The sequence below is a fragment of the Phacochoerus africanus genome, chromosome 9, assembly GCF_016906955.1.
Source record: "Phacochoerus africanus isolate WHEZ1 chromosome 9, ROS_Pafr_v1, whole genome shotgun sequence".
NCBI classification, from domain to species: Eukaryota; Metazoa; Chordata; class Mammalia; order Artiodactyla; family Suidae; genus Phacochoerus; species Phacochoerus africanus.
Window position 1 is genome coordinate 63,629,740 of NC_062552.1, and position 114,893 is coordinate 63,744,632.

General features: G+C 40.4%; 2 protein-coding genes and 1 long non-coding RNA gene across 6 annotated transcripts; 1 reads left to right on the forward strand and 2 right to left on the reverse strand.

Moving 5' to 3' along the window:
- Positions 1-41,428: 41,428 nt before the first annotated feature.
- On the reverse strand, positions 41,429-69,501 carry LOC125136638 (sterile alpha motif domain-containing protein 1-like). The gene is made up of 2 exons (XM_047797474.1): positions 69,079-69,501; positions 41,429-42,406 (listed from the first exon to the last, which is right to left on the reverse strand). Exon 2 carries the CDS (start codon positions 42,389-42,391, stop codon positions 41,429-41,431), a length of 963 nt encoding a protein of 320 aa, XP_047653430.1. The 5' UTR covers positions 42,392-42,406; positions 69,079-69,501.
- Positions 69,496-75,236, forward strand: FOXA1 (forkhead box A1). Its single transcript, XM_047796682.1, has 2 exons — positions 69,496-70,206; positions 72,519-75,236. Exons 1-2 carry the CDS (start codon positions 70,135-70,137, stop codon positions 73,851-73,853), a joined length of 1,407 nt encoding a protein of 468 aa, XP_047652638.1. The 5' UTR covers positions 69,496-70,134; the 3' UTR covers positions 73,854-75,236.
- Positions 75,237-86,148: 10,912 nt separating this feature from the next.
- On the reverse strand, positions 86,149-109,316 carry LOC125136293 (uncharacterized). Of its 4 annotated transcripts, XR_007137149.1 has the most exons (4): positions 108,894-109,316; positions 104,763-104,913; positions 103,513-103,666; positions 86,149-87,404 (listed from the first exon to the last, which is right to left on the reverse strand). It is a non-coding gene; the product is annotated as an uncharacterized LOC125136293 (long non-coding RNA). The 4 variants fall into 4 exon arrangements; XR_007137147.1 differs by lacking the exon at positions 108,894-109,316 and having other exon boundaries at positions 104,763-105,602; XR_007137150.1 differs by lacking the exons at positions 104,763-104,913; positions 108,894-109,316 and having other exon boundaries at positions 86,149-86,235; positions 87,324-87,404; positions 103,513-104,136.
- Positions 109,317-114,893: the final 5,577 nt, after the last annotated feature.

The following is a 114,893-nucleotide window of genomic DNA, read 5'->3' on the forward strand; positions in this document are numbered from 1 at the left end:
TGAATAGATGCAAAAACCAGACCCACATATATGTCTACAAGAGACCCACATTAGTTCTAAGAACACATACAGACTAAAAGTGGAAATGATGGAAAAAAGATATAGCAATCAAATGGAAATCAAAAGAAAGCTGAGATAGCAATACTCATACCAATCAAAATAGACTTTAAAGAGAGAGTTTAAACAGGCAAAGAAGGACATCACATAATGATCAAAGGATTAATCCAAGAAAAAGATATAACAATTGTAAATATATAAACACACAACACAGGAGCACCTCATATATAAGACAATTGCTAACAGCCTTAAAAGGAGAAATTGACAATAACACAATCATAGTGGGGGACTTAAAACCCACTTACAGTAATGGACAGATCATCCAGACAAAAAAAATCAACAAGTAAACACAGGTCTTAAATAATGCATTAGACCTAATGGACTTAACAAATATTTATAGAATATTATATCCAGAAGCCACAGAACACACATTCTTCTCAAGCACTCATGTAACATTCTCCAGGAAAGATTACATTCTGGGCTATAAATCAAGCCTCAGTAAATTTAAGAAAATTGAAATCATATCAAGCATCGCTTACAACCACAACACAATAAGACTAGAAATCAACAAGAAAAAAACAAAAAACACAAACACATGGAAATTAAACAATATGCTACTATACAATCACTTAAGAAATCAAAAGGGAAATCAATATCTAGAGAAATCAATATCTAGAGACAAATGAAAACAAAAACAAAATGACCCAAAACCTTTGGGATGCAGGAAAAGCAGTTATATGTGGGAAGTTTCTAGCAATACAAGCCTACCTCAGGAAACAAGAAAAATCTCAAATAAACAACCCAACATGATGCCTAAAGCAACTAGATAATGAAGAACAAACAAAATCCAAAGTCAGGAGAAGGAAAGAAATCATAAAATTCTGAGCATATATAAATGAAATAGAGGTGAAGAAAACAATCGAAAAAGATCAATGAAACAAAAAACTGAATCTTTGAAAAGATCAACAAAATTGATATGCCCTTAGCCAGACTCATCATGAAAAAGAGAGCAGACTTGAATCAATAAAATTAGAAATTAAAAAGAAGTTATGATGAACATCACAGAAATACAAAGGATCATAAGAGACTACTACAGGCAACAATATACCAAAAAGATGGACAACCTAGAAGAAATGGACAAATTCCTAGAAAGGTACAATTTTACATGACAGAACCAGGAAGAAATAGAAAAGATGAACCACAAGTATTAAAAGTGAAACTGTGATTTTAAAACTTCCAACAAAAAAAAACTCCAGGACTGGATGGCTTCATAGGCAAATTCTATCAAACCTTTAGAAAAGAATTAACACTTATCCTGAAACACTTCCAAAAAGTTGCAGAGGAATTAACTCTCCCAAACTCTATCAGTCCACCATTACCCTGATACCAAAATCAAAGATACCACAAAAAAATAAAATTGCAGGCCAATATCACTGATGAATAGATGCAAAAATCCTCAACAAAATACTAGCGAACCAAATCCAGCCATACAGTAAAAGGATCTTACTCCATGATCAAGTGGGATTTATCCCAGGGATGCAAAGATTTTTCAATATCTGCAAATCAACCAGTGTGATATGCCACATTAACAAACTGAAGAATAAAAACCATATGATCATCTCAACAGATGCAGAACAAGCTTTTGACAACATTCAACACATATTTACAATAAAAACATTCCAGAAAGTGGTCATAAAGGGAAGCTACTTCAATATAATAAAGTCATCTATGACAAACCCATAGCTAACACCATTCTCAACAATGAAAAGCTCAATGAAGTCCCACTAAAATCAGGAACAAGGTAAGGATATCCAGTCTCACCACTTTTATTCACCATAGTTTTGGAAGTCCTAGCCATGGCAGTCAGAGAAGAAAAAAGAAATAAAAGGAATCCAAATTGGAAAAGAAGTAATACTATCATTGTTTGCAGATTACATGATACTATACACAGAAAATCCTGAAGATTGCCAAAGCAATCCTGAGAAAGAAAAATGGAGCTGCAGGAATCAGACTCCCAGATTTCAGGCTTTACTACAGAGCTACAGTCATAAAAACAGTATGGCACTAGTACAAACAGAGATAACTCAATACAACAGAATAGAAAGCCAAAAAATTAACCCATGTACCTATGGTCAACTAACCTATGACAAAAAAGCCAAGAATATACAATGAAGAAAAGACGGTCTCTTCAGTAAGTGGTACTGGAATAACTGGACAGCCACATGCAAAAGAATGGAATTATAACACTCTCTAACACCATACATAAAAATAAACTCAAAATGGATTAAAGACCTAAATATAAGACTGGATACTATAAAATTCTTAGAAGAAAACATAGGCAGAACACTCTGACACAAACTGCAGCAATATCTTCTCAGATCCACCTCCTACAGTAATGGCAATAAAAACATTACTCAGTCATAAAAAAATACCATTTGCAGCAACACGGATGGACCTAGAGATATACTAAATCAGTGAGACAGAAAGATAAATATCATATGATATCACTTATATGTGAAATCTAAAAGAACACAAATGAACCTATTTGCAGAACAGAAACATACTCAGACTTTGAAAACAAACTTATGATTATCAAAGGGGACAGGTAGGGGAGAAGGATGGACTGGGGGTTTAGGACTGGTACATGCACATGGTGGTATATGGAATACCTGGCCAACAGAGGCCAGAAGTAGAATAGGGAAACTCTATCCGATACTATGTGATAATCTCCATGGGAAAAGAATCTGAAAAAGAATGGATGTGTGTACATGTATAACTGAATCACTTTGTTGTACAGCAGAAATTATCATAACATTGTAAATCAACTATATTTCAATAACTTTTAAAAAATGAGAAAAAACCAAATACTTTTAAGAGATGGTACATATCAACAAAAGAAATCAAACTATCTCCTTATGTACAGTTACACTGGTTAAACTGATTTTATTGCCTCACTACATACTATATTGCCTGAAAAACAAGATAAACTGGGATCTCCTCTCAAAATTGACTTCATTGGGAGTTTAAGTCAAAGAATTAAGCAAACACTCTACTTTTCCCTTCAGCTTTAACTTGATATTTTTATTAATCAAAATAATATTTTATAAAATTCATATCTGTGAAAAATCTATGTAATGACAAGCAATGTATTCATAATTTTCAATTAATGAAGCATACAAATACAGGTATACCTTGCTTTGTTGCATTTTGCTTTACTGCAGTTTTGAGATAATACGGTTTTTCTTACAAATAGAAGATTCATGGCAAGCCTGCATCAAGCAAATCTATTGGTGCCATTCTTCCAACAGCATTTTTTCACTTGGTGTCACTGTGTCACATTTTGGTAATTCTTGCAATATTTCAAACTTTTTCATTATTATATTTGTTATGATGATCTGTGAGCAGTTCTCTTTAATGTTACTATTGCAAAAAGACTACAACTCACAGATGATGGTTAGCAACTCAGATGATGCTTAGATTTTTAGCAATAAAGTATTTTTAACTTTAAAAATTGAAGTACATTTTTCAGACATAATGCTATTCGCAGTTAACAGACTATATTATAAGTTTAAACATAACTTTTATATGCACTGGGAAACCCAAAAATTCATGTGACTCCCTTTATTATCATGGTCTGGAACAAACCCACAAATCTCTGGGGTAAGCCTATAAACTTTTAATTTTTCTTTATAGATTGTTCAAATCCTTCATAATGACAGTGTCCCAAATACACTGAGTCCTTTCTTGGCTCAGTGCACTTGTTTATGTTTGTCCCTCCATCAGGGATTCTCTTTCTGAATACCCTCTTGCAGTGATTCCCTCCTACCACAGCCATTCATTCCTCACACTACAGTCAGTTATCCTCTCAAATCAAACTCTCATCCACATACACTGACATCCATAACTACTTCACCTGCCCACACCACAAAGGATCATAGCACCATGTGGCTTGCAAAACTGTGTTAGAATTTGAAGGCTGTCTCTTTGCTAGACCAGAAGAGTATGATCTTCATGCAGTAACCAAAGACTTTCATGATTGGATTAATGCATATTCTTTGCATTGCCTAGGTTGTAAATTACTTTAAGGAGTCCACTTTGGAAATTCTCTACTTAATTCTGTAATTTCTGGAACATCTTTTGGAATTTCATTCAGAAAAAGTTTGCCATCCACAAAATAAAAACTGTCTTTCTCTTCATTGCTACATCTAGATTTTTAACTCAGAAAGATTTTACTCCAAAGTATTCACCCATTTTATTTGAAAGACTTTCCTTTAAATGACATTTGGTTGTTTCCAAAATATTGAACCCCACCTCCCACCAAACACTAGATATTGACAAGAGATAAGCAAAAGAATTTAACATGAGCTATGAAAGCTAAGAATTACCAAGCACTTACAGTGAGCATTTACAGCAGACATCAGTCATCAGTGAACACTTGACAGATATTATTCCATTTAGTTTTCACAACAAACTCATGTGATGAGACTATGATCATTCCAACCTCACATATTAAAAGTCAACAAGAAACTGAAATTAAGAGAGATGGTTAAGAGTCTGAATATGTGCAACCTTCTATGTGGACTCCAAAGAGGAGTGACTTCATGGCAAAGTCCCTTAAGAACACTTGCAAAAGAAATATTGTGTGATAGTCGATATTGGGTAGTGGTTGTAACAAATTAACGTTTATCTTTGCATTTCCTGGGAATCTACAGTCTTATTTCATTATCTTTTGTTGATCCCTGTTCAAAGTATTTTGGGCCACCACATAATGCCAAGTCATGCTGAATAATCCTGGGAGGAGCTATTAGAAAAATGAAATACTAGAACAGGGATATGTCATGCCTACATTATAGATACAGCAAAAATTTCAAAGAAAAGAAAGGTTACTTAAAACTGACACACAGGTAGTTCTGGAAGAAAAGAATAATCCTGGTTGGCCTTTCATAATCTATAAATTCAAGACATCATGATTCATATTAACAGCATGGTAGCAAAGTAGCAATATAAAAATTAAACTCAAGGTTTTATTTTTAAACTCCTAGAAATAGCTTAAAATGAAGAAAGACTAAAAACAAAAGAATTAATATGAGAATCAATCCATTTTATACGTAAGAGAATTTTTTCTTTTTAGTCTTTGATTTTCTGGGTATTCTTCAGTTCCTCTATTTAGACAAACATATTTTGTTGATTTTTGTTTCATCATAAATATTCATCTTTACCATATCAAAATTCAAAGGTGATAGGCAGAACCAAGATGGTGGAGGAGTAAGACATGGTGCTCACCTTTTCCGAGAAGCCATCTACATGCAAAACGATTGGCACAGAACATCTACTGAACACTGGCAGAAGACTTTAACCTCCAAAAAGGGCAAGAAGTCCTCCGCATAACTGGGTGGAGCAAAGGGGGAAGAAAAAAAAGACAGAGAGAAGGAAGGGGCAGGGGATGAAAGAGGATGAGAAGCACTTCTGAGAGGGAGCTGTGAAAGAGGAAAGGAAGCTGTACCCTGGGAGGCCATAGTCCCAGAGGGGGAACCTCACAGCCTCAGATAAAAGTGCAACAGCTGGACTAAGAAGGGCAAACCAGAAAGAGAGTTTCACAGACCATCAGTAGCACTTCCTCCAGACACCACTGCCTGAGACACTCAGGCAGGGCCTGGATGCTGAGAATCAGGCTTCAGAGGTCAGTTCCAGGGAGAGGACTGGGGGTGGCTATGTGGAGACAGCCTGAGGGGCTAAGGAGTGGTGAGCCATGGGCTGGGAAGCAGAGTGACATAGCGGATGAGCCCAAGAGGAGGCTTTGGCCTGCAGGAGAAGCAAGACATCATTGTAGGAGAGGGCAAGAGGAGGAGGGAAAGAACCACCATAGGAATATCTTTTACTAACCACCCGCAGACTCTGGGGTGGTAGGGCACCTCTTTCATGGGCTATAGGCATCATGGACAAACCACCACAACTATCTCAGACTCTAGATGGGTGTGGCCCACCACCACTAGGGGTCTATGAAAAGGCACCACCTATGGCCCCTTCACCTCTGGGATCACTGTAGAGGAGGGCACTGCAACCAAGTACCACCCATTGTACTCACTCCCCCGGGAATGCACACGCCCTGCTGTTGCCACTGCCAAAGGCTCTGGATGCCACCTACACATCCTTGAGGGTCACTGCCAATACCCAGGGCCCTGCAACAAGGAGCAGTCCGTGCCAACCCCCTCCAAGACTGTAGTATTTGTATTCCCTAATCTCACAGAACAGGAAAAAATATAATTAAAATGAAGGAAGAAGCTCAGGAACCATTCCCAGTTAATAGGAGAAGGAGCAAACAATGAAGGAGACCTCTGCAGTCTAAAAGAAACCAAGTTCAAAAAGGAGACAGTGAAAATACTGAAGGAATTAAGAGTGGATATGAACAGTAATGCAGATTACTTTAAAGGAACTGGAAAATATAAGAAGGAGCCAAGAAAAATTAGAAAATTCATTTGCAGAGATGCAAGCTAAGATAAAGGCATTGAAGGGCAGAATAATGCAGAGTGATAAATAAGTGACTTGGAAGATAGAATAATGGAAATCACCCAATCAGGACAGCAGACAGAAAACTCAATGTAAAAAAAAAAAAAAAAAAAAACCAAAAAAAAACAAAAAAAAACATGAAAGCAATATAAAAGATCTATGGGATAATATAAAGCAGGCCAATCTATGCATAATAGGGATTCCAGAAGGAGGAAAAAAAAAGAAAAGGTGATTGAAAATATATTTGAAGAAATTATACTTGAAAACTTCCCAAATGTAAAGGAAAAATATATTGAGATACAGGAAGCACAGAAGGCCCCAAACAAGTTGAACCCAAACAAACCCACATTGAGACATATTATAATAAAAATGGCAAAAGTTAAAGAGAAGATTCTAAAGGCAGCAAGAGAAAAAATAAAGAGTTAATTATAAGAGAAACCCCATAAGGCTACCAGCTGATTTCTCTAGAGAATCACTCAGGCCAGAAGAGAGTGCAAGATATATTTAAAGTTCTAAAGGAGAAAAATTTACAGCCTTGAATACTCTACTCAGCAGATTATTGTTTAAAATAGAAGAAGAAATAAAGAATTTCTCCAACAAAGGAGTTCCTGTCATGGCTCAGTGGAAATGAATCTGACTAGCACCCATGAGGATGCAGGTTCAATCTCTGGCCTTGTTCAGTGGGTTAAGGATCAGGGTTGCCATGAGCTGTGGTGTAGTTAGCAAATATGGCTCAGATCTGACATTGCTGTGGCTGTGGTTCTGGTGCAGGCCAGTGGCTAAAACTCTGATTAGACCCCTAACCTGGGAACCTCCATATGCTATGGGTGTGGCCCTAAAAAGTAAAAAAAAAAAAAAAAAAAAGTATTTCTCCAACAACAACAAAAAAAAAGCTGAAAGAATACAGGAATACTAAACCCATTCTAAAAGAAATATAGGAAGTTCTCCTCTAAATAGGAAAGAATTAAGAAGATATAGGATGGAGGAAATCACAACTGGAATGTAATCACTTATATAAGCCAGTATACAGTTCTAAAAGGTAAAAACACAAACAAAAAACCTATTCATAAAAGCGATGATACACAACAGCAAAAGGATAAATATGAAGATGTTAAAAAGGACATCAAAATCAATGATATGTTGGGGAAGGAAAGTAAGAAAAGCTAGATTCCTTTTTTTTAAATGTATTCCAGTTTATATTACTATCAGGCTAAAGCAAGCAGATATAGGAAGGGGTTAACATACTTGGAAAACAGAGAAAACACAAATCAAAACCAAAAAATATATTCACAAGAACTAAAAAGAAGAATACACAAACATAAAATAAAAAAGAATCATCCAACCAAAAAAAAGAAAGGAAAAGGAGAAACAGAATCAATAGGAAAACAAGGTTTAAAATGGAAATAAATACATATCTATCAATAATTACTTTAAATGACAATGGACTGAATGCTCCAATCAAAAGACACAGAGTGGAAGACTGGATTAAAAAAAAAAGCCTACAATATGGTGCCTATAAGAGACTCACCTTAGGCAAAGGACACATATGAACTGAAAGCTAGGGAATGGAAAAAGATATTTCATGTGAATGGAAATGATAGGAAAGTAGGAGTTGCAATACTCAAATCAGATAAAATAGACTTTAAAATGAAGGCCATTAAGAAAGACAAAGAAGAACACTATTTAAAGATAAAAGGATCAATTCAAGAAGAGGATATTATACTCATCAATATATATGCCCCTAATATAGGAGCACTCATATGCATACAACAAACACTAACAGACGTAAAGGAAGAAATTGATAGGAATAGAATAATAGTAGGAGAGTTTAACACCCCAAGCACATCAATGGACAGATCCTCTAGACCAAAAAAAATCAATTAAGGAAAGAGAGATCCTAAATGACACAACAGAACAGTTATACTGAATTGATATTTTCAGGACATTACATCCAAAAAAAAAGAATATATATTCTTTTCAAGTGCACATGGAACATTCTCTAGGACTGACTACATACTGGGGCACAAAATTAACCTCAACAAATTTAAGAGTATAGAAAAGATTTCAAGCATCTTCTCTAACCACAATGGCACAAAACCAGAACTCAATGAGGAAAAAAAAAAAACTGACTACATGGAGACTAAACAACATGCTACTAAAAGACAATTGGGTCAAAAAGTTAATCAAAAGGGAAATTTTAAAATACCTCAAATAAATGACAATGAAAATGCAATAATTCAAAATCTATGGGATGCTGCAAAAGCAGTTCTTAGAGAGAAGTTCATAGAGATACAGGCCTTCCTCAAAAAAGAAGAAAAATCTCAAATCAACAACTTAACATAAAGCTAAAAAAAAACAGAAAAAGAACAAAAATACCCTAAAGTTAGCAGAAGGAAGGAAATCATAAAGATCAGAGAGGAAATGAATATAATAGAAATTCAAAAAACAACAGAAAAAAAATCAATAAAACCAAGATGTGGTTCTTTGAAAAGGTAAACAAAATTGACAAATGTCTGGCCATACTCACCAAGAAGAAAGAATCCAAATAAAGAAAATAAGAAATGAAAAAGGAGAAATCTCAATGGATACTGCAGAAATACAAAAAACTGTAAGAGAATACTACAAACAATACAGCCAACAAATTTGACAACCTAAAATAAATAACTTTCTAGAGATGTACAGCCACTTTCTAGAGATATACAGCCCTTAACTGAATTAAGAAGAAATAGACCATTTAAACAGTCCCATCACTAGAAACAAAACTGAATATGTAATAAAAACATCACCTACAAAAAAAAAGTTCAGGATCAGATGGCTTCACAGGCAAATTCTACCAAACATACAAAGAAGAACTTATACCCACCCTTCTTAAACTTTTCCAAAGATTGAAGAAGGAACACTCCTAAATATATTCTGTGAAGCCACCATCAACCTAATAGCAAAACCAAAGATACTACCAAAAAAAAAGAAAATTACAGGCCAGTATCTTTGATGAATATAGAAGCAAAAATTCTCAACAAATATTTTAGCCAACCAAATCCAAGAACACATAAAAAGATCATACACCACGACCAAGTGTGTTTCATCCCAATTTCACAAGAATGGTTCAACATATGCAAATCAATCAACGTCATACACCACATTAACAAAAGAAAAGTCAAAAATCCCAAGATTGTCTCAATAGATGTGGAAAAATCATTTGACAAAATCCAGCATCCATTTATAATAAAAGCTCTTACCAAAGTGGGTATAGAGGGAACATACCTTAACATAATAAAAGCCACTTTGACAAACCCACAACCAATATAATACTCAATGGAGAAAAGCTGAAAGCCTTCCCACTAAAATCTGGAACAAGACAAGGATATCCACTCTCACCACTTATATTCAAGACAGTGTTAGAAGTCCTAGCCACAGCAGTCAAACAAAAAAAATAAAACATATCCAAATTGGAAGAGAAGAGGTAAAATTGTCACTCTATGTAGATGACATGATACTATATACAGAAAACCTTAAGGACATCACACAAAAACGACCTTAGCTGATCAACGAATTCAGCAAAGTAGGAGGATATAAGATTAACATTCAGAAATTGATTGCATTTCTGTATACTAACACTGAAATAGGAGAAAAAAGAAGATTAAAAAATACCTTTTAACATCACATCCCCAAAAATTAAATACCTAGGAATAAAATTGAGCAAGGAGGTGAAAGACTTACATGCTGAGAACTATAAAACATTAATCAAGGAAATTAAAGAGAATTCAAAGACTTGGAAAGATATTCCATGCTCCTGGATTGGAAGAATTAATATTGTTAAAATGGCCATACTACCCAAAGCAATCTACATATTCAATGCAATCCCTATCAAATTACCCATGACATTTTTCACAGAACTACAACAATCCAAAAATACATATGGAACCACAAAAGACCCAGAATTGCCAAAGAAATCCTGAGAGAAAAATGGCGAGCAGGAGGCATAACTCTCCCAGGCTTCAGACAATATTACAAAGCTATGGTAATCAAGACAGTGTGGTACTGGTATAAAAATAAACAAACGGACAAATGGAACAGAAATAAACCCAGAAACCTGTGGCCAATTAATCTTTGACAAAGGAGGCAAGAATATAAAATGGGAAAAAAAAAAAGTCTCTTCAGCAATGGTGCTGGAAAAACTGGACATCTGCACATAAATCAATGAAACTAAAACACACCCTTACACTATGCACAAAAATAAACTCAAAATGGCTTAATGACTTAAACATAAGACAAGACACCATCAAACTCCTAGAAGAGAACATAAGCAAATTATTCTTTGACATCAACCATACAAATGTTTTCTTATTTCTGTTGTCCAAGACAACAGAAATAAAAACAAAATAAACCAATGGGGCCTAATCAAACTTACAAGGTTTTACACAGCAGAGGAAACCATTAAAAAAAAGACAACCTACAGAATGGGAGAAAATAGTTTCAAACAATGCAACTGACAAGGGCTTAATCTCCAAAACATACAAACAATTCATACAACTCAACAGCAAAAAAAAAAAAAAAAAAAAAATCAAACAACCCAATTGAAAAATGGGCAGAAGAGCTGAATAGACTTTTCTCCAAAGAAGACATAAAAATAGCCAACAGGCACAGGAAAAAAAATGCACATCACTGATTATTAGAAAAATGCAAATCAAAACTACAATGAGGTACCACCTCACACCAGTCAGAATGGCTATCATTAATAAGACTACAAATAACAAATGCTGGAGAGGGTGTAGAGAAAAGGGAACCCTCCTATGCTGTTGGTATAATATAAGTTGGTACAACCACTATGGAAAACAGTATGGCAGTTCCTCAGAAAGTAAATACAGAACTACCTTATGATCCAGCAATCCCATTCCTAGGCACATATCCAGACAAAACTTTCATTCAAAAAGATACATGCACCCTGTCTTCACAGCAGCACTATTCACAATAGCCAAGACATGGAAACAATGTCTAATGACAGATGAATGGAATAAGATGTGGTACATATACACAATGGATACTACTCATCCAAAAAAGAACAAAATAATGCCATTTGCAGCAACATGGATAGAACTATAGATTCTCATACTAAGTGAAATAAGTCAGAAAGACGGATACCATATGACATCACATACATGGAATCTAAAATATAGCACAAATGAACCTATCTACACAACAGAAACAGACTCATAGATATTGACAGCAGACCTGTGGTTGCCAAGGGGGAGGGGGAGGGAGTGGGATGAGCTGGGAGTTCAGGGTTAATAGATAGAAACTGTTACATTTAGAATGGATAGAAAATGAGGTCCTGCTGTATAGCACAAGGAACTATGTGATCCAATCACTTGTGTTGGAACAAGATGAAAGATAATATGAGAAAGAGAGTGTGCACATATGTATAACTGGGTCACTGTGCTGTATAGCAGAAATTAACAGAATAATGTAAATCAACTACAATAAAAAAGATTTTTTAAAAAGTCAACAGTGGTATTCGGCCATAATTCTTACTTTTCCAGTATTTTTGTCAAAATCTCTAGGCCTACTACACTAGACATGCAAGTGGTTTAAAGATCTGGGGTTGGGGGAGAAGGTAATGTCAGGGGTGAAACCCATCCACAAGATAATTAAATCATATGCTTGGTATGGATTTAGAAATTGTTTAAGGAGGACTTCACACTGTGGCACAGTGGGTTAAGGATCTGGTCTTGTCACTGGGGCGGCATGGGTTTGATTCCTGGCCTGGCACAGTGGTTTAGGGATTCAGCATTGCCACAGCAGTGGCATAGGTTGTAGCTATACTTGGAAGTCAGTCCCTAGCCTGATAACCTCCTTATGCCACAAGTGTAGCCATAAAAAAAATGAAAAGAAATTATTTAAGGATCAAGTTGATAAATGCAAAAGCATAATCTCCAGAAATGCAAAGCATAATCTAGCATCATTCTCTATAAATTAGAAAACAAAATTTTTATAATGACTCAAATACCTCACTTACTCATATTTCTCAGGATGCTCATATTTCTCATGATGCTATCACTTTAACTAATTTAAATTTTGTCCAAGTACCAATTATATATTTTACTTAAATTCATGAAACTAAATAAAGAGAAAAAATATTTATCCCTGAGCTACTTTACTCTCTGACAATTCTGTTAGTTCCAACTTCTATTTTCTTAAAATTATGCTTTCACTATCTTCTCAATAAAAAGAGGATTTCTAAAAAGCATCTACGGGAGTTCCCATCGTGGTAGAGCAGAAACGAATACAACTAGGAACCATGAGGTTGCCAGTTCAACCCCCAGCCTCGCTCAGGGAGTTAAGGATCTTGCGTTGCTGTGAACTGTGATGTAGGTCACAGATACAGCTCAGATGTGATGCTGCTGTGGCTGTGGTGTAGGCTATCACCTGTAGCTCTGGGAACCTCCATATGCCATGGGTGCAGCCATACAAAGCAAAAAAATAAAAAATTAAAAAAATTTCTAAAAGCATCTACAGAAACAATTATCTAAAACACAAACATCTGCAGGATGCAGCAAAAGCAATCCCAATAGGGAAGTTCATAGCAATAACATCTTCCTCAAACAATGAGAAAAATCTCAAATAAACAATCTAATGTACTGCCTAAAAGAATTAGAAGAAGAACAAACAAAACCTAAAGTCAGCAGAAGGAAGGAACTCATAAAGCTCATAGAGGAAATAGAGATCAAAAAAAAAGGAAAAAAATCAATAAAACCAACAGTTGATGTTTTGAAAGAATAAACAAAATCAACAAACTTCTGGCCAACCTCACCAAGAAGAAGAGAGGACCCAAATAAACGAAATAAGAAATGAAAGTGGAGAAATAATGACCAATATTGCAGAAATACAAAAAACCATTAGAGAATACTATGAACAATTATAAGCCAACAAATTAAACAACCTCAAAGAAACTGACAAGTTTCTAGAAACACACAGCCCATCAAAACTGAATCAAGAAGAAATAGATAATTTGTACTCAGCAATCAGCAGAAGTGAAATAGAAAATATATTTAAAAAAAAAAAAAAGCTTCCTATAAAGCAAAAGCCCAGGATCAGATAGCTTCTTTGGGGAATTCTACCAAATATACAAAGAAGAACTTATACCAAATCCTTCTCAAAGTCTTTCAAAAGACTGAATAGGAAGAAACACTCCCAAATTCATTCTATGAAACCACCATTACCCTTATATTAAAACCAAATAAAGATACTACCAAAAAGGAAAATTATAGGTCAATATCTCTGAGGAATATAATGAGATATTCACAACAAAATATTAGCAACCGAATCCAACACCACATTAAAAAAAAATCATGTACTATAATCAAGCTGGACCCATCCTAAGGTCACAAGCATGGCTCAACATATGCAAATCAATGTGATCAACCAAAACAAAAGACAAAAACCACAAGATCATCTCAATAGATGCAAAAGAATGTATTTGATAAAATTTAGCAACCACTCGTGATAAAAACTCTTACCAAAATGTGTATACAGGGAATATTTCTCAACATAATAAAAGCTATTATAATAGCCAAAATAATAATACTCAACAATGAAAAACTGAAAGCCTTCCTGCTGAAATCTGGAAAAAGTCAAGGATGCCCACTCTCACTACTTCTATTCAACATAGTATTGAATGGAGTTGCTGTCATGGTTCAGGAGTAGCAAACCTGACTAGGATCAGTGAGGATATGGGTTCAATCCCTGGCCTCACTCAGTGGGTTAAGGACCCAGCATTGCCATAAGCTTTGGTGTAGGTCACAGACACAGCTTGGATCCTGTGTGGCTGTAGCTGTGGCTGTGGCTGGCAGCTGTAGCTCTGACTCAACCCTTAGCCTAGGAATAAGACAAGAAAAAGAAATAAAGTTTATATGAATTGGAAGGGAAGAGGTAAAACTGTCATTACATGCAAATTACATGATACTATATGCAGAAAACCCTAAAGACTGCAAACAAAAATGACTAGAACTGATAAATTCAGCAAGGTAGCAGGATACAAGATTAACTTACAGATATCCGTTTCATTTCTTTTTTTTTTTTTTTGTCATTTTGCCATTTTCTTGGGCTGCTCTCTCGGCATATGGTGGTTCCCAGGCTAGGGGTCGAATCAGAGTTGTAGCCACCGGCCTACACCACAGCCACAACAACATGGGATCCAAGCCACGTTTGCAACCTACACCACAGCTCACGGCAACTCTGGATCCTTAACCCACTGAGCAAGGCCAGGGACCGAACCCGAGACCTCATGGTTCCAAGTCAGATTTGTTAACCACTGCACCATGACAGGAACTCCCTGTTTCATTTCTTTATATTGACAATGAAATATCAGAAATGAAATGTAAAAACGTCCCTTTAAAATAGCATAAAAAATACTTGGGAAAAAATTTGACCAAAGAAGTGAAAGACTTATATACTGAGAATTATAAAATACTGATAAAGGAAACTGAAAATGATTTAAAGAAATGGAAAGCTATCCCATGCTCTTAGAAGAACTGTTAAAATGGCCACATTACCCAAAGCAATCTACAGATTTAATGTAATCCTTATCAAATTACCCATTTTCCACAGAATTAAAACAAATAATCCTAAAATTTATGTAGGACCATAAAAGACCAGAATTGTCAAAGCAATTCTGAGGAAAAAGAATAAAGCTGGAAGCATAATCCCCACTGACTTCAGATAATACTACTAAGCTACAGTAATCAAAACAGCATAGTACTGGCACAAAAACAAACATGTGGATCAATGGGACAGAATAGAGCCCAGAAATAAACCTACATACCTATGGACAATTAATCTTCGACAAAGAAGGCAAGAATACACAATGATGTAAAGACAGTCTCTTCAGCAAGTGATGCTGGGAAAGCTGGACAGCTACATGGAAATCAATGAAGTTAGAATACTCCTTCACATCATACACAAAAATAAACTCAAAATGGCTTAAAGACTTAAATATAGCAGTTCCCGTTGCAGCTCAGTAGTTAATGAATCTGACTAGGAACGATGAGGTTTCGGGTTCAATCCCTGGCTTTGCTCAGTGAGTTAAGAATCCGGCATTGTCATGAGCTGTGGTATAGGTCACAGACGCAGCTTGGATCCCGTGTTGCTGTGGCTCTGGCGTAGGCTGGCAGCTACAGCTCTGATTGGACCCCTAGCCTGGGAACCTCATATGCTGTAGGTGCAGCCCTAGAAAAGACAAAAAGACAAAAAAAAAAAAAGACTTAAATATAAGACAGGATACCATAAAATTCCTAGGAGAGAACACAGGCAAAACATTTTCTGGCATAAATCATAGCAATGTTTTCTTAGGTCAGTCTCCCAAGACAAAAGAGAGAAGCAAAAATAAACAAACTAGACCTAATCAAATTTATAAACTTTTGCACAGCAAATAAAACCATAAACAAAACAAAAAGACAACCTACAGACGAGGGGAAAATATTTGCAAATGGTTCAACTGACAAGGGCTTAATTTCCAAAATATACAAACAGTTCATACAACTCAATAACAAAAAAAGCAAACAACCCAATAAAAAGCAGGTATAAGATCTAAATAAATGTTTTTCCAAAGAAGACATACAGATGGCCAAAAGGCACATGAAAAGATGATCAACAATGCTAATTATTAGAGAAATGCAAATCAAAACTACAATGAAGTACAACCTCACACCAGTCAGAATGGCCAACATCAAAAAGTCTACAAATAATAAATGCTGGAGAGGGTGTGAAGAAAAGGGAACCCTCCTACAATTTTGGTGGGAATGTAAATTAGTGCAACCATTATGGAAAACAGTATGGGGTTCCTTTAAAAAATAAATATATGGGAGTTTCCGTCGTGGCACAGTGGTTAACGAATCCAACTAGGAACCATGAGGTTGCAGGTTGGATCCCTGGCCTTGCTCAGTGGGTTAAGGATCCGGCGTTGCCATGAGCTGTGGTGCAGGTTGCAGACACGGCTCGGATCACGCGTTGCTGTGGCTCTGGTGTAGGCTGGTGGCTACGGCTCCGATTAGACCCCTAGCCTGGGAATCTCTATATGCCACAGGAGCGGCCCAAGAAATAGCAAAAAGACAAAAAAAAAATACATATATATATATATATGGAGTTCCCATCGTAGCGCAGTGGTTAACAAATCCAACTAGGAACCATGAGGTTGTGGGTTCGATCCCTGGCCTTGCTAATCGGGTTAAGGATATGGCATTGCCGTAAGCTGTGGTGGGGGTTGCAGATGTAGCTCGGATCCCGTGTTGCTGTGGCTGTGGTGTAGGCTGGCATCTACGGCTCCGATTTGACCCCTAGCCTGCGAACCACCATATGCTGCAGGAGTGGCCCAAGAAATGGCAAAAAAGACAAAAAAAAATTAAAAATAAAAAAAATGAATAAATAAATATAGAACTACCATATGATCCAGCAATCTCACTCCTGGGCATCTATCCAGAAAAAACTCTAATTCAAAAAGATACATGCACCCTTATGTTCACAGCAGCACTATTTATAATAGCCCAGATATGGAAGCGACCTAAATGTCCATTGAGAGATGAATGGATAAAGAAGATGTGTACACATACACATACACACACACAATGGAATATTACTCAGCCATAAGAAAGAATAAAATAATGGCATCTGCTACAACACGGATGGACCTAGGGATTATCACATTTAGTAAAGTAAGTGAAGTAAGTCAGAGAAAGACAAATATTACATGATATCACAGGTGGAATCTAAAGTATGATACAAATGAACTTATTTACAAAATAGAAACACACTCACAGACATAGAAAACAAACTTATGGTTACTGGTTACCAAAGGGGAAAAGAAGGGGAGGGAATAAATGAGGCATCTGGGATTAGAAGATCCCAAACTACTATATATCAAACTACTATATATCAAAGAGATAAACAAGTTCCTACTGGACAGCACTGGGAACTATATGCAATATCTTGTAACAAACTATAACAGTTAATATATGAAATATGCATAGATACACACACACATATACACATGCATATATATAGCAATCACTTTGCTATATACCAGAAACTAAAAAAATATTGTAAACTAACTACAGTTCAATTTTTTTAAAGTTAAAAAAAGAAGAAACTATTATCTTAGATAAGCTTTAACTATAAGAAGTTGCTTTAAATAAAGTCTTTTTCAAAATTTTTTATTATAGTTGATTTACAATGTTCTGCCAATTTCTACTGAACAGTAAAGTGAACCAGCTATACATTTATATACACTTTTAAAAATAAACACTTCTAATTGATAACAAACATACTAAATGAAATTCACCTTGGACCTGACTTGACAGACAAGAACCTCAAAATGTATTCTACAAAACTTATTTATTCTTGGGCCCTACTATTGTAATGCATATAGTTAGGTTGCCAATAAATAAATAAAGGCACACGTTAAAAACAACAATAAGCATAAGCTGGCATGAGAATGCCTTGTAAATGTTTTATCAAAAATTCTCTATGAAATGTAAGCTCATTTTACAAAAATGAAAGCCTAGAAGCAAAAGAAGTCAAACTATAGAACTCCAGAAAGATTTAGGAATTGGAGGCAACGATCTCCAAGAATGAGATTGCAGGTGAGGCTGAACTAGCCTCTGGAGCTCCTCCCTTTATACAGCCAAACAACTCTCTCTGCCACACCAGAGCAGAGGACAGGAAGGGTTAAAAATAAAATACATCAGCAGGAATGAATATGTCGATACAAAAAAAGAAACAAAATTTGAGAAAATTCTCCAACAACAAAGAGGAAAACACTAGAAAAATAAAAATAAGGGAATCACTCCAGGGAAACAACATCCAAATAATAGGAGCTCCAGAAAGAGAGAATCGAGAAAACAGTGATGAAGCCTTTTTTTAATTGTGAAAGGAAATGAGTTATTAGAATGAAAGTGCTACCTACGGAGGACCCACCACAAATCAATGCTCAAGGACGCACATCATGTCCTTGCAAAACTGCAGATAACCTGGGGTAAAAACATTTGGAGAGAGGGAAAATGTCACTAAAAAGGAACTGAAATGAGAACATCATTGGATTTCTCACTTGCATCCACAGATGTTAGAAGAAAATTTTGAGTAAAATGACTTTCAACCTAACATTCCGTGACCAAACTAGTAAGTGAAGGTAAAACAATGAAATTTTTACAAGTGAGATTAAAAAAAAAAAAAGTACTTCACATCTATCCTTTCTTGATAGTTAGTAAATCAAGGAAGGGAAAAATAGGGGATCCAATCAATAGACAATGAAGGCAAATGCCAAGGCCACAGCTAAGTAGTAGCCCAGAAAGCAAGCAATTCTGGTCCTACTATGAAATCAAAGAACTCCAAAAGGACTGTCTCAAAGAAGTAACATGAGAGATGAAATAATGTATCAAAGAGTTCAGGAATAAATTAGTGATATATACATTAAATAAATATGTAACTGGGAAAATTACAATAAATGCAATAATCAATGTAAAGAGAAAGTAGTTACTCAATAAAGAAAATATTAGTTCTGATATCTTTCTAAATGATATACTGCAAATACCAAAAATTATGATTAACTATATTGAGAAAATAGGAAAGTGTATGTGCCATGGGGTCATGGTAATTGGTAGTAAAAGCACTAAGTTCTCATACTCCATAAAGGAAATAAATAGATGCCATCTATTATAGTGAAAAATTAAAAATAGTGGCATTAAAATATTATTTATAAAGATGAAGATGTATGCAAGATTAAACAGGTGAAAGGATGAATAGTAATTTTCTATGGAGAATAGAAAAGAGGAGGTATGGAAAGGTTAGACGAGGAACTATTGTTATAAATCAAGTAGTACTACATGACTTTTTAAACTATATGTATGTATTACTTTGACCAAAATTTAAATTAGATTAAAAATAAAACAAAAAAAAGGAATAAGAGAAATAACAAAACAACATTAAATCCATTTCTCCTAATATCTTCAATCTCTCTTTCCAGGCCTTTCCCCTCAGCATATAAACATTCTTTCAAAGAAAATCCTTATATAATTTCTTGCAGTCATAGTCCAGAGTCTTTTCCTTCCATCACAGCCAATCTTACTACAAATTATTCTCTAATCTGCTGCAACAGATTAAGTTGAACCATATAAAAAAAGTGTTGATCTCATCATTTTTTTACCAATAAGAGTACTTCATACAGTTCAGCCTCCGTCCTCTGTCCATTTCATTTGTTCCCTGCTCTCCAGCCACACTGTCTTGCCTGGACTCACATTATTCATTCCTTCTGGATTAAGGCTCCAACCTCCTAAGGCCTGCTTCCCACCAGGCCATGACGGCGCTGCTGCCAGACGGAGTTTCTAAACACTCACTGTATCATGTCACTCCCCTACTTAAAATGCAACCCAAAACCCTCGGAATCAAACCTAAACTGTCCCATGGCCTCAAACTGACCACTGCCTGACTCACTTGCTTATCTTCCTCCATCCTCTGCATCCATCCTAGATTCACCCCAACCTTGAGCTCTATACTTGAGTCATACTAAATACCCAGTGTTTTCTTAAATGATTCCAAAATTAATCCTGGAAGAGAAAAAATATAAAGATTCAACTTCTTCCCTAGGTCAAGTGAATATTGAAAAGGCTGACTGTGTTTACTTAAATATTCAAATGTTTAGTGACAGGGAACTGAGAACAACTTGTATTGAGAGAGGGAGGGAGAGAGAAGGAAAGAATGAGGGAAAAAAGAAAAGAGGGGGAAAGGGAGGGGAGGAGAGGTGTCTGAAAAAATAGCTTCACCTCAATTTTACAATGTAACAACTCCATGAAGAAAATTTGCAAACATTACAACTAATCTGTGTGCAGGAAATTGTTCCCCATTTTCTAAAAAGTGATAAAACTAAGACCAACTTAACGGTTAGTCTTAAAGAATACCTGTACCAAGTATTAGCACTTCTATTTATCTTCTGGTAAAGAACTGCGTCATTAAGTTTTAAAAGCTGTCCAACCAGTTCTCAATCTAGCATCCCATCCAACAAAAGTTTAATTGGGTTTAGAGTTTTGTTTAAACTGACAGCTGTGGTTCAAAAAGCCCCCAAGGTCAGCAGTATAGTTTGCATCAAATAGCCCAAAGGTATTCGGTGGTTGTTATTTTTTATTCTAATTTGCAACTACCTAGTGAACAGCTCACTGCTAGGAATATGGCTTATTCAAATACAAAATATTTTTACTGTATCTCCGAATCAACCAAAAAAAAGGAAAAAAAAAAGCAAGTGTTCCTACCTGTTCACTGTGCAGACATCCTGCACCCTCGCGGATCTAGCCAAGACAGGAAGCAGGATGTAAGCCAAAAAGCCTTTAAGCGGGCAATGAGATGTCAGCAAAGCCCTGTGCTGAGGAAGCTCACACACTTTCCCATAGGAAAGCTTTGGAGGCCCTCCCTCAGAGGCTATTTACTCTCACTTTGCAAACAATATCACCAGGCTTATTTACCTAGTTTCAAAGCCTAGGGCAGAAAAGAAATAAAATATTAGGAAGAGAGCTGTGGGAGAGGGGCTCTCCTTACAGCATACTGAATACTGACTGCAAAAGTGACTCAGCTGTCAGCCTGATGAGAAGGAGAACACAAATATTACAAAAAGAAAACAGAAGAGGAATTCCCTGGTGGCACAACAGGTTAAGGATTCAGCATTGTCACTGCAGCAGCTTGGGTCACTGCTGTGGTGTGGGTTTGATCCCTGGCCCGGAATTTCCACATGCCGAAGGAAAGTAAAGAAAACAAAAGAATTCGAAGCACAGCTGGATATAGAGTGAGGGACAAATATATTCACTCACATAGCAAGACCACGGGCATCACTATATTATAGCATAATATAAAGACCAACATCCAAAATAGTGTCCTTTGTCCTGAAAAAAAAAAAAGTCAACTTATCCCCTTGCTAGAGAATACCTGAGCTAGGTAATGGGAATGCAAGGAGGAACAAGTTGCGCTCACTTTTAGAAAGGGAAAGAAGGAGGAGTTCCCATCTTGGCACAGTGGTTAACAAATCCAACTAGGAACCATGAGGGTACGGGTTCTATCCCTGGCCTCGATCAGTGGGTTAAGGACTCAGCATTGCCATGAGCTGTGGTGCAGGTCGAAGATGCAGCTTGGATCTGGCATTGCTGTGGCTATGGCATAGGCCAGCAGCTACAGCTCCAATTAGACCCCTAGCCTGTGAACGTCCATGTGACAAGAAGACAAAAGACAAAAAGAAAAAAAAAGAAAGGGGAAGAAGTACAACAGATTTTAGAGACTGTTTATATTAGAAAAGTAAACATTAAAAAAAGGCAAATTTATCTTGAACCCCTAATTATTAAGAAAATTCAGCATCTACAATGGGTTCTTTTGCTAAGGGACCCTCATGATGGCAATTGCAAAGTACTTGAAATCTAGGTGAAATACCTATTGGGTTATAGAATCTAAACTCTGTCAAGTGTTTCAAATAACTGTTAAAACAATATATAACATCACAGAACACAAGGGTAGAAGTGAGAAGATCTGGAGTTTGGTCGCCCTGTTCCACCACTAAGTGAATGTGACCTTGGCAAGTCAGTTACTTCTCTGAGACTCTGTCTCCTCCTTTGTCAAAGGACAGTCTGGAGACATACACACCCAGTATTCCCCCTTTATTCAACTTGGCCACTCTGGGCAAAAGATGCTGTTGCAAACATAAAGTGATTTTTAAAAAAAAAAGTCTTTTTCTGGCTTTCAGGTTTCAAAAACCAGGGAGTCCTGTGGAAGAGAAGAACATAGGACAATAACAATTGATTTGAGAGAAAACAAGATGAGTTTGTCTACATAATATGTCCTTCCTCTACAGCTAGAAAAGAATTATACCAGAAGAAGTCTGTGGGAGGTGATGAAAATATAGATGCTGCTGGGTTCCTGGGACAGCTCCCCAGGGTTAAGCCCAAAGGAAACATGGGGGAGGTGTGTTTATAAGAATGGGGAGCAGAAAAGATCTGGGACCATGTCCCGTGGAGAATCCAAAAAGCAGGGAGACCCCTGAGAAGAAACGGTCATGTGGGAGCATCAACGCAGATGAAGAACTGTATAATCTTACAGAGTTTACCAGGCACCAGCGTGGCTTGAGATGAGCAAAATGACTTATGTATGCCCAGAGTGGCAAACACAGAATGGGAAATCTGGGGAAACTGAAGGGACCTTGAAGATGGGAATAAGGGGCAACTCAGCAGTGACTGATGAGACTGATGATGGAAGGGAGATCTGTCCAGCAAGTGGTACCTGTCTGTTGTCTATTGCCAGGAGGACAAGTCCAAACACTCCTGCCCACTACATCTTGGTACCTGCCAAGGAAAATACAACACAGTCAAGCACTAAAGGGAACAATGTTACATAGAGAAGAAGACAATAAGATCAGCCTCACAAGTTGCCACAGGTCTGCCATGGCCAACAAGACCCTCCCAACACCAATGCAGGACCATAGGCCTCCCTACACCTGCCTTGTGCGGTAGAAAAAAAGGGTCCCGTCCCCCTCCTCCTGCAGTGGACAGACAAAGTAGTGGAGTTGGCTAGGTACCATGTGATACACACGCTTAAGCATATTGAGTCTGAAACAGGAAAAGACAGCCTCACCCAAAGATACAAGCCCAACACAAGCTGCAAGGGTTCTATCTTTTGGTAGGGAAGTATTCCAAGCCCAAGGCCCATTCCTATGTGGCTGAGTTGGGGGGTTAGGAAACTTCATGTATGAGACTCCCTTTCCCAAAATGATATAAGTGGATCACCACATGGAAATGTGGATGTTCCAGGAGAGATCGGTATGGAACATAATCTTTTTTTTTTTTTTTTGTCTTTTTTGCCATTTCTTGGGCATATGGAGGTTCCCAGGCTAGGGGTCGAATCGGAGCTGTAGCCGCCGGCCTACGCCAGAGCCACAGCAACGCAGGATCCGAGCCACGTCTGTAACCTACATCACAGCTCACGGCAACGCCAGATCCATAACCCACTGAGCAAGGGCAGGGATCGAACCCGCAACCTCATGGTTCCTAGTCGGATTCGTTAACCACTGCGCCACGACGGGAACTCCCGGAACATAATCTTAAGGGACTCTATAAATATCGCAGGGACAGGAAATCCCCAAATTGCCTAAGATCAACTTTCTGTGGTACTGATGGAATGGGAATGCCAAATAAAGACTACATTGGGAGTTTCTGTTGTGGCTCAGTGGTAAGGAATCTGGCTAGTATCCAGGAGGACACAGGTTCGATCCCTGGCCCTGCTCAGTAGGTTAAAGGATCCAGCATTGCCACAAGCTGTGGTGCAGGTTGCAGACTTGGCTCAGATCTGGCTATAGCAGAGGCTGGCAGTTACAGCTCCTATTTGACCTCTAGCCTGGGAACTTCCATATGCCATGGGTGCAGCCCTAAAAAGACCAAAAAAGAAAAAAAAAAAGACTAAACTGAATTCTAGAGAAATAAACATATTTCTTGCACATCTGTGTTTGGAGACTGAAATTCTTTCTTACTGCATGCTGAAACAGACCCTACAGCTATCAAATTAAAAGCCTAAACCACAGAATAAGAAGAAATAATCTATGAATAACTTCATGCCAATAAATGCAGTGAAATTTGGATTAAAAATTCTGGGAGCTCCTGCCATGGCACAGCAGAAACAAATCCAACTAGGACCCATGAGGTTGTGGGTTCAATCCTGGGCCTCGCTCAGTGGGTAAAGGATCTGGCGTTGCCATGAGCTGTGGTGTGGGTCACACATGTGGCTCTGATCTGACCTTGCTGTGGCCGTGCTATAGGCTGGCAGCTGTAGCTCCAATTAGACCCCTAGCCTGGGAACCTCCATATGCTCGGGTGTGGCCCTAAAAAGAAAAAAAATCTAAAAATACATGTAACAAAATTAACCTAGGGGGAGAGGGGGAATTGAAAGCCTGAATAAATTAAGAGTCATTGAAGAAACTAAGTTTTTAAAAATCTCTTTACACAAGACACCAGTCAAGATACTGCAAGTGAAAGTTACGAAGCTTTGAAGGAACAAGTAACCCTTCTCTCTCTTTTCCCTTTTTTTTTTTTTTTTTTTTTTTTGGCTGCAGCTGTGGCATGTAGAAATTCCAAGGCCAGGGATCAAACCCATCCTACAGCTGTGACCCAAGCTGCTACAGTGACACCACCAGATCCTTAACCCACTGCATGCACCACATGGGAATTCCAGCCCCTCTCCTACATAAACTGTTTTCGAAGAACCAGATAAAGACAGAAAGCACCTAACTTATATGGCTAGTACAACCTTAATACCAAAAATGGGCAAGGACAGCACAAGAAAAAAAAGTATACAATAATCTCACATATGAAAATAAATGTAAAACCACAATAGAAATTCTCACTGTATAAAAACACACTGTAACATAAACAAGTATGTTTTCTCAAAATGCAAGAATAGTTCATATGAACTAATATCACAACAGATAAAAGAGGCAAAAAAGAATTCATGAAAATTCAGCATTCACTAATGATAAAAATTCCTAGCAAGCTAATAAAGGAAGTGAAATCTATCAGAGTATCTGTCACCTTGCTGCACAGTAAAAAATTGACAGAACACTGTAAACCAGCTATAATGGAAAAAAATAAAAATCATTAAAAAAACTATGGTAAACATAATACTCAGTAGTGAAACTAAGAACCAAGCCTTTGTTTTAAATTCAGAAATAAAATAGGGATGCTCACTATCAACACTTTCATTCAACACACATTTTATTAAACAAGAAATTCTACAGGCAAACTACTAGAACAAATAAGAGAGTTCAGAGAGGTTATGGGATACATGATCAAGACGTTAAAACCAATATGGTAATAAACAATTTGAAAATGTAAACAGAAAAAAAAATCTCATTCAGGATTAAGAAGATGTGGTATATAGACACAATAGAATACTACTCAGACATAAAAAGGAACAAAGTAATGAAGCAACAGAGATGCAACTAAAGGTTCTCATACTAGATGAAGTAAGACAGAAATAGAAAGACAAATAGCATATAATATCATTTATATGCAGAATCTAAAATGTGGCACAAGTGAATCTACCTACAAAACAGAAACAGACTCACAGATATGGAAGACAGACATGTGGGTGCCAAGGGGAGGGGGAGAGAGTGGGATGAACAGGGAGTTTGGGGTTAGTAGATGCAAACTATTACATTTAGAATGGATAAGCAAGGAGGCCCTACTGTATAGCACAGGGAACTATATCCAATCTCTTGGAATAGACCATGATGGATAATAACATGAGATAATATGCATATATAATATATTATATATTATATCTATATATATATATATAAATGACTAGGTCACTTTGCTGTACAGCAGAAATTGACACAATACTGTAAATCAACTATAATTTAAAAAATTGTTTTAAACATCCACTCACAGGGAGTTCCCATTGTGGCTCAGTGATAATGAACCCAGCTAGTATCCATAAGGTTTGATCCCTGACCTTGATCAGTGGGTTAAGGATCTGGCGTTGCCATGAGCTGTGGTGTAGGTCACAGACACAGCTCAGATATGGTGTGGCTGTGACTGTGGTGTAGGCAGGCAGCTACCGCTCTGATTTGACCCCTAGCCTGGAAACTTTCATATGCCGTGGGTACAGCCCTAAAAAGAAAAAAAAAATCTCATTCACAAGAGCGATAAAATCTATAAGGTGTGTGTGTGTGTGTATCGTTAAATGTTATAGTTAAAACATTACAGTTAAAGGCTATGGAAGCAACCTAAATGTCCATCCAGCAAAGGACTGGATAAAGATGTGGGAGTTTCCATTGTGGCTCAGTGGAAACAAATCTGACTAGTACCCAGGAGGACTCAGGTTTGATCCCTGGCCTCGCTAAGTGGATTAAGGATCCAGGTTGTGGTGAGCCGTGGTGTAGGTCACAGGCATGGCTCAGATCCCGCATTGCTGTGGCTGTGACATAGCCAGCAACTACAGCTCCAATTCAACCCCTAGCATGGGAATCTCCATATGCCATGGGTGCAGCCCTAAAAAGACATCAAACAAACAAACATACAAAGTGTGGTACATATTTAATGGAATATTATTCAACCATAAAAAAGCATGAAATAATGCCATTTGCAGCAACATGGATGGACTTAGAAATTATCATACTAAGTGAAGTAAGTCAGAAGGAGAAAGACAAATATTATATAAGATCACTAATAGGTGGAATCTAATAAAAAATTATACAATAGAACTTACAAAACAAACAAATTCAAGGATTTCAAAACCAAAATTATGTTTACCAAAGGGGAAATATGGGGGTGGGGAGAATAAATCTTGGGGTTGGGATCGATATATACACACTACTATATATAAAATAGATGGGTAACAAGTACCTATTGTATAGCATAAGGAAATCTACTCAACACTGTGTAATAACCTATATGGGAAAGAATCTGAGAAGGAATGGATATATGTATAACTGATTTACTTTGATGTACACTTGAAATTAAAACAGCTATGTAAGTCAACTATATTCTAATAAAATTAAAAAGAAAAAAACAACAATCAAAAAAAAATTAGTTAAACCTTACAGTGCTCATATTACTTGACCCAGTAGGATTTAACACAGTTATCACATCCTTCTGGAAATACTTTCTTCACTTGGTTTCCAAGACACTATATACCTTCTCCTGGCTTTCCTCCCATATCTGGCTCTTCTTAGTTTCGTTTGTCCATTCTACCTCTTCTCTCAGCCTCTAAACAATGGTGGACTCTAGGGCTCTTAGTCCTTAGATTTCTTCTCTTTTCCAACTATACTCTTCCTCTTGGTCATCTCTTCCAGTCTAATAAATTCAATCCAATCCCTGATGATTCACAGTCTATCTAGCCTAACCTCCCCTTTGACCTCCAGAATTATAAGTAATTGCCTAGTCAACATCTCCGCTTGGAATTACATTAGGCACCTCAAATTTAAATCAACCCCACAACCTGGCTCACCTTTGGTCTTCACCATCTCGGAAAATGCAAACTATATTCTACCAGTTAGTTTCACCACCAAAAACCATGGAGTCATTCTTTACTCTTCTCTCACCACACGTTCATCCTATAAGCAACCTTCAAAATACAAGCTAAGTTAGACTCTTTCTCACTTCCTTTCCACCACTATCACCATAGTTGACTCAAGCCACTATCATCTCTCACGTGGATTACTCCGACACACACCTCTCTGGTCTCCCTCCACCACTTCTCTCCTCTACAACCTCCTACCACACTCCCCACTGAAGGCCCCCCACCTTGCTGTTCTCAGACACCAGAGGAACATTCCTGCCTTGGAGGTTCACAATATTTCTTCCCTTTGCTAGAATGATCTTCCCCCAAACATGAAGTGCATGGCCTGCTCCATCCACCACTTCCTTCAGACCTCTGCTCAAATGCCATGTTCTCTTACAATCCTTTCCTGACCATCTAATTTAAACACCTTGCCACTTCATCATGCTCTCTCTCTCTCTCATCCTGCATTATTCTTCTTTATGTCACTTACTGCCACTTGAGACATTACTGATTTGTTTACTCTCTGCCTGCTGTCTCTAGAACGCAGAGTGCCTCAAGAAAACCGGGACTTCATTTGTTCATTGCTGTTTCCCAGTGTCTTGTATGGTACCAGATATAAATTAATTAAACTGAATGGACAGGCAAATGTCTTAACGGGCAAAGAATATGCTGGCAAGAGCCTGAATATAGCAGGTAGGCCCCAGGTCCCTCACTCCCAATTGACACACTGCTGTCATGCTATTAAATGTTCAGAATATTAAATATTCATTGAATATTTCATTTTAAGAAAGGTTTCCAGAGCTGAAAAGTATTGGAAAGCCATCAGCCTTCAAAGCACCAAAGATACTAAAACACAGTAATGCACAGTGCTGGTGAGGATGTAGAGAAACAGACTGGTACTCAATGTTTGTGGGAATGCAGGTGGCTCAATTTTACTGAGAGGCAATGGGGAAATAATGTTAAAGAACCTTTAAGAACTGCAGTATATTTGGGAGTTCCCATCATGGCGCAGTGGTTAACGAATCCGACTAGGAACCATGAGGTTGCAGGTTGGATCCCTGGCCTTGCTCAGTGGGTTAAGGATCCAGCATTGCCGTGAGCTATGGTATAGGTTGCAGATGCAGCTCGGATCCCACGTTGCTGTGGCTCTGGCTTAGGCTGGCGGGAACCTCCCTATGCCATGGGTGCAACCCTAGAAAAGACAAAAAGACCAAAAAAAAAAAAAAGAATTGCAGTATACTTAACATGTGCCATTTTATTGAAGATCATTCTACTCTCACAGTATTGTAAAGTAAGCATCATTAACTCTACTACACGGATGAGAAAACTGAGGCACCAGTAATTTTAAGGAACAAATAAATTACAAGTCAAGGATCTCTATCTAAATCATCAAACTGCAATTCCAGGGTTTTCTCTATTAGTTTCCACCGTCATCTAGATCTCTTGTTAGGTTACTTAACTCCTTAAAGCTAAAAACTGTGTTGCATACACAGTCTTCCAACATTTTGTGCCTAGTACAATGCTAAACATTGCAGGTGCTCAATAAACCTTTACTGAAAGAGGTCATAACTCTTTGAGCCACAAAAGTCTCCACAGACGATGCATGACCCATAGAAACAATGACAGAATCCGATCCAATATCTCTTCTACCCCCCTGCATAGTAATAGAATGTGAACCTTGCTGTACAGCTGCCCAGAATAGTGATCCCATTTTTACCATCTTTTATAGGTAGATGTGGTCATGCAGCTAAGTTCGGGCTAATGAAATATAAGCAGAAGTGGTGGGAAACTATAGGCACATGCTTTTCTTGCTTAAAGCCTTCCTGCTGGCTAGAAGGCAGATGTGATGGCCAGAGCATCCATATTGGACCTTGAGTTGACCTTAGTAATAGGGGTTATAATCAGTGAAGCAACAAGATGGCAGGATACTGTCCAACATTACCTTTCACATGACTTTTTTACAAGAGAGAAATAAACTTCTATCTTGTATAAGTCACTGTTATTTTGGGTTTTTGGATTATCTGCAGCCATTAGCTGCCCTGAACTAGTTCTATTAAGGACTGCCGCTTACTCCCATTTCCTTGTTACTTGATATTTGGCTAAACTGACTTGGCATTGTACTAGTGACAGCCTATATGAATTATGCATTCCATTTAGCATTTTCAAAGATTCCACTGTAAATGGATATTTAATAAGCTTTTTCACTTAACCCTAAAGAGCAACAGAACAGAGTCATGCATAAAAAGCCTAATTCAGTGAACTGTCTAATAATCACTTTTCAGAGAAATAACTGATTGCCAAAAACTGTACATCTAGGCAGGTCTCAACAGCATAATGAAACCAGAACAATGAAAAGTGTCTCAGTTGTCTCAATCTTTCATTTCTTCAGAACTTGATTTCCAATGATTAAGAGATGAAGAGCTTGATACTAGAGATGTTCTTGAGGGGAAATCTGGCTGAAATGATGAGGTCTGGCTTTATTATAATCTCCTGTGTGCCTAATAAATTTGTAGTAAGCCAAGAAAAAGACAGGAATTTTATTTACTGTATTATCTGTGAGATCTAAAGAGAAGACAGACTACCAATTTAAGAGGTGGGAAAAAGGTGGAGGGTGCAATAGGTTTCACTCATTATCAAGACTGGCTAAATCAGGAGTTCCCGTCGTGGCGCAGTGGTTAACGAATCCCACTAGGAACCATGAGGTTGCAGGTTCGGTCCCTGCCCTTGCTCAGTAGGCTAAGGATCCGGCGTTGCTGTGAGCTGTGGTGTAGGTTGCAGACTTGGCTCGAATCCCGCATTGCTGTGGCTCTGGCGTAGGCCAGTGACTACAGCTCTGATTCGACCCCTAGCCTGGGAACCTCCATATGCCATGGGGAGTGGCCCAAAGAAATAGCAAAAAGACAAAAAAAAAAAAAAAAAGACTGGCTAAATCTGATGACCAGGATGCCAATGAACAGTTAAGCATGTGATCATGGCAACCCTGCATTCTTACTTAGATAATATACAAAGCATTGACCCTTCCTCCTACCTCTTGGGAATTCCTGGTCAGGCCACTGCTGACACACTCCATTCTCTCAAGTCAAGGAGTCTCAACAAGACCTCAACCCGCCACAAATAATGAGATTTCAAGTATGTCAAAGGTAGCTCTCCTCTCCCAAAAGGACAGGAACCCATAATCTATACTACTGAGCTAGGAAGAAAAAGTACCTGTGGGCATTTCTTCCCTTTGAGAATAACTCAAGGATTTCAAAATAAAAGCTAATAAGGAGTTCTCGCCATGGCTCAGTGAGTGGTTAACAACTCCGACTAGGAACGATGAGGTTGTGGGTTCGATCTCTGGCCTTGCTCAGTGGGTTACAGAACCGGCATTGCTATGAGCTGCGGTGTAGGTCACAGACGCAGCTCAGATCCTGCGTTGCTGTGGCTCTGGAGTAGGCTGGTGGCTACAGCTCTGATTCAACCCCTAGCCTGGGAACCTCCATATGCCACGGGAACGGCCCTAGAAAAGGAAAAAAGACCCCCCCCAAAAAAAAACTCGAAGATGGAGTAGAAGTGGGTCAGACTGTTATTCTGCCATGAGAGATGGCAGATAATAGTGATTTTATCTTTTATTCAGGGTAACAGCAACCTAGGTTGGTAGAATCAGTGATACTTGATCATGTATAACTGGTTAGTGATCACATACCAGCTACTAACGTCATCATTACCTATAATTCATCCCATCTTGGAGTTCCTGTCATGGCTCAGTAGAAACGAATCTGACTAGCATCCATGAGGCTGCAGGTTCAATCCCTGGCCTTGCCCAGGGGGTTAAGGATGAGCATTGCCATGAGCTGTGGTGTAGGTCACAGACGCAGCTCGGATCCTGCATTGCTATGGCTGTGGTGTAGCCTGGCAGCTACAGCTTGGATTCAACCCCTACCCTGTGAACCGCCATATGCTGCAGGTGCATCCCTAAAAAGACCAAAAAAAAAAAAACTCATCCCACCTGTATTCTTTCACTTTACAATCTTAGCCTGAGTCCCATAGTCTCCACAGGGCTCTGTAAGCAGCAAATCCCTGCTTCTGGCTGACCTTTCCCATCCCTAAGTGTGCTGGGCTCAGAAGTCATCAGCAAGAGGCTAAAGGTGGCCATTCCAGGACAGGAGAGTGTGATGGGCCTCTCACAAATGCAGTCATCACAGAGCTCTGAGAGGGGAGAAATCATGGTGAGAAATCATTCTGGACCTGGGGTCTAGGTCTTAAGACAATGAGGGAAAAAAAATAAGGGAAGATGGAGCAAAAGGGGAAAAGGAACTGCTATCAACATGATGTAATAAGAATAAAAACAATTCCGGTCTGGCTGTCCAAAGGACTAAATGGGCTCTGATCCCAACTATGCTAACTGTCTGTATGGACTTTCGCTCAGTGGATCTGTTTTGTTATCTATAATACAAAGTTAATTAGGTTACCTTCTGGCTCAAGACACCATTTTAATGAAAAACGAGGGTGAGAAAACACTATGGAAAAATTTATCACAGGACTCTGAAAGTTCTTTTCCATATAATAACACAAAGTAGAATACGCAAAAGCAAAGTTATTCAATGAGAATGTGTTCTTTTTAGTTTCAATGCAATAGACTAAGAATTTAACCTTTTTCCTACTATGCTCATAAAAACTTGTAAAGATAATAAATACGGCTGATTTTGTCAAGCCATCCTTCACTACAGTGAGACCAAGATTCAGGGCACTTTACAGTGATCTAAGGAAACCAGGTACTTGTAAAAGATGATTCTCCCCAAAATGACATTTATATTCAGCAACTGGATAATGCACTGCACAGGCTATTAGATTATTTCCACTTGAGAAGAAAGGTGTTCAAACATGACTTTGGCTGGCTAGTTCTCAAGACTTTGATTTTCCTGTCAAAGCTATTTATTTACCCATTTTTAAAACCCACATGTTTACCTATAATGCTTTAAAACTAGCCTTGTAAAGAATATAGCTGCCTAGCTTCAGGCTGTTTTATAAGTACAGAAGGATGGAATTAAATCACAATCAAATACTGTAGTTTTTAGTAATAGAAAATAGATAGCTTCCTGTGTACAACAAGTCAACATGTAACCTAACTGGGACATTCAGTTGATTCATCTTGCTGTCAAGGTAGCCATATTATTCTAAGCCCTGATACCAACTTTACATTTTTTTAAATGGCTTAAAATTGCATAAACTCTTTTTCCTCTCATTTTACAAGGAATAGATAAAAATCATGACATAAAGATATCACAAAAATTACCTTTAAAAAGGACCAAAATTGCACAACGGTGGGGTTGTAATTAGTGCTGGATTTTCAATGCAGTTTATCAGCTGTGTCCACTTCACTGCTCAGTGAAGGAGATTCTAAGCCCTTGGACTAGTCCTTAAAATTTAAAAAGTCTAGGAGTTCTCTTTGTGGCTCAGTGGAAATGAATCTGACTAGTATCCATGAGGACAAGAGTACGATCCCTGGCCTTGCTCAGTGGATTAAGGATCTGGTGTTGCTGTGAGCTGTGGTGTAGGTCGTAGATGTGGCTCAGGTCCCGCGTTGCTGTGTCTGTGGCGTATGCTGGCAGCTACAGCTCTGATTCTACCCCTAGCCTGGGAACTTCCATATACGGTGGGTACTGCCCTAAAAAGACAACAACAACAACAAAAATTTTAAAGGTTTACATTAGAAAATAAAAATTAAAACTGAGTTAGGTATTGAAATAACAATCCACAGAGGGGAAATGTCTTTATCCTAAATATCAAAGTAACTGTACCTGAAGTAGCCAGAAAAAGCGATTTTGCTGACATTTAAAAATTATTCACTTTACCTCACATGTACTCTAACTGCAGCATATGTGAAAACTGATTACTTTTTTTTTTTTTGTCTGAGCCACAGTGGAAACTCCTAGAGTTGTTCCTTTAAAATAAATTTATATTTTATTGGATACCAGCACATTCTATTAAGGACTTGACAAAGTGTGTGTGAAGATACAGGCTCAATCCTTGCCCTTGCTCAGTGAGTTAGGGATCCAGCATTGCTACAAGATGCAGCATAGCTCATAGATATGGCTTGGATCTAGTATTGCTGTGGCATAGGCCTCAGCTGCAGCTCTGATTTGACCCCCAGCCCAGGAACCTCTACATGCTACATGTGTGACTTCAAAAAGTAAAATAATAATAATAATAATAAAGGAACAACTTCTAGCTTAGTTCAAAATTATTATTATAACCAAACCAGCTAAAGGAATAGGAATTTTCTCTCAAGAACTAATAAAATATCTTATTTTCAACCTTTTAAAGGTAAATGAACATTAAATACATAGGCATTGTGTATTTATTGAAGGCATCCAAACGTTATCTGAGAGACTTTAAAACTTTAGAGGGGAAAAAAAAACTATAAATCAAGAAAATTCTTGGGAGTTCCCATCATGGCGCAGTGATTAACGAATCCGACTAGGAACCATGAGGTTGCGGGTTCGATCCCTGCCCTTGCTCAGTAGGCTAAGGATCCGGCGTTGCTGTGAGCTGTGGTGTGGGTTGCAGACTTGGCTCGGATCCCGCGTTGCTGTGGCTCTGGTGTAGGCCAGTGGCTACAGCTCCGATTCGACCCCTAGCCTGGGAACCTCCATATGCCGCGGGAGAGGCCCTAGAAAAGGCAAAAAGACAAAAAAAAAAGAAAGAAAAAAAAATTCTTAACCATTACATCATTTGTACCAGTTTAAGTTGTTAATCTATGAGAACAATAAGGTACTGCACAAAGGGAATGTGTAAGAGAAAAGTATAACACGTCTGTTACTCAGAAAAGACTTCCCCAGACTAGCCCCTCCCAATTGTACTGGTGACATCTAAACAAGAGATTGTTTTTCTTTGCCCAGATCCTGGTAGGTTATCTGATTTATACTTTCAATGGGCAAAACTTTGTTTCTAGAATAGGGAAAGTTAAAATTTGAAAAGCAAAGAGGCAAGGAAGTGTTTAAATATTGTGGAATAATATGCGGCTATTTAAAAGAATTAAAAACTATACATATCCATTGATATGAGTCAGAAAGTAAGTTGCAGAATAAAGTATACCATATGTTCTTATTTTTATAAGAAAAAAAAACATATATGCACATATGTGTACACATCTGTACTAAAGAATTTAGATATATGCAAAAGGCTTAACAACAATTATAAGTTGAGGGGAGCTTAGAAGAGAATTTATTATTATTTCCTTATGTATCTTCTTATAATTTGCAAAAAGAAGCATAAACTTTTATAGAGAACCTGTTAACATTTTAATTAAAGTTTCTATTTTGAGATAATTATAAATTCACATTCACTTGTAAAAAAATAATATATAGAGATACCCCAAGAGGAATATCATGCAAAAGCGATACAAAATCACAACCAGGATACTGACACTGATACAGTCAAGATACAAAACATCATCATCACAAGGATTTCCCATATTGCCTTGCTAAAGCCACACACTCTGCTCTCACCATCCCCTACTACAAGGCTGTCCTCACCCGCTGGCAAACACAAATCTCTTCTCCATTCCTATAATTTAACCATTTTAAGAATGTGGTATAAATGGAATTACACAGTATGTAACACTGAGAGATTGGATTTTTTTGTCTCAATAATTTTCTGGAGAGGCCCCCAAGTGATTATAGGCATCGGTATTTCGTTTGTTTCTATTGCTGAGTAATATATCCATTTACTCCTAGAAGGACACCTGGGTTATTCCTAGTTTTTGGTTATTAAGTAATAAAAGCAGCTATGAACATTCATCATGTGTTTTTGTTTGAATGTAAGTTTTCGTTTCTCTAGGACAAATGCACTGCTGTATTTATGACCCAAAATTTTGATATTGAGTACATTTATACTAATTTACTTCAATTTTTAAAAATTCCTCTGAGACTTCCCCACTGACCTATGGATTACTTAGAATTACATTGTTTAGTTTCCAAGTGTTTGGAGATTTTCCTACTATCATTCTATTACTAATTTCTATTTTTGTTATTCCATTATGGTAAGAGAATACACTCTAAATGATGTCAATTCTCGTTGCATTTATAGTCCAGAAGTGGTCTTAGTATACATTCCATGGACAGTTGACAAGTATGTGCATTCTGCTGTTATTGAGTGTACAGTGTTCTATAAATGTAGATTAGATCCTAATGGTTGATGGTTTTAAGTTCTTCTATATTCTTGAGTAATTTGCCTGGATGTCTTTCAATTATTGAAAGAAGGGTGTGGACCTATTCAACTATGATTATAGATTTGTCTCTTTCTCTCAGTTTTTACTTCACATAGTTTTCAGCTCTGTTGTTTGGTTCATACACATTTAGGAGTGCTTTGTCTTCTTGGTCTTTTATGTTATAATGCCCATTCTTGTCTCTGGAAATTTTCTTTGTTCTGAAGTCTACTTTATCTGAAATTAATAGAGCCACTCCTGCTTTCTTTGGAATAATGTATGCCTGATATTTTTTTTCACGCTTTACTTGCAATGTACCTATGTCATTATACTGGAAATAAGTTTCTCATGAACAATAAATAACTGCATTATATATTAAATCCACTTGCCAATTTCTGCTTTCAATCAGTGTATTTAGACCGTTTACATTTAATGTAGTTAATGATATGTTAGAGTTTGAAGCTGCCGCTTTACTTTTTGTTTTCTTTTTGTCCTCTGTTTTTCACTTCTCTTTACTTTTTACTTTCCTTCTTGTGGGTTACTAACACTTTTTAAAATTCTATTTTTATTTATCTATAGTGTTTTTTTATAGTGAATCTGTATAGTTTTTTAGTCATTGCTCCAGATATTACATTTATATATACATAATTTATCACAGTCTATTTGAGTATGGACAGTTCTTTTCTTTTAGCATTTGAGAAATGTTGGGTCATTCCTTTTGAATTCTATAGTTCCTGAAAAGAAATCCACTGTCATTCAAGATGTTTTCCCCTCATTGCTTTCAAGGCTTTTTTTCTTTAATTTTCAAAAGTTTGACTATTAACTGCTTTGGTGTGGATTTTTTTGCGTTTCTTTGGTCTGGGGTTCTCTCGTTTTCCGGGACTTTGATGACATGAAGGCCATCCATCAGTCCCACAAGCCCCTGAAGCTCTATTTTTCCTCCAGTTTACTGTCTCTGTTGTTCAGACTGAGTAAATTGTATTGGTCCGTCGACATGTTTAGCAATTCTTTCCACTGTTTCCTCTCCATTCGGTCTCTGAACCATCCACTAGAACTCATCCAAATGAGTTCTTATTTCAGTTACTATATTTTTCAGTTCTAAAATTTTTCTTTGGTTCTGCTTTATATGTTCTGTTTCTTTACTGAGGCTTTCCACTTCTCTTCTAAGTTCCAAATGTGCTCATTATTATGGCTCATTGGAGCTTTTTTTTTTTTTTTTGAGGGCCACTTTAAAATTTTTACCAGATAAATCTAACATCTCTCATCTCAATTCATTATCAGTTGTCTTTTTTTCAAGTCCGAATGTTCCTACATCTTGGTAGGACAAGCGATTTTTTTATTGACACCTAGACATTTGGGGTATTGTGAGAGTCTGGATCTTAAACTTTCCGTTTTAGCTGGCTTTCTCTGAAACTGTTCTAGTAGAGGCAGTAGGAGGAGGGCTGGGGCTGCCTCATTACTGCCTTGTAGGGGTAGTAGTTCAAATTCCCAGCTTGGTCTCCAGTGACACCAGAGGTAAGGGGTTCCCTGTTATTCCTGGCAGGAGTAGGGGTTCTGGCTCCCACTGTGCCTCTATGATACTGTCCTGGTGGGGAGGGATAGGTGAGTCTCAATACTATTCTCCACAAAGGGAGGGGGGTGAGGATAGCTTCTTTACTGGGCAGTGCTGAAAATCTTGACTCTCCACTGACTATACCATTAGGAAAGGAATTGAGGTACCTTGTTACCGTCTGGTGATATATTGGATATTTAGGCTCCCCACTCAGCCCTGGTTGGTGGGAGCAGGGATATGTGCATAGATTTTTCTGTGGTATCTGACTAAAGCAACAGAGTTACTGTCTAAAAGTTTTATCTTACTAGACTGCCCCCTTCTTGATTCTTTAGCTAAAGAGAACAGGCTTCTGTTGGGGCTTTTCCTGTCTGTACCCCTTGGCATTGTTAGGCTGCCAGCTTCTTAGACTTGACTTAGCTCCAAGTCTGCCAGACTTGGCAAAAAGAAAAGCTGAACATCCATTACTATGTGGATTGCTTGGAACCCAAAGTCCCTAGCCAGTCTGTTTCCTCTCCATCTTTTGGGGGTTCTTCGCACATTTGCCTTATAAATAATGTCCAGAGTTTGTACTTAGTTGTACTTAGTAGAAAGAATAGAGAAAAGTACATCTATTTCATCTTTCCTGAAGTAAAATTAGGCGTAAGTTTCATGATGAAACATTTGCTTGTGAGCCATACACTATTTGTTTTGGGTTTGTTTTCATGGGGTTTTTGTTGGTTTTTTTTTTTTTTTCTTTTTTTCAGGGCCACACCTGTGGCACAGGGAAGTTCCCAGACCAGGGGTCAAATCAGAGTTGTAGCTGCCAGCCTACACCACAGCCACAACAACGCCAGATCCGTGCTATGTCTGGGACCTACACCACCACTCACAGCAATGCCAGATCCTTAACCCACTGAGTGAGGCCAGGGATTGAACCCAAGTCTTCAAGGATACTCGTTGGGTTCTGGTTACTGCTGAGCCATGACGGGAACTCTGCTATACACTACTTGTTTATAAAAGATCTTGGAACATGAATTCCATCTTACCTAGGTCATGTTAAGCCATTTTTCTTTTGAGCTATACAGCCAAAAACAACTACACATGACAGAAGCGAGATGGGCTGATTCCTTCATCCTCAGGTAGTGTCTGAACTTCAGTCTCACATAACATTGAACTCCTCAGTAAAACAAACATAGGACGTTATAACATTTCTATCCCTCCTGCCATGGTACATGCATACTGTTTAGGCCAGCAGTTCTCAACTCAGTGGGAGGTTGATGGGAGAGCAGTTCCGCCCTTCTCCCCAGGGTCTCTTCAGACAACATCTAGAGATACTGTCATGATTTGGGGTGCGGGGCGCCGGGGCAGAGAGTGGTGAGAGAATTGTACTACTGGCATCTACTGGGTAGAAGCCAGGAATAATTCTAACCATCCTACCAATTCATAAGACTGCCAACCACAATGAAGAATTATCCAAACCAAAAAGTTAAGTGCAAAGGTTGAGAAACCCTGGTTGAGATGTTTGACCTACATTTGGCAGCTGGGTTTAATCTTCAGGTATTCTGTGCACCTTTTGGCCTCTGTAATTGTTTGAGGAACTCTGAATGCTAGGTATGGAAGGGCTCTACCCAAGCTCTAAGCAGAGACAGCACACCCTGCCAAGACTGTCTTATTCTTTGGCTTTCCCTCTAGGGAACAGCTCCAAATTAAGATGTCTAAAGTGAAGAACAATTTTCCTTGCTTATCACAGACAGAATGTTGTTTATATAAACTCCAAATGCTTAAAATGAATGTCCTTATTCTAATCTTTAGTTTTGTTTTTTGGTTTTGGTTTTTGCTTTTTGCTTTTTAGGGCCATACCCGCAGCACATGGAGATTCCCAGGCTAGGGGTCAGATCAGAGCCACAGCTGCCAGCCTACAGCACAGCCACAGCAATGCCAGATCCAAGCCATGTCTGTGACCTACACCACAGCTCACAGCAACACCGGATCCTTAACCCACTGAGTGAGGCCAGGGATCGAACCTGCAACGTCATGGTTCCTAGTCGGATTTGTTTCCACTGTGCCACAACAGGAACTCTTAATCTTAAGAATTTTTAAAATCATAATTTCGATACCACTTTAACCCTTATATTGTGATCGCTATCTCTTATCTACCCGGCCACAGCCATTCTGACATATGCCCCACTGTTCCCTTCTCACCCTAATAAGACTTCTGCAACCACCTTTGTTCAAAATAATGCAAAGCTCCATCTTCTGGAATTGATGGTGCCAGGGAAGCAAGAATGAAATCTTGATTTTTAGCTACACTAAAAATCAGTACAATGGAAGGCAGGGACGGGACTGAGCAATCTGAAACGAGCCAAGTCTTCTAACTCAAGGCTAGCTGATACCCCTGGCTCCTGACTGTAATCCTCCAGGCCACTCTCCTACATAAAACAATTCAGGTAACTCCGAATGCTAGGTTAGCATCAGAAGCACCAGAAAAGGGATACACAAGAGAAATGGAATACCAGTAGAAGAGAATTCACTGTCCCACTGTCCATTTGTCATTTGATACTCCTCCTACTTATATTCTCTATTTGAACCCTTTGAAGTGTACTTTCTCTTATAGGACCTTGCCCTAAAAGTATAATTTTCCCCAACTGTACAGACCTCTAATAGAGGCCCTCTTCGCATTAAGCACCTTGACCAAGTCAGAGTTCCTTCTCATAGGGGCAGCCACCAAGGCCTTTGTTCTCTCTGTTCAGGCTCTCCAATGTGCAACTGTCATTACTTTTTCTATTAGATTCAAAGAAAACCTAATTAGAAATACCCATTTTTGAAATGGCCTGAACAGCCACACTGATCTAGTTCAGCAACCGTAGGGAGGTGTGGGTCTTAATTGAAAACATTTGTCCTATTCTGCCAACAAACATTAGGTCAAAGAAGACACTGGGGACTCTTGTCCTTACATGTTTTTGTTTCCCTAATGGGTTTTAGGATCGCATTCCTTTAATCACAGCCAGGAGTATATTCTGGGGCTGAAACAATTTTAAAGACATAATGTGGCAGCAGTATTCTGTGTACTAACAAGAGGTTTGGTGCTGCAGCCAAGAACGGTAATAGAATCTTCTGCCCTCTTACTGTCATTCTCATTGCCATTCTCAAAAAAAAAAAAAAAAAAAACCTCTCTCTCTCTCTCTCTTCTTCCCTCCTTACCTCCCTCCCCCACCTCTCTCTCTGGGACTCAGATTTCCTTATTATTATTTTTACTTTGAATGTCCCTGTCAGAGCAAGGTCTATATAATGAACAAAATATCTTAAACTATGACCCTATCTAGCTTTGCTCCCTGCTGAGGACATATCACAACCAACAAACAGACGGCCCTGGCATAGTTCCAACCCACTCTCTGGGGTTTGACTGGCTGGGATGGAATCACAGATCTGCCATGGCTTAGCTGTGGGACAGTGAGCCAATCCTTTTAACCTCACTAAAGCCAGGAAGCCTCCCATGTAAAATAGGGCTCTTACAGGTATCTATCTGACAGAGTTGTTACTGGGACAAAAATGCACATAAAGCATGTCCCACCCTGCTTGGCACACAAGAATCTCTTAGCGTCTCTATAGCTGGAAAGGCCTATAAAGTAAATTTTTAAAAGATATTTTAAGAGAATGGTTTTCACTGATATTACAGAACTCTTATAAGTTCAACTTTTTGATAGTAATATATAGATCGTCTAGGATACAGATTCACTGCTAATAGTACTAAACTGTACTGAAAAAGGCTGAGTCTTTCATATAAAACATCAACTATTTCAATACTAAATAGTCACAAAGACTTTGAAAGGAAAGGTTGCCCTGATGTACTACTCAGATCTAAAACGAATGTTCTTTGTACGAGTTTTGGAAATATCCTCTCGATTTCTTTCACTCCGAAAAGAGGACACACTCTCTCCAGGGAAAATTCAAGGTACAAAGAACCTGTGTTACACCCCAACATTTCGTCTAGCTTGACCGGCTTATAAATAAACGCCCCATACGCACTTTGCGATTTTATGTGTGTATCCTAAAGTTGCATTTACCCAGGAGAAATACTATTCTGGGTCACCTACTTCCATCTTAATGTCGTAGTTCCGGCCGAGGACGCTCTGGATAAGCTCCTGGATAGTCTGGTCCGAGGCCAGCTGGGCCTCGGACTGCAGGGAGGCGATGATCTCCTCGATGGACGTCGGGACCGCCCGCGCTGGCTGCGGGGTCTGCGGGGCGGCCTCGCGCGCGTCGCTCGGCGCGCTGCTCTTGAGGTCCGTTTTGAAAAGTGACCCGGAGGTCCGCCGCAGCTCTCCGCCCGAGCCCTCGCGGAGGAAGCGGGTGCGAATCGTCCCTCTCCGCCGGCCGGCCGCCTCGGCGTCGCTGGTGTCGCTGGAAGGGGAGCTGCTCTTCCTCTCTGGGGCCTTACGGGCCTTGCCGAGCGGGGCCGGCCTCTGGCTCGCGTCGCGCCCCCGGGCCGGGCCCTGGACGGGCATGCGGGCCGCGGGCCGCGGGCTCCTGGGACCCCGACGCGCCGGGGCCTTCTCCCTGCGCGCGGGCGGCGGCCTCAGGACCACGGGTCTGGACGTGCCGGCCCTGGAGGCGATGACCGGCGGCTTCTTCAGGGGCGGGTGTCGGAGGAACGCGGAGCTCCGCAAGTAGAAGTCCTGGGGGCAGAAGGGCTGCGTCTTCCCGGGAGCGGCCGCCTGGCTCGGGCCTGGGGGCTGCGCTGTATCTCGGGGCACCGGCTGCCGCAGGGCTGCATCGGGGGCCGCAGGGCCTTTGGCCCGAGGGGAACCTGATGGTTTCAGGGGCCCCTCGCGGCAAACGCTTCTCTTCTCCCCAGGGCGGACCGGGCCGGGGGTCTGGGGGCCGAAGGCGGAGACTTCAACCACAGGCAGCCTGGAGGCCAACTTCTGCTTGAGTAGGAGAAAATCCTTTTTAGTCTCCTTGCGAACCTTCTCAAGCTCCTTAAACATGTATGATTCTTCTTTGTACTTCAATCCAAAGTGCTTTGAAATCGTGGACATCCTGACTAATTTGTCCTGTGAAATGACAATATATTAATATATGTAATAAAACGTCCATTGATAAATAAAATTTCAGCTCAAAAAAGCTTCTCATGGTGCACACTCACTGTGCACAGGTGGGTAGTATTCCTTTATATCACTTTAAATCCAACTATTGGCCTTTTCACATGAACAATGAAAAATCTTTAAATCAGTAACTTTTTTACAGTCAGGGTTTCCAAAACCCCTGTTGGATTTGTTTTAATATTTCTTGAGGCAATAATGTAGTGTCACACTTCCAGGCAAGAGAGACCACACTACCCACAGGCATAGAAACTCTAAAGTAACCCTGCCAAAAAGAGAAAATAGAGGTCAGCTGTGGCTGGGCAGGATCCCACCTGCAAATATGTTTTTCAATTGCTCAGTCTTTTAAAAATATGAATTCACAGCCAACAATTTTAAATTGAGAGAATTTTCACATTAAAATCTAGACTTGCATCTTCTCTGGGGAAAAAAAGGAAGGTTCTGGCAATGCAAAGGCCCAGTCTGTACTCTTGTGGCAGGGTAGCAATTTCCCCTTCCTTCTCCAGCTGGTCCTTGTTGTCTGGGTTCCTTACCCAGCCTTCTTGGGCCCCTGGAGATGGAATGTATGGAGGGAGAGAGGTGATCAGCCCCAAAGTAGGCTGCAGTGAGATCATGAGGCCTTGAATGCCGAGTGTTTGCACTTTTTCTGTGGGCTAATGGAGATGCTCCAAAAACTTAACAGAAAAGTGGCTTGATAGTATCTGGGGCTTGGGGGCTACCAGTTTTAAGTGCGAAAAGGAATAAAAGGAGAGAGGGCACTAAGAGTCTGTAAGACCTAAGGGCCTGGGTTTGGTAACAAGAGTGAAAATACTGTAGAAGGTAAAACTGATAGGGTCTGGCCAGTGATTAGGAATAAATAAAACAGCAACTGTGAATGATTTTGATGAAGTCTTGCTCATAACCAAATGCATATTGGGATGGTAAATTTTATGTTATAGGTATTAAGAAAAACTTATGCTACGCAGCAGAATGAACTACGGCAAGTGAATTTTGAGATCCTGAGAATTCTGAGATCATTACCAACAGCTGGGCTAACCGAAGTATAAGTAGAGAACGACTAATGACAGATTCTTTAGTACACTCACAGGTGGGAGGTGGAAGGGGCAAGAGCTATCACAAAGTTGGGAAAATGATAATCAAGTTCCACAGAAGCTAAGAAGAGGAGAGTGTCAAGAAATAGGGCAAAACAGGAGTTCCCGTCATGGTGCAGCAGGAAGGAATCCGACTAGGAACCATGAGGTTGTGGGTTCAATCCCTGGCCTTGCTCAGTGAGCTAAGGATCTTGTGTTGCCTTGAGCTATGGTGTAGGTCACAGACATGGCTTGGATCTGGCGTTGCTGTGCCTGTAGCATAGGCCAGCAGCTGTAGCTCTGATTCCACTCCTAGCCTGGAAATCTCTGTATGCCACGGGTGCAGCCCTAGAAAGAAAAAAAAGAAAGAAAGAAAAGAAATAGGGCAAAACAATGAAAATAATGAATTAGAAGAAATAATTTATTAATGTCTTAGAAAAATCAAGGCCAAGCTTCTTTGAAAATAAAATAATAAACCAGAAACCCCTCTGGAATATCATTATTTGAAAATATGATTATCTACCAAGAAAACTTAAGCCCTAAAGAACTATTTAAAATTGTAATAAAGTCTGCAAGGCATTTAATTTTTTTAATTTATACAAAAAAAACCCAATAACCTCCTTTATACCAAAAGCATCATGGTAAAATTCCATTTATAATTTATTTAAAAGAGTAAATACCTAGGATTAAACATAATAAGAAATGTACTGAAACTGCATGAACAAAATTTTTAATTTCACTGAGGCATAAAAGAAAGATTGAACTAAATAGGCAGTTAATATTCCTTGGTAAGAAGGCTAAATATTTTAAATTTATCAGGCCTTCCCAAAATATTGTACTGGGTTTAATGCCATCATAATCAAAGTCAAAAAATGATATTTTGAAATTTGAAAAGTAATTCTGGATTCATTTGAAAGAATAAACAGGGTAGATTAGCCAAAATTTTGAACAAGAGAAATGAGGGGACACTTGTCCAACAAGATAATTAAAACTCATAGAGAAATTAAACTGAAACACAGCTGATAGAATCAACATGCAGACTGAGTGAGCAAAATTAAGAATAATAGGGGTTAGACTATAATGAGAGCATTATTATTATTCCATAAGTAGTGCTGAGACAGTCGGTTGACTCTGGCGGAGGACAAGGTAGGAAGTGGGGGAGTACCTCATTTTATGCCCCACACTAAAATCCAATGGATTTAACACTTAAATGTGGAAAGAAATATTTTTTTATGTTACTTTGCATTTCTTTGCTTATCACCTATCCACATTTCTTGGTTAAATTTCTTTCATAACAATTCATAAAAGAGTTATTTTTACAATTAGATTTCATTTATCATATACTATGGACAATATTAAGAAAAGATCCTATTTAGCATCTAAATATAGTCATATTGCTTTTAATCCCTAAAATAGCCACTGCTGGTTCTCAAATCCAAGACCCTGCTATATGACAGAGCTCTCATCTGGGAATCAACAGGCTTGCTTTCTCTACCCAGCTCTCCCACTGACTAGACCTTGGACTATTTAATTCTACCTGTAACAAGATTTCATTTTAAAAAGTGAAAATAATAATCTTTTGCCTCTTTTCCAAGCCGCAGTATATGAACATAAGAAATGACTTCTAAAGCCCTTAAGGAAGTTTCCTTATTTAAAAAAATGCTGTATAATTCCCCTCATAGTGTTTTGGCTGTTTATTGTTTGCACAGGTGGTAATATGCTCGTACTGACACCATCCACATTTCTTCCTACAAAAGACTGAAAGGTAGTAACTGGAACAGAGCACAGACCAGAAACACATTAGTACCTGATGGGAATCTCACTTGACTCTCTCAACTGCACTTCCCTTTTGTTTCTTGGTTCCTGCTTTGTATCCCTTCCCAATTTCTCCCAGGCCCTTTGTTTCCAACTGAAGTTTAACAAGTGTTCATTGTTTAACATTTCTCAGTACATTCCCTCCAGTTCTTCATAGGAAAGTTGTTCTTTATATGTAAAAATGAGCCAATAGGAAATAGAACTTCTATTGTGTTTTCAAGGTAGGTGGTATCCCGATGTTAAATGGGCCAGTCCATCAGAGCTTGTTGCCGTTACGACCCCCACCCGCCCTTTAACACCACAAAATATGTGAAATAATTTTTAAACATCCAATCTCATTGGAAAATAATATGTTCTCCTTTTTTTTTTTTTGGTAGCAATTTATTAAAAGAAAGAGACTAGTTCTGGTTTGGAGATACTCAAGGGGAAAAAACTAGCTGTCCTGAAAGGAGGAAGTATTTCTCTACCTACGGTGGCACACCTGCTGCTCACAATCTAGGCTGATTGTTTACCCTACACTGTGAAATGGGACAAAATATGCTTGAAACCTTCGCAACCTGGGCAGTAATTTCATCCTCCTCTTCTTCCCAATTATTGGATCTCTGTGCCTTTTCCCTTCCTCCTCTACCAGGAGGGTCAATGCCTGACCAGTGAGGGAGAAAGGTCAAAAGCCAGCCTTCTCTCCTCTCCCACAAGGTCTGGTCAGACATGAAGAGGAAGCTCCCCGCCCAAAACAGTGAAAGGCCCAGGGAGGGCTACCTGTGTGAATTCTGAGACAGGTTGCTCTCTGGTTCTTGAAACTGTGGCTGTTCCTCCTGTAAGAACAGAAGATCCCAAACCCTGCTCTAGATGCTAATTAAAGATGAAATACATAGAGCAGGTCACCAGACGACCTGGCTCAAGACTACACGAACACCTCACAGAGTGAAAGGGGTCCTTCATATGTTAGGCCTAGCCCATCAGAGTGTTATGTTGGGAATGGAACCAAAGCTGGTTATATGAATTACTTGTCCTCAACCTCCTTCTATATACAGTCACCTGTATACAGGTACCTCAGTGAGACAAGATTTAGATTCCCTTGAACCCATGGCCAAATATCATGTCAATTCACTTCCAAAATTTCACATCAACATCAATTGCAATACACAGCACCCAATTCCAAAAGAACTAAGTCCAAGGACAGTCTATCTCATTTAGTAGAATCTTCAGCATTGCAAGGAAGATAAAAATATTCTGAAAAACATTTGCTTTTGAAATATCAGTGGTAGAAAAGAGATCTATTTGCGCACGGATTATAATTTATGGAAAAGTCTGGGAGTTCCCATTGTGGCTCAGTAGTAATGAGCCCAACTAGTATCCATAAGGATACAAGTTCAAACCCTGGCCTTGCTCAGTGGTTTGGGGATCCAGAGTTGCCAGAAGCTGTGGTGTAGGTCACAGACGCAGCTCTGATCCGGAGTTGCTGTGGCTGTGGCATAGGCCAGCAGCTGCGGCTCCAGTTTGACCCCTAGCCTGGGAATTTCCATATGCTGCATGTGTGGCCCTGTTTAAAAAAAAAAAAGCTAAAATAGTAATAATAATTTGTGGAAAAGCCTAAAAGGAAAGATACAAACATTTAAATAACTTTGATAAAAAATGCAATAACAGTAATTTTTCTATTATCCCACACTTTCTATAATACATGTTTTGCTACCTTTAATTCTAGCAATATCAATAATAGTAGCTAACACATCATGCTAGTTAAAAATGAAATAGAAAACAGAGAAAAGATGTTTTCCAGCTCAGAAAAGATTTTTTTTCTAAACTGTTTGGAAGCCCACAGAAATTTTAATGACTAAAAACTTCCTATTCAATTATTTATAACCATTACCTAGAATATGCCCATACCCCTTAGGAATACACATCTATACATACAAAAATACATGCATATGCAAATACATAATAGGGTAATGGAACAACAAAAACACTCACCCTCCCTGCCTTTTTCTTCTCCCCATGTTTTATCTTTCCATCTTGGACTTGCTTAATCTAATTGATTAAATAGCCAAAAACAGGAAAATGAAGGAGGGTTTTTCCTTAATTATTATCATCATGCTTTTGACATATTAAATGTTGCATGCTCTCAACTTCAAAAGCACTTTGTTGAAGTTCCATATATACATCTTACGAACCAATCCCTCATTAATAATAATTTATAAACTCTAGGAAAAATATAAAAATCAACTACCTGAGGATTCTTAGAAGTAAACAAAAGATTTTGCAGATTGTGGAAGAGAGTCAAAACTTATGGAAACACGGACCTGAAAGTTCTTCATCATTCTGGCCAGAAGAATTAGAGGGGTGAAAAAAGCCCAGGCAACAACCACCAGTGAGGAGAGAAATCCAAGAGGCAAGAGAGGCAGAGAGGTTAATCCCCCAATTCTGTGTCTAAACCCCACACAAGTCTAGATTGACCTCTGAACCCTGAACATGTGGGACAAACTCAAAACTAACACTCACATGTGCTGGTTTAAAATGATATAGAAAACAGAAGCAAAAGCTTAAAGAGCAGAACTGATATTTAGCTGAACTTAACCTCCAACCACAGAGAATGAGAGCTCACAGAGAGTCAAGGTGGTGAACTGCCTGCTAAATGAAAAAAAAAACCTCCTTCAGAGGGATGTAACAGAACCCAGAGTTTACACAATCAAATGTTCACAATGTCCAGGATATAGCCAACAAATACTTAGCATAAAGAGATCCAGGAAAATGTGACCTAATCACAAAGGCAAAGAAAATTAACAGATACCAGTCCAGGAGTTCCCGTCGTGGCACGGTGGTTGGCGAATCCGACTAGAACCATGAGGTTGCGGGTTCGGTCCCTGCCCTTGCTCAGTGGGTTAAGGGTCCGGCGTTGCCGTGAGCTGTGGTGTAGGTCGCAGACGCGGCTCGGATCCCGAGTTGCTGTGGGTCTGGTGTAGGCCGGTGGCTACAGCTCAGATTCAACCCCTAGCCTGGGAGCCTCCGTATGCAGCGGGAGCGGCCCAAGAAATAGCAAAAAAAGAGACAAAAAAAAAACAGATACCAGTCCAGAGATAACACAGATATTGAAATTATTAAGCAAGGATTGTGAGGCAGCTATTATATCTATGCTCAATGAATTAAAGGAAAATACATTAGAAGAATAAAAAGTGAAGATCTTAGCAGAGAAACAAAAATAAATAGAAATTTCATATCAAAGAATATAATATTTTCAATAAAAATTTGATTAGCAGAGAAAAGAATCAGTAAACTGAAAGATAAATTAACAGAAATTATCCAATATTTAAAGGAGAGAGAAAAAAGTTTTAAGAAAAAAAAAAAAAGCCCTCAGAGCCCTGTGAGACAATATCAAAAGCTCTAACATATGGGTTATTGGTATCCCCAAAGGAGAAGGGAGAATGGGCTGGAAAAAATATTTGAAGAAATGACTTCTGAGAATATCCCAAAATTGGAGAAATATATAAATTCACAGATTCAAAAAGCTCCATACAGGAGCTCCTGCTGTGGCACAAGGGAATCAGCAGCGCCTTGGGAATGCTGGGAAGTGGGTTTGATCCCCAGCCTGGCACAGTGGGTTAAGGATCCAGCATTGCCCCAACTGTGGCTTAGTTCACTGCTGTGGCTCAGATCTGACCCCTGGCCTAGGAGCAGGGCAGCCAAAAAAAAAAAAAAAACTCCATACACTCCAAGCTGGATAAAGTCAAAGAAAATCACATGTAAGTTGCTGGACACCAAAAACAAAGATTAAAATACTAAAGGAAACAGAAAAAAAAACATTAATTATAGGGAAATAATTCAAATGATAATGAACTTCCCATCAAACACCACTGAAACCACAGGACAGTGAAACATGCTAAAAGACAAAAAACCGCCAACCCAGAATCAGATATCAAGAACATTCTTTAAAAAATGAAAGCAAAATGAAGACACACTCAGATATGAGAAAACTAAGAGAATTACTCACCAGCAGACTAAAAGCACAAGAAATGCTAAAAAAAGTTTTTCAGGCAGACTAAAGAGAAATTATACTAGTGGAAAATCAAATTCTTCAGGAATGAATAAAGATCAGAAATGGCAAATTTCTGAGTAAATTTGAAAAACCATCTTTTATCATATTTTCAAAAATTGTGCAAAATATTAAACATTGTCACATAGGGTGTTTGTACACATAGATATAATGCATATGACAAAAACTAGAGACTGGAATGGGGGTAAAAGAACTCTGGTTGTTAAGATTTCTGCATTTTAAAAGAAAAAAGATTTATTTTATTTTGTTTTTTAGGGCCACACCTGTAGGTATATGGAAGTTCCCAGGCTAGGGGTCAAATTGGAGCTATAGCTGCCGGCCTACCCCACAGCCACAGCTATGCCAGATCCAAGCCGAGTCTGTGGCCTACACACAGCTACACCAGATCCTTTAACCCACTGAGCAAGGCTAGGGATCCAACACATGTCCTCATGGATACTAGTCGGGTTCGTTACCACTGAACCACAATGGGAACTCTGATTTCTGCATTGTATGTGAACTAGTTCAACAGTAACTCTAGGTAATACAAAACAAAACAAAACAAAAAAGGTGTAATAAAAAGTTAATAGACAAAATGGAATGTATAAAATTTATTAAATCTAAAAATATTGTATACTAAATAAAATAAAATATATCCGAATGTGTGGGATATGGCTAAAGCAGTGATCAGAAAGAAAAGTACAGCTTAAACGCTTAAATAAATTTTAAAAAGGTCTAACATCAATAACATAAGTTTCCACCTTAAAAATAAAGGAAAAAAGGAGTAAAATATACCCAAAGTAAATAGAAGGATATAAGAACATATATTAATCAATTCGGAAACAGAAAAACAGTTGAGAAAATTAACAAAGCCAAGAGTTGGTTCTTTTTAAAAAAATAAATAAAATTTTTATAACTCCTAGCTAGATGCCTCAAAAATAAAAGTCACCAATATAGGAATGAAAAAAAGAATTTTCACAACAGATAGTAAAGGATAATGAGAGAATATGATAAACAAATCTAATAATTTAGATGAAATGGGGAAATCTACAAAACTGAAATTTATCAAAATTAAAATGACACAAAAAATCTGAATAGTTCTGTTAAATAAACTTATTCATTACCAGAAATCTCACCATAAAGAAATTCCAGGCCAAGATGGTTCTTTCAAACACTCAAGAAACAAATAACACCAATCTTAAACAAATATTTTCAGAAAATAGGAGAAACTCATTTTCTGAGATGTACATAACCCTAATACCAAACCTGACATTCTTTTTAAAAAGGAGAAGTACATACATACATCCCTCATAAACATAGATGCAAAAAAATTTGAAATATTAGCATAACAAATCAAAAATCTTCTCTTTTTGAAAAGAATAATATACCCTGATAATATAGCATTTATCCCAAGAGTTGAAAAGTTTGATTTAGCATATAAAAATCAATATAATTCATAATATCAACAGAGTACAGGAGGAAAAAAAAATGATCGGTCATTTTAATAGCAGAAAATCACATGACAAAATCCAACAGTCTCTGTGATAAAAATAAAGAAATGATTCTGGGAAAACTATGAATCATAGGGAACATCCTCAATCTGATTAATAGAATTTACAAAAAAAAAATTTGCCACTAACATTTTATTTTTGATTTCCCCTTAAAATGGAAAACTAGGCAAAAATGCCTCAACTCTTTCAGGGTGGGGGAGGGGAGCTGGGCACATGGCATGCAGACGTTTCCAGGCCAGGGATCAAACCAATGCTACAGCAGTGATCCCAACCTCTGCACTGACAACGCAGAATCCTTAGCCCACTATCACACAAGGGAATTCTGAAAAGTGTCTCAATTCTTACCACATTGATTCAACATTGTTTTAGAGGTCCTAGCCACTGCAATTTGGCAGGGAAAAGAAATAAAAGGAATAAAAACTGACAGGGAAAATGTAAAACTGTCTCTGTTTGCAGATTACATGGTTTTTAGGTTAAAAAATATCAAGGAATTTACAAAACAATTACTAGTGTAATTATTGAATTATCTAGGTTGTACAAGTTTAACTACAAAATCAATTGTTCCTCTTATTTATTTATTTTCTTTTTTTCCAGCCACACCTGTGGCATATATAAGTTCCCAGACTAGGGATCGAATCGAAGCTACATCTGAGGCCTATTCTACAACACAGCAACACTGGATTCTAGTGCATTTGTGACCTACACTGCAGCCCACAGCAAGGGCAGATCCTTAACCCACTGAGTGAGGCCAGGGCAGGGATAGAACCAGCCTTCTCACAGAGACAACATCAGATCCTTAACCAGCTGAACCACAACAGGAACTCCAATTGTATTCTTATATACTAACATCAAATAGTTGGAAAATAATGCCCTCCAGAACATAAAGTACATAGGAATTGATTTAACAAAAGATGTCCAAAATCTCTACAAATTACAAAACATTACTAAGAGAAATTAAAGACCTACATAAATCTAGGAACCATATTTGTAAACTAGAAGACTCAATATTGTTAAAATGGTGATTCTCTCCAAGTAGAGCTATAAATTCTATGCATTCCCAATCAAAATTACAGCAGGCTTCTTTAAAGAAATTACAGGCTGATTCTAAAATGTATACACATCTACAAATGACTTAAAATAGCTAAAATGATTTTCAAAAAGAAAAAGGTAGAAGACTTCCCCCAGCCAATTTCAAAACTTAGTACTTACTACAGTAATCCAGGCAAAGGTTCTGGAAAATCGTTATGCTGACTGAAGGAACCCAGACACAGAACAGTATATATATTGTATGTTTCCATTATGTAAATGTACAGAAAACGCAGATCAGTAGTTGGTTGGAGGTGGTAGGAGAAGGTGAGAGCAGGGGTGGATAGCAAAGGGGGCAGAGGAATGAAAAGGTTTCATTTCTTTTACTGAAGTAATTACTTCAAAAGCATATACACCTGTCAAGACTCATCAAATTGTACACCCAGACATTACACAGCCAATGCATTCTGTATAGCTTACTGAATACAAATTATACCTCTATAAAGTTGTAAATAGGAAATAAAAATTTGTTAAACTTTTATATTTGCATGCTAAAAATTAAAACTACTGAATTCCCTTAGATTCCTGCAGTGGTAATCCGCAAAAGATTGATTGTGGATCTGCGGCCTTCAATACCAAATAATCCTTGAATTAAGCCAGAATGTCCCACTGCCCACCAGCTTTTCAGGGCCACATTCAGGAAAAAAGCTCCCTATTCCATAATAGACACAATGAGCTCAGTGGGGGAGGTCCCCTGGGGGGTTTAAGGTTTGCCCCAAACAGCTAGTCCCTGACAAGAGATAACAGAAAATGTCAGGGAGTTAGAAATTAAACCTTCCACCCTCCCCGCAGCCCCCTCAGATTCCTCCCTGTCTCTTGCCTTCCTAACCCTTAATCTTTTCCCCACTGCCTGGTCATCACAATCTACCTATTATTTGCTCCCACCAGACTGTCACTCTTCCAGCTCCTCAGCCCGGGCTCCCAGCCCCAACCTCATTTCCAATCTCAGCCCTATTTTCCACCCCGATTTTCGCGGAGATCATGGAAGAGGAACACAGAAATTATCCGCCCAAATAGTGCAGCCTTTCCTTCCCACAGCACTCCCCAGACGAAGTTGTCCCTGCCCCAGTAGGCGTCCTCCTCTCACCCGCCTCTGGGGATGCCTCTGCTCCCATTCAGGTGGCGGGGAAGTTGGCACCTCGGCGGCGGGACCAAAAACCCTACCCGCCTTTCCAGGGCCGAGCGGCCGGGCGGGCGGGAGCCACCGCTCAGGTAAGGAGAACGGGTTCCGTCGCCCAGCAACGAGCCGCGCGCCCATCTCCTCCCCGCCCCCTGGTCTGGGCCCTGGAGGATTCAACCCACCTGCCGGCGCCCACCCGGCGCTTTTCCTCCTTCCAGAACCAGCTCTAGGACCACGTCGCAGTCGAGCTTAAACAGCTAACAGATCTCACCTCTCTGGGCGGTGTAGACGCTGATCCCAAAGAGCATCCTAGATCACCGCTTTTGCCCCCCTTAATCCAACTGCTTTCATGGCGGTCTCGTTCTTTCTGCATTGTATGAGTAATGCTGGAGCAGGAGACTTGAAGGGTTTGGGTTTTTTTTTTTTTTTCCTTCTTTATTTTTCTTTCTTGTGTGTGTGTGTGTGTTTAAACTGTATGTCTACACTACATGCCAGTTAAGAGTACCTCTCATGGGTTTTTACTGTGCTCTCCACCTAGAGCCGAATTCTTAAAAGAAAAGCTTGAAACCAAAGGCATGAGATTCAGACTTCTGGAGAGTTTATATTAAAATGCTGGGTTCAACTGTATTCAGAGTTTCTGGGGTCCAAGATAAGAAAGGTCGTAAGAAGCAAAAATTGGCATTATCTATTAAAGTTGAATATCCACATACTCTATGACCCAGCATTTCTACTCCCAATAGAAATGTATGCACATATGTGCCAAGAAGCATGTACAGCAGTACTCATAGCACTTTCATTTATAATAGCTTAAAAAAGGGGAAAAACCCAAATATCCATCAAGAGTAGGATGTACATATTGTGGTATATTTTTTTTACCATTTTTTAATTATGTTTTACAATGTTGTGTTCATTTCGGGTGTACGGCAAAGTACTTCATAAATTTTTTTCAGATTCTTTTCCATTACAGATTATTAACAGATATGGAAATAGCTCCCTATGCTATACAATAGGTCCTTGTTGTTTATTTCATATACAGTAGTGTGTATATGTTAATTCCAAATTTCTAATTTATCTCTCCCCTCCTCCTCCCTATCCCCTTTAAAAACTACGTTTGTTTTCTGTGCGAGTCTGTTTATGTTTTCTAAATAAGTTCATTTGTACCATTTATTTATTTATTTATTGCCTTTTTAGGGCCATATCCACGGCATATGGAGGTTCCCAGGCTGGGGGTAGAATCGGAGCTATAGCTGCCAGCCTACACCACAGCCACGGCAATGCAGGATCCAAGCTGCCTCCTCGACCTACACCACAGCTCACAGTAATGCCAGATCCTTAACCCACTGACCGAGGCCAGGGATTGAACCTGCAACCTCATGGTTGCTTGTCAGATTTGTTTCCACTGCACCACAATGGGAACTCCCTATACCACTTTTTTAGATTCCACATATAAGTGACACCATATGATATTTGTCTTTCTCTGTCTGACTTCACTTAATATGATAATCTCTAGGTCCAACCATGTTACTACAAATGGCATTACTGTATTCTTTTTCGTGGCTGAGTAATATTCCATTGTGTGTGTGTGTGTGTGTGTGTGTGTGTGTGTGTGTGTGTGTGTGTGTGTGTGTATACCACATCTTTGTCCATTCATCTGTGGACAACTCATCTGTTAATGAGCACTTAGGTTGTTTCCATGTCTTGGCTATTATAAATAGTGCTGCTATGAACATTGGGGCACATGTATCTTTTCGAATTAGAGTTTTCTCAGATATTTGCCCAGAAGTGTGATTGCTGGATCATACAGTAACTCTATATTGAGTTTTTAAGGAACTCCCATACTCTTCTAAGTAGGATGTATAAATTAATTGTGGTATATTCCTCAGTGCAATATATACTTGAAGGAAATGAACAAACTTCATCTGTGGGGAACAACATAGATGAATCTCTAACAAAGGTTTATGTTGAGCTAAGAAGCCAGACAAAGGAGTATATACTGAACTATTCCAATCATATAAAGTTTAAAACCCAAGCCAGCAAAAACTATAGTGTTTATGGATACATGCTCAACTGATGTATTACAGATAGACACAAGAAAGTAGTAATCCTAAGAGTCAAGCTAGTACTAATATTACTAATGTTTGGAGGTGGGGGAGGTGATGGTGAGTGGATGAACAGTACAGGAGGAGTCTTGAGGTATTAGCACTGTTCTATTTTTTAACCTTGGTGATGGCGGTTTGAGTTTTTTCTTTAGGTTAAATCACTGTTTTCTGTTTTGTTTATTTTTCTGTGTTATATTACACCATCGTTTTAAGAGGTCAAAAGAAAAAGAAAAGCTACTAGATGAAATAATGTAGATAATAGAGCTTTGCTCAATGCCTGGCACTTAGCAAGCCCTCAAATGTTTATTTTATGTTCCTCTACCCTCTACCAACCTCTCTCCAAATAACCAAGCAGCTAATATATGAGATCAGGAAAGTGGCAGATAAAACCTTCTGGTCATCTCTGAGACTCCACATGCTAGAAGGAGACAGAAGTTCAAGATGAAAGAATGCTCTGTGCTGCACAATTCCCTGATGCTGGGCCTCAGAGCAGCCGGACTGTGGAGGTCGATGCACTCAGGTATCCTCGGGCCTTCCTGAGGGAAACTCCTGCGCTAGAGGCACACATGGCCAAGCAGGGATGCCTAGCTTTGCCACTTGGGCAAGTTGCTTCCCTCTCTGGGTTTCTACAAGCTCATCTGTAAAATGGAGATAATACTCTTTACCTTGAAGGTAATACTCTCACCCCTACCGTAATGAGTTCAATACTGTTTGCGGACTGCCCACAAAATGAGACGTATTCTGCAGAGAAGGACTCCTTACCATACCTCATCTCACTGCTCTGTGGGTGTTCCATGAGGGCAGCTTCCTCCCAAGCATGAGAGTAACCCCTTCAGACAACAATTAGGAGTTCCCGTGGTGGCACAGTGGTTAACGAATCCGACTAGGAACCATGAGGTTACGGGTTCGATCCCTGCCCTTGCTCAGTGGGTTATGGATCTGGCGTTGCTGTGAGCTGTGGTGTAGGTTGCAGACGCGGCTCGGATCCTGCGTTGCTGTGGCTCTGGAATAGGCCAGTGGCTGATTCGACCCCTAGCCTGGGAACCTCCATATGCCGCAGGAGCGGCCCAAGAAATAGCAAAAAAAAAGAAAGTAAATTACTTTTCTGCGCTAACTTAAAAAAATAAATAACCAAGTGCTTAGGAAGGAACTGTTCTTGGTAGCATCCTAGATGCTGCCCCAAAATAACACATAGGCCATATTCCTAAACCGGAAATTTTTGAAAATTAATGTAACCTTGAAATATGTCTACCATATGGTCAGGAAGCAATTTAAATGGTAAATAAATATTGTTCAGTAATACTTTTAATAGGAATTCCTGCTGGGGCACAGTGCGTTAAGGATCCAGCTGCAGTGGTGAGGTCGCTGTGGAGGTCCAGGTTCAACCCCTGGCCTGGGAACTTCCATGTATCACAGGTGCAACCAAAAAAAAAAAAAACAAAAAAAAACTTTCTAATAATCAAAGATAGAAATTGAGTGTTCAAGTATCCATATCATAGCATAATATAATCCATCAGCTAGATAACATTAGCTTCGTTTTATCGATAAGGTGCTAATGTTCAAAGAGATTAAATATTTACCTTAAGTCCCCTGGTTAGTAATTAGCCCCGTGCTAGGTACACTATTCTAGGTTTACTTCTTTCTCTCTTCTTTTTTTCTCAGTTCCCAGACTATGAGCTGAATACAGGCCATAGAATCCTAACCACTAGACCACAAGGGAACTCTCATTCTAGGTCTACTTTTATCGAAAAAGGAAGAAAGGGAGGAGAAAGGAAAGGAAAGGAAAGAAGGGGGAGAGAGAGACAGGGAGAGGCAGGAAGGAAGAGAAGGAATATTACTTATTGATCTAAGGACATTTCAGATATTTGTTGATATTTTAATGCCTTCATATGAAAATGTTAATAATTTTGGTGCCATCTTAAAGAGAGAGAAATTAAAAGAGCAACATCAAATTATGCAAGCAATCATTGAAACACTTCCATCCTCTTTTCACCTAGTTTTGGAGCCCCCTGTTGGTTCCCTACATAGCAAGTAAAGGAAGCTTCTGTACCTCCAAAGTATTCTTGTAGAACAAATCCCAAACAAAGTTTTCCAAATAGAATTCAAGACCCCTCACAATTAAGTCCTGCCCAAAGGTCTAACTATTTGGAAAATGGGGTTATATCTTCATATCATGCACAAAATAAATTCCAACTAAATGAAAGATTTTATAATAGCTCAGAGTAGCAAATATAGATAAAACTTGTAAGCATTGAACTATAAAAGACAGACTATAAATTATTGATGGATTTTTTTTAAATCTATGCAAGATTATAATGTAAGTGAAAGCCTGGTGAAAAACTCACAATATTTGTGGAGAGATGAGATTAACATTCTTTAAATGAAAGATAGATAAGCACTCAAAACTTTGACTAAAAAATTGACTGAATAAGGTGTGAGCATACAGTTCCCAAAAGAAGAAATATTTATATTCAATAGAAATCTAAAAATATTCAACTTCAGGAATTCCCATGGTAGCTCAGCAGAAAGAAACCCAACTAGTATCCATGAGGATGCAGATTCAATCCCTGGCCCCACCCACTGGGCTAAGGATCTCACATTGCTGTGAGCTGTGGTGTAGGTTGCAGACACGGCTCAGATCCTGTGTTGCTGTGGCAGTTGCATAGGCCAGCAGCTGTAGCTCTGATTTGACTCCTAGCCTGGGAACTTCCCGTAGGGCACCTGTGGCCTTAAAAAAAATAAAAATAAAAAAATAATTAATTAATTAATTAAAATGAAAATATTCAACTTCAATAGTAATCTCCAAAATGCAAATTAAAACAATTTCATGTAATTTTTTAACCGAAATACAAAGTTATAGGGTATATGAGGAAAAGAATCACTCATAGGTTTCTGTTGCCATTTTACTAGATGTGCAGCAAGATGTCTCAAAAGCATTAAACAATTACATCTTTTGATCTAGAAATTTCACTTTTGTTAACTTCCTAATCACAGAGACACCCAACATTAACAATAATGATACAGAAGCATTGTCTTAAATTTAATCTCAGTTTCTAGCACAGCACGTGGGACATGGAGCGTCTTACACAGAGATAATGGAGAGAACTATTTATACAGGTATAGGTGAAGTTAAAGGGAACTAACATTCAGAGGTCTCGTCCTGGTGCAGTGTGTTAAGAATCCAACTGCAGCGGCTCAGGTAGCTGCAGAGGTTTGGGTTCAATCCCTGCCCAGTACAGTGGGTAAAAGGATCCTGCATTGCTGCAGCTCTGGTGTAGGTCACAGCTGTGGCTTGGATTCAATCTCTAGTTCAGGGAACGTCCATATGCCACAGGTGCAGACCTAAAATTAAAAAAAAAAAAAGTGGGGGAACTAACATTCAAGGTCTAGCAACAGCAGGGAGGTGTTACCACCCTTGATCTGAAGGGAAAAAGGGGTAAAGAAACAAAAAAAGTGTTATGAGAGTTGAAATTGCAAAGAGGGGGCTTCCTCACCCAGAACACAGAGCCGGTTAAAGCCACAGTGATGCAGGGAGAAAGCAGGAGAAGTTCTCCTCTTGCTCTATCCTCCTGCCATCCATGCCTGTCTGCATCATTATCCCCACATTGGCCAAACCCAGCTGGAAGCCCAATGGCAAGGAAAACTGAGCCTTGTGACCCATAGAGATTGGCCTCTGGGGCAGAAGGCAGGACAGAGGAGGCAGCTCAGAAGAATAACAGAGAATAACTAGCAAAGTCTACCACTCAATATCACCTGTACTGCTTTAATCCACAGAAACTAATGAACTGACATGGCTTCCCTGACGAAGGGTCCTCCCTGGCTTTGCTTCCCCCCAGCCTGCTCACCTACTTTCCTCATGGCAACCTGATTAATACATGCCAGGCTTCCCTCCTGACCCTTAATTCTGATTTGACTCTAGTACCTGAGTTTATGGAGTAGAGGAATAGACCCCTGGGAAACCCGCCATCAGCCTTGCCTGGGGTGTCTCAGAAGTCTGGCGCCTGGCCTGATCTCAGGGTTTTCAAGGTAAGATAAAAATAACAAGCACTGAGCAGAAGGAAAACTGAGTAAAACTATCCACTTGAAAAGAAAAGATACAAATAACACTAATAAGCCTGGTCCAAAGCAGGTGTAGAATTAAGGATTTATTTTCCTTGGAGGTAGTGACTGGTATTTAACATTCCAGTTACACTTTACACCTCCAAAGGGCATTCTCCAAGCATGGTAATGCACTACAGATTTTCCTGAGTTTGAGGTCAAAACCATTCCTTTTCTAAGGTAGGCATATAAGACCATTGGATGTGCTTTGTAGCCTAAACACTGAGCTTAGAGAACCAATGCTTGGTTTATACTTAGAAAAACTAACAACTCTCCCTAAGTAAGCTGTAAAAACAGAAGCTGCATTTAGCCAGAGATCCCTGGCTGCCTGAGACGTCTGTGTACTAGCCCACTTCCCCTGAATGCATCTCCCCCAATACCAATCCAAGGAAAATTAATAAGCTTTGAAGATGTGTTGTTTTCCTGTCCTCCAGTGAAGGAAATGTATTTTTTTATCCACCTGGTTCTGATTACTAAATGAAGCAGAAATGAAAAACTAACTAGAGCCTGGTACACAGGAACTTCTTAGCCCTGTCTGAAATATGTGGGCTGTTATTCATATGAGCTCTGGGGAGTACCCCCAAACTCCAACTTTTCCAAGTCTCTTCAGTAGGAGGGGTTAATCAACTCATGAATTTTCACCTCATCAATATACATGGATCTATATCTATCTAGAGAAATCCTCTGGTGGCTTGGTCTTTCAACATACCATATTATTTGTAAATTAAGCCTCAGCACTCAACTAAGCTTTCTTGCATATACAAGGTATTACTTAGGGTCTTCAATATTTGAAGCATCAGACCTGGGTCCGGCATGCTTGCTTCATTTCAAAAGGACTTGGACTCCCAGAAAGAAACACTTTTAAGGAGAATCTATATCAAATAATTCTAAAAGACAGGAACTAAAGTCTCCTTGCAGCAATATTGTCTCAGGTTTTGAGGATTTTAGAAAGCGTATTAAGTGATATTGCTCCATGTGAGTCCTAAGTGGTTTCTTCTAACACTCTCCCTGACAGGGGAAGAGGGGCAGGGGATCCCAGGGAGAAAGAAGTGTCTGGGCAAATCAAGCTCCTTCTTTCTCACCCCAGTGCTCAGCAAGTTCTGGTGCTGAGGGTGGAATAGCCTCCCAGGAGCCCAGACTCTCTCCCTTCACTTCCCCCACAGGGATGCTTCCTGGATCCAGATCCAGGTCTTGCCTGAGGCTGCCACAGCCAGGGCTATGGTGCAGGTCCACCTAATGTACCTGGCCGGGTGGACGTGAGGGAGATGGTTGGGGGGGGGGGAGGGATGCGTGGGAAGCAGGGAGCCACATAGGGGCTTCTGGAGCCTCTATCCACCAGAAGTCCTTCAGGTGTACCTGATGCAGTCTCCGGACCATCTTTAGGTGAAGCTTTTCTTCTGCCACGGCCGACTCCCCCAGAGAATGGCCCCGCGGGTCCGGGAGATTAGGAGGAGATTCTAGATAGGGTTCGCTAAGGACGCTGAGACGCCACCTGGCTTGCAGCCCGGTGCTCAATTGCCACTCGGGAGCTCGCTCCTCCCTGAGGACCGTAGCCGGGAGAGACCATGATTTCCGGGAGATTGTTCCGGTGACCAGCTGGAAAAGACCTGTAAAAAGGGAGGATCGAGGGCGCCTAGATTGTAGGTCCGCATTACCTGCCACTGTGCGTTCCAGCATCCAGCACGGCCCAGGTTCTCAGGGTTTTGCGAAGGCTCTTTACTTTGTTATCCTTTATTGTACTTACTCTGCACTCAACTAGTGAGAGGTAAGTACTATTGTGCCCACTTTACAGTTGAAAGAACGGAGGCTCAGAAGTGTCGCCTGCAGAGTACCACTGGGAATCCAGATTCGATTCCAAATCCCTGATATTAAACACAAACCCTATTTTCATTGTCAGTTGCATGCACAAGCCATGTTGGAGCCTGTGTAATGAGAGAGACAAAGACTCAGAGACCCTTGGCTTCAGAGGTGCCGGCTTTGCGCAAGGGAGTGTGCGGAGCGCTGCGCGACTTCCTAATTAATGAGACTTCGCCTGGGCTTGGAAATAGAAACCCAAGTTCTGCTTTTGCTGCTGCTGCTTGCTGTCTTTGGAGATACGGTGAAATGAGAAAGGGAAAGGTTTCTGCTCAAAGTTTATCATGAAACAAAGACCGCAAAACTAGAGCAAAAGAGAGGAAAATCTTCGTGGGACCTGTTATCCCAGAGTCCTCGTCCCCTCACGGAGACATGCTTCCCCACCCCAGGAACTGAGTCACTTCCTCACCCTCCATCACCAAAACGATTTCTTGCCTAGATTTACACAAGTCCTGGTTCCCCTGGGTGGGGTCATCAGACCTGGCTGTCACATCAGCCACATTTGTAACAGGGAAGCTGAGGACCGAATTATCTGCCCGGGGTTCTCCAGCAAATTCAAGTCGGTTAAAGGGCGGCCAAAATCCTGACCGCGTCCCCCTACCCCCTGCAATGTCCTGTCTGCATCTCTTCATATCCTCTCTAGTCCTCGCTTCCTCTCTCTCTCATCTCTTGCGACATGGCCATTCCAACACCTGCAGGAGTTTTAGAAGCTTCTGCCCCAGAGTAAACTGACCTTCAACCCGAGCACTGGGCTTTATTTATTGAAACCACTTCTCTTGGCGGGGTGTGAGGGGAGGGTCATGAGGAGGTCAGAGGAGACTAACGATTCACAATGGAAGGTATTTTGGCGGAAGGAGACCAGTGGGGTGAAGGGAGTAGGATCTACTTCGGGGACAGAATCATCATCGAAAGCTTTTGAAAGAAATCTACACCAAATCTGTTAGAACTCTAAGCCTCCAAGGCGGGTCCGGCTCGATCCAAGTTCTGAGCCCCTCTCCCAGGCTGCAGGACTGGTTTCTGGGTGGGGATCTGCTCCAGGAAGAAAGCTTGGTCTGAAAGCAGGGAGTTTGCCACCCAGTTGCAGGGCGGCATCTGAGCCGCAGCTGAGCCCACACCGCCAGGTGAGGGTGGGGCAGGGGAAGGAGTCATCAAGAACACTAGATACAGCTGGAGTATGGAGCTGCCAGGTGAGAGCAGCCCAGACGAGAAGGAGGGAGATGGACTTCCTCGCTCAAGGTCTCCCATGCATCCTTTCATGGCCAATAAAACTTCAGGAGGAGAAGTTGACACCAGAGGTCTCCTGTTAATACCTTGCAACAACAGTTTCTAAGAGGCTTGGTATTCCTTTAAGAAAATCATTACATCACACTGGTAAAGTATGTGGAATAAAATGCCTTAGATCCTAAAGACAGGGCAATTAAGGTAAATGCCTGGTAATTTCGAGCACGCTGCCACCTCCACGGCCGGGTCTGGCACCACCCCGGGAGGATTGTGGTGACTCTTGATCCTACGCCGCCTCCCAGCCCCCACTCCCCAGCGCCGGGGCGGGAATATACTGTGCCTGGCACTGGAAACCATCAAGCACAACCCGGGACTAACACATCTGCTGCAAGGATTTTCTACTCACTGCGTGGAATCGGCTTCATTTCTTGGATAATTTAAATTCATTATTTAAACACGGACATTTTCTTTACATCTCCGAGTGAAACATTCTGCTTAATGGAAAGTTGATGGGGTTCTTTTAACTTTTAATCAGTGTCTCCATTGAAGGAGTTCCCGTTATGGTTCAGCAGGTTAAGAACCCAACTAACATCTATGAGGATGCAGGTTAGATCCCTGGCCCCGCTTGGTGGGGTAAGGATCTGGAGTTCTTGGGCTGCAGTATAGTTCGAAGACACGGCTAGGATCCTGCATTGCTGTGGCTGTGGCGTAAGCCGGCAGCTGCAGCTCCGATTAGACCCCTGGCCTGGGAACTTCCATATGCTGTGGGTGCAGCCCTAAAAAAAGACCAAAACATGAACAAAGGGTGGGGGGGGGAATGTAATTGTAATGTATACATGTAAGGATAACTTGATCCCCTTGCTGTACAGTGGGAAAATAAAATATATATATATTTTTTTTTTTTTTTTAAAGACCAAAACAAAAGAAAATCTCCATTGAAAGGTGCAGGTGCCTCCTTTTCACAACGAGGGCGGGGAAGGGGAGAGTGAAATATTTGCCTTGGGTCACATGTTGGCAGCCCTAGATGGGCAAGCCCCCTCCTCCCCGCTGATTCTGCCAAAACTCCAGGCACAGGTGAGGTGGGGGAATTTCTGATTTGATCATGTCACCCCTATGCTTTTGCTTAAAATCAAGCATCAATGCCAGGGGAAAAGCCATGTCCAGCAGGCCTGGAAGTCCAGGGATTCTGGGGCCCTGGGACCCTGGCCATTCTGCCAGAAATATCTGTCCATCCATTTATTCATTCTACTGTCAGTCCATTCATTTCGTAAGCCCACTGAGCTGAGACACACACCCAGGGTCTTCTCACTTGAAGACTTTGCAGTCAGTGGATACAATTTCTAGACTCCAGCACCCTTTCCTGCCTGACGCCAAAATGGTTGGTCTCTAGATTGGGGCAGCTAGTTCAGTAACTGAGTCAACAAATCTTTATACAACATCTACGAGGCTCTAGGCCCTGCTCTGGCAGCAGAGATCACTGTGGTTCCTATCCTCAAAGAGGTTCTAGTCCACTGTCTGGTAGGAGTCAGGGGAGAAAACAAAGACAAAAATGGAACTTGCTGTCAAGGAGTAACAAAAGTCTGGCAGGAATCTAGAGCAAGGTGTGGACCTAATGAGGGCAGAGATCAGTTGGTTGATGGAGGTCTGCAAATTCCTCACTACAGACCCCAGGAGGCCTGCACTGGACTTGCTGCCATAGATAATGCCCAGTGTTGGCAGCTGCATTTCCTTACTGTGATCCATTTATAGTCAGCAAGCAGGATGGCAATGTTCAGAAAGTGATGAAAGTTCTGCAAATTTTGCTAGTATCCCAGCAAAAGGGAATGCTGCCAAGAAGGCCTCTTCCTAGTGCTTCTGTTTAGAATCAAACTCACTAGAGTGAGCTAAGTACTGATTTTGCTCTGTGGCCCTTAAAAAATCAAACTTCAAACAAATGCACCTTTTTAAAATACTTGCTTCTGATGTTAGCTTTCGGATAACTTGCTGTAAGTCCTCCAAACAGCCATACAATAGTGTTCTCCAATTGAATTTTAATTTTTAAATAATGAATGTAACCTTCCTCTAGCCATGCCATGCCAGTCCAAAAGCACAATTTTAAAATTAGGAGAGAAATTAGGAAGCCAATACAATGAAAAAAGCCCTGCTATAATGCCATTTTACCCTATTTCCCCATGTGTAGGATACGATTTATATAAGTGTTACAAAAGCATCTGTTAAATAAAACCATGTAAACCTGAGGGCAATCACATTTGAATAGCTAAAGTTAAACCACCGGGGCAGACTGCAGGGCGTGGGAAACCTCCTGGGTGTACATTGGGGGTGGGAGAGACAGGGGTGGATGGGGAAGGGAGGTGTTTCAGGGAACCGAGAAGCTAAACCCTTCAGGAAGGATTTAGGGTTAAGCTGGCAGCTTACACCCTCAGTTTCCATCACTGGTCCCCACTAGCATGAGCTTCTGCCAGTTTGGAAGAGTCGAGGTTCCGATCTACCAACATCCATGCTTCCAGCCTCCCAGTTCTTGCAGCAAATGGGGGAAACAAGATCTCAAAGTGCCCCAACACTTAGTGGCACATAGTAGGGCCTCATCTGCTCCAGCCCTTTCCTGATTTCACACCTAAAAATTTATCACATTTCCCTTTAATTTGCATTTCCTATTTCCCCAGATCCCATTTCTAGCGATTTTCAAGTAGCCAGTGGAAAATTATGGGCAGGCACCACCAAACAGAAATAGCACTCCAGGGGTGTAGAGGAGTGAGGACAGAATAATTGGGATCGGGCACTTCCTCCAGTGGGCTCTGACCGATATGAATAAAGCAGTCATAGAAACAGCTGCCTGGAGACGCGTGAGGGTCGTGGGGACCAGGCCTGGACTGGGGCGCAGTGTCCACTACCCTCTACGGAGAGAGGCTCTCTGTGAGTACTGATGGGACACTTATTCTCACCGTCCCAGGCTAGTGATTGCCCTGGAGGATAAGTCGCCCTTCCCAACCTTTCTCATTTGAATACATGAAAATGCGAGTTGATTTTGGCAAGGCGATGCTCGCTCACGGCCAGAGTGACGGTTTTGTCGCCTATGGGCGAGGCTGGGTGGGGAGTAGCTCCGGCTCCGACATCCGGCTGCGGGCGAGCCAGGCCCGCGGCCGGGGCTGCTTAGAATCCCGGCAGCGTCCCCAGGAGCAGCAGGGGAGGGGCAAACTCACTGGTAAAGAATTGAGATTAAAATGTTACATTTCGTTTTTCAGTAAAGTGAAAGCCCTGGATATGCATACGTATTAGTCCACAGAGACAGACGCCGGTCAGGGATGCAGCCAGGAAACTTAGACTTCCCTGCATGGAACAGACAAAGCAGGTTAAAGTGGTCCCAGGGCCCCTATTTACTGAGAGTGTGACCCCTTATGAGTTGTGAATTAATTTCTTAATGATTTAATGATGGAAGGAAAGGCAGAGGAAGGAAGGGAAGAAAAGTAAAGGAGAAGCAAAGAGGCACCAAAGGAACGGGAGCTCGGTACTTCCCTTCTCCAGACTCCCTGCGCCTCACGCTGGTCTGGGCAGCGGCTGAACGCCAAGGTCTGGGCCCCTCGGCCTGGGGCGGTTGTGGGCTGGGGTCCGCCCTCTCGCGGAGCCCCGGCCCTTCCCCAGCTCCGGGACACACCTCGATTCTCTTGAAGGCCAGGCACACGCAAGTGCAAACAGTTGCTTCCAGCGTCCTAGGCCTTCCTCCATCCCATCCTAAACTGACCCATTTCTGGGTCCTGGGCGATTCTGAACCACGCGAAAGGCAACAGGTGTTTGCTTCTGATTCAGTCCGGAAGGCGGAGGATATAGGCTTCTTATCTGATGAGGGGTGGGGGGCTGCGGAGGCGCTTGGACCACCCAGCACCGAGCGTGGCTGGGCCCACGGTGGCCGAGATCTGACCAAGACTAGTCGGGCATAGGGTCGGCGGGTAAAGGGTGTAGATTTTTGACCTCGCCGCCCCAGGCTCTGCTCTCTGTCCACCCGCCAAAACGGTCCAGCGGAACAGTAGGACCTGGTGCCGCTAAAGGCAGGCCCCTGGGCCCGAGGCCTCCGGCTTTTGCTTCCTTCTCTCGCAGTTGTCACCCCCTGCCTCTCTTTGCCTGTGTGAAGGTCTGCAAGGGGGCTTCCACCCTGGTAATGCTGGGAAAGGGAAGCTGAGGTGGCGGAGTTTGGCGGGTGGATCAGGTGCCGCCAGCTCCCAAGGCCCTTCGGTGAGAGGAGCTGATCCAAAGGGCATAGAAGGCGCAGTTTCCGGGAAGGGGCAGAACCCCTTCCTCAGTTCTTGAGTATCCGCTCACCCCACTGACTTGACCTCCCCGACATCCTCCATCTAAAGAGTCTACCCTTCCCGCTATCTGGACGACTTCAGGCTCGCCCTGTTTGTCCTGGCCCAAGCAAGTTTCGCACGAGACACCCCAGGAGCCACCACGTGGCTCCCATGCCTCGGCTACCCTCACCCCACTCTCCCTGATGCTGAAGGTGTGTCTAGTTCCCCCGAAAGCGCAGCAATATTCTGCAACAGATAAAGACAGTCCCTATTGGGGAGAAAAAGTTGGAAATGAACAGGCCGCAGCAGCTAGGCACGTCACTTGACTGTATACTGGTTTTCAACCCCGAGGCAGAGGCTTTGTTTTATTTAATTGTTTGTTGTTTATTTTCCAAATCAGTGACTGGTTGCCATCTAGGTATACTAGAACTTCACCTTCTGAATTTGTTAGGTGTCTTAGAATACCTCCACTGAGATGCAGAGAGGCTAGGAGCTAACCAGGCTGCCACTTTTCCTTCTTCTTGGCCTCGCACAGTCAGCTCTATGAACCAAAATCTCTGGCTAAGGGAGGCATGCGGCATTCCAATCTCGCCTGCCAATGCTCGCTGGGGATGCCTACGTGAGAACTTAGCGTTTCCTTACCGCGACAGGAGGCGCTGTAGCAGCGTGGATCCCTTGGGCCGCGGACCGGGGAACCCCGAAGCTGGATCAAGACTCTAAGGCTGGCAGAGTTCACTCTTCGCCATTGGTCTTGGCTTTTGAAGAAGCCCTGGAGAAACTTCGCTTTGGCCGTCTGCCTTAAAAGTGGGCACTCTCCCCAACCTCCGAACCCTAGCTGATTTTTTTTTTTTTTTTAAGATGAGGCCTAGTAGTTTTGGGAAGTGGGCTGAAAGGAAGAATATTTGATTTTTTAATTACCCCCACTTTAAGGTTACAGCATTTGGTTTGGTTTTGTTTTCCCTTAAAGCACTGGCTTTTTGTGCACCATAAAAGCTATTATTAAGTTGTAACTTCCCATAGAAAATACCCTAGTCATGCTCCATAGGGCTGAAGAGCCAAGAGGGCGTTGGAGAATCACCGTGGGAAGGAACAAGGAAGCTCTTTAGCACTGGAAGTCCCCCTGGATCAGGCTGAAGAAACTAAGCATCCGCGTACTTTATAAATGGAACTCAGGTCCTGCTGCTGATGGGAAATTTTCACAAAAGAATGTTTCTACTGTCACCCTGAGAAATATGTGCAGACCCACACATTTGCAGATACATTTACACAAACTGATGGGGCTGACTTGCTGTCACAGGGACAGGCTGGTGTTGAGGGGTGGGTTGCTGCTCTGCTGATTTCCAGGTGGATTTAATTTCACTCTCATTCCTTTCCTTACAAAGTGACGTTTCTCCTTTTTTGTTGTTTAAAAAAAGGAATTGTAATCCAATGCTTTTATCTTTTTTATTTCCTTAACTGCACATCTTCACCCTCTCGTGCTCCCCTGCTGATTTAAGAGATTTGTTTGGTTCAAGGATTTAAAGTGATTCTCGTGCCAGATTTCAAGGAAGAAAAATTTAAAAGAACAAAGCACGGGAGAGGGGGAGGGGGAGAGATATCTTTTGAAGACAAGTTAAAACATATTTCTTAAAATGAGATTAATAACGTTTTTTTAAACTTTGCCAAACAAGAATATCTTGCAGATTCTTAGTCCTTTTAGAAAGATTTTGTTTTACTGCTACTTAAAGAAACCCAGTGGTTGTCAGAAAGTACAACACATACAAACTCTCTCTCTTTCTCTCTGTCTCTCTCTCTCTTTCTCTCTCTCTCTCTCACACACACACACACACACACACACACACACACTCAGAAACCACACACACATCATCTCACAATCTCTCACCAACTCAGTGCCTATCATCCAGTCACTTTTTAGTCGGTCCTCCTCAGGAATTATGAGCAAACCACCACCCAGAGCCTCGTAGGAGCCAAGAGGTTTTGCCTGTGGGAGCACTTCCCACCGACGTCCAGGACTGATTAGAAACCAAGCGGGCACCGGGGTCCTAGCCCAGCCACTCCATAACAGAGATAGGACGAGGCACCGTAGTCACCACCGCTGGCCTCAGCGTGGCACCTCTCTAGCCGAGGAAATGCACTCCCGCTCCCGCGCCCAGGCTCTCCCAGCACGTATTTAGGGAGATGTCTCCTCCCCCTGACCTTTCCCTATCAGAAACCTGACGGTCGCCTCCAGCTCAGTCCCCGAGGCTGCGGAAGGGGGGCGGGAGGAGGAGCTGGGCTGAGAGAGGACGGCCCGACTCGGGTCCGCCTGCCCTATCACACAGACATCTGTTCTCAGTTTCTTCCTCTTTATGATCGCTACAGATGACAAGGGGGAGTAGAGCGGACTGAGGCGGAAAAAAAAAGTTATGTCATAAAGATATAAAACGGTGCTGTGACTCACCTGCTCTTAGCCGCAGGTACGGGGTTTCGTGGCAGCGTCTCCACTCTGCTAGCCAGGAGCCCGGATCGGCCTAACGTCACTTGGCTCGGCTGACTCAGATGGCCGAGTTTCTAGTGACGGGGCAAAAGTGGGGCTTTTTCCTTTTTCAAGCCTGAAGTACAGGGCGGGGGCGGGGAGGGAGGGGAGTCTGTATTCTCCAGGCTCCCGGGGTTGAACTTTAGGTCAGGAATCAGAAGGGCGGGGGCTGGAAGCCAGCAGAAGAGCAAGAGGCAGGAAGGGCTCGGGACGGGGCCGCATCACGGGCCTCTAGAGGGCCCCGAGTCCTCCTCGGGAGACCCTGGGGTCGGGTAGCAGACACTATCCTTCGAGCCCCCGCTCCAACGCCACCGCCCCCAGCTCTTCTTCGGCTGCGCGGTTCCCATCCACAACCCTTGCTAGCCCGCCCGGCCCCGCCTATTTTTCTTTTTTCCTCTTCCAAAGGGGGTTACACCCCCCACCCCCACCCCATTTTCCTCTTCCCCCAGCCTCCGGGCCTAAACCAATTACACTGCTTGGCAAACAAAGTGAGGGCCGGGTTTGGGGGAGGGGGCTTGATGGGAGGGGGCGCAGGGGCGCGCGCGGCGGCGGCGCGGCTGGGCGGGAGGCGCGGGCTGCCGGACTGGCGGGCGGCCGCCTCGCAGGTGCACCTCAGGCTTTGTAGGTGCGAGCGTCTTTGTGCTGCGGACAAATGGGGAGAGGACGAGGAGGTGGGCACTCGAGCGACGTAAGATCCACATCAGCTCAACTGCACTCATCTCGCAGAGGCCGCCCGCTCACTTCCCGCGGAGGCGCTCCCGGGCGCCGCGCTCCGCGGCCGCCACCTGCCCCCGCCCGCCGCGCCGCCGCGCACGCCGCGCCCCGCAGCGCCTGGCTTCCTCCTTGCTAGGGTGGCGTTGGGCCGGCGCGGGCGCTCGGGTGATTGCCGCTGCTCGGCTCCCCGCCCCCAGCCCTGCGCCGCGCGGCTGCCCGTCGCTTTGCACAGGGCTGGATGGTTGCATCGAGCAGGGTGGCTCCAGGATGTTAGGGACTGTGAAGATGGAAGGGCATGAGAGCAGCGACTGGAACAGCTACTACGCGGACACACAGGAGGTGAGAGGCGGGCAACAGGCGGGACGTTTTCGGGCCCCGTGCCGGAGGAAGCCTGGCGAGGCGAGCGCCCGGAAGGGCGGGCGGCTGGCGGACTTGAGGCGCCTTTTGCGTGCCACCGCTGCTTGCCCACCGGGTTTGGCCCCGGCCGGGCCTTGGCCGAGCCGGGGATCCAGATCCGCAGCCCCGCCAGGGAAGCTGGATCCCGGCGCCTAGATCGAGCGAGATGGTTTGAAGAAACTCTGGCTCTGAAAGCACTCGCTTTGGGAAGCACTTGCCTCCTCCTTGCCGAGAACGGGAGCCGGAGCCTGGCCCGGGGTGTCGCGGGTTGGCGGGCCGGCGCCGGCATGAGTTGGAGGCAAAACTCTGAAAACGCCGGAGTTCGCCCGCCCAACAGCCTTTGTCCCGCAGTTGAATTCTCAGTTGTCTTCTGGTGAAAGCGCGCACCTGCTAAGTTGAGCGTCTTAATAATGAAATGATTCAGAAATTTTGTAAAACTTCTTCAAAAGCCCTGTTTGGGGAGAAGTATGCTCGTTCTTCTCTAGAACCGCTGGGTGGCGCTGGTGCGAGCTGACTTTTCCTCCAGCACTCCGGGCGGGCGGAGAACCTGTTTCTCTTCATTGTCCCCTTGGTGGCACGTTCATGTGGTTTATTTTACAATGTGCACAAAGGGATTGCGAAGAAAATCAGGTACAGGCAGGACCACCACCTACTAAAAGTATTTCTCTGGAAATAGCTGGCGGTTACCCCTGAAAAAGTTTACCATTATTGAAAACGTTTATTAAAAATGATTTGGATAATCTTTAGGAAAAGTAGAAAATACTTTGACATGGCCAGAAAATTATAAAATCAGGAAATATTTTCCTAGTAACTGACTTATTTAGATTTGTGTGTATATATATATATATTCACAAATTTACCTTGAGTTTATTTGCATGCCATAGCAGAATGTATGCCTACTTAAATTTGTTTGTTCACCTTTTACGTTTTCGAATAGAATTATGTTTTCTGATGAAAATAAAAGTAAGGATATAATTATTTCTATTAAGTTATCAGAGAAGTAGTTTTTATATTTCTGTGCTCTATATTTTATAACATATATAGTGCATTCTCAAATTGCTGTTGATAAGGGTTTTCTCCAACTGATGATTTAAGAAGGAGCTCAGAACTCTTCCTCAGCGTTAATTCAGATACAGTCATCTGCACTCACTAATCAATTAAATTCTCTATGGAAAGAGCTTCCTTACAGATTAAAGCTGAGAATTAGTAAGTAGAGTAACATTAAGAGAAAATAAATGGACTTTGATTTTGGATTTTTAAAATATTTGAAACTATTCATATAGTTTCAAAAGCCAGATTTTTAGAGGATCAGTGGCAAAGTATCAGACAGTGAAAAAATAGATGATTATTTCTACAAATTGCATCATTAAATTTTTTAAAAATTAGGGACCTGGAAATAGAGAATGAAATTAGTGCAAGTTTATGAATGGCTGTAAAGTCATGTTAAAGTTAAATGAAATGATATTTGTTATGCAACCCTCCCTGCCCCTTCTCCTGTTGTAGATTGATTTTTAATTTTTTCCCAAAACTTAACTTCTGAGTTTCTTTCTCTTTTCAATATTACAGTTGCTACAAGTAGATGGAAAACACTGCTTCTAAACAACAGTCACCCCAGTTGTTTGGAAATCTTTGGTCATATGGCCGTGAATGATTTGCTCTATCAGGGAGCGTTTTACAGCCACCCCGCATAGCCCAGGCCACTACTCGGTGAAGCGGGCTTGGCAGCTTAGGCGAGTTGGGCTCAGAACTGGCGCTGTTGCCTGCCCTGAGGGGTGGGGTGGGGGCTATACCGTCATACCCATTGCACCTTTAATGTGGAGTGAATAAGCAGAGGACCACAGAGATTAATTCTATTTTCGGAGTTTTAACTCCTTTTAACCAAAAGGGCGCTTTGCCAAGGCCGATCTGGCCTGGAGACTTGGGATACCGCCTGGCGTGGATAGAGGGGGCAATAGAGGGGCCCTAGAAGCCGGCCCGGAGCCTCGCGTGTAAAGCGATTACACATCTTCCTGGGGACATATTTTCTGTGAGCGTTTGTCTTTCATGCCTGCCGAGCTAGGATTTTTCTCCTGCCGTGCAAGACATCTTTTTTCTGGTTCTGGGGAGGTCGCCGGAAGGTTTGTCCCTGGTGGGGCGTCCTATGCTTTGCAGAAATGCTGTCGTCTTGTTTGGGGGCTTGCCCTGGCCGGTAGGCCGCCTGCGCCCACTACTAACTCCGCCTTTCGGGGCCTCTTCATTCGCTGTCTCCGCTCCAGGCCTACTCCTCGGTCCCCGTTAGCAACATGAACTCGGGTCTGAGCACCATGAATTCCATGAACACCTACATGACCATGAATACCATGACCACGAGCGGCAACATGACCCCGGCTTCATTCAACATGTCCTACGCAAACCCGGGTCTAGGTGCCGGCCTGAGCCCTGGAGCGGTGGCTGGCATGCCGGGCGGCTCTGCGGGAGCCATGAATAGCATGACGGCGGGCGTGACTGCCATGGGGACGACGCTGAGCCCGGGCGGCATGGGAGCCATGGGCGCACAACCGGCGGCCTCCATGAACGGCCTGGGCCCCTACGCTGCCGCTATGAACCCATGCATGAGCCCCATGGCGTACGCGCCGTCCAACCTGGGCCGTAGCCGGGCTGGTGGTGGCGGTGACACCAAGACGTTCAAGCGCAGCTACCCTCACGCCAAGCCACCCTACTCGTACATTTCGCTAATCACCATGGCCATTCAGCAGGCGCCCAGCAAGATGCTCACACTGAGCGAGATCTACCAGTGGATCATGGACCTCTTCCCCTATTACCGGCAGAACCAGCAGCGCTGGCAGAACTCCATCCGCCACTCGCTCTCCTTCAACGACTGCTTCGTCAAAGTGGCCCGCTCCCCGGACAAGCCCGGCAAGGGCTCTTACTGGACGCTGCACCCGGACTCGGGCAACATGTTCGAGAACGGCTGTTACCTGCGCCGCCAGAAGCGCTTCAAGTGCGAGAAGCAGCCAGGGACCGGGGGCGGGAGCGGGAGTGGCGGCGGCGCCAAGGGCGGCCCTGAGAGCCGCAAGGACCCCTCGAGCGCTGCCAACCCCAGTGCTGACTCGCCCCTTCATCGGGGCGTGCACGGTAAGGCTGGCCAGCTAGAGGGCGCGCCGGCCTCCGGGCCCGCCGCCAGCCCCCAGACTCTGGACCACAGCGGGGCGGCGACGACAGGGGGCGCCTCAGAGTTGAAGACTCCAGCCTCCTCGGCTGCACCTCCGATCAGCTCCGGGCCTGGGGCACTGGTGTCTGTGCCCCCCTCCCACCCGGCGCATGGCCTGGCACCCCACGAGTCCCAGCTGCACCTGAAAGGGGACCCTCACTACTCCTTCAACCATCCCTTCTCCATTAACAACCTCATGTCCTCCTCTGAGCAGCAACACAAGCTGGACTTCAAGGCATATGAGCAGGCACTACAGTACTCGCCATATGGCACCCCATTGCCCGCCAGTCTGCCCCTAGGCAGCGCCTCGGTGGCCACCAGGAGCCCCATTGAGCCCTCAGCCCTGGAGCCGGCCTACTACCAAGGTGTGTATTCCAGACCCGTTCTAAACACTTCTTAGCTCCCTGGGACTGGGGGTTTGTCTGGCATGGCCATGCTGGTAGCAGGAGAGAGAGAAAGAGAGAGAAATCAACAGCAAACAAAACCACACATACCAAGCCGACAACAGCAGTAATAAAACCCCAACTATTTTTATTTTTGTGCATAATCTTTACCCCAGTGCAGAAGACTGTTACTTTGTTATTGTTGTTCAAAACGCCTTGTGTATATTACAAAGAAAACCAGTCCCAAACCAACACAAATTTTTCCTGAAAAGTTTAATGATCCACAAGTGTATATATAAAATCCTCCTACTTCCTTGTCCCTCTCCCTGTCTTCCCTCTTCCCCCTGCAGACGTGTTCTAGTCTGTGCAGGGTATATTTAAAAAAGAAAGAAAGAAAAAGAAGGAAGAACGGAAGGAAGGAAGGAAGTCAACCTTGTAAAATATTTGTTTGTGCTTTTTTTCCCTCCCCTCCCTCCAACTTACACACTTTCAGGAGTTTACAGGTCTATGGCAATACTCTTAACCATAAGAACTGAAAGGGTGAAGAAACAAATAGACCCTAGGGCTATTAAACGTATTGAAGGACAATGCTGCTGTTCTGCAGCAAAACACAAACAGATTATAAACATCAGAGCCATTCATTTCAGGTACATTCAGATAGCAGATGTCTTAAAAATAAATACATATACATCATATATGAACTTATTTATGCACACGCTCAGATAGGTAGACATCCTCCATATATTCACATAACATATAGAGGTAATAGGTAGGTGATATACATGTTCTTGAAAGAGTTGCCTGACCAGGAAGTTACAATGATACCCCTTCCCCTCCTCTCCACCCATTTGTAGCCCTGGAAATTCATTCCTAAAGAATTGCCCTCCTCAATAACTCTGCTCCTTGCTTGCAGAGTGCCATGGTCAAGTCATTCTGAGGTCACATAACATGTATAAAATTAGCTTCTATGTATCTATACCATTTAAAGGATATTTTTTCCAGAAAAAAAAAGGAATATTACAATGTTGGAGGAGAGATAAGTTATAGGGAGTTGTATTTCAACATCTGGTCCAAGATTCCAAAATCCAATTGATTGTGGACATTTTAATTATTGCCATCGTGTGCTTGTTTCATTCAGTGTTAATGCACTTTTCACAGTTGGACATGGTGTTAGTATAGCCAGACGGGTTTCATTATTATTCCTCTTTGCTTTCTCAATGTTAATTTATTGCATGGTTTATTCTTTTTTTCTTTACAGCTGAAGTTGCTTTAAATGATGGTTAAAGTTACAAATTAAAATGTTAATTTTTATCAATGTGATTGTAATTAAAATATTTTGATTTAAATAATGAAAATGACAAATTTTAAGCCGTGGAATATGTTCTTGATCATTTGCAGTTAAGGACTTTAAATAAATCAAATGTTAACAAAAAATAAGGATTTCTGTTATTTCCCTTAGTTAAATCCAAAATAGATATTCTGAATATGGTGTTTTTCAAAGTCCAGCACTGAATATAAACGTCAAAAAGGAAAACTATCTTAAGAGCTGTAGTGTTTATGTTTATTATATGTGAATGTAGGTAGTAAAAAGCAATTAAGGATATTCAATTAAAGTAGATCTATAAAAAGGTAGATAAACTGATTTTATATTCTAAGGATTGAGATTTTTTTAAGATTCTTTATTCCCAGTAATGTTTACTTCAATTTTTGACAAGGGTGTAAGCTTTCTGTGTTTCCTTTGAGACTTTCCACAGTGAAGTCAAATATTAATTTAACTACCTTTCCCCTCCTCCAATGTATTATTTTCCTTTATCTGAAAAGTATTCAAGTGAGAATAAAATATCAGATATAGCCGATAAAATTAAGTTGTCTACAACAGAGGATCCCAAACTCTCTTTTTATTGAAAAAGAAAAAAAAACTTAACCATGACGGTAGCTTTAGAGGGGGCCCTGGGAGGCCCGAGTTAATTTACTCCTGCAGGGGAAGCTTTGTGCCACCAAGGCATTTCAGGGTTGCCGCTACTTTGTATTTTGTGAAGATATTTTTTAAAAAAATACTGTTTCTAACATTTTTTTTTCCCTGAGAACTTAAAGCTGATGATTTGTTTGCCTTCTAAGAAGCTTTTAAATGCAACTTCACACCCCTACAGTTGGTTGAGATCACAAAATCATTAATCTCCTTTGATAGTAGGCTCACTTTCCAGTCCACCTATTTCTTTGTAAGCCTCGTTCGGATTGACATCAACAATAACAACACCAGCCCAAGCAGAGGCTGGCCTGCCTGAGCCCTTGTGTATGAACTCCATCCTCGCTAGGGCTTGAACTTGGACAGCCTTTACTTTGATCGCCCCACTCCTTACCGCGGACAAGATAAAAAGAGCTGTGTGAGTCCCCTAATTATCGCGTAATTGCCTCCCCAGATGAGAGAAGGGGTGCCTTGCAGCACTTGAGAAAAATTCAGAAATCCAGTCACTCCCTCCCACCCCCGCCCCCGCCCCAGCCCCCTCTCTCAATTCAACTAATGAAAGGAGGAGATGGAAATTACTGGTTTGAGTAATTTCAAAATCTAATTTAGAGGCCTCTCGGAAGGATGCTAAGGTCCCAAAGAAAAAAAGCTTTCAATCCCAATAGTTACTTATATTTATATAATTAGTAAACGTTGGCATTTTTGGAATTTTCGAATTCTAAAAGTCATATAAAGTCCTAAGCTTGGACCTCGGAATTTTACCCTGCCCCACTGAGCCTAAACTGTCTTTGTTCCCGTCTCTCTTTTTAACACATTAACGATATTAATGCCTAGCCTACACCCACCAGGCTTAAGTTGGCCTTAGCTCTTGCTGTCTCACTTCACAGAGACTTTTCCTAGGTTTGCAGGGGACGACGCGCGCCGCGGGGTTTGCCTAGGCCACAGTGGAGACCCGCCTGGGGAGCTCGCCTGGTGTGTCGCTGGGAGCGGGGCTCGCCTCGTGAGCTGCTCACGCGATTTTCTGACCGCGTCCTCTGCCACCACCGCTGGGCCATGCCATCTGCGGCCGGCGCATTGGGACGCGCGTGGGCTGAGGCCGGCAGCCGATTGCCGGGCAAGGGGGGTGGGGGGTGTTGGTCAGAGAAAGACCGCGAGCATCTCGAGGTGACAAGTGCAGTTAGTTCTTCATTGTTTGGGCATTTTCCCCTCCTAGCGAATAAATCTTCTGTTGAGCCCGAGACCTAAAAGTCAACAAAGAAGGCCGGGCGCCTCGTAACCGTTTCTGCTGCCCCAACGCCCGCGTTGCCGGGGCTGCTCCCGCTGCGTAATCCCTTCCTCGGAAACCCGGACACACAAACGCCTGAACGCCAGCGGCCGGGGCGCCGCACCCCGGCGCCAGGAGGAAAACATCTGTAGTTCTGAGAAGTTTTGGGACCCTCCCCGAGTGCGCCGCCTTCCAGCGACCCCCTCCCACGTCTCTTTTCGTCCGGGAGTTTCTATATTTCTTCACTTCGGATGCTCTGGCAGAAGACGGCCGGAAAGGGGATGCTGACCGCTCAGCCGCGGTCCAGGGGACTCTGTATTTAGGAATTTCGCCCGAGGTGGGGGAGGGGTCTTCCGAGGGGGAGGGAGGGAGCAAGAAGGGAAAAACCTTCCTTTCGACCCAAGTGCAAATCTCCGGAGGCCCTCCGATCCACTAACAAGGCTACAGAGTAAACAGTTTTAGAAAACAAAAATGTTTTGAGAGTGAGTATAGTGCTGGAGAGGGGAACTTCCAAGTGTTATTTTCACCTTGTCCCAGGCCTGAAATTTTTTTGTAACTGATAAAAAGGAAGACAACTAAATTTAGGAAAGAAGAAAAGCTCACTATTTTTTATTCAGCAGAAACTACACAACTTCGAAGTGTTCCCAAGTAGAAGGCAGCTCAGCGTTTTCTACAAGGTAGCTCATACAGTTGCAAAACCAAAGATAAAATTTAATTTTCATTGTCCCTTTGTGATCCCCTCTCAGTAGAATAAACGGGTGAGAATTATTATGGGAGAAGGATTAAACAAGCAAAATTCTATTAAAGTTAACTTCTGTTTTCCTTTTTTGAAAACTAGATACCCAACTTTTTATCACTAAAAGCATAAAAATACAGCATTCTAACAGACTGAATGAGCCTTAGTGAAAAAGAATTTCTGGAGTGATAAAATTTTTAAACTTTGTTGTTTTGGCACTTTAAAAAAATTAATCTCAATTCCGTGAAAATGCCTATATCATTTCTTTGCAGAAAACTTCAGTGATCAATACAAATTCCTTTCAATGCAGGCCAGTGTAGGAGACCTGTAGCCCAAATTAATTAACCTTTCCTCAAGATCAATTGGTCTTCTGTTGACTTAGCAGTAATATCATAGAACATTTAGCTATAATGTATTTTAATGTGATACTCAATATGTCAAGAGAAAAAAACTCGTTGAAAAAATAAAATTGTTTAAATTGTTTACTAGATATTTAATAAATTTGTAAAAATATTTTACCTTCAAAATTTAAATTTTAATTGCTTATTTGAATTGTAGTAAAATGCACTTTGCAACTAAATGGAATTAAGATTAATGTCTAATTCAAAATAATTGTGTGCTGAAAGGTAATTGTGTGTAAGCTACTTTGGGCTAAATAGGAAATTAAATTATGCTGAAATTTAGAAATAAGATTTTTCTGAACTGAAAGAATCATTGGCATCAGTAAAAACTTGAGAATAAGAATGTAGTAAAATGCAGTGACTTTGAAGATTTTACAATTTAAAGATATAATCAATTTGGGGAAATACAATTTTTTTTAAAATGTCTTTAAATTTTATTTTCTACCAATTTCCTATTTCGTGTATCTAAATAGCATTCCATAACAGATCACTTTGAATATTCTGATTTTTTTTCTTCCAAATAGTTAAGTTTGAGGCCATAATTGTTCCATTGGTGTTTCTCTTTTTAGCTCCCAGTCTAGCTGGGTTCACTGAACTTTGGACAGTTCAGACTGCAGCCCTCACATTTTTCCCTCTCCAGCCATCATACTAGCAAGCAATTTTGGGGCTGGAAAATACCCATGCAATTCAACTTTAACTTGTAAAATGCAAGCATTTTCCTACTTACAATTATATTTTTTAATCCAACAAGGGGGAAATCCTCACTTGCTGCCTTTCTTTTTCTAACTTTTTCTAACTTCCTTATGCTGACTGACTGCACAGTGCCAGAGCAAAGCTCAAGGTGAGTCTGAGCTCCCCTCTGCAGCCCTGCAAAGTGAGGAGCATCCCTCCTTCCAGATGCCACTTCATGATATTTTGGGGTTCTCTATGTTCTAGTCAACTTAGGGTATAAAAGCAGAGAATTCTCCCTCAAAATCCCGGAAGGAAAGGGCTTAATTGGAATAAATGCTCAAAGACCTCAGAATTCAAGGGGGATGCTAGTCAAGTCACAAGGAGATCAATTTCAGAACCCAGCCAGTGCCACAGAGGCGGGACTTTGTGCGAGGTTGTCTTGGGTTGACGTTCTACTTCTTTCCTCAACGCCTCTTCAAGGCTACACCTCAGGGGCCTTTTCTTTTCTTTATCAATTCCTGAAACTCAGAAAAACAACGTGGAAATACACCCCCGATCCCCCAGCATTGCCTGGAATTAGGGAACAATGTATTTAACTGGACAGCTCAGTTTCTTTCCTCTCTCTTCCATGAAATTTGTTACTCCTTTGCTTGTCTAATTACGTCCCAGGTCAGTTTTCTCTCTCTCTCTCTCTCTCTCTCTCTCTCTCTCTCTCTCTCTCTCTTTTACACCAGTCGTTCTTTTAAAACTTAAGCAATTTAACGACAAGAGTGTAAGGGTTTTGTGGGGGTTTCTTTCGTTTATATATTTAATTCTAAGGACCCTTAATGGATGAGGGAGGAAAGAGGCTCCTGCCTAGTGGGGTACGCCTGGAGAGCTGATTTTCTTTGTGCGATCCAGGTGACTGGGGCGGTTCTGGAACGTTTCGTAGCTCTAGGTCCCACCTTGGAGCCTAGTGCCTTCAGTCCGGTAGCCCAGCCACAAAAGCCTAATTCAACAGCTCCTCACCCCCAAGGGCCACCTTCTTCCCCGTTCCGACAGCTTTTTTCCTAGGTGGAGGCCGATTTACAAGCTCAAACTGCAATGAGCCGTGTTGTGGCGCAGGGCACCGGCCAGGTTTCCTCGCCTCTCCCTGGAATCACACTGCCTTCCGCTGACACGCGCTTCCTTTTGTGTCATGCCTGGCTAATATATTAATGGGGCGGATAACTCAGGTCTTTTGAGGAGGGGTGGGGGTGGGGGGTTGGAGACACTGAAGAGAGGGATGGGAACTGAACCGCTCTAGTTGCGGACCCTTGCGCCAAAGTGTCGAGGCAGGCAGGCGCGCGGGCGGGAGGGGGAGAGGACGCCGGTTACAACCGAGGTGGGAAAATTTCACGTTGACGGCGCTGTAAGCAAACTTAAATGCCAGCAACAAGTATTTAGAAAAGGTTATCTGATGCTAAGGTGCTGTCCTGGGTTCAGAACTGCGAGGCCTAGTCGCCACAGATGCTGGAGAACCTGCCCTGCTGGCCCAGCGGGCCGCTCGCCTGCTGCCGGGTGTTCGCCTCCTCCCGACCCCCGCCTGGAGGCCGGTCGCGCGGCGCGGTGCCCTCGAGTCGAAAGGTGAAAAATCCTAACTGCGGATCGTACGGATGTCACTCTCTGAGGTGTACACCTTCGCAGACTCCTCAAGCTCTAGCTAAGCCAGCCACCTTAGACGTTGGGTCCCAATGACGGAACAGAAAGCCTTCTAACCTCCCTGACTCGCTGCGCTCGAGAGCCCTGCCTTCCCCAGCCTCACCTCCAAAGGGCTGTCTGGCCTCCCAGTCGGAGGTCTTAACTGATTAACCACAGATGAAACTCCTTCGCTGCGCCACGAAAGACGACGCTGGGGCCCGAGGCCTAGGGCCCCCGAGGACGCTGAGGCTGAGTGTGGGCCTGCCTGGTCTCCGATCCCAGCCTCCCGGCTCCAGCGAGCCCCCTCCCCGCCAGACCTGCGGCCCCGCCCGCCAGACAGCGCCCGGGCGCCCCTAGACATATGCTGCCCGCAGGCCGCGCAGCCCGACGTGGTGCTCATTGCAGAGGAGGTTCTCAGCCCATCAAAAGCTCAGGCTTTCTTCAGCCGTATGGGCCGCGAGGTGAACAACAATGCCCGGGCCCCTTCACTTCAAAAGCAGTGATCAGGGGAAAGGCTCCCCTAGAGAATTTTTTTTTTCTCCTTAGCCTTTCATTCCTGGTAAAAAAAAAAAAAAAAAAAAAAAAGGCATCAGCAACTCCAGGGCCTGGCCGAGCCTAATGCCCTTTGATGGGGATTGAATTCATTATCTCCAATAACACAATTGTGCTTGGCCAACGAAAAGAGCAAAGCAAGGCTCTATCCCGCCAGAGGGGCCCGGCCGGGTGGGGCGGGCGGGCTGGTGAGACGCACTCCTGGAACCCGCTCCGAGGCGCAGTCTCGGCGGGCCTGGCCGGGATGCGACACCCCCTGGGCGCGGGGGCGCGGGCCCGCCAGGAGGCTGCAGGACCTGTGGCGCCGCCCGCGGAGGCCGCGCGGGGAGGGGGCGGGGTGGCTCTCGGGCTTGAATTATTTTTCGTGTCTCCCTTTGCAACCATTCCCTGAAGGCGGCCCCTCCGGCTAGGTGTTTACTCTTGTCCCTCCCGGCCTCCAGCTGTGAAGCAGTCCCTGACGCCAGGGGAACTCTGGCCAGAAAGGGCGCCCTGAGTACCCCGCTGAGCTGCTGACCGCAAAGGGCTCCCAACGTCCCGGCCCCGCCGCCCAAACCTACTGCCCTCGGCTCGCAGCCAGCTTTACTAGCAACACAGCTCAGATAAACTGGGCTTTTAAAACGTTCCCGTCCTGGAGGGAAACGCTTTCCCCACTGGCTGTCACACCAGCCACCCGCACTGGTCGTGGAACGGCGCCGGAGCCTGAGCCCGGACAGCCGGACACCATATCCAGCATCAGGGCTCGGAGTCCGAGCCCCGGACGGTCCCTTCGCTTCCGGCCAGGTGGACACTGCCCAGGGACTGCGACCTCCACCTCCCAAAATTCACTGCCATCCTTGCCCTTTCAGCCACGTCCTGCTTCCCGTTTTCAGAGAGGGAGAAAAAGAGGGAGGGAGATGAGGGAGGAGAGGGAGAGGGGGACGAAGGGAGAGGGAGAGAATGAATCATGTTCAAAGACTTCTCTATATTTTGGTGTCCAAAATTCGAGTTTAAATCATTTCATTATTAGGCATACTTCATACATCCCTATTTCCCCCCTCACTCATTATTGAGAACAGCATGCATTGCAGTTTTACCTCAGTCAGATAAAAAATAACAATAAACAGAATTTAAAGTACTTTTTTTTTTCAAGAACACATAAAATGCTCTATGGTATTTGTAAATGTGGATTAGGATCAGTCCTCTCTCAACAATGTCAAGACTATTCCAATCTTCAAGTGATTGACTCTTCACCTTTCTCCTCAGGGAATTAGAGCCACCAACATATACTTCAGGAGGTAGATATAGATAGACAGATATGCCAGCACACATATAGGATGTGTGTGTGCACACACAATTAGATACGCTGATTCAGAGGAACATCCATAAGACTTTTCTGTCATGATTGTCCACAAAGCATGAAAGCAATAAATTAAGTAATCTTTTGACTTGGGGCAAACTAAGAAAAGCATTTCAGATTTAAGACTTTCAGCTAGGCATTATTCTCATCAGGAGATACAGGAATTTAGTTATTTAATTCCCTTCAGCCTTAAGTGGTGAAAACTTTACACATTTAGTCCATGAAACTCTGACCACTCCTTTCAGTTTTTAGGCCTAGGCACTTGGAAGAGGTGGAGGAGAAAAAAATCCATTGTGACAGGTAACGTTAAAGAGAAAACTTTGGTTCTTTGTTTTCTTTTTTCCTTTTCTTTTTGTCCTATAGAATGATATCCATAATATATTAAAATATATACTTACATTTGTGAGGTCTATGCTTTTCCTTGGCATCAAAAAGGATGTAAAACATTTACCTGCAGATATTCTGAGTCATTAATAAAGAGACCTATGGGTAATGTTATTCTTTAGATGAGTTATTGAACTCCAAATACATATTACAAATTATCAAGGAATGAAGTGACTTCTCTCCTGGACCCTTACTCCACGTTTTATTAACTTATAGGTCTATATCTTATTGACCTGTACATTTTCAGTGTGGTATTACTTAAGCCACTCTTTATAAAATTTTTGTAAGGTGGAGGTTTAATCTTTGTCCTCAATGTGACATATTATTCCACACCTGGTGAACTGCTGTGCTTCCTTTGTCTATTTATTATCATATGTTTAGAAATATAGTGAGAGAAAGGCAGTGATATGGGGTAAAGATGGCAATGACTTAAATTTTACAGATTAACAATTTGAATAAGAGTTTAACATAATATGTATGAGCAGAATAAGTTATGTAGATATAGCTATTTGGGAACTAATTTTTATGATATTTTGAAGATTTCAGAGTAACCACATTCTGGAGTCAGTGTAAGAACCATTCTGTGAGTAAACATATGTTCAAAACCACCACCAAAAAGCTTTAATTCTGACATATATCTGTCAAACCATAGAAGCTACAGAACAGTGGTTTATCTGTGGTTTATCACATAAACAGTTTGTCTAGTACCAGAGCACACATAAAAGATTATGTGACTTCAGGTGAGCAGGGTCCCCTAGGATGGAGGAATTACCAAACTAAAGATACCATGGTTTTCATGTAGATGTCTTTAGCTATGAAAAAAAAATTAGGAGGAAAGGAAATATAAAGCATTTGAGTAGAAATGAGGATCCAATGTTATCTAAAGTGCAACCTCAAGGTATATTTTAGTCTTAGGATCCACTGTATGGGACCATAGAATATAGTATAGAAAGGACCAATTTATTATGTTTTCTACTCCACTCACCTGCAAGATTACTCCCCTCAAAGTTTTCCCAGGTCAGGTCCAGAAAAGATTTCAATGTCAAGAACTGAAGGACTCCTACTTCTTGGGTTTATCAATAATGGAGAAGCAGTATATTCATAGTATGATACATCTTGCCAATGGAATGTTTTCTGATAGTTAGGTAAAATCAACTTACATTTTATTTTATTGTATTTTTATTCATTCATTTATTTACTTATTTTTGTCTTTTTGCCATTTCTAGGGCTGCTTCCGCGGCATATGGAGGTTCCCAGGCTAGGGATCCAATCAGAGCTGCAGCCGCCGGCCTACACCACAGCAACACGGGATCCGGGCCGCATCTTCGACCCATACCACAGCTCACGACAACGCCAGATCCTTAACCCACTGAGGAAGGCCAGGGATCAAACCCACAACCTCATGGTTCCTAGTCGGATTCGTTAACCACTGAGCCACAATGGGAACTCTCAACTTACATTTTAAAGTATGCTTCTTGGGGTTCTCGTCATCGTGCAGTGGCTAATGAATCTGACTAGAAACCTTGAGGCTGCGGGTTCAATCCCTGGCCTTGCTCAGTGGGTTGAGGATCTGGCATTGCTGTGAGCTGTGGTGTGGGTTGCAGACACAGCTTGGATCCCATGTTGCTGTGGCTCTGGCGTAGGCTGGTGGCTACAGCTCTGATTAGACCCCTAGCCTGGTAACCTCCATGCTGCGGGAGCAGCTCAAGAAAAGGCAAAAAGACCAAAAATAAAATAAAATAAAGTATGCTTCTTTGAGGATCCTTTTTTTAAAATTTGGTTTTAAGCCTTTTCCAGATACCTGAATACCCCTGTCTTTACCTATTTATTTAACCAATATATATACATTTACATTCTTTAGTTCTCACCTAAGATTGATCCAAACAAAGTTCCCAGCTGGGAAAACAAGTTTCAGCATTTGACTTTCTATTCTTAATAGTGAAAGGGGAAAAAATAAAGTTAAACTTCAGTAATTCCTTTGCATTATACCAGCATTATAAACAGGAAACTTGGTGCATTTGTGAGATGTCACCCAAATGCTAGGTCGTGCAGCTTTTTCACATTTTAAGTAAGGTATTATAAGAAGTCAAAGAATTTCAGTTTCTCAAAATGTGGTGAGTTTTTAAATTATAAGAACAGAACCTAGAAACCAATCTGGGGGTTGGTTCATTTAGAAGAAATACTGTTCCTCATACTAGAAAGAGTTTAGAGTATTTGCTAATTTGTGGCCCACCAATTTACATGTGATGTATCAAGACTATATTATGTTGGAGTTCTATATAGTAAAGAGACTGAGGAAGTTCCTTAATTAAACTTTGAAAGAAAATTTAAACTTTTAAATTTCAATTCTAGAGACGCAAATCTAGAGCTTCAAAGCTGCATATGATTTCAGAGTTCCCGTCGTGGCTCAGTGGTTAAAGAATCCGACTAGGAACCATGAGGTTGCAGGTTCGATCCTTGGCCTTGCTCAGTGGGTTGAGGATCTGGCGTTGCCGTGAGCTGTGGTGTGGGTTGAAGATTTGGCTCGGATCCCGAGTTGCTGTGGCTGTAGCGTAGGCCAGCGGCTACAGCTCCGATTAGACCCCTAGCCTGGGAACCTCCATAAGCCACCGCACTGCTCAAGAAAAGGCAAAAAGAAAAAAAAAAGCTGCATTATGATTTGGAGTCTGTTTCAAAATTGGACTCTGGGTTCCCCAAAGAATTCACTCACTTTCTATAGTGACCACTAGGCCATGCTAAGGATTAACACACCAGACTATATACTTCTCAAGTTATAATATCTCTACTGGGTCAGGCAATTAGAAACAAAATGCTTATGAATTTGACAAATAAGTCACTTTTCAAGTATAATCACAGTAAGAACAGGTAGAGAGTTAAGCAGGGGGAACAAATGACAAATGATTTCCACTGTATTCCACTCACCTGTTTCATTTTATAAAATAGAATAGGTGAAAGGGAAAACTGTAATAAAAATCAAAGTTTGTAAGGCCTCTGATGACGCAAAGAGTAGCATTAGGTGCTGTAATAATATTATTGTCTATATAAATGCATTGAATGCAGGATTGCAAAGATATCAGTTTATCTCAAGTTGGCTGTTGGGTTCTGAGATGGACAAGTTCTACACGTTTCTTGTCTCATATGATAAAACAAGTTATGGTGTGGGGTTTTATTTAAGTCTTGGTATTATATGTGCAACTTTAAAAATATTCCAAGAAACTTCTTAAATAAAGTGAGGTTGGCATTTTTTTTTTCAGGATATGTTTGAAGTCTTACATTCACTTACAATGGTTAGTAGATGATGTGGCTCGAGGAATAACCTGAGATTTAAAAAATGAGCACAAATTAACGTTAACAGAGTAAATCATAACCCTTTTTATTTTAGCCTTATCTTCAGCAACAGAAAGAGTGATGTAGTAGCCAGTGTTCAACCTGAAAAATAAAAAATGTAGAACATTAGTAAGATTCTTCTCACCTACACTCAGGACTCCTAAAAATGGATTTATGAGGGGATATAAACAATAATTACCATCCTATGACCAAAAATAATATTTTTTTCTTAGTGTATTCAACTCAAGAGGTAAACTTGTTTTCAAGAGAAACAAGAATATAGAGATGGCCAAGGAAATGTAAACGATGAAAAATGAGGGAAAAGGAGGGAGGGAGAACTACCAGAAAAAGCAAAGTCCTGGGTCTTATTTCGACTCCTAGACCCAGAGACTGAGGGAGTGAGAGAAGGGACGGAGGCTGGAGAGAGCTAGAGAATGTGTGCTGAGGAAGGGCCAGGCACGAAAAGATTTTGTGTTGTCATAGCAACGGGCTCAGCCCTGCTCCCCCTGAAGCCCATTCAGCTCTGAGCTGCCGGAACACGTTTTTAATTAAAGCGTATAAAAGTTGTTTTGTAAGGACTTCTCCTCATCCGATAGATTTCAAAATGGTTAATCAGGCTTCATCTCCTTTTGATGCTCACAAGAGCATGGGCTACTCAGAGCACAGAAACCGCTGCTGCTGCCACCGGCCCCGAGTAAGTTATCTCTCAATCACACCTAATACTGGGAATAAGAGAAGCATCTAGTTATTCAGATACACATAAACAGTGGGCATGGGGGGCGTCCATTTTTCTGACTGTAAGTGAAAATGTTAATTTTCTTTGCTCTAGATTACCATGGAACTCATCCTTCTGGATGGCTTTTTGTCTCTGGTTGATGTTCTATTTAGCTTTTGAAAACAGCAAGATCTTTTTCACCTTGGGAAATACAGTCCAAAAGCCAAAATAAAAGTTACAGATTATTTGCATCAAATAATATTTAATCTAGTATGGGTATCCCAAGAAAGAGGTCTGTTGTACCACTCCCACCTAAAAAGACGGTAACAACGCCCCCCCCCTTTTAAAAGGGAATAAAATGGCTTTCACTTCTGAATCCTCCATAAATTCACAATACACAGCAACAGTTGCATTTTCTTTAGTAAAATGGATGACAATAGAAAACAGCATCTTTTGTCGATTCACTAAACAACACCTTAGCAGATGACTCAAAGCTTCTCCAGGCTTTTTCATCTCCCTTTCTCCTAAACCGTTGGCAGATGATCTTGATTCTGACCTAAAAAGAAAAAAACAACAAAGATCATTTTACCTGACATCCATTCCTTCATCTGCCCTAATTTCCAACTTAGCATTTTTATTTCTGTACCAACACATTCTCTGCTTCCCCTCCAGAATAAACATATTCATTGAAGTTCTAAGTCTCAGACTCTTTTCTGTTTTTCACTACATTACTAGTATGTTTACTGTTTCTACTTTGAACGGTTGTTTCTCCTCATCTCCAAACATGTAGTGACCATTTCTATTTTAGGGGAAAAAAACCTCATTAAATTGCTTTTAAAAAATCTCCCAGTTTATATCCCCTTGCTTTCCTTTTCACTGCCAAACTTCTCAAATGAGTGGTCCTTACCCACAATCTCTATTTCTCCATAGCCTTGTAACCTGAACTGTGGTCCCTTAAACTACTTTCTTGAAGATCATCAATGATTCCTTGATTCAATAATGTCTTACTCTTTTTTTTTTTTGGCTCAATTAGTCTCAAGAATTCTGAATATTAGCAATGCTGAACACTCATACCAAGGACTCCTTGGCACCAACCTATTCTCAATCTACCTCCTCTAGGCTGCTTTGCTATATCTGTAACTGTCTTTGTCCACTCTAACCTTCACTGTAGTTCCCCAAGGCTAAGTAGAGGAGCCTGAGGGAGAAAAAGAGCTCCTCACAGATGGAAATTGGCTGGACACTTCCAGCTAGGCTCTGGTGCTCCTAAGAATTGGTCTGGCCCTCAGAGTTAGGCTTAGGTGTTCTCCTGTCAAATGTAAACAATTCTACCGAACACCAACAAGGATATTCTATAACTGTAGGAAAGAGTCAAAAATAAGACTACTTTGTAGTTTCATCTAAGCACAGATACAAATAGGAGTCACTGCAAACCACAAAAATAGAAAATACTGGGCGTTCCCGTTGTGGCTCAGCAGGAGACCTGACTTTGTCTCCATGAGGATGCAGGTTTGATCTCTGGCCTCGCTCAGTGGGTTAAGGATCTGGCATTGCTGCAAGCTTCAGTGTAGGTTGCAGAAGCAACTTGAATCCAGTGTTGCTCTGGACTATGATGTAGGCCGATAGCTGCAGCTCCAGTTCAACTACTGGCCTGGGAACTTCCATATGCCACCCGTATGGCTGTAAAAAACAAACAAAACAAAAAACAAACAAACAAAAACAATAGCAAATACTCACCCATCTTAGCTAGAATGAGTAACTGCTGGTTTTGTTTTTATAAAGTACAGCTTTGGATTTGTTTTAGTCTTTCCTCCTTCTAGATAAGGTTTCTTCAGCTACCCCACCATAGAATTATTCTCACATTCTGACAGCATCCAATTCAAGTCCCATTTTCTTGAGCCCTCCCTCAAACCAACACAAACCCCAATACCCTAAGTTCTTTCTAACATTCTCTTACCGAAACACCACATAGTCCCCTATGAAGTGTGGTCTCCCTTATTTGCAACAAGCATTACACCCAACTTGCTCAACTATAGGTATATCCCTTAACCAAGCTAAAAGTTCATCTCTGTCCCCAACAAAAACTCCGATCTTATTTCTGCACATGTCTACAAGCTATTTCCATGAATGCTTAATAAATTTAAATCATAGCAACAGATTTCTCTTGGTAACATAGGCATGTCTCCTGATATCCATATTTTTCTCTGTCACTCAGGATTGAAAAGTCATAGTCATCATTGACTCATCCCTCTTATGGCCCATACATCTGTCCATCTGTCATTAATTAATATGCTCTATCAAAACCCTCTATTCCTCCAACCTATTATTCCTTGACATTCTAAAGTTCACAATTTTATTTCATACTACCTGTTGAATAGTCCCCAGAATTTCTTTGGCCAATTCTTGTCTGTACACCATTTCTGGCTTAATATTCTTGAACAATAGTTTTCAGTGAACACAATCAAGTCCTACCTCTTGAGGCCAGAGTTTTCATAGAGGTAAAATGAGGAATTACACATGAATAAATAGCATGATTTGGCCCCCTCCCTTATCATGGATAAATGCCATTGGGGCACATATGGAATGGGAAGGGCAAGAATGCCTGTTCACCACGAGATCATGTGTCATGAGTCCAGATCTATTCTTTGAGAAACAGTTAAAAAGTGGGGTGCATTTAGCAGATTCTGGATTAGATGAGAACTGGATGGTTGTGAAGGATGGTTTAGATTGGGGCTATTTGGCCACAGAATAAAACATTTCTGTTACACTAGAGGATAATTTAGTTATCTTAAGCATGTGTGAAAGAAATTGGAATATTCATTGCATATGATTGTAGAGGGCATAATCAGGGCCAGAAGGTAGAAATTTTAGAGAATTACAGACTATAGCTCAATACAAAGGAATTTGTACATGGTTATATATAGAGTAGGCTACCTCAGGAAATAATGAGCTTTTCAACATTGAACATTCAAGTGTAGACTAGATGACCATTTGGGTAAACATGTCCTTCAAATCTGTACCTAATTTAGCTGTGGTCACTAGACTTTCAATTACAATTGACTTGTTTCTTTTCTTTTTAAAGTTTTATTGAAGCATAGTTAATTTACAATGTGATAATTTCCACTATACAACAAAGTGACTCAGTCATACATACACACATATCCATTCTCTCTTAGGTTCTTTTCCCACATAGATTATCACAGAATACTGGGTAGAGTTCTCTGGCAATAGATTGCTTGTTTTGAATAAAATGAACTTTTTATTACATGTATTCTATCTTTTCTTAAATAGTATTTTTCTTATTTCATATATTTACCCTTTCAGATGCTCTCAATCTTACTGTGATTCCTTCTGTGATCTCTTTCCATTTGCCTAATCAAGTCCCTTAAGGATTTCTTTTTTTTTCCTCTTAAAAATTTTTTTTATTATAGTTGATTTACAATGTTCTGTCAATTTCTGCGGTATAGCAAAGTGATCCAGAGTAGTATTCCATTGGGTATATACACCACATCTTAAATTCTTTCATCTGGCAATAGACATTTAGGTGGTTTCCATATCTTGGCTATTGTGAATAGTGCTGCAGTGAACATAGGGATAAGTGTACCTTTTTCAATGAAAGTTTTGTCTTGATATATGCCCAAGAGTGGGATTACTGGGCCATGTGGTAGTTCTATATATAGTTTTCTGAGGTACCTCCATACTGTTTTCCATAGTGGTTGTACCAATTTACATTCCCACCAACAGTGATGGAGGGTACAACTTTCTCCACACCCTCTCTTTGTTATCTGTAGACTTACTAATGATGGACATTCTGACCAGTGTGAGGTGGTACCTCATGGTAGTTTCGATTTGCATTTCTCTAATAATCAGTGATGTTGAGCATTTTTTCATGTGCTTGTTGGCCATCTGTATATCTTCTTTGGAGAAATGTCTCTTCAGGTCTTCTGCCCATTTTTCAATGGGGTTGTTTATTTTTTGCTGTTAAGTTGTATAAATTGTTTGTATATTTTAGAGATTAATCCCTTGTCAGTTGCATCGTTTGGAACTATATTCTCCCATTCCATAGGCTGTCTTTTTTATTAATTTTTTTTTAATGGTTTCCTTTGCTGTGCAAAAGCTTGCCAGTTTGATTAGGTCCCATTGGTTTATTTTTGCTTTTATTTCTGTTGCCTTGGGAGACTGACCTAAAAAAACATTTGTAAGGTTGACGTCAGAGAATGTTTTGCTGGTGTTCTCTTCTAGGAGTTTGATGATGTCTTGTCTTATGTTTAAGTCTTTAAGCCATTTTGAGTTTATTTTTGTGCATGGTGTGAGGGTATGTTCCAGTTTCATTGATTTACGTGTGGCTGTCCAGTTTTTCCAGCACCACTTCCTAAAGAGACTGTCTTTCCCCCATTTTATATTCTCGCCTCCTTTGTTGAAGATTAAGTGACCTTATGTGTCTAGGTTTATTTCTGGGTTCTCTATTCTGTTCCTTTGTTTGTTTTTGTACCAGTACTACACTGTCTTCATTACCCTAGCTTTGTAATATTGTCTGAAGTCTGGGAGATCTATGCCTCCTGCTTGTTTTCATCTCCCCTCAGGATTGCCTTGGCAATTCTGGGTCTTTTATGGTTCCATATAAATTTTGGGATTATTTGTTGTAGTTCTGTGAAAAACGTCATGGGTAATTTGATAGGGATTACATTGAATCTATAGATTGATTTGTGTAGTATGGCCATATAAACAATTTAATTCTTCTAGTTCCCGGAGCAGGGAATATCTTTCCATTTCTTTGACTCTTTTTTAAGGATTTCCTTTATCGGAGTTCTGCTGATGATAAAATTCTCAGATTTTTTTTTTGATGAGAATTTAATTCTAGAAGGTAGATGTTTTTTATTTCTCAGCACTTTAAAGGTACTCCATTTTATTTTATTTTTATTTCTGTTTCTCTGAGAAGTTCTTACCCTTATTGTTACCATTTTGTAATTCATATGTTTTATTCCGTTTTTCTCTTTTTAAAGCCTGATAATTTCAACATCTGAGTCATCTCTGGGTCTGGTTCTATTGATTATTTTATCTTTTCACATGGCTCTTCTTTCTTTTTAGTGTGTCTTGTGTTTTTAAAGTTAAATGCCAGATATTATGTATAAAAGAATAGTAGAAACTCAGACAAATCCAAAAATGGGAATACCCTATTCACTAGTGGGGATTTTAGTGAATTTAGTTAGCATTTGAGGTGCATTGGGTTTTGTGGTTGCTATGGTTATCTTTAATGTATCACAGATTTGAAATTCCTCCAGTGGTGAGGTTGACTGTCATTATCTTGTGTTTAGTGAGAGGTCTAAAGAACCAGAGGGTTTTTCCTCAGTTTCCTTGCTCTATCCTCAGATTATAGCAGGTTCTCTATGCCTGCAACATAGAAGGAATCTGTTTCCATGTTTTTGTTCTCCCCACCAGTACATGGCTGTTACCAGTTACTAGACACAAGGCTCATAAAGTGGCAATGGAGGAGTTTCTCAGATATCCTGCTCCCATCTCAGTCTTAGGCAGTCCCTGTGCACATATTCCAGTGGCAGATGGTTTTTGCCTCTCATTCAGTGCAGGGTCTAGAGCACAGGTAAGTTCCCATTCTTCCAAATTCCACCTTGTGTTGATGGGGGCGTCTTAGGTAAGTGAGTTTGGGAATATCCCTTTGATATAGTTGCAGCTGGTCTATTAACAATTTATCCTTTAAAAAAAAAAAAAGGTTTCCCCATGGCATATGGAAGTACCCAGGCATATGGAATTGAACCCAAGCCACAGATTTGACCTACATTTCAGCTGCAGCAAAGCTGGATCCTTTAACCCACTGCAATGGGTGGGAAATTGAACCTGTACCTCCACAGCATCCAAGTTGCTGCAGTTAGATTCTTTTTCTTTCTTTCTTTTTGTTTTTTGTCTTTTTGCCATTTCTTGGGCTGCATCCAGTGTATGGAGGTTCCCAGGCTAGGGGTCGAATCGGAGCTGTAGCCGCCAGCCTACGCCTGAGCCACAGCAACACAGGATCTGAGCCGTGTCTGTGACCTACACCACAGTTCACGGCAATGCCGGATCCTTAACCCACTGAGAAAGCCCAGGGATTGAACCTGCAACCTCATTGTTCCGAGTCGGATTCTTCAATCACTGAGCCACGACAGGAATGCCTGCAGTTAGATTCTTCCACATGGGGAACTCCTCACAATTTACCCTTACTCCTATGGCATCGCTTTCGCAGGATCTGAATCAAAAGCTGAGTCTCTCCTGTTTGCACTTAAATTTCTGACTCCCAGCATCATGGGACTGACAAATTCTCTTCTTAGATTTTTATCTTCTTAGTAAGTGTTTTTTACTTGGTTTCTCTTTGTCTTGTAATGAACTTAGTCTCTTAGAAATCAGAAATGCCTAAAGGGAAAAATTGTACATAGAATGTTGATCTCAACTGCCTGTAGTTCTCTTCTTCTGATCTTGGCCCCCATAGCATAGCTGCCTAATTTAGCCCTAAACTCCACTTTTGTTTCTCTAGTTCAATCAAACTGCCACAAACTCAAGAATGCTGCTCTTATTATGCCTCTATGCCCCAAACCTTGAACAGGCAAACACCCCAAGGGAAAAACACAGCTGCAAATGCAGGACTCACCTCCGTGTATTTTCCTTCTCTCCAGGATCTTGGCCCTCAGGTCCTTGGCTGCACTGGCTGTTCTCCAGGGCCTTCAGACTTTGTTTTGAATTTTGTCCAAGTTTTATAGTTATTCTCACTCAGTGAATTAATCTGATTCTAGCAACTCTCCTACAGCTAGAAGCAGAACATGTTTCCTTATTATATTCTAAACCCTAGTCCCTTAGTCCCTAACTAACAAGTCTTGTTGATTTTTTTTTTCAGTCTTGGTGATTGTTATAAGATCCTGTTAATTACCTTGTATTAAAGGCTCAAATTCATTCACTTACTCATAATTTATGGATTGACATATATTTGAGGTCACATTATGGTAGCATTTATTTTTCTGTAAATTTTGGTTTATTAGTCAATAAAGATCCTGTAGTCATATATTGCTATTCTAGAATAGTTGAATATCTTGGTACTATTTAATCTAAGTAGGTTAGTTTTATCTAAAGGGCAGAAAGCCACAGATTAACATCACCATGAGGAGCAAAGCTTCACACTTAAAAAATTCAGATCAATGTACAGGATTTGTATTGGTGGTTAGAACTAGACTAGGTCCTTAGCAGAAAACACTCATAGAGAGCAAAGTTGGATAAATACATAACTGATTCAAATTAATATAGTAGTTGAACAATATACAGAAAATAAATACAGTGATACATGATCTAGGTAAATCAAAAAAATTCACTTGATGATTTTAAGCTGAGTTCCAGATAGCTGGAGAGATAATAAATTGTGCTGGTGGAAGTGAAGAGGTAGATGTTCCAGAGGTGAAGGACATTTTAAGCTAAAGATTGTTGGCAAATGGCAAGAAGATGGAAGATTAAGAAAGAAATGGAAATGTGTTAGCATTAAACAGCTCTGTAATGTCTACAGAAAGAGGAAAGATATGAAAAGGAATATAATTTGAGTTTATATTCAAAGCAAAGTCATGTTTGATGGCTTGAAAGAAGGGTGACTAATGTTGAGTGACCCTTTTAAGATCGAAGTTGTACTATGGTCACCAGCTAAGTGAGGTAGTAATGGAGGTATATTCAATGGATTTAATTAACACTATAAATGAGATCCTGCTGTGTAGCACTTGGAACTATGTCTAGTCACTTATGATGGAGCATGATAATGTGCGAAAATAGAATGTGTACATGTATGTGTAACTGGGACACCATGCTGTACAGTAGAAAAAAATGTACTGGGGAAATAACTATTAAAAATAATAAAAAATAATTAACACTGTAACTTGTGGACTCTTTCAATGGAATGGATGGAGCTGAAAAAAGGGAAGAGTTTAAGAGAATAAATACAAGGAAATCAAATACAATTTTTTTAAAATGTTACTTTAAGGTGGTTGAGGAAATGACAAATTATATACTTGTAGATAATTGTAGAATGGAATATCATGGCAGGGAAAATAAAAGATGTGGGTGCTATCTTTTTTTTTTTTTTGTCTTTTTGCTATTTCTAGGGCCACTCCCGTGTGGCATGTGGAGGTTCCCAGGCTAGGGGTCCAATCGGAGCTGTAGCCGCCGGCCTACGCCAGAGCCACAGCAACGCGGGATCCCAGCCGCGTCTGCAACCTACACCACAGCTCACGGCAGTGCCGGATCCTTAACCCACTGAGCAAGGGCAGGGACCAAACCCGCAACCTCATGGTTCCTAGTGGGATTCGTTAACCACTGCGCCACGACGGGAACTCCATGTGGGTGCTATCTTTAACTGAATTTCAGGGGATGATTCTCCATTTGAGATAAATTTAATCCATTAATATGATCAATCTATTTTTGTTGAATAATTACTATGTATAAAATATTGTAATAGGGACTTACAAAGTGATATCTGATGACTCTTGACCTCAAAGAATTTATAGTCTGATAGGAGGGATGAGATAAAACAGCTATTCAACCATGAAAACAGAGTAGAAAATGGTGCTCAACAAAGGTTGGCTGAATGAATGAATAAATGACTGAATGAAAGGCACAGAGAGGCACATATAAATACTGAGTTGAGATAAAAAGCTATATGTGAGAAGATCAAGAAGGACTTTTACAGGGGACATGGCAACTGAGTAAGACCATAAATGTCAGATAGGGCTTGGATATAAGATTTCAGCGTGAGGGTAGTTCTGGGTGGAAGTAGTAATGTCAGGAAGTGGAAGCCAAAATGTTCTAGGTGCATAAAGGGAAAGGTGAAGCTGAAGCATGAAAGAGGAGATTATAGGAAGATAAAGCTGAGAAAGTAGGCTGGAACAAAAGTCTGGAGGGCCTTGAACACTAAAGAATTTGGAATTTATTTGGTAATATTTAGCATTAGAAAGATAATGTATGGACAATAAAATATTTGAATCACTTGAGGATATATGGTTAGAGGCATAAAGAGAAATTATAAGAAAGATGGAAGAGAGGAAGGAAAGTTTCATCTGGGTACACTTGCCAATTTAGACTGTGAAATTCCTGAATAGAAGAAATGAAGATCAAAGATATTCATAATTCAAAGGTTAGATATGCCCCTCCTTCAGTTCTAAGGCTCTTGTTGGATTTATACTATTGTGCTTGTACAAGCGGAATACAATTTATGAACACGGAAAAAATCCATTACTATCATTAGTACTTAATTGAGTGATGCAATGTGAAATTCCCTACTAAATCTTTTCCAAAGCAGCAAGGAGAAGAGTTAGAAGGTAGTTTCCTGGGACAGTAGTCTATACTCACTGTGTCCATTTCTACGTTCTCATATCTTAATTCACTGAAATCTAGATTTTGTGTCCTATTACAAACTGCTCTTATTAAAGTCATCGTGGACTCCTTAATTGCCAATCCCAAAGGCACTTGGCTGAAACACCACCTCCTCTGGGAACCCTTCCTTAATCTCGTAGACAGAGCAAGATAATTTTTTGCCTCTTCTGCCAAAGCATTTTAAGCCTACCTCTATTATGGTACCTATAATACTATATTATAATTATTTACAGTTCTGTTATTCCCTCTGGACTGTGATTTCCATGAGGGTAGAAACAGTCTCATTCAACTTTTTACCCCCAGCACGTGGGATGCTGTTGTCCGAATTATTGGTAAAAACAAACAATAATATTCCCTCTATTCTTTCTTTCTTTTTCTTTTCTTTTCTTTTTTTCTTTTAATGGCCACAACTGCAGGAAGTTCCCAGGCTAGTGGTCCAATCAGAGCTGCAGCTGTTGGCCACATCCACATCCACAGCCACAGCGACGCAGGATCCAAGCCATGTCTGCAACCTACACCTACAGCTCATGGCAAAGCTGGACCCTTAATGAACTGAGCAAGGCCAGGGATCGAACCCGCATCCTCACGGACACTAGTCAGGTTTGTTACTGCTGTGCTACAGTGGGAACTCCCTATTATCACTTTCAATCAATTCATGAAGATACATTTTTAGAGAAATACTGAAGACTTCTAAATATAATCAGAATGGAAAAATATCTTCTGAGACACTACTTTCACCTTCTCTTGTACTGTAAATTATTTGTGACATGAAATGACTAATATATTAAGACTTAGATATTTCATAACCGATTCTTTTGTCCCCTAGCCCTCACACATTGCCATAGTATTTTATTCATAATTCTTGTGACTCTATTGAGATTTCATTGGGTAAGGACGGTATTAAATTAGCTGATTATTTTTAAGTGTCTCCTATAGTCAGTATGTTCTAGTTAATGCTGGAGATTCAAAGAAAAATAAGAATTAATGAACATAATATAGTTCATGAACAGACTCATTATTTTATTATTTCTACTTTCATCTGATATGGATGGCTTTGTCTAGTAATATAACTGGTTAGCAAAGATGCTCAGTATTTTCTTGTTCTGATTATTCTGCCACATCCTTACATCTTTAAAATTTAATACATGAAGACCTCTCGTCTACATTTGTGTACACACACGCGCATGCGCGCGCGCACACACACACACACACACACACACACACACACCCTTTTTTATCCAAGTTTGCAAATACTTTGGGATTCATTAAATTGATACATGTGGCAGTTTGGAATTATCTTTGGTTGTTTCTCTCTGCTTTGCTCCTTTATTTTAGTTTTTGCCAAAATGTTTCTCCCCATCATCTACAAAGTCCACAGTTTTCATTCTTTTGTTTATAGTTAACATGTGCCTTTTCAGTTTCCCAGGCTAGGGGTTTAATTGCAGCTGTAGCTGCGGGCCTACACCACAGCCACAGCAAAGCCAGATCTGAGTTGCATCTGCAACCTACACCACAGTTCACAGCAATGCTGGATCCTTAACCCACTGAGCAAGGCCAGAGAGCGAACCTGTGTCATCATGGATACTAGTCAGAGTTGTCTCCCCCTGAGCCACGATGGGAATTCCCTGCCTTTTCAGTCTTATACTTAACTATTACCTTGTCTCCCATTATCTTGTTCATCTATCATTTCGACCATTTTACTCATGTGAAAGATTTTCCTATGACTACCTTATGGTAGGACCATGAATAAATGATATACAGGCATCTCTATATACCATGAAGATAGTCATCCAAAATCATACTTGGAAAAATCTGGGGCAACAGAGGTATAGGACTGTTGTCTTTTAAGAAAGTGTGTATCAATCAGTGTCTAATGTAGTGCAAAGTCCAAGAGAATTGAGGACTTGTGATAAAATATTCCAATTGTCAACCTATTATTGTTCTGAGTTATTATTCCCATGAAAAAGCATTACATATTATGAATTTAAATAGCAATGGCAGTATACAATCAAGTGCTAACAAGTAGTGGAGACTACGCTTCAGTGAATGTCATATGAGGGTTGTTTGGGGTGGAACCAATAAATGTAGGCAGGGCTGATGAGAACAGTGATACCCTGATTTGATATTACTTTTTTTTTTTTTGTCTTTTTGCCATTTCTTGGGCTGCTCCTGTGGCATATGGAGGTTTCCCAGGATAGGGGTCCAATCGGAGCTGTAGCTGACAGCCTACATCAGAGCCACAGCAACGTGGGATCCGAGCCACGTCTGCAACCTACACTATAGCTCACGGCAACGTCGGATCGTCAATCCACTGAACAAGGGCAGGGACCGAACCCACAACCTCATGGTTCCTAGTGGGATTCGTTAACCACTGCGCCACGACGGGAACTCCTGATTTGATATTACTTATGATAAATGTCCTACTGCCCTAAATGTACTAGGCATATATTCCATATTTTTAAAAACATATTAATCAAACTAATTTCAACATTATAGTTTAAATGAAATATACTATGTGATAAGGAATATATGACTATCTGTAAATGTCTTGGTGTGAATTTATTTTGCTTAGAAAATTTCAATTTAATAATGCTGAAGACACTTATTTTGAGTAGAATTGGATACATATCAATTTAAAATCATGTTCATGGAGTTCCCGTCGTGGCGCAGTAGTTAACGAATCCCACTAGGAACCATGAGGTTGCGGGTTCAGTCCCTGCCCTTGCTCACTGGGTTAATGATCCGGCGTTGCCGTGAGCTGTGGTGTAGGTCGCAGACGTGGCTCGGATCCTGCGTTGCTGTGGCTCTGGCGTAGGTCGGGGGCTACAGCTCCAATTCGACCCCTAGCCTGGGAACCTCCATATGCCGCGGGAGCGGCCCAAAGAAATAGCAAAAAGACAAAACAAAAAAAACAAAAAAAACCCCCTCCAAGACTGAAAACATCGCTTTCATCCCATTGTCCAAAAAGAAAAAAAATAAATTAAATAAATAAATAAATAAATAAAATCATGTTCATATTTTTTAAGAATAAATGAATATCTAAGCTTATTTTCATATTCAGTTTTTTATTTTTTCTTAATGTAATAAAAGATAATGAAGGAAAATCATTTGGATAATTACAAGTTTGTTGGCAGATGCTATTAAAGAAACTAAATATTCACATAAGCAGAATTTTTAAAAGTGAAAAAAAATTTGGAAATAACTTTGCTGCTTATAAACAACTGATCTGTTATGAGGGGAGCAGCAGCCATGGAAGCTTTGCTTTTGCTTAAAAAAAAAAAAAAAAAGCATTGGAACATCTATGGATTTAGATACATTGAAGGCACTGCAAGATTATGCAAACTAATAGTTCCTGTCATGGCGCAGAGGAAACAAATCCGACTAGGAACCATGAGGTTTCAGGTTCGATCCCTGGCCTTGCTCAGTGGGTTAAGGATCTGGCATTGCCGTGAGCTGTGGTGTAGGCCACAGATGCGGCTCAGATCTGGTGTTGCTGTGGCTGTGGTGTAGGCCTGCAGCAACAGCTCTGATTAGACCCCTAGCCTGCAAACCTTCTTTTGCCTCTGGTGCGTCCCTAAAAAGACAAAAGACAAAAGACAAAAAAAAAAAAAAAAAGACTATGCAAACTGACTGAAGAAAAACAGGTAAAAATTAGTCTTTCAAATATACCTCCTCATCCTTCTTAATGTAAACTTTTCTTCTAATTATTCTTTACTGCTGAAACAGTATAAGCTATGCCATACATGACAATGTTTGCTAGCAAGTGCATCTTAGAGAAGATTTTCAGGAAATAAAATGTTCTTTACAATGTACCATTTGTTAAAACAATGTTATGAACAACAAGATACATAAGTATAAACTGGTGTTCTATTTATTTGATTTTAAAGATATGAGAATTAATAGGTTACATAAAACCACTTATGCTTAAAAACACAGCCTAACTGTTTGCCACAATTATTTTAATATACTTCTAAGGTTATTTTAAGCTCAGGAAAGCAAGGTTTGGAATGGGAAGAGTTAAAAAACACGAAGCAACAGTAACCCCATTTAGATAAGGGAAAGAGGGGTGGAGCAAGGGAACAATACACTAAAGTGCTTTTCTTTCACAGATCTTGGTTCAAATTAAGGTTAAATTCCAAAGGAGGATGTGTTTTCCCCATATGGAGTCTTAAAGGACATGCCTTTGTTTCCAACTTCCAGAGAAGATATATGTTAACACAAACAAAGCATTTCATAATAAATTTAACTTTTATAGAGTGACTAATGCCCTGTGGAGATAAGGTAGACTCTCAGTCACCTGTGTTTAATCCAGGCTGAAGAAATTATGCCAAGGCACACTGACAAAACTTTATTCCTTTGGAGAGAATGGCAGTAACTTGGGAGGGAGCAGAAAGGGTCTTGGTTTTAAAAGTCTCACAGGAATGACTCTCCCTTCCTCACTGTGAACACAGGTTAGCATTTATGTACTTTGGAAGGACAAAGAGGTGAGGTAAGTCTGCCAAAATTTGAACCTGGGTTTCTGGGAACCTGTTTGTAGGTAAACTGTTACAAATGTAAGAAGCGGCAAAGGAATGCTGGACACTACAAATTTGGAAGCTGGACTAAAATTTCATTAAAGCCTGCATACTTTTCTTCTTCTAGATCTCCAGTGAGGTGACATAATGTTTAAAATGATCAAATTATTGAATCAAATCAGTCTTTGGTGGAGAGTAGGGGTAGGAGGTGGAACAGCATAGAAAGAAAAAACTCTTTCTGCATTTACAGTTAACAGACAGAAAAAAATATCTTTAAAAATTACTTGGGGTCTTACTAACAATAATTTATTAATTCATTTCTTCCTTCTAAGAAAGACAATTTTTTTTTTCCCTTTTCTGGGTCCACTCCCGCCACATATGGAGGTTCCCAGACTAGGGGTCTAACTGGAGCTGTAGCTGCTGGCCTGCGCCAGAGCCACAACAATGTGGGATCCAAGCCGTGTCTGCAACCTAAGGCAATGCCGGATCCTTAACCCACTGAGCAAGGCCAGGGATCGAACCCTCAACCTCATGGTTCCTAGTCAGATTTGTTAACCACTGAGCCACAACGGGAACCCCAGAAAGAAAATTTTCAAAAATGTAAATAGTGCTTTTCTTTCCTCTTTCCCTTTCTGTTATCTGCAATTATTCTTTAATAACCAGATGACTAATTCTTACATCCTTATTCTTGCAAAATGTCTGAATTTCTGTCTAGGTAATTCACTCACTGAATATATCATCACTATCCCATGTGGCTTCAATATTGGCTTCAATTCAAGATGTAAAAATTAGTCCTGTGGCTCATGAAGGAATTCCTTTTTTCAGAGAGAAATAAAACCCTATTTTTGTCAATTGTACCAAAATATCTGACCATACAGTACAATATTTTTTTTTATGTTTAATAATTCATCCTTTATGAGAGGTTTAGGAAGTCTATTTAAAATTTAAATAAAATAGAGTAACATTTTCCTTTCTTCTTCCACTCACTAAAAAGGAGAACTTGACATAGAAAAAATTTGACTTTAAGTGGCTTTGTGAGTATCTTGAAAACATCTCTTTAGTTTATCAATCTAATATTGATTCTAGATCATCATTCATTCCACTAATATTGATTCTAGATCATCATTCATTCCAAGCTAGTAATTTCTTTAGAGTGCTCAAGTTTCTTCTTCTGCTCTAAATTAAATAAGAAACTTCTTTCATAGTTTTTTTGCTAGTCAGTGACTACCAGAAGAAAACTTTTCTGATCTTAGACTGTTAGACAAGAGTAAAGAGGTTTATTTTCTCAGGCTATGTAATACCAAATTCAAATTTCAAAAATCAATTAACTATTCAGAGAGGAATACCACAAGGGGGCAGGTGAATCCAGGCTAGGTCCTAGGTGAGAGGGTCTTAGTATTGGGAATTCTGGTCAAAGGAGGGGAAAGATGAAATGAAGATCAGAAACAACCCTAAAGAGAATATTTCTTCATGAACTTAAGCATTATGTCTGGGTAATCCAAGTGGAATTTTGTTTAAAATATATTCAAAAACGTTAATTATAACATGTCAAGAAAATAAATAAAAGAAATCAAACAAATGTAGTCACATATTGAGAGTGCTTACTATATTTGCCAAGGCCAAGAGTATGGTTTTACCAAGAAGAGAAAGAGTGTACATACACTGAGAAGAAATCCAAAATCCACTATAGAGAAATTAGGGTATACTTTGAAAATAAATTACAACCAGGTCAAAAAGTATCAAAATTACAAGGACATATGAAAAGATATCTTTGCTTCAAAGTGATCTTAACAAGCAACAATTTCATAAGAGAAGCATAAACTTTGAATAACAGAGCTATACCATTTTTTCCCTCAGAAATTTGAGAAACTAATTTCAGACATTCTAGGAAAGATAAAAGCTGCTGCTTAAAAGAATCTAATTTTAACTAGAAATTAATCTTAGCTAAACAATAAGAGGTAAAAATAGATAAATTCTCCTTAACAAACATTTTAAAATTGACATGACATCCCTCATGATAATGTCAGTGATATCATTAGTCACCTGTGTATGTGTGTGTGAAAAGTAGCCAGGATTAATTCTGCAAAACTGAAAATTATTGACAGCCTCCCTTTTATACCTCATTGAGGAAACACATTTAATTATTTTATGTGAGATAGTGTACCATTTTATCTTTTACAGATGCATAGAGCATTATAGCATAATACATAGTATACTATATATAGTATAAAATAATATGGTATACTACATAATGTAGTATAATAAAGTATACAAGTTTTGTCTCTTACTGGTGGATTTAGTTTCCAATAACAACTAGTATCTTAAAAATGAGCACTTAAGTAGCTTCTCTTATTTACGATAAAATTAACTTCTTATTTAGGCCTCTATCATAATTTTTTATAGTAACATTGTAGAAGTCAGCTTTTCTATTGTAAATCTATTGATTGATAAAATCATCTCCTAACAGACTTTAAGGCAAGCTGGGTTTTACAATTTGAGGGGTCATGTTGAGTAATCTTGCTGTTATATTATGATATATTCGGTTTGTGGTACCATAGAACTTAACACTGGCCAGACTATTAAGCCTATTTTTAAAGCAAAGCTCTGACTGAAAAATAAATGCCAATGTCACCTTGACAAAGGGTATTTTTCTCAAATTCACTCATTCTTCTGTGTGTATATGTGTACATAAATATACACATGAACAGTATATAGTCATACACATAAATTCACACACATATATACACACACATAAATACATACATGATGCAATCCAACGGTGATAATTTAAGTTATTCTTTCTTCTCTTTTCAGTTGGTGAATTTGCTTTCTCTTCCTTATCTTTCTTTATCCCAAGTAACTGCAGGGTCCTCACAAGCTGTGTCACTTAAAGGACATGGAATCAGCTTCCGTAATACTGAAATAATAATGCTTTGATTTGTCAGTGGGAAAAGTTGGGTGGCTTTTAAAAGCTGACCAGTCCAGGGCTATTTGCACATAGTAGACATTCAATAAATATTTGTTGATTTGATTTATTCTAGGGTAAAGAACTGGGCTACAACTCTTTCTTCATTGATGTGCTATGATTTAGCCTGTGTACAAATGCATTTATGAGTAAATATTAATGGTCATGGTCATTGAAGATGTTTTAGAGAGGAAAAAAATCTAGATCTGTAGGTTGTTAGAGCAATGAGTGGGGAATATGTTTAACAATACTCTAAGTAGTTACAAAGCAATAGATGACAGACACCATCAAACAGGGTCTAGAAGTACATTCTGATTGATTATTCCGAAGCAAAATAATTTTAAAAATGAGAGGTAATATTTTGGTGATGAAATTTAATGAGCATATTTAAGACTCGTAATACTTTCTTTGATATATTCTCCTTTGTGAGAATCACAAAAATGTTTATGTATGTTTTATTGACAACTGAGAGATCTTGAATATAAAAATGCAAATTTCTCTCAAATTTTAAGTAATGTGTAACTTTTAAAGAGTTAAACTCTCTACTCCTATCATTCAAAAGTGTAATTGATTTATTTCCTTTCCTGGTCACTAACAGTAAAAACTGTTTCTGAGCTTACAACATGTTAAATTTTGGCTCAAGGCAAATTTACAACAGCAAGGTTTATGATAAAATCTGTCAAAACATTAACCATGATGGCACAAATTTTTGCTCTTAACAGAAACAGGGAAGCAAGAGCTTAGGAATGGACATGCATTTGTACATCTAGCTCTGAAAATGCCGGCTTATGTCACATTATGAAAGTCATTCAATTCCTTTTCTCTCATATTACCCTAATGTGAAAGTTCTATAAGGTGATTACATGTTTTAATTAACTGGCTTCAAAGAGATGGGAGATCCTAGGATTATAGATATAAATCTAAGTAAAAAATTACTAGCTAAGAGAACTTCAGATGTTCAAGACAAAAGCTAAGAATCTATAGGGCATTTTCACTTCTTGTCTGATGAATTTCAAGAATATTAAGTCTTACATGGGTAGTGTTTTACCTTTTGTGTTTCTTTAGGGCAAAGATGATTCATTTGGCCATGTGCCATCATTTGAGCACTATTTATTAAGATCATTTTAATTTTTAAACATGGTAAACGATGTTGGTAGTTTGGGTTTACTGTTCACTAATGAGGAAAGAAGCTGCATCTCCTAGAAAATCAGGAACAAAATACTGTTATCAAAAGTGAATCTATCTGCTGGCAGTCAATTATAACCAAGATAGTTAACTTTGTGTGTAAGACACATACTAGAAACAATTTTAGAGGACATACTATCTTAAGAAAACATAATTTAGTTAGACACAGCTAGGACAGATTTATAAGAAGAAACTCTTCAGGGAACTTAAAGTTTTTCAGTATGTTAACATCATGGTCATACAAGGAAAATGCAGTGAGTGTTCTATGCTTAAGTGTTACAAAAAGCCTTTGATATAAATGACCTATTTATTGAAGAATGGTGGGCATTTTTTAAGCTTTACGATCTTCATACAACAAAGTACATGATGAAAATTGGTGGAGACTAAAGAAGAGATAAAATAAAATTAGTAACTAAATTCTAAATTTTGAAGCTGTAACTTGGTGGGTAATGTTCATGCACAATTTATTTTTGCTCTCAAATATCCCAGGATAGGGCTTAGGTATTGAAACAATAATAAAGAACTGGAACTTAAAGACAATAATATCTGCAATAATTAAACTTGCAGCCCACAAGTTAGCTATATTTCTTGAAAAAGTTGTTGCAACTTTTATAAAAGCAGAAATAAAGTGATTCTTTGATATGATTGAGGTCTTAACTGAAGGGAAACTTCTTTCTTCTTCTTCCTTTTTTTTTTTTTTTTTTTTTTTGCTTTTTAGGGCTGCACCTGTGGCATATATATGGAAGTTGCCAGGCTAGGGGTTGAATTGGAGGTACAGCTGCCAGCCTACACCACAGCCACAGCAACGAGGGATCTGCACCATGTTTGCAACATATACCATAACTCGAGCAACACCGGATACTTAACCCGCTGATCCAGGCCAGAGATCGAACCTGCATCCTCATGGATACTAGCTGACAAGTCGGGTTTGTTTCTGCTGAGCCCTAAAGGGAACTCCCAGAAAACTTCTGATTTCAAGTTTTTCCTCACTTCTAATTGACAAACAGGATTACATATTCACATTCCTCTATGTCACCTAAATAAAAGTTCACAATTACTCTTTACAATATGACCACAATTTAAGAAAATATGCAAAAACAAATTTAACTTTGTAAAATGATGACTATGATGTAAGATACTAGTAATCAGTGTACCATTCAAGTAAAGGGCCATTCTTTAAAGCAATAATACTGAGCTATTTTGTCAAACTACTACATCGCTGTTCAAACCATATTTGAATTTTCTCCTCCAGAATTATCTTCAGAGCTGGTTTACGAATTGAAGAAAAAATTGTTTCCTCTCTTTTAGTCATCTGGTTTTTGTTTCAAAACAGTATATTAAGAAGCAAAATGAAGTTGAGAGATTTAAAATCAAACTTGTCTTTAGCAAGCCAATGTGTACATAATCTATATGGGTTTGAGAAACATTCTTTGTGGCACCACCAGGAGGGTCTCCCTAAGCAACAGAAACTGTTGGCATGGAAGAAAATTCCACACGAGACAAAGTATACTTGACTGGTGCGTTTGGCAGCTCTCACCTTTTCAAATATTACGTAATTTTAGCATCTCTCTTTTATGCAAAGTTCCCAAGTTTCAAAACAGGTATACATTTTGAAGTTTCTGTTACAGTAGGTGAGATTTTCTGAAATGAAAGCCACTTCTTAATTTAAGCTTTCTTAGGTGCACCTTGGTTTATTTCTTTATTTTTCAAATATATTTTGAAGGCTACTTTTTTGGGGGGAGTGGCTGGACTAGATATGCAGGAGTATCTTACTTTGCTAAAGACACATCATATGGTTTTATTTATAAAACCAGAAACGTTGATTGCTGCTTTTCTCTAAGTCTTACCTTACATGGAACCAGTGTTAAAAGTTCGTTAGCTAGAGCTTAACAACACAATGGCTGAAGGAATGGAGTTACCACACAAGTGTTTAAATTCCATGCCGGATCCCTAGCTACAACAAAGAAGAAAGTTCAAACAACAAAAACAGAGTTGCAAGGTCTGAACTTGTGTGTCACGGATACCTCTTACTCATCACCAGGCAGCTCCATTCAGGGCAACCAGGCCCTCCCAAGCAACGTGGTTAATTGAATAAGGATTCTGAACCTTTTGGCTGCAGATAAACCAAAGTGGCACATGGCTCATAACTCAAACATTTCATTTTAGGCAGCTGTTAGTTTTCTTGCCCAGGCTAATTTGGATTATTCAATCATTTTCTTTTCTCTAATGAAAAACTGCTTGTAGTTACTGGTGGGGACAAAGAGCTGCAATTATGATCCTGAAGGTAAATTTATTATCTATTCCTTTTAATCATGTATACAAGTGATATTAAATTAAGAACATTTATTAGCAGTATGTGTGTGTGTGTGTAAATAATATTCAGGCCTGACTACTGTTTTCTACTGTGATGGACCCAGAACCTCCCACAGTGAACAACCAAACATGTAGGACAGAAAATGACAAACAACCTCTCAAATGCATCATTATTTTGGTAAGTCAGTAAGGAATACTGAGGCCCAAAACCTAAGTAAAACTGGGAACCCTTAATGATAGGTGAAGCACAAAGGACAGTTTTTACCTTGAGAGCATCTGACTTATGAAAGAGGTAAAGTTGAGCTTTGGTTTTCATGCCTCCTAATGGAGCAGGGGATAGTGGACAAAACCCAGGCCCAGCCACAAAGAGAAATATTAAACTCAGACGTTGAATGGAAAATACAAAAAAAAAATTCCTTCTATGAATTTTATAAACAGAAGCTAGACCTCGTGTGGATTTTCACCCCAAATTATTATTTTTAAGTGGACCAATAATATTCAAATTAAGATTTTAAAGTGTGCTAAGGCCTGTACATGTTCCCAGGCAGAAGCAAATACAAAATCTCTATGAAGGAACCCATCTTCAATTCAGGCCTTGAAAAGTCCCACAGAGAAAGTGCCTGTTGTGGCTCGGCAGAAACAAATCCGACTAGTATCCATGAGGACACGGGTTTGATTCCTGGCCTCACTCAGTGGGTTAAGGATCCTGCGTTGCCGTGAGCTGTGGTGTAGGTTGACACCTGCAGCTCTGATTCGACCCCTAGGCTGGTAACTTAATGTGCTGCAGATGCGACCCTAAAAAGCGGGGGTGGGGGGAAAGAGTCCCACAGAGACTAATTTTAGGACATATAAGCCCACATTCATGAATCAGGAAATATATAAACAAAAAGCAAAGATAAATGAAGCCAGCAGAAATAATATCAAAATTGGAGCAGTAAATACTTGAGATATTGAAATAATCGGAAGTATAGAATAAGCATGTTTAAAACATACAAGAAAATTTAAAAGGGGTTAAAAAGATGAGGTAGGAGCAAGACATCACAAAAAGGACCAAATGGGTTTGGGAGTGAACAAAATAAAACTTCCTGAAATGAAAAATATATTAAGAGAAATTAAAAACTCACTGGAATTCTGCTTCCAGACAGAACAGAGTCGTTTGTGGCAGATCTGCGCTCCTGCCAAGAACGACTAGCAAAGCTGGACAAAGTACAAAAAGTATTTGTTTAAAAGTATCAGAGAGGGGCTGAAACAAAGACAACTAAAGGAACTAAGATTTGAGAAGAGAGAACTGAGAGGTAAAATATGGTCTGTAGCTGCTCCTTCCCCTGGAGGCATTTGCTGGTTCCGGGTGAAGGTGAGAATGATACTTTGGGCTTTGCCCTGGCAGAAGAATGCTGCTAGGGACAGAGGAACCAGCAGTGCTTTTGACAATTTTGCAGGGCTGGAGAACCAGAGGGTCTGAGACACCCGACTTGTTTCCCCTCCAAAATATTTGGCAAATTCTGAGCTGTCCTAAATGGGAGGTTAAAAAAGCCCAGATGAGAATACCTAAAAGGTCCCCAGGGAAGATATTACCTTTACCATTGAAAGCCTAGTAAGTTATCCCATAGGAAAAGAGGCAAAACAGAGAAAACTGAGACTCATTCAAACTGCAACCCAGCTTCAACGCAATACACAGTACCTGACTGGATTAAGGTGATTAGCTTCCACTCAATCTTTCCAATAGACGAAAGGCTAAGTCCTCTCTGGTGAAAAACAAAATAACCTAGAGGCTCAGGATGTCTTACATTCAATCAACAATTAATAGGCATGCCAAGGGACAGGACCATGCACCTACACAGTAGAAACAAACAGAAAAGAGAGAAAGACCCATGGGTGATTTGGATTCTGGAGTTAGTAGATGTGGATTTTTAATTAATTATGACTACAATGGTCAAGAAAACAGAGGCAAAGGGGAGATAATATATTTAGAAAGACAAGTGTTTCATCAGAGAAATGCAAAGTACCAAAAACAGCAAGAGGAATCTGTAGCACTGAAAAATACAGAATCTGAAATTAAGAACTTTATTCAGAAAACTAAAAAAAGAACTACCATATGGTCCAGCAGTCTCACTCCTGGGCATATATCTGGACAAAACATTCATTCAAAAAGATACATGCACCCCTATGTTCATCACAGCACTATTCTTTATGGCCAAGACATGGAAACAACCTAAATGTCCATCAACAGACAGATTGATTAAGAAGATGTAGTATATATATATGTGTGTGTGTGTGTGTGTGTGTGCGTGTGTGTGTGTGTGTGTGTGGTGGAATACTACTCAGTCACGAAAAAGGACAAAACCATGCCATTTGCAGCAAAATGGATGCAACTAGAGATTCAGAAATAATCACTAAGTCAGAAAGAGAAAGACAAATACCATATGATATCACTTATATGTGGAATCTAAAATATGGCACAAATGAACCTATTTACAAAACAGAAATAGACTCACAGACATAGAGAACAGACTTCTGGTTGTTGGGGGGAGGGAGGAGGGATTGGGCTGGACAGAGAGGTTGGGGTTGGTAAATCCAACCTATTATATTTAAAATGTATAAGCAATGGGGTCCTACTATATAGCACAGGGAACTATATCCAATGTCTTGGGCTAGAACATGATGGAAGATAGTATGGAAAAAAAAGAATGCATGTATATGTATGACTGGGTCACTCTGCTGTATAGCAGAAATTGAGGGAACACTGTAAATCGACTATACTTTAATTTAAAAAGTAAGAAAATTAAATTAGAAAAACATTTAAAATAAATAACTGGATAGATGGCTTAGAAGAGAGGATTAGTGATATAAAAGGTAGTTTTGAAAATTCAAAAGTAATGCACATAGAGAAAAAATGGAAGATACAGAAGAGACATGTGGGCACACAGTTGAAAAATATATTAAAAATATATAATTGGAGTCACAGAAGGAGAAGGAAAAAGATACTGACCAAATATTTCCTAAAATTGACATCAGAGATTTTATGGGTCTATGAACTCAAGCAACTAAAAATATTATTCATGATAAGAAAAAAAATCAATAGAAACAGACCTGGAAATAGAGTTAACAGACAAGGACATTAAAACAGTTATTAGGACTATATTTTTTATATTCTAAAATATAATGTAAAGCATGAAAAAATTAAAGATGAGAAAGACATTAAAAATACCCAATTTTGGAGTTCCCGTCGTGGTGCAGTGGGAACCTCGTGGTTCCACTAGGAACCATGAGGTTGCGGGTTTGGTCCCTGCCCTTGCTCAGTGGGTTAACGATCCGGCGTTGCCGTGAGCTGTGGTGTAGGTTGCAGACGCGGCTGGGATCCCGCGTTGCTGTGGCTCTGGCGTAGGCCGGGGGCTACAGCTCCGATTGGACCCCTAGCCTGGGAACCTCCATATGCCAAGGGAGCGGCCCAAGAAATAGCAACAACAACAATAACAACAAAAAGACAAAAAAAAATACCCAATTTTAATTTTTAGATGAAAAATATGTCTGTGAAGAAAAAGGCTCTCGATGGGATTAAGAAGAGCACATTAGACACTGCAAAAGAACAGGCTGGTAAATTTGAAGACAAAGCAGTAGAAACTATCCAAAATAAACACTCAGAGGAAAAGGAGGCCCCCCCCCACCCCTGCAAATAAACAGAGAATGAATAAACTGTAGGAGAGCCTCAAGTGGCCTAATATATATCAAATAGTAGTTCCAGGAAGAGGAAAGAGTTTAGAGACAAAAAAAAAAAAAAAAAGAAAAAAATAATAGCTGAAATTTTAAAAACTTGATAAAGATTATAAATCCATGGAACAAGTTCAAAAAATCATAAGTACATAAGTATGCAGGAAATTATAGCATATCACAATTAAACTGGCTAAAACAAGTAATGAAGGGAAAACTTTTAAAGCAGCCAGAGGACATAAGAATAGAGAACAAAAGTAAAAATGACAGCAGGAACAAAGCAAACCAGAGATAATACTGCAACATACTGAAAATATTTTTCAAAAAGTTAACCTAGAATTCTATAGCCAGCCAAAAACTTTTTTTCATAAAACGAAGGGAAGGAAGAGAGATTTCCAAACATACAAAAGCTTAAGTAATTGATTACTTAGTCCTGCATTAGCATAAAAGATAAATATTTAGGAAGAAAATGGTAACAGATAGAAATTTGGATCTACACAAAGAAAAAAAAGAGCACCAGAAATGGTAAATATGTGTGTAACTATAAAATAATGCTGTTATTTTTAAAAATTTTTTCCATTTTAGTTGATTTACAATGTTCTAAAATTTCTACCGTACAGCAAAGTGATCCAGTCATACACACACACACATATATATATATATATATATATATATATATTCTTTTTTTCACATTGTCCTCCAATATGTTTCATGACAAGCAACTAGATACAGTTAGTTCCCTGTGCTATACAGCAGGATCTCATTGCTTACCCACTCCAAATGATTGCAATAGATGTAATGGTTTACATCTACTCCCAGTCCATTCCACTCCCTCCCCCTCCCCCCTGGCAACCACAAGTTTGTTCTCCAAGTCCATGAATTTCTTTTCTGTGGAAAGGTTCACTTGTGCCATATATTAGACTCCAGGTATAAGTGATATCATACGGTATTTGTGTTTTTCTTTCCTACTTCACTTAGTATAAGTCTCCTGTTCATCCATGTTGCTCCAAATGGCATTATCCTGTTCTTTTTTATGACAGAGTAGTATTCCACTGTGTATTGTATACCACATCTTCTTAATCCATTCTTCTGTGAACGAACATTTAGGTGGTTTCTTGGCTATTGTGAAGAGTGTTTCAATGAACATATGGGGGCATGTATCTTTTTCAATGAAAGTTCTGTCCGGATATATACCCAAGAGTGGGATTACTGGGCCATATGGTAGTTCTATATATAGTTTTCTGAGGTACCTCCATACTGTTTTCCATAGTGGTTGTACCAATTTACATTCCCACCAACAGTGATGGAGGGTACAACTTTCTCCACACCCTCTCCAGCATTTGTTATCTGTAGACTTACTAATGATGGCCATTCTGACCAGTGTGAGGTGGTACCTCATGGTAGTTTTGATTTGCATTTCTCTAATAATCAGTGATGTTGAGCATTTTTTCATGTGCTTGTTGTCATCTGTGTATCTTCTTTGAAGAAACGTCTATTCAGATCTTCTGCCCATTTTTCAATTGGGTTGTTTTTTTTGCTGTTGAGTTGCATAAGTTGTTTGTATATTTTAGAGATTAAGTTCTTGTCAGTTGCATCGTTTGAAACTATATTCTTCCATTCCATAGGCTGTCTTTTTTATTAAAAAAATTTTTTTAATGGTTTCCTTTGCTGTGCAAAAGCTTGCCAGTTTGATTAGGTCCCATTGGTTTATTTTTGCTTTTATTTCTGTTGCCTTGGGAGATTGACCTAAAAAAACATTTGTATGGTTGTTGTCCTAGAATGTTTTGCCAATGTTCTCTTCTAGGAGTTTGCTGGTGTCTTGTCTTATGTTTAAGTCTTTAAGCCATTTTGAGTTTTTTTTTTGTGCATGGTGTGAAGTTGTGCTCCAGTTTCATTAATTTACATGTGGCTGTCCAGTTTTCCCAGCACCACTTGCTGAAAAGACTGTCTTTCCCCATTTTATATTCTTGTCTCCTTTGTCAAAGATCAATTGACCACAGGTGTCTGGGTTTATTTCTGGGTTCTCTATGCTGTTCCATTGGTCTGTATGTCTGTTTTGGTACCAGTACCACACTGTCTTGATGACTGCAGCTTTGCAATACTGTCTGAAGTCTAGGAGAGTTTTGCCTCCTGCTTGGTTTTTGTTTCCTCAGGATTGCCTTGGCAATTCTGGGTCTTTTATGGTTCCATATAAATTTTGGGATTATTTGTTGTAGTTCTGTGAAAAATGTCATGGGTAATTTGATAGGGATTGCACTGAATCTGTAGATTGCTTTGGGAAGTATGGCCATTTTAACAATATTAATTAGAAGTTCCCATTGTGGTGCAGTGGTTAATGAATCCGACTAGGAACCATGAGGTTGTGGGTTTGGTCCCTGGCCTTGTTCAGTGGGTTGAGGATCCGGCGTTGCCGTGAGCTGTGGTGTAGGTTGCAGATGCAGCTCGGATCCCACATTGCTGTGGCTGTGGCATGCGCCGGCGGCTACAGCTCTGATTAGACCTCTAGCCTGGGAATCTCCACATGCTGTGGGTGCGGCCCTAGAAAAGACAAAGAAAAAAAAATTAATTATTCCAATCCAGGAGCATGGAATATCTTTCCATTTCTTTGAATCCTCTTTAATTTCCTTGATTAATGTTTTTAAAATCACCTCAATAGTTAATTAAAGTAAAAACAGTAACAAAGTTATTATTGTGTACATATGTGAAAGTAAAATGTATGACCTTTTAACAACATACATGGAGAGACAATTTTTTACACAGTAACATTATAGTTTAGATCCTATCAGTTTATAGAAACTCTGTCCCAACGATTTCTATTGTTTCCCCTCCAAACCCTTTAGTCACATACCTTAAACTTTAATTTTTTTTTTTTTTTTTTAAGGGCTGTGCTCTTGGCATATGGAGGTTCCCAGGATAGCAGTCAAACTAGAGCTGTAGCCACTGGCCTACACCATGGTCACAGCAATGCCAGATCTGAGCAGCACCTGAGACCTACACTACATCTCATGGCAAGGCCAGATTCTTAATCCCCTGAGCAAGGCCAGGGTTCTAACCTGCATCCTCATGGATGCCAGTCAGATTTATTTCCACTGAGCCATGACAGGAACTTAAGCTTTAAATTCTAAGTTGACTACAGGTGATAGAATGGTACATAGTCTGTTTATATTTACCTTGTCTTCATTGAATAATTTATTGAATAATGAAACACAACAGAAGCAATGTTTTTTAGATTTTAGCTATTGGTTATAGCAAAATTCCACATACAAACTCCAAAATTAGTGTAGGTGCTTTGTAGTAGATTCAAACCAGTCTATTTTTTTTTTTTTTAAGGGCCATACCTGTGGCATATGGAAGTTCCTGGTCTAGGGGTCCAATCAGAGCTACAGTTGCCAGCCTACACCACAGCTTCAGCAATGCCAGATCCAAGCCATATCTGTGACTGACACCACAGCTGACGGCAATGCCCAGATCCTTAACCCAATGAGCAAGGCTGGGGATCAAACCCGCATCCTCATGGATCCTAGTTGGGTTTGTTATCTTCTGAGCCATGATGGGAACTCCCAGTCTATTATTTTTAATTAAGAAAATTTGATTTCCCTTCTTAGGGTCTTTATAAATACATTTACCAAAAATATTGTTTCTCTTTATTATTTTATTAATACAATTTTTTGATATCTAAATAGTGAATTTGTTTATAATGACTTTTATCTTAATTAAACTTAAGTCAGACAAAGTCATTATAAACAAATAGTGAATTTGTTTATAATGACTTTTATCTTAATTAAACTTAAGTCAGACACAGTTTGAGAATGAACTTATCTTTTTCCTTACCGCAGTATATTTTACAGAATATTCAGTACAGTGCCTTTGGGGTTGTTTAAATATATAATAATTGCATTTAAATGTGTAGGGTTTGTGATAGAGCATTCATATGACTAAAAAGTAAATATTCATATATTTCAGATATTTGAGT

Excerpts from the sequence above, each read along its gene's own strand:
- LOC125136638 (XM_047797474.1), bottom strand. The coding sequence starts at position 42,391 with ATGTCCACGATTTCAAAGCACTTTGGATTGAAGTACAAAGAAGAATCA.
- FOXA1 (XM_047796682.1), top strand. The coding sequence starts at position 70,135 with ATGTTAGGGACTGTGAAGATGGAAGGGCATGAGAGCAGCGACTGGAAC. Across the intron at positions 70,207-72,518 it reads ACTACGCGGACACACAGGAG|GCCTACTCCTCGGTCCCCGT; the intron begins GTGAGAGGCGGG and ends TCTCCGCTCCAG.